The 144179-nt window shown below is 38.6% G+C and overlaps 1 protein-coding gene across 1 annotated transcript; it reads left to right on the top strand.

The window, feature by feature from the left end:
- Window positions 1-80520: 80520 nt before the first annotated feature.
- On the top strand, window positions 80521-138702 carry LOC128655832 (vomeronasal type-2 receptor 26-like). The gene is made up of 4 exons (XM_053709390.1): window positions 80521-80535; window positions 81714-81926; window positions 89287-89410; window positions 137789-138702. The coding sequence occupies exons 1-4, from the start codon at window positions 80521-80523 to the stop codon at window positions 138700-138702; spliced, it is 1266 nt and encodes a 421-aa protein (XP_053565365.1).
- The last annotated feature ends 5477 nt before the right edge of the window (window positions 138703-144179 follow it).

Below are 144179 nucleotides of genomic sequence, written 5' to 3'. Positions count from 1 at the left end.
TTGTAGTATCAAATAACTATATGCATTCCCAGTAAGTCAATGAAATGTTCATCTTCGAAGGGACTATCAGAGACAAGCATCTGTTTAGTTTGTTTCCAAAATATTCACTTATGATTAAAATAATAAAATGTGGGATATAATCTATTGCACTGGAGTAAAAAAAAACACATGCGGCTAAATTTTAAGTCTCTGACTTAACTTGCTGCCTTGGTTTACTGAAAGCAAAATTGAGCCTTATTTTACTCAAGGATTGCAAATACCTTTCTTATTTATGATGGTGAACTGGATTAATCTGAAAAAGCTGAAATTTACAAATGGGTTTATTTTATAATGTATACGGTTGCTCTATATTTTGAATGTTTTAAATCAAGGTATTCTAAATCTATTGTTAAATTGTAGCTGTGAATTAGAAGGAGATGTATTCTTATATTTAATATGAATTAGACCAAGGTTAGATAGTATACTGGTATTAAATATAAATGTTTAGAAATATTTTTTGTATTTAATTACAGCTATTACTGTGTATATATATATATATATATATATATATATATATATATATATATATATATATATATATATATATATTATTTTTCTTACTGTGGCTGAATAAGAGGTTATACCAGGCCAGACATATTGGCATATAAAATGACTGTTGCATTAATAATATATACAATTGCTGGTGTTTTAATCGAAGCTATATAGAACCATTTGTGGGCTAAATAGTTTAATTATACTTTACTGAAAATTATCTCAGATTATTGAGATTTTGTATGATTTGTGCAAAGTATCTTGTTAAATTGCTTAACTAAGCTGGATAATTATAGTCTCTTCTGGTATTTTCATTTGTGGTATTTTAATAAGCGAGTTATTGGGAGTGAGGTTAATTTTTAGAGATATATTTTTATAATCTGTTCTGTATAGAAAATTGTAACAGAATAAGCTTGTATAATTGATTCATTATCTAGTTTTTAAATAAATATAATACAAGGTGTCTATAAAGATAACTAATCAAGAATTAAGGATTAAATATTAATTATTAATATTCATTAGTATAGGATATACTAACATTTTTATTGGTTGGCAACTGGTAAGATAAGTACTCCAACATTTTTTACTGGAGATTACTGCTAATATAATAATACATTATATTGTATTCTAGTATATACTAACATATGTTAATGATTTATTTAGCTCCCTTTTCATATAATGCAGCCCTTAAAATTGTGGAAATGCACACTGCAGCCTCTCAAGGCTATCATTGCCATATATCTGTCACTAATTGAAAACAACTACAAATCAATACAGTTGATACTAACAAAATGACTGTGGCTAGCCTTGTCTTGAAAAACGATTCCAGTAAACAAGATGTTAATTTGTTTTACACCTGATTGCTATGCTATTCTATTGCAAAGACATAGCTTGTAATTTCAAGGTGTTTAGCATGACAGTAAGACTAACTCACATTAACATAAGCAATTTTGTAGGGAGCCTATGATTTGATTAAATATGTGTGCGTTTCTACATTTGGGAATACTAATTGTAATAGCAAACTGGAAGTTGATAATGGGTCAGTGTAAATAAAGTGCAATTAGATGTTTTTTTCGGTTCTTATTGACTTTAATCCAAAAATAAAAATGACTCTGCTACAGTTTGTATGCACTTAAAAAATATCAATCATTTTAATATGATTTACCTCCAATTTAAACTTTAGTCTAGACTATCAAATAAACAAACCTACATGAGATTGACCCATTTAAATAAATTTAGTTACTAAATTATTCCTTAATATATTGCAATGCACTTTTTAACATATGCCACTGGTGTTCACAGGTCAGTTATGGAGCTATGGATTCAGTCTTTGATGATAAGCAGCAGTTTCCTTTTTTCTATAGAATGGTTCCTAATGAACGTAACCAATATGGTGCCATTCTAAAAATTCTACAGCACTTTGGCTGGACTTGGGTGGGGATTGTAGCTTCAGACGATGACAACAGCCTAAAAGGAAGCCAAGAACTGAATGAACTTCTCCTCAACAGCGGTTACTGTGTAGCTTACTTAAAGCTGTTCAAAAAATTAATGTATATAGAATACAAGGATCTACGCAAAATTTCAGATCTGATATCAATATCTACAGCAAATGTAGTTATATTCTACACATATACTACGTACATCATCAGATTAGCACAATTTCTGCTTGATGTGGAAATACCAGCAGTAGTTTGGATCATCACATGTACATTAACTTATTCCCCTGATTTATACACTTTTCAAACTATGGAGGTGTTTAATGGGTCTCTGGTACTTTCTCTCGGAACAGGAAATATCCCAGGTTTGAGAGATTTTATGTATAGTGCAAATCCGCAGAAGTATCCAAATGATTCCAGATTTCTATGTAAATGGTATCTACAGTTTAATTGTGACCCAGTTTTTTCCCATAATGACACAAATGTTACTGACTACAGGAAATCAGGATTTGGGTTTCCACCATGTACAGGGAATGAAACGCTGAGGGATGTTTATATCTATAAGTATGATGTCTACAACTTCAGGATAACGTACAGCATTTATACAGCTGTCTATGCATTAGCTCATGCATTACATGCAATGCTCTCTGACATTAAGGATATCGGTCATCAGAAGATGGAATACAGACAGTGGCAGGTACAGTTAATCTTAAGGTTAAACTATAAAAGGTTATCAGGTTCTGTGATATTAAAATCAGACCAATGAACACATTTTAAAGTAGAACAGCTGTAAACTAATTGTAAAGTATATTGATAAGTCTGTGCAGCTTTATTCAAAATGCAAGCAGAAAACAAAACACATTTAAGGATTAACATCAACCTACAACTCTGTATACATTTATTTATTTATAAAATATTTTACCAGGAAGGATACATTGAGACTTATCTCGTTTTCAAGTATGTTCTGGGATCACAAAACATTACATAGTTACAATAGGGTACAATAAAATACAAAAACAATAATAATACACAATATATGCAAACATTTAACATAGAGCAGGTATGAAATATTTAATCAACCATGACAGGAGCATTCTTAAAGGATTTTAGGCTTGGGGAAGTTTTTAAAGTATGAGGGAGGTCATTCCATAATTGTGGCGCTCTGTAGGAAAAGGAGGATCGAGCTGCTTTCTTTATTTATTGAGGCAAACTAAATAATGTGCTGGTACTGGATCAGAGGTTATAGGAGGTGGGAATAGCAGGGGAGAGCCTTCTGCTCAGGTAGGGTGGGAGCTTCCCAGAAAGGCTCTTAAACACAAGGCAGGAAAGATGGAGGGTGCGTCTGGATTCCAGCGACAGCCAGTTTAGTTCTTTTAGCATGTCACAATGGTGGGTCCTGTAGTTACATTGTAGCACAAAGCGGCAGAACAAGTTATATAATGTATTTAGTTTATTAAGGTGAGTTTGCGGAGCAGGTGCATATACTATGTCCCCATAATCCAAGATAGGCATCAGCATTTGCTGTACAATCTTTTCCTTTACTGTAGGGCTGAGGCAAGATTTGTTTCTGTACAGGGCACCTAGTTTTGGATAAAGTTTAGAGGCAAGTTTTTCTATGTGGAGCCCAAAAGATAGATTGGGTTCTAACAACATACCTAAGTATTTAAAAGAGTGGACTGCGGTCAGCGTGCAATTGGATTTTGTTTTGATGCGAAGATGTGAATTTTTAAATTTTTGTATTTTAGGTCCCGTTCCAAAGATCATTGTGACCGTTTTGTCAGTGTTTAGGAAGAGTTTGTTTTTCGAGATCCATTTTTCTACCTCTGTGAACTGGTCTTGGAGCACTGCTTAAAGCTGCGGCAGATCAGATTTGTTTGCATAGATTACCGTGTCGTCTGCGTACATGTGTACAGTTGAGGATTTGCAGACATTAGGCAAATAATTTATAAATTCTGTGAATAGTAGGGGGCCGAGAATGGAACCTTGGGGAACACCACATGTGACTGGTAGAGGGAGGGAGTCCCTGTTATTGACAGAGACATATTGTGATTGATCTGATACATATGATTTAAACCAGGTTAACGGGCGATCAGCAATACCAGAGTTTTTTAGTTTGAGAAATAGTATGTCATGGTCCACTGTGTCAAAAGCCTTTGCAAAATCAAGGAAAATAGCTCTAGTTAGGTCTCCTTGTTCCATGTCAGTTTGGATGTCGTTGCAAACTTTTAGGAGGGCAGTTGTAGTGCAGTGATTCGGTCTAAAACCTGATTGATCAGGGGTCAGATAGCTAGAAAGTTGATAATACTCGCATAATTGCGTATGGACACATTTTTCTAAGATTTTTGACAATACAGGGAGCAATGATATAGGACGATAGTTAGAAACCAAGGTTAACTCCCCACTACTGCACTACTCTTGCAGTTTTCCAGAGTTTGGGTATGTATCCAGACACCAAGGATTCGTTAATTAGGGTTGTGACGGGCTTAGCAATTGCCGGCGCACTGAGCTTCAACAGCATTGCTGGTATTTGATCAGGTCCTGACTGGTTTTTAATTTTTAGATTATTGAGGTGTTTCTTAATGACATTGAAGGGTAAAGATTTAAAATTGAACTTTTCTATATTGGGTCTTTGCTGTTTTAGTGGGGTCTGATCCACATTTGTAGCTTCAGGATGCGTGCCATTTATTAGTTTGTCAATCAGGGTGGTGGAGCATCCAACAAAATATTTTTTAAAGGCATTTGCTACTTCTAAGGGGAGTTGCAGGTTTTGGTTATCCACATTGACAGTGGAGGGTTGGGAGTGGATTGGTGGATTTTGTAAGTTATTTATGAGTTTCCAAAACTTTCTAGGGTTAGATATATTATTGTGCAGATTTTCACAGAAATATTGCGCCTTAGCCAATTTTGTTTGTTTAGAACATATATTTCGCCATTGTCTGTATACACAGTGATCATTCATAGAGCCAGTATGCTTGAACTTTGACCACAATGAATCCCGAAAATTGGTACATTTGAATGAGGTCAGCTGTGATCCAATTCAAGTGTGCTCCTTTTACTCTCACGTTATGCAGCTGTGCATGTAAATTCCAAACTTGTAGGAGTTCAGACTGAAAGAATTCAACTGCAGAGTCTAGATCTGGAATTAGGTTTAATCTGTGCAGGGGAGGTTCTTGATGTCATTTAGAAATGATTGAAGATTACATTTTTTGAAGGACCTGGTGATTTTAACCTTGGGAGAGGATTTAGTAGCCTTTATTTTGCACACACAGTACACTAAGCAGTGGTCACTGAAATGTTTAGGGAGAACACCTGCCTCCTGGATTCAGTCAGGAGAAGTGGAGAGAATCCAGTCGAGCAGGGTATGATTATGGCTTTTGATGTTTATGCGAGTTGGGGAGGAGATTAATTGCATTATCTGCAAAGATTTAAACAGCGAGTAACAACTGTTACTTTTTGGATTCAGCCAATCGATGTTAATATCTCCAAAATCTGAAATTTCACTTTTTGGGTTTTGAGTTATGGATTCACTAAGGAGCTGTGCTGTGTCCGAAATGGAATGTACAGGGGAGCTAGGTGGGCGGTAGATTCCTGCAACAATGATTGATTTACTGCACGGGATCTCAATTTTGCCAGAAAGGAAATCAAAGGTGGCAGGAGAGCTAGATTTTTGTATGGGGGTGAACTTTGTGGAGTTGTCAACATAAATTACAATGCTGCCTCCTCTCTTTGCTCTGTTAATTCTATGGCATGAATACCCATGTATTGCAATGGCAGAGTCAGGTATTTTTGCAGTTAGCCATGATTCAGAGATCACAATGATTTTTGGCTTGTATTGTAAACACCAAGCTTGCAGTGCATCGATTTTTGGAAATAAGCTGCGTATATTACAGTGCACAAAGGAGAGGCCTTTTTTAGCTGGAAGGCTAGGAATGGAATTTGCTGGGGGACCAGGGTTAGACTCTACATCATTTTCAAGGGCAAGTAGCATAAGGAATAGGAATTTAGACATAGTTTTTGTTTGGCTATATAGTGAATGGCATACTTTATAATTTTGTGAGGTGGGGGTAGGAGGGCTATTTTTTATAACTCTCCACCAGCACTCAGCAGATAAGTTACAGCAACAGAGCAGGCCATGGTGTATGATAATTTGTTTTCCAGTTTGAGGTGGAAGATTATGGCGGTAATTATGGTAATTATGGTATAAATTCCACTGGTCAATCATTTTTCAGCTAAAAAATTCTGTGTATATTGTGCAGGTGTGATACTACTGGCATTCCAAGACAGTTTTTAGACATACACAATAAAAAAAATTAAACATTTAGGGCAAGATAACAAGTGGAGCGCTAAATTACTGTGCGCCCGCAAATGGGCACATTTTCCAGTTTGCAGGCACACGATAATTAATCAGCTATTACAAGTGTCTGGTTATTGCTATCGCAAGTCCGGTAGCAATTAGCGCTTAACCAATATTATTATAATATTAACCAAAAATCTCTGGTTAATTTGATAAATCTGCCCCAAATGGCCCCCAAATACAGTCTAGGGTATTTTATTAAAACATAAATGCCTAGATTACAAGTTTTGCACTATAGAGGGAGCGAAACAAACGCAACAAAAGTTGCACTACTTCACCCTCCATAGTGCTGCCATTACAAGTTTTTGAAAAGCCTCCTTGTGGGTGCGATATGGTGGCGTTAAGCTCCATACCGCAGAAAAGCCAATGGCTGCTATGACGTGCTCATGCTCACTTTTCCCCACAGTCATCAATGAGGAGAGCGTGTTAGAAAAAAACCTAACACCTGAAGTGTGGAATGGCGATCTGCGTAACACAACCCCATTGTTGTCACCCTAACATAAACCCCAAGTCTAAACACCCATAAACTGCTGCCCCCAATATCACTGACACCTACATAAATTTATAAACCCCTAATCTGCCGCTTCCAACATCGCTGCCAATGATAAAAGTTATTAACCCCTATTACACTGCTCCCTGACATTGCCACCACTATAATAAAGTCATTAACCCCTATTCCGCCAACCCCAACATCACCGCACTATAATAAAGTTATTGACCCTTATTCCGCTGCTCCCCAACATCACCGCAACTAATAAAAGTTATTAACCCCAATTCTGCCACTCCCTGAAATTAAAAAAATTAAAAATACTAAATTATGAAAATTAAAAAACACTAAATTAAGAAAAATAACAAAATTATCAAAATAAAAACAATTACAGCTAATCTAATAGCCCTATAAATATAAAAATCCTCCAAAACAAAACAAAAAAAACCTAGCCTACAATAAACTACCAATAGACCTTAAAAAGGCCTTTTGTAGAGCATTGCCCTAAAGAAATCAGCTCTTTTACCTGGAAAAAATACAAAGACCCCCCAACAATAAAACCCACAACTCAACCAACCCCCCAAAATAGGAAACCTAACTAACAAAAACCTAAGCTACCCATTGCCCTAAAAAGGGCATTTGTATAGGCATTGCCCTTAAAAGGGCATTCAGCTCATTAACATTGCCCTGAAAAGGGCATTCAGCATTTTTACCTAAAGCCCAAACTCTAATCTAAAAAAAAAATGACCCAAAAAGATTTTAAAAAAACCCCCAACACTAACCCCTAAAGATCCACTCACAGTTTCTGAAGTCCGGGCATCCATCCTCATCCAGGCAACGAAAAGTCTTCATCCAGGCGGTGAGAATTCTTCATCCAGGTGGCGTCTTCTATCTTCATCCATGCGGCATCTTCTATCTTCATCCCGGCGGCGCAGAGTGGATCCTTCCTTGAAGACATCCTCAGCAGAGTGTCCTCTTCATATTGTCACCACCATACACTGGATCTTTAATGCAAGAGAGCCTTTTCAAAATGGCGTCCCTTGCAATCCAATTGGCTGATTTGATTCTTGAAATTGAAATCAGCCAATAGGATGAGAGCTACTGAAATCCTATTGGCTGTTCAAATCAGCCAATAGGATGAGAGCTACTGAAATTATATTGGGAATTCAAATCAGCCAATAGAATTTCAGTAGCTCTCATCCTATTTACTAATTTGAACAGTCAATAGTGTTTCAGTAGCTATCATCCTGTTGGCTGATTTGAATTTTAAGAATTAAATCAGCCAATAAGAATGCAAGGGATGCCATTTTGAAAAGGCTCCCTTGCATTGAAGATCCAGTGTACGACGGTTAACCGTATGAAGAGAATGGATCTGCTCCGCGCCCCCGGGATGAAGATAGAAGATGCCTTCTGGATGAAGAATTCTCGTCGCCTGGATGAAGACTTCTCGCTACCTGGATGAGGATGGATGTCCGGCCTTCAGAAACTGTGAGTGGATATTCAGGGTTTAGTGTTAGTTTTTTTTTTAAATCTTTTTGGGTGTTTTTTTTTTTTAGATTAGGGTTTGGGCTTTAGGTAAAAGAGCTGAATGCCCCTTTCAGGGCAATTTAAAAGAGCAAAATGTCCTTTTAAGGGCAATTCCCATACAAATGCCCTTTTCAGGGCAATGGGTAGCTTAGGTTTTTGTTAGAATTAGTTTTTTTTTTATTTTGGGGGGTTGGTTGGGTGGTGGGTTTTACTGTTGGGGATATTGTATTTTTTTCCAGGTAAAAGAGCTGATTTCTTTAGGGCAATGCCCTAAAAAAGGCCCTTTTAAGGGCTATTGGTAGTTTATTGTAGACTAGTTTTTTTATTTGAGGGGGCTTTTTTATTTTTATAGGGTTATTAGATTAAGTGTAATTGTTTTTATTTTTGATAATTTTGTTTGTTATTTTTGGTAATTTAGTGTTTGTTATTTTTTGTAATTTAGTATTTTTTTTTTTAGTAGTGTTATTTTTTTTAATGTGTAGAATAAAGAAATGTTTTGGACGTTAACAAAGAAATCCAAACACCATAGGTATCAAAGGCAAACCTTGGACAGGAAAAGCACATAAATATTGGGCTCATTGAAGACATTGGGGCCTAGTTATCAAGCCGTCAACCTCAAATATGCTGGAATTCCACAGCGTATTTGTGGCGAGGCTGATACGCCTTAGTTATCAAAGGCTCGAGACCGGCAAAAGTAGAATTTTGTGACGTAAGCATCGATTCGCCGGACTCAGTCCGACACAGATCGATTCTTACGTCACTCCAGATGTTCCGCACACAAGTGCGGCACATTCTCACTACTTTTGCTAGTTATCAAAAAACTAGCAGGTACGCTCGGCACTTTTACGGCCCAGTGTACCTGGTTTTCAATCCGCCACCCCTGGAGGCGGCGGATCCCATAGGAATCAATGGGAGTCTGACCAAAGTACAAGTTCGCTGCTGACAGACATCCCATTGATTTCTATGGGAGCTGTCTACACCTAACACCCTAACATGTACCCCAAGTCTAAACACCACTAATCTGTCCCCCCTACACCGCCGCAACTAAATAAAGTTATTACCCCCTAAACCGCCGCTCCCGGAGCCCACCGCAAGCTACTCTATACATATTAACCCCTAAACCGCCGCTCCCGGAGACCACCGCAACTATAATAAATGTATTAACCCCTAAACCGCCGCTCCCTGAACCCACCGCAACCTATATTAAATGTATTAACCCCTATCCTGCCCCCCCTACACCGTCGCCACCTATAATAAATTTATTAACCCCTAATCTGCCCCCCCTACACCGTCGCCACCTATAATAAATTTATTAACCCCTATCCTGCCCCCCACTACGCTGCCGCCACTGTAATAAAATTATTAACCCCTAAACCTAAGTCTAACCCTAACCCTAACACCCCCCTAACTTAAATATTAATTAAATAAATCTAAATAAATTAACTCTTGAGCTCGCATTCTATTGGCTGTTCCGATCAGCCAATAGAATGCAAGCTCAATCTGATTGGCTGATTGGATCAGCCAATCGGATTGAACTTGAATCTGATTGGCTGATTCCATCAGCCAATCAGATTTTCCTACCTTAATTCCTATAGAATCCTATCAGCCAATCGGAATTGAGGGGACGCCATCTTGGATGACGTCCCTTAAAGGAGCCGTCATTCGTCGTAGTCCGTCGGTGAAGAAGGTGGTTCCGCGTCGGCGGAAGGAAGATTCAAGACCCGGCTTGGAAGATGACTTCGCCCAGATAGAAGACCTCTTCAGCGCCTCTTTGAAGATGACATCGGCCGGATCGAAGACTTTTCTTCAGTGCCGCCTGGATGATGACTTCATCGGATGGAAGATTTCTTCAGCGCCGCTTGGAGGATTAACTTCTTCCGCTCCGGATGTCCTCTTCAGTTCCATCGGTGGCTCGGCTGAGTGAAGACAACTAAAGGTAGGATGATCTTCAGGGGATTAGTGTTAGGTTTTTGTAAGGGGGGTTTGGGTTAGATTAGGGGTATGTGGGTGGTGGGTTTTAATGTTGGGGGGGGGGGGTTGTATTTTTCTTTTACAGGCAAAAGAGCTGTTTTCTTTGGGGCATGCCCCCACAAATGGCCCTTTTAAGGGCTGGTAAGGTAAAAGAGCTTTGAAATTTATTTAATTTAGAATAGGGTAGGGCATTTTTTTATTTTGGGGGAGTTTGTTATTTTATTAAGGGGCTTAGATTAGGTGTAAGTAGCTTAAAATTGTTGTAATATTTTTAACATGTTTGTAACTTATTTTTTTATTTTTTGTAACTTAGCTTTTTTTATTTTTTGTACTTTAGTTAGTTTATGTAATTGTATTTAATTGTAGTTATTTGTAGGTAGTTTATTTAATTAATTTAATGATAGTGTAGTATTAGGTTTAATTGTAACTTAAGTTAGGATTTATTTTACAGGTACATTTCTCTTTATTTTAGCTAGGTAAGCTATTAAATAGTTAATAACTATTTAATAGCTATTGTACCTGGTTAAAATCAATTGAAAGGTACCTGTAAAATAAAAATAAATCCTAAGATAGCTAGAATATAATTATTATTTATATTGTAGCTATATTAGGGTTTATTTTAAAGGTAAGTATTTAGTTTTAAATAGGATTCATTTAGTTAATAAGAGTTAATTTATTTAGATTTATTTAATTAATATTTAAGTTAGGGGGGCATTAGGGTTAGGGTTAGACTTAGGTTTAGGGGTTAATAATTTTATTACAGTGGCGGCGGTGTAGTGGGGGGCAGATTAGGGGTTATTAAATTTATTATAGGTGGCGACGGTGTAGGGGTGGCAGGATAGGGGTTAATAGGTTTAATATAGGTTGCGGCGGGTTCAGGGAGCGGCGGTTTAGGGGTTAAACTATTTATTTAGTTGCGGAGAGGTGCGGGATCAGCAGGATAGGGGTTAATAATTTTATATTAGAGGGCGACGGTGTAGGGGGGGCAGGATAGGGGTTACTAGGTATACTGTAGGTGGCAGCGGTGTCCGGGAGCGGCGGTTTAGGGGTTAATACATTTATAAGAGTTGCAGCAGGGTCTAGGAGCGGCGGTTTAGGGGTTAATACATTTATAAGAGTTGTGGCAGGGTCTAGGAGCGGCGGTTTAGGGGTTAGTAACTTTATTGAGTTGCGGGAGGCTCCGGGGGCGCCGGTATAGGGGGTAGAACAGTGTAGTTTAGTGTGAGTGCTTAGTGACAGGCTAGCAATAAAGCTGGGAAAAAGCCGAAGGGCAGCGAGATCGGATGAGTGATAACTGTCACAGTCCGCTGCTCATCGCCCCGCGGCTTTTTGACAGCTTTATTTGATAACTTAGGCGTATTTTTTCAGGTCCGCGGCGGCGAAGGTAGGCGAGCTTAGGCGGGCGTATTGGGCCGGCGAAGCCAGAAAAGTAGACGGCTTGATAACTACCCCCCAAAGTCCCTTGTGATGAACATCCACTGATGCGGAGTGGAGCAAATAAAAACTCCTAATGTTCACCTTATAATCTCTGCACTGAAGACGGGGACTTGTTGCCACAGCCTGAAAAACTAACACACATCCGTGTGTAACAGGGCTCTCAGCTCTGCGGCACTTGTGGTCCTCCTGGAAACTTCCTTGTGTGTCCAAAAAATATGATCAGGGAGCGCTAATAAAAGCTGCTATAAAAGGGGTTAATAAACTTTTTTAACAGCCGAAATGTGTTAATGGATATAAATGTACAAAGACCTAAAGATAAAATAATAATTGCATTTAATCTAGGACAAAACACATTAAAAACAATTGACTAGATTACGAGTCTTGCGTTAGCCTTTAAAAAGCATTGTTGAGAGGTCCCAACGCTGCTTTTTAACGCCCGCTGGTATTACGAGTCTTGCAGGTACAGGTGTACCGCTTACTTTTTCAGGCCAGACTCGAAAATTCCGCAAATCTATTTACGTCAATTGCGTATCCTATTTTTTCAATGGGATTTGTCTAACGCCGGTATTACAAGTCTTCCTAAGAGTGAGCAGTAGACCCTCTCTTGTCAAGCCTGGTACCGCATTTAAAAGTCAGTAGTTAAGAGTTTTATGGTCTAACGCTGTAGCATAAAACTCTTAACTAAAGTGCTAAAAAGTACACTAACACCCATAAACTACCTATTAACCCCTAAACTGCCGCACTCCCGCCTCACAAACACTAGTTAAATATTATTAAACCCTAATCTGCCACCCCCAATGTCGTCACCATTATATTAAAGTTCGTAACTCCTAAATCTAAGTCTAATCCTAACCCTAACACCCCCTAACTTAAATATAATTTAAATAAATCTAAATAAAATTACCATTATTAACTAAATTATTCCTATTTAAAACTAAATACCTATTAAATAAATCCTAAACTATTAGCTATTTACTAACTACCTAGCTAAAATAAAGACAAATTTACCTGTAAAATAAAACCTAACCTAAATTAAAATTACACCTAACACTACACTATAATTAAATTAATTCTCTAAATTAACTACAATTAAATACAATTATCTAAAGTACAAAAAAAACAAAACACTAAATTACAGAAAATAATAAAATAATTACAAGATTTTTAAACTAATTACACCTAATCTAATCCCCCTAATAAAATAAAAAAGCCCCCCAAAATAATAAAATTCCCTACCCTATACTAAATTACAAATAGCCCATAAAAGGGCCTTTTTGCGGGGTATTGCCCCAAAGTAATCAGCTCTTTTACCTGTAAAAAAAAAAGTACAAATCCCCCCAACATTAAAACCCACCACCCACACACCCAACCCTACTCTAAAACCCACCCAATCCCCCCTTAATAAAACCTAACACTAACCCCTTGAAGATCACCCTACCTTGAGAAGTCTTCACCCAACCAAGCCAAAGTCCTCAACGAAGCCGGGCGAAGTGGTCCTCCAGACGGGCAGAAGTCTTCATCCAAGCTGGGAAGAAGAGGTCCTCCAGACAGGCAGAAGTCTTCATCCAGACGGCATCTTCTACCTTCATCCTTTCCGGCGCGGAGTGGGTCCATCTTACATCCAGCCGACACGGGAGCATCCTCTTCCATCAATGTCCAAATAAAGAATGAAGGTTCCTTTAAATGACGTTATCCAAAATGGCGTCCCTTCAATTCCGATTGGCTGATAGAATTCTATCAGACAATTGGAATTAAGGAAGGGAAAATCCTATTGGCTGATGGAATCAGCCAATAGAATTGAGCTTGCATTCTATTGGTTGGTTGGAACAGCCAATAGAATGCGAGCTCAATCCTATTGGCTGATTGGATCAGCCAATAGGATTGAACTTCAATTTTATTGGCTGATTTCATCAGCCAATTGGATTTTTCCTTCCTTAATTCCAATTGGCTGATAGAATCCTATTCCTAGGATGCTCCACGTCGGCTGGATTGAAGGTGGACCCGCTCCACACCGGAAGGATGAAGATAGAAGATGCCACCTGGATGAAGACTTCTGCCCGTCTGGAGGACCTCTTCTGCCCAGATCGGATGAAGACTTCTGCCATCTGGAGGACCACTTCTGCCCGGCTTTTTGGAGGATTTCGGCCCGGCTGGACGTTTCAAGGTAGGGTGATCTTCAAGGGGTTAGTGTTAGGTTTTTTTAAGGATGGATTTGGGTGGGTTTTAGAGTAGGGTTGGGTGTGTGGTGGTGGGTTTTAATGTTGGGGGGTATTGTATTTTTTTTATGTAAAAGAGCTGATTACTTTGGGGCAATGCCCCGCAAAAGGCCCTTTTAAGGGCTATTTGTAATTTAGTATAGGGTAGGGAATTTTATTATTTTGGGTATATTCTGTAATTTAGTGTTTATTTAATTTAATTGTATTTAGTTTAGGTAATTAATTTAATTTTAATGTAGTGTTAGGTGTAATTGTAACTTAGGTTAGGGTTTATTTTACAGGTAAATTGGTATTTATTTTAGCTAGGTAGTTATTAAATAGTTAATTTAAATAATTTAAATAGTTAATTTAATAACTATTGTATCTAGTTAAAATAAATACAAACTTGCCTGTAAAATAAAAATAAATCCTAAAATAGCTACAATGAATTATTAGTTAATATTGTAGCTAGATTATGGTTTATTGTATAGGTAAGTATTTAGTTTTAAATAGGAATAATGTAGTTAATAATAGTAATTTTGTTTAGATTTATTTAAATTATATTTAAGTTAGGGGGGGTTAGGTTTAGGGTTAGACTTAGATTTAGGGGTTAATAACTTTATTATAGTGGCGGCAACTTTGGGGGCGGCAGATTAGAGGTAAATAATTGTAGGTAGGTTGCGGCGACATTATGGGCGGCAGATTAGGGGTTAATAAATATAATGTAGGTGTTGGTGATGTTAGGAGCAGCAGATTTGGGGTTCATATGTATAATGTAGGTGGCGGCGGTGTCCGGAGCGGCAGATTAGGGGTTAATAGTATAATGCAGGTGGGGACGATATCGGGGGAGGCAGATTAGGGGTTAATACGTGTAATATTAGGGGTGTTTAGACTCCAGGTTCATGTTAGGGTGTAGACATTTTTTTTCCCATAGCAATCAATGGGGCTGTGTTAGGAGCTGAAAGCTACTTTTTTGCAAGTGTTAGGGTTTTTTTCAGCCAGCTCAGCCCCATTGTTTCCTATGGGGAAATCATGCACGAGAACGTCTAGCCAGCTCACCGCTCCCTTAAGCAGCGCTGGTATTATAGTGAGATGTGGAGCTAAATTTTGCTCTCCGCTCACTTTTCTGAGGCTTACGCCGGCTTGCAGAAAACTTGTAATACCAGCGCTGTCTTAAGTGAGCAGTCAGAAAAAAAAACTTGTTAGCACTGCAAGTCTTACCGACAAAATCTAGCTGAAAGAGTTCAATCTAAATTAATTGGGATCACCATTTAAAAACATCTTAAAAATAACCTTTCTAAAGATGTTTTTAAATGGTGATCCCATTTAATTTAGATTGAACTCTTTAGATTTTATAAAATCTATAAGCAAAGATTTCTTAAAAAATGTATACAAAAACATTTTTTGTGGCTAGGTTTAGGGGGATTAGGGGTTAATACATTTTAAATAGTGTTTGAGATGCCGGAGGGCCTCGGTTTAGGGGTTAATATGTAATTTATGGGTGTTAGTGTACTTTGTAACAGTTTAGTTATGAGTTTTGTGAAACATTTTTGTTACACAAAATCCATAACTACTGCTCTCAGATAGCGGTATGGTTTGTGTCGGTATAGGCCATAACTGCACAACCTGTAATACCTGCGATATGGAAATCATTTTTTTGAGTGCAGGATTGAAATTGTGTTACAGGCGGTATAGCTATACCGACACGTCTTGTAATGGCTGCGTTACTGTTTTTACGCTGAAATTGCCATTTTTCTCAGCGTTAAAACCGTAATGTAAAACTCGTAATCTAGCTGAAAGATGGCAGCATGCTTATTTTTTAATAAAATTACTGCACTAGGCAGTGTTTTAGGGATAAAGTTGGTGGGAGTGGGGTTTAAAAAAATAATAATATATATATATATATATGTGTGTGTGTGTTAGTATGTGTATATAAATATATATATATATATATATATATATATAAAGACAAAAACCACAAAGTCTACTATAGCCAGCACTGATTAATAAAAGGCAAATTAGGAGAGGGGGGCGGAGCCGGCCAGCGTCTATGATGGCCGCATGATTTTTTGCTTCGGGTGAAGGAGCACTTTCCAAGGCAGTTTTTTAAGGACGATTAAGCCGCAGCTAGGCAGAACCTATGGCGGATCGTCTCAAGACAGCTGAGAGCACAGTTTGAACCCAAAAACAAGCCACGGGTAGGATATTTTCAATATTGTGCCAGCGGATCAACAGGCCGCAAGCCTCAGCACACATCACATGAGTCCTGACAACGCAGCACAAGCGGCACAGAAATTAAGATGGGAGCGTGACAAACTAGGATAACATACAGACCGGGTAGGCATGTAAATGACCCAGCACGAATAAAGCCCCTTTTATTGCCTAGATAGACTCCTGAATCGGAATACAATCTGGCCCCCTTGGTTCTGGCAGCCATAAGCCTTGAGCAGCAAACAGCATATAACGGCTTCTCATATTAATAAAGACACAAGCAGTATACTCTAAATCAACGGTATAGGGGCTTCATGCAGTTGCACAGCAAGCACTCTTTAAGCCAAAGATGACAGCACTGCTGTGGACTATGCTGCAGCTCACATAGCTTAAAAGACACTGTCATTTCAGACTTACAACAATATTAAACTTGTTTACTGACAAATGGGAAAATTAAGGAAAACCTTCACAGCACAAAATAACTAACAAGATGGTGTTGAATTGAAACACCACCAACAATATACCGCTTAAAGCCTATTGCTATTCTTATAACTCTTGTGTTTGCACCAGTACAATAAGAGAACTGCACGGCTAACTGAGAAATCCCCGCCACTCTGCAACACGGAGGCGCCAATATGGCGTCGAGACGCACTCCTAGGCCTGATAAAGCCAACAAAGGCTTGGTACCTACCACCTCAAAAATGGACAATTTTTTTAAAGTGCTGGAAACTTCTATGTCAAGCACAAGTGAGATAGCGGAAGCTGAAAAAGATACGCCTAGCACAGATACACCTGCCCTCCTCACAAAAGCCGATATCCAAAATTTGCCTACTAAAGCAGATTTCGCCTCTTTCTTCACTCAAGTGGGCAAACTTATAAAAGAGGGCCTAACTGAAGATAAAAGAGACCTCTCTGACTTGGGCGATAGGGTATTGCAGATGGAAGAAGATATGGAGCAATACAACAATAATACAGATATTCAAAACCGTACCCTGCAGGTACATGATGATATGTTACATCAACTACAGAACCAAGTTGAGGACTTGGATAACAGAGGGAGGCGGCAGAACCTCAGGATCAGAGGCATCTCTGAAAAAGTGGTGTCCACTCAAATCCAGCAACACCTCCAACTTTTATTTAAGCACCTCTTGCAAGAAGAAACGACATAATTATTCGATTCCAAAGTTTCAGAGATAAGGAGAGAATCATGCTGGCCTCACGGAAAGCATGCCAAATCCTGTTTGAGGGAGATACAGTTCAGATCTTCGCTGACCTAAGCACTATCACGCTGACCAAACGGCGGTAGGCAAGGTACCTTACCACTCATCTACAAGATTTGAAGATACCCTACAGATGGGGCTTCCCATTCTGTCTTAAGGTCCTACACAACTCTCAATTAATCACATACAGCACGGCAGATGACCTTGAGCAATTCTGCAAAAGCTTAAATATTCCAGCTCCATCTGCACTTCTAACAAGGTCTACTTCGCCATCAGGTGCCAATACAACAGCGCAGACTCCAAGACAGCAAAGACCTTCCTGGACAAGAGTGTCTAGGAAGCCAAGCACACAGCACCAAAAAGCAGACTCTCCAAGAGATGAACTAACCTGACTCCTCCACCTCTGATGTTTGGGTTTCTAAGTCTTCGTTACTTGGTGCAGTGCACCACCTTAATTATATTTAAGTGCCCGTAAGGGCAGGAAAAATGTATTATGCCCCTAATACTATATAGTCCCCTAGCGGTAACTAGCAACATCCGCCCTTCTTCCCTAGTCCTTAACTCATATAAATATATAAACCCACCCACAGTGGGAAATTGCTCCACCATAGTGACCTTCTCTAGTTACTATGACCCCCCCAATAGACTGAATTGTAGTACCAAGTATTGGTACCTGTTATGTTTCTGTTTTCTTGGTTGTTGTTTATTTGTTATTTACTTTTCCTTTTTGATACTACAGAGCCTATCTCCAGGAGACTCTACTCCTCTCACTACCTCTCCTCTACCCACCCCCTCTCCTATTGATGTTAGAGACAAAACTGGAACACTCCACGGACGTGCCCTGGATCTCAGGTATGGTTTTACACAAACAAATTTATCTAAGGGCTGCACCCTAATATCAAAGCGTACATCGATAGAAATAGCTGGCACTCCACTAATGCCCCTAGCGGCAGACCACATATATTGCATTCAGTTTGGCCTAAATACATTATCCCACACTACACATGGCAGTACCTGAACTATTACTCATATCCCAGAATTTTAAGGGCCTTAATTCCCCAACAAAAAAATCAATTGCACTTAATTGGTTCCATAAACACAAAGGAGAAATCATTTTCTTGCAAGAGACTCATTTTTGCGTGCAGGCGGAACCGAAGTGCTCCTCCAAACATTTTGCAGTGGGATTCTTCAATTCAGCCCCTACTAAACGAAATGGCGTAGGCATACTGTTAAGAAATAATATCCCCTTCCAACTCACCAGCAAATATACAGATAGTGAGGGACGATATCTGATATTAATAGGCACCCTATATAACCACCAGGTCACGCTAGTAAACATCTATGCCCCAAATACTGGGCAGGCCCGATTCTTCAAAAAAGTAATTGGAGTCCTTTTGGGGGTGGTGCAGGGATCAGTGATACTCGCAGGCAATAGTAATGTAGCTATGGAACCAGTCTTGGACTGTTCTACCAAAAAGAGCTTGATACCCAGAAGCTCTTTGGGAGCGATTATAAGAGTATTACGTGAGGCTACACTGCTTGACACTTGGAGAATCCAGCACCCATCACAAAAAACATACACGTTCTACTCCAACCCCCAAAGGTCCTACTCGATAATAGATCACATATTTATTGATCAGAGGAGTATGCCCCTGATGAGGTCCTCGGAAATTCTACCGACCCCGTGGTCAGACCACTCGATGGTGACATTATCCCTGGCTTTGCCAGACAAACCTCTAACCGACCCACATTGGCGTCTTGATGAAACCCTCCGTTTGCAACCCCTAATAAAGGACAAAATCGCACGCACACTTAAAGACTATTTCCACCACAACGCGACCCCTAACACATCCCCCACCCTGATATGGGAAGCGCATAAAGCGGTAGTACGAGGCGAATTTATGAAGCAGAAAGCAATACTCTTAAAAAACTATAATGCAAAATACAAGCAACTGCTTCAACAACTTCGACAGATAGAAACATTGCACATGCAAGCACCAAACAATTTACAACACATAACACAACTATATAAAACGAGACAGGAACTGAATGCACTGCTTAACAAAGAGGCGCAAAGGAAGGCGATCTATTTAAAAAAGCTTTACTTTACAGAAGGCAATAAGGCAGGCCCCCTACTGGCAAGAGCCCTTAAGGCTCAATCGAACAATAATTTCATCCGCAAGCTAGCGCTTCCTAACACACGGGGAGACTACACCCATGACAGTAAGTCAATAGCAAACATCTTCAGCGACTATTACAAAAAACTATATAACATCCCAATAACTCCCCACTCCTCGGACCATGAGGCAATAGACTCCTATATCCAAGACTCAAATATCCCAACACTACCCGACCATATAGCCAAGCAGATGGAGGACCCCATTACTTTGCAGGAAGTTATTACAGCCATAAACAGTTCACCCCTCCGTAAAAGCCCTGGCCCAGATGGGTTTTCAGCTCTATACTACAAGCAATTCCAAACACTACTAGCTACACACCTAACCAATCTTTTCACCTCCCTAGATAAAGCTGGAATACTCTCCCCTAACCTTTTAGAAGCACACATCTCAGTCATCCCTAAGCCCAATAAAGCCCCTACAGAACCAGGCAGTTACCGTCCTATCTCCCTATTAAATGGGGATATCAAAATTTATGCTAAGATCCTTGCGAGTCGCATCAGTAAGGTACTCTCAAATCTTATACATGTAGACCAAGCTGGCTTTGTTCCGCTCAGGGAGGCCAGGGACAATACGATTCGGATTCTCCATTTGTTGGAATTCGCAAAAACGCAGCAAACTCCTGCTGTCCTGGTCTCCACTGATGCGGAAAAAGCCTTCGATAGGTTAAATTGGCCCTTACTACGCAGCACACTAAAACATTTCGGCTTTAGGGAGCTAATGATCAAGCGCATATTTCAATTATATAATGGCCCCTCTGCTAAAGTCCGCACTAATGGAGTCCTCTCACAAAGCTTTAGCATACACAACGGGACAAGGCAGGGTTGTCCTCTCTCCCCTATCCTATTCGTCCTTACAATGGAGGTCCTAGCCTGCCATATCAGGCAAAACTCAAACATTCACGGGATTACCATCGGTCCAGACACCCACAAACTGGCTATGTTCGCCGATGATGTTCTACTCACCCTGACTTCCCCAGCACTTTCCCTACCCAGTCTAACCGCAGAATTTGACAAATTCAGTAGATTCTCACATTTCCTCATCAACTACACTAAATCAGAGCTTTTAAATATTACCATGACCCCTAATAACTTTGCAAATTTCATTACAACATGCCCATTTAAAATTCAAAACTCACACTTAAAATACTTAGGCATAGTATTAGCCTCTAACCCATCGAGATGGTTTGCCCTCAACTACCAACCGCTCCTACACTCTATCCAGCACTCATTATCTTCCTGGAAAGACAAATCACTATCGTGGTGGGGTAGAATACAATCCATTAAAATGACAATACTCCCCAAAATTCTATACATACTGCAAGCTATGCCCATCACAATCCCGAAAGCGTTTATACAACAATTGCAAAAAGCCATTAATAGCTTTGTGTGGGGAAGACTCTGTCCGAGAATACCGAGAGGAACTATGTATAGATCCCTACAGAGTGGGGGGTTGGGTCTTCCGGACCTACGTCTATACTACCAAGCGGTTACCCTACAAAGAATTCTTGACTGGCATTGTAGAAGAGACTCTAAGGCTTGGGTGGCAGTTGACTCACAACTGCTTAAATCACCCAACCCCGGCCCCTTGTGCTGGCTCCCTAAGTCCAGACGCACTCCCCTCTGCGCGATGTCCCCACTCTACAGGCATATCTTTAACATGTGGGATCAGCTACTTAAGACAACCCCAGCTTAGTCCACCCCAACATCTCCACTTACCCCGATCTTTCCCAACATAGAGCTAATGGGAGGCTATGAACCTAGGAAAAAAGACACTATAGTCCATGAACTTTTAGATTCCATCCCTATCACCCGACTACTTACTCAAGGTAAACTTAAGTCTAGAGAAGAGCTTACACAAATATTCCAGGGATTCTTCGCTCCATGGCTTAAATTTGCACAATTACAACATTTTATCCAGACAGCTCACAATAAGCAGAACCTCCTCAGAATCCCTACCCCATTTGAACAAATCTGTCTAACTGAGAAAATTGCTAAGGGCTCGCTATCACTAGCCAAAGTCTTATTACAAAAAGCACAGACCCCTCCACTCCCCCCATATACATCCCGATGGCATCAGGAACTGGGCACGACCCTAGCTACCACACAATGGTTACAAATTTTCCAGAATACGCGCACCTCCTCCACCTCCCCCAAAGTCATAGAGCTCAACTACAAAGTATTACTACGATGGTACTTAACGCCAACCAGGCTGAATAACATTTATCCTACCGCTACGTCATTTTGTTGGAGGGGGTGTGGTGGACAGGGCACCATGTTACACATGTGGTGGACGTGTCCAAGATTGGACTCCCTTTGGCATGGTGTAGAGTACACCTTGAAAAAATTAGTTGAGACAGACTTTTCCCTAAGCCCTAAGCTAGTCCTCTTAAATGAAACCCCGCCAATCAAATGCACAATTAGAAAGACACTGATACGCATAGGCCTTAACTGTGCGAAATCCCTTATTGCCCTACACTGGAAGTCACCCTCAATTCCAACACCAGAACAGTGGATTAAAAAAACAGACGAGATGCTCTTATGCGAGGAATATGGCTACTACAAAAGAAACAAGTCTGCATTCTATGCAGATCTCAGGTTTTACTGGGACTCCATCACCCCTAAATAGAATCCCCCCCCCCTATATTGCAAGACCCAACAGATATACTGGAGGACAAAGTCACCCACGAGATCTACAGATGCCCAAAGCTTAACAGATGCAGACATAGAAGTAGAGGTCAACTAGCCCGTACCATACACTAACTCCAGGGTTGTCTCTGCATCAATCCCCTTCCCTATCTCCTCTCCTTATCCTTTCCCCTTCCATTTTTTGTTTTTTTCTTCGTTTACCACTGTCTGTTATATTACATTCTGGTTTCGCAATGTTAGAAGGTTTTAAGTTGTGAAATTGCAGTGCGCAGAGACTTTACACCATGTACCGCGAAATATGGACATATTTATTTTTTCCTCCCTCTGAGATACACCAGAGGAGGCATAGGTCTTTGCTAAGGGGTTCAGTGACCTCCAGAAGGTGAGAATTCTTGAACTGATCCATAACTAGAACCGCCTCCGGAGGTCCACCCACTCAGTCATACAAAAATGTTGGTATTAACCTAGTATATATGCAAATTGGGAAGACCCCTTAACTCTCTGTTAACATGACGCACTGGTTGTGAAATGTCACCTATGTAATACTTTACTGTATTGTTTTCTAATGTATAACCAATAAAAATTATTGTTAAAAAAAAAAAAAGGCAAATTAGGAACTCCAAAAAAGTAGGAACAGATGGGCAAAGTGGAAAAACCACACTGAAACAGTAACCTGTGCTAAATCACACCATTTATTCAATAACTGGCAAATTCAAAATTGCAAATCCCCAAACAAAAATAAATAAAATAAAATAATAAGCACATAAAAAGTAGTAACCACAGATACTAATTGTGTCGACACAGATGAACTAGTCATATGACCTCTGTTTTAATACCATCCCGGGAGGCAAAATAGTATTGGTAAAGTCCAAAGGAAATTATGTAAGTGCACTGATAAAGCTCCTGAAGTGCATAGAGTCCATATTATTAAAGGACATCAACACAAAGTTCTCCTAGGATGATAGTACTTGAATAAACAGAGGAAAAACTGTAGACAATAAGAGGGAGCTGCTAGAGTTGTGTAACCCCTGTATTAGTAAACTTAGTGTAGCGTCCAACATAAAGTGGTACAATCTTGTAGTCACAAGTAGATAAATCTGTTCTACCAGATCGCTAGGGTGGCTAATGCAACAACTTTCAAAAAGTCAACTTAGAAGGGCAAACGGATACCTGTATCAGGGATAATTCCTTTCTCACCTGACCCATCCTTAGACGGTCCGCACTGTGCCTTTAAGATCTTCACGCTGTTGAATCCGTTTTTTTCTGCTGCAGATAGAAGTGAATTGTCAGGATAGGAAATGTCCAGAAGAAGACCCAAATGCTAGGGCGAACTTAAACAACACCCTTGAACTCTGAGTTTAATCCAGGACGTGACCCCACAACAACCTCCAAAAAACAAAGTACTCACGATATGGAGCAGGGTTAGCCTGTGCCAAAGTATTTCATTATATCAGCCAGATAGACTTCTGAATAAGGAACTGGTTTCAGGAAATGTCCTCCACAGTATCAGGAGAGCAGGGATAGTCCACTTATACTCAGACAGAAGAAGGGTAAAACAGGAAACAGTTAATAATGCAGGAGTAGGTCATTTGTTATCAGGCAGTCTGAAGGTTAACACTGTGTAGACAGTCTTTGCAGAGTATGCAACAGGTAATCAGGCAGTTTGAGGGTTAACACTGAGTAGACAGTCTTTGCAGAGTATGCAACAGGTAATCAGGCAGTTTGAGAGTTAACACTGTGTAGACAGTCTTTGCAGAGTATGCAACAGGTAATCAGGCAGTTTGAGGGTAAACACTGTGTAGTCAGAAATTGCAGAATTAACAACATGTAATCAGGTAGTTTGAAGCTTAACACTGTGTTGTCAGAACTTGCAGAGATAGCAACAGGTAAACTTGTAGTTTGAAGGTTAACACAGATTAATCAGTACTTGTTGAGATTGGCAACAGGATATCAAGCAGTTTGAAGGTTTACACTGACTAATTGTATTTGCAGAGTTTGGAAACGGGTAAACATGCAGATTGAAGGTTTCACAGAAATAACAGTATTTGAATAGTTTGGCAGTACACAGAGTAGTCTGAATATGCAGGGTTTGCAGCAGGAAAACAGGAAGTTTGAAAGTTTCACAAAACAAACAGTACTTGCATTGTTTGGAGACAGGTAATCAGGAGGTTGAAGGTTAATCCAGCACAGTAAATCCTTGAAGAGATTGGCAACAGAAAAGCAGCAGTTAGAGAGATTCCTCAGCGAAATCCTATCATAAGCCAAAAAGTTAACAAACAAACTGGCACTGGAGAAACAGGAAGCCAAGAATAAAAAGCCTGGTTGTGACATCATCAGGAAGGGGTGGCTCAGACACCTGTCAATCAAGCACACAGAGAGGACTGCAGAGCTTCCCAGCAGCTGAGCGTGACATGAATATAGGAACTCACCCTAGCGTCCTGAAATTTCTGTAGATCAATTGGTGTACAGGAGTTAACAGTCTCTACCTCTATGTCGCTCCTCAGACGGCTGTCATCCGGTCGATAAAACGGGGGGTCCATCTGCTACCCCCAGTGTTTTTTGCTACGTGCGTTTCACCCGCACTAAGCAAATTTCAAAACGGGCTTCGTCAGTCCATGTATCTCTATCCGATTGGATCTTGTTCTTTTATTTACGTGACTGCACGTGACGTCAAAGGGTGAAATGTTAACAATGTTGCTGTTGTATCCATTGTTAGTAAGGGATTGCAACATTTTATATTAAATTAAATAAACCTGTAAGTATAAAGAATTTGGCAGAATCTCAAAAGGTAAATTTGTTAATGCTTATTCACGGCCATATCGGCCTTACATATAGCAATAATTCCATTCCCTAGGATGGGTGAATCTCATGTTAGATGAGATAAAATTAAGAAAGGAAAAAACTAAGGAGGAATTGATTCCATTAGAAGAAAAACTAAAAATATGGGAAGAGGAACATAAAGATTAGTGGATCTTACTAAAATGGAAATTAGGAATATACATGAAAATATTAAATATAGGAAAAAACGCAAATTCCAACATGACTGGGGGGACTATCAAGATGGGAAAATTTATGATTACTCTTTAAGACTCACCAGTAGTTCAGAATCTGAACTATCGGGAGAAGATGGCTCTAACTTAAATACAGGCAACCCTAGGGGACAAAACTATGGGAGGAGTTTTTTCAGCCGCAGGCGCTCACGCAGAAGAAAAAGAGGAGAGGGGGCAGAAAAACAGAATTTATGTTTACCTGATAAATTTCTTTCTCCAACGGTGTGTCCGGTCCACGGCGTCATCCTTACTTGTGGGATATTCTCCTCCCCAACAGGAAATGGCAAAGAGCCCAGCAAAGCTGGTCACATGATCCCTCCTAGGCTCCGCCTACCCCAGTCATTCGACCGACGTTAAGGAGGAATAATAGCATAGGAGAAACCATATGGTACCGTGGTGACTGTAGTTAAAGAAAATAAATTATCAGACCTGATTAAAAAACCAGGGCGGGCCGTGGACCGGACACACCGTTGGAGAAAGAAATTTATCAGGTAAACATAAATTCTGTTTTCTCCAACATAGGTGTGTCCGGTCCACGGCGTCATCCTTACTTGTGGGAACCAATACCAAAGCTTTAGGACACGGATGAAGGGAGGGAGCAAATCAGGTCACCTAAATGGAAGGCACCACGGCTTGCAAAACCTTTCTCCCAAAAATAGCCTCAGAAGAAGCAAAAGTATCAAACTTGTAAAATTTGGTAAAAGTGTGCAGTGAAGACCAAGTCGCTGCCCTACATATCTGATCAACAGAAGCCTCGTTCTTGAAGGCCCATGTGGAAGCCACAGCCCTAGTGGAATGAGCCGTGATTCTTTCGGGAGGCTGCCGTCCGGCAGTCTCGTAAGCCAATCTGATGATGCTTTTAATCCAAAAAGAGAGAGAGGTAGAAGTTGCTTTTTGACCTCTCCTTTTACCTGAATAAACAACAAACAGGGAAGATGTTTGTCTAAAATCCTTTGTAGCATCTAAATAGAATTTTAGAGCGCGAACAACATCCAAATTGTGCAACAAGCGTTCCTTCTTTGAAACTGGTTTCGGACACAGAGAAGGTACGATAATCTCCTGGTTAATGTTTTTGTTAGAAACAACTTTTGGAAGAAAACCAGGTTTAGTACGTAAAACCACCTTATCTGCATGGAACACCAGATAAGGAGGAGAACACTGCAGAGCAGATAATTCTGAAACTCTTCTAGCAGAAGAAATTGCAACTAAAAACAAAACTTTCCAAGATAATAACTTAATATCAACGGAATGTAAGGGTTCAAACGGAACCCCCTGAAGAACTGAAAGAACTAAATTGAGACTCCAAGGAGGAGTCAAAGGTTTGTAAACCGGCTTGATTCTAACCAGAGCCTGAACAAAGGCTTGAACATCTGGCACAGCTGCCAGTTTTTTGTGAAGTAACACCGACAAGGCAGAAATCTGTCCCTTCAGGGAACTTGCCGATAATCCTTTTTCCAATCCTTCTTGAAGGAAGGATAGAATCCTAGGAATCTTAACCTTGTCCCAAGGGAATCCTTTAGATTCACACCAACAGATATATTTTTTCCAAATTTTGTGGTAAATCTTTCTAGTTACAGGCTTTCTGGCCTGAACAAGAGTATCGATAACAGAATCTGAGAAACCTCGCTTCGATAAAATCAAGCGTTCAATCTCCAAGCAGTCAGCTGGAGTGAAACCAGATTCGGATGTTCGAACGGACCCTGAACAAGAAGGTCTCGTCTCAAAGGTAGCTTCCAAGGTGGAGCCGATGACATATTCACCAGATCTGCATACCAAGTCCTGCGTGGCCACGCAGGAGCTATCAAGATCACCGACGCCCTCTCCTGATTGATCCTGGCTACCAGCCTGGGGATGAGAGGAAACGGCGGGAACACATAAGCTAGTTTGAAGGTCCAAGGTGCTACTAGTGCATCCACTAGAGCCGCCTTGGGATCCCTGGATCTGGACCCGTAGCAAGGAACTTTGAAGTTCTGACGAGAGGCCATCAGATCCATGTCTGGAATGCCCCAAAGTTGAGTGACTTGGGCAAAGATTTCCGGATGGAGTTCCCACTCCCCCGGATGCAATGTCTGACGACTCAGAAAATCCGCTTCCCAATTTTCCACTCCCGGGATGTGGATAGCAGACAGGTGGCAGGAGTGAGACTCCGCCCATAGAATGATCTTGGTCACTTCTTCCATCGCTAGGGAACTCCTTGTTCCCCCCTGATGGTTGATGTACGCAACAGTCGTCATGTTGTCTGATTGAAATCGTATGAACTTGGTCCTCGCTAGCTGAGGCCAAGCCTTGAGAGCATTGAATATCGCTCTCAGTTCCAGAATATTTATCGGTAGAAGAGATTCTTCCCGAGACCAAAGACCCTGAGCTTTCAGGGATCCCCAGACCGCGCCCCAGCCCATCAGACTGGCGTCGGTCGTGACAATGACCCACTCTGGTCTGTGGAATGTCATCCCTCGTGACAGGTTGTCCAGGGACAGCCACCAACGGAGTGAGTCTCTGGTCCTCTGATTTACTTGTATCTTTGGAGACAAGTCTGTATAGTCCCCATTCCACTGACTGAGCATGCACAGTTGTAATGGTCTTAGATGAATGCGCGCAAAAGGAACTATGTCCATTGCCGCTACCATCAACCCGATCACTTCCATGCACTGAGCTACGGAAGGAAGAGGAACGGAATGAAGAATTCGACAAGAGTCCAGAAGCTTTGTCTTTCTGGCCTCTGTTAGAAAAATCCTCATTTCTGAGGAGTCTATAATTGTTCCCAATCTAAAACAGTGCCTGCCGATATTATTATATCAAAATACCCAGAATAAATGATTCCTCAAGGCTAAATAAGTGTTAATATCAATCGATTTAGCCCAAAAAATGTCTACAGTCTAAATAAGCCCTTGTGAAGCCCTTATTTACAATCGTAATAAACATGGCTTACCGGATCCCATAGGGAAAATGACAGCTTCCAGCATTACATCGTCTTGTTAGAATGTGTCATACCTCAAGCAGCAAGGACTGCAAACTGTTCCCCCAACTGAAGTTAATGCTCTCAACAGTCCTGTGTGGAACAGCCATGGATTTTAGTTACGGTTGCTAAAATCATTTTCCTCATACAAACAGAATTCTTCATCTCTTTTCTGTTTCTGAGTAAATAGTACGTACCAGCACTATTTGAAAATAACAAACTCTTGATTGAATAATGAAAAACTACAGTTAAACACTAAAAAACTCTAAGCCATCTCCGTGGAGATGTTGCCTGTACAACGGCAAAGAGAATGACTGGGGTAGGCGGAGCCTAGGAGGGATCATGTGACCAGCTTTGCTGGGCTCTTTGCCATTTCCTGTTGGGGAGGAGAATATCCCACAAGTAAGGATGACGCCGTGGACCGGACACACCTATGTTGGAGAAATATAGGGCAAAACACAGGGGAAAAAAACAGATATCCCCTGAGGAATCAACATCAACAACAAATACTGACATAGCATCCCAATTAGACAGTCAAAAAGAGAAACAAGTAATACATTTATTTAATAGAACCTTATCATTATCTGAAACTGAGGTCTTGGCAAAGGGTTTAAATTTTGCTCCTGTTAATAATCTTGACAAATTTGAGGCAGTTAAAGACATTAATCTATTTGCCAGAAAATTAATATTAAAAAAGACAATGCAACATAAAACCCCTAGTGTAATTTTAGATATAAATGATAGAGAATTTCTTCAAGATTTGGAATTGTTAAGTACCACACAAAATGAAAATGAAATGGAGATCTTGGGTATAGGTCATACGAGTTTAAAAAAAAGTTCATCTTACATGCCAGCTTTATCATTGGTTTCAAGTGCACATAATTTTGTTAAACTTGTTGAAAAGGATATAATAGAATTAGACAGTGGAACTGGCTTTCAAGACAACTGTAAAACAAAGACAAGCTATTAAATCCCTGAGGATGGATAAATCAATAACCATAAAGCCATCTGATAAAGGTGGAAATGTTGTGGTATTAAACACCAAAGAATATGTCTTGGAATGCAAAAAGCAATTATCAGATACAAAACAGTATCAGTTGTTGAAATCCAATCCCACTGATCTTTATAAAGATGAAATGATGATATATTACTACAAGCATTTGGCAATGGCATGATAAATAAAAAAAGCTGGACTATATGACAAATAAATATCCCAGAATCCCCACCTTTTATACTATCCCTAAACTCCACAAAAATAGTATTCCCCCACCGGGTAGACCAATCATTTCTGGTCAAGGTAGTTTAACTGAAGGAATTTCAATTTATGTAGATTACTGTTTAAGACCATCTTTGTCAACATTAACTTAGTTCATATATTAAAGACACCCAAAATACATTGAAAAAACTTGATGGAGTTATAGTAAATGAAAACACTTTTCTTGTAGCAATTGATGTTGAGGTATTGTACTCCTTGATTCCTCATCAAAAGGGGATACAAGCAGCAGTTGAATTCCTAACACAAAGGGGGCCCCCAATATGATGAGCATACCAATTTTGTAGCAAAACTCCTGCAGTTTATTTTGGAACATAACTATTTTATTTTTGACAATAAATATTATAGACAAGTCCTAGGCACAGCCATGGGCACGTGCTGTGCCCCAACATATGCCTGTCTGTACCTTGGAAAATGGGAGAAAGACAACATTTTTGACAATGATGAAATATACGGCAGTTCTATAGATCTCTGGTTGAGATTTATAGACAATATTTTGGTCCTATGGCAAGGTACAGAACAGGCATTAGAACTATTTATGTCCAATCTCAACAAAAATGATTTAAATTTAAGATTCACTTACAAATACAGTAAAACAAATATTGATTTTTTAGATCTAACAATAAAAATAGCAAATAATAAAATAGTGACAAATACTTTTAGGAAACCTTCAGCTGGCAATTCCCTTTTAAGGGCTGATAGCCATCACCCTAATTCTCTTATCAATAATATTCCGAAAGGTCAATATTTGAGACATAGGCGAAACTGCTCAGAGATCTCTGATTTTAAAATTGAAGCAAAAAATCTAAAAGAAAGATTCATTCAGAGAGGTTACTCCAAGACAGTTTTAAAAAAAAGCATATGGAGCAGCCATGGAGCAAACAAGAGATGAATTACTCTATAAGGATAAACCCAAAGATTCAGAATCAACTATTAGATTCTTTAGTCAATATAATAATACATGGAATGATATAAGAGCTATCTTACAAAAACATTGGGATGTCCTCACAATTGACAATGAAATTAAACAAATAGTTGGTGACAGACCCCTCATGACACCTAGAAAGGCCCCGAATATAAAGGACAAATTCGTTTCTAGTTACTATATTCGATATGAACAACAGAATTGGCTAGGTAAAGTTTCTTAAAATGATGGAAATTTGAAGTGCAAACGATGTTCAGTTTGTAAAAACATGCAGCAAACTTACTATTTTGTTGACAAATGGGGTACTACACATAAGGTTATAGGGAAAGTGAATTGTAGATCAGAAGGTGTAATATATATAGTGTTTTGCGACTGCCCCATGTATTATATAGGAAAAACCTATAGAGAAATGAGAGAATGCATTAAAGAGCATAAAAAAATATAGAAAATGAAATTACTACTAGCAGTGTAGCGAGACACTTTCAACTTTTCCATCATAGTAACAAAAATCATTTAAAATTTATGGGTCTAGAAAAAGTAGACCTCAAAAATAGAGGAGGAGACATTGATAAGCTATTATTGCAAAGGGAGTGCAAGTGGATATTTAACTTAAAAGCACTAACCCCTAGCGGTTTGAATGAGGAGATAAACTATGCTCCTTTCTTGCAATGATGACTTATTTGAATGTCAATTACTGATATTGGAACAAATTGTACATAAATCATGTATCAATAATATGATCCATCCCATTATGATTCTATGTAAATGGGAAAAATTTTAAATATATTTTTGATTATAATATCAACCTCGTCTATGCAACTGGGTACTAATATTATTTATATCTGCTGTACTGCAAACTTGAGAAATAAATTAATATTTAGGGACACTTGCTTAAAAACTATAGGAAAAAGTTAAGTAAAAAGTTCTTTGAAGCCCGTCACGAAACTGTGTATAACAACAATAATAATAACTGTGATATGAATGGAAATATTGCTATATGTAAGGCCGATATGGCCATGAATAAGCATTAACAAATTTACCTTTTGAGATTCTGCAAAAATCGTTATACTTACAGGTTTATTTAATTTAATATAAAATGTTGCAATCCCTTGCTAACAATGGATACCACAGCAACATTGTTTACATTTCACCCTTTGACGTCACGTGCAGTCATGTAAATAAAAGAACAAGATCCAATCGGATAGAGATACATGGCCTGACAAAGCCCGTTTTGAAATTTGCTTAGTGTGGGTGAAACGCGCGTAGCAAGAAACACTGGAGGTAGCAGGTGGACCCCCCTGTTTTATCGACCGGATGACAGCCGTCTGAGGAGCGACATAGAGGTAGAGACGGTTAACCCCTGTACACCAATTGATCTACGGAAATTTCAGGACGCTAGGGTGAGTTCCTATATTCACTTCTATCTGCAGCAGAAAAAAAACGATTCAACAGCGTGAAGATCTTAAAGGCACAGTGCGGACCGTCTAAGGATGGGTCAGGTGAGAAAGGAATTATCCCTGATACAGGTATCCATTTGCCCTTCTAAGTTGAATTTCTGATTGCTGCATTAGCCACCCTAGCGATCTGGTAGAACAGATGTATCTACTTGTGACTACAAGATTGTACCACTTTATGTTGGACGCTACACTAAGTTTACTAATACAGGGGTTACACAACTCTAGCAGCTCCCTCTTATTGTCTACAGTTTTTCCTCTGTTTATTCAAGTACTATCATCCAAGGAGAACTTTGTGTTGATGTCCTTTAATAATATGGACTCTATGCACTTCAGGAGCTTTATCAGTGCACTTACATAATTTCCATTGGACTTTAACTATACTATTTTGCCTCCCGGGATGGAATTAAAACAGAGGTCATATGACTAGTTCATCTGTGTCGACACAATTAGTATCTGTGGTTACTACTTTATCTATGTGTTTATTATTTTATTTTATTCATTTTTGATTGGGGATTTGCAATTTTGAATTTGGCAGTTATTGAATAAATGGTGGGATTTAGCACAGGTTACTGTTTCAGTGTGGTTTTTCCACTTTGCCCATCTGTTCCTACTTTTATGGAGTTCCTAATTTGCCTTTTATTAATCAGTGCTGGCTATAGTAGACTTTGTGGTTCTGGAACCATTCTCTCTTTTTTGTCTTTATCTAATATGGATCTACTGTCTAGCACCCCTGGCCTGCTAAATATTTTAAATTGCAGATCGGGGTTGATTATCTAGGCCCATATGATAAATGGTGCTGTGAGAGGCTCCTCTTATATATATATACTTGCTGCCTTCACTGCCATACTTACCCCTTCACTGTGCTTGGGTTCTGATGCAGTCTCTGATGGCATCAGAACAAGGGGCCCATAGGATCCTTTGGAAGTGCACTCTTGTGAGCGCAATGCTTTCCAGCAATGCAAATGTGAGGTCGCATTGCTGTGAACTTATAATACCAGCATGAACTGGTATTACACAGCGGAGCGCTAATATCGCTTTCATGAAAGTGATATTAAGCATCTCCACTTGTTAACTGCCCCTTAGTGTAAATATAATCTGATATCAATCCCTCTTCAAAACAACTATGAATAAAAGACAAACAAAACATATTTTTCATACAGTCTACACTGCAATTGTTTTTACATTGCCTTAGGGCCTAATGATAAATGATCCATATGCTTGGAGAGAAATTGAAGTGCAGGCTTCACAGAGGCTTAAATCACTGAGTGTTAAAATAAAAAAGAGCAGAACCTGGAAGTTACAGACAGATGATAGAGATCTAAAATTATTCTCCAGATCTGCAAGATTCCTCAATAGACTACAGAGAGGCACATTGGGCTATACTTCCCTAAGATGTGTTCCCTGTATTTCTGTATGTAGAGGAGACACAAGCACAGTTTAATATAGCACTGAATGACATGGGAGTTCTGTTACACTTACACTTTGTGCTTTGTATTTCATATTTATTTGCACTTACAGATTGGGTTCTTTCAGTATTATTACATTTAAGCTTTGCACTTTCCATTTTGTGTGTTAATGCATTTAGATTTAGATGCAGCAGTGCATTTAAATATTCAGAACATGTTTTAAAATGTTCTGTGTTTAACAAGTTAGGATCATACCATGTATATTTCTGTGTATCTTTTACAAATTGTATTGCATTGTGTATTTGTTCTAATCTAAAATAATACACAGCTTTAAAAAGTGGGATGGACAGGGCAATTCCACGGGCTGATTCACTGGGCTTAACAGAGGATATCTAAAGCTCTATCACACTTATTGTGAAATGATGTAAGCAATTTATACAAGCTGGTATCACTGAATTATCTCGCCAGCTGTATACAGTTGAGTTGAAGCTTGCTAAAAATTCCCAATACACTCTATGGAAGACACCTCTCATCTCTCTGGGACTTCCAGGTTCCTCTCTTTTTCTTATAAAATTCAGAGAGTTCAGCCCCTGTGAAGTCTGCATTATAATTTCTCTCTAAACTAGATTATCAGGCCCATAGAAAACATTGAGGCTCTCTGGGAAACTGGAGCATTTTGCTTTTCAGTTTTATTTTAAATAGAAGAAATACAAACTGCAATGTAATTTGTAAAAGATGCACATAAATATACAAAGTATGACCATAATTTGGTAAAGTTACACATACACTGTCAAAGTGTAATCACAATCCTAAATATACTGCTGTATACAAAACCTATATGCATTAAAATATAAAATAGACAGTTCAAAGTTTAAATGTAATTAAAATCAATCTGAAGTATAAAGTAGTTTAAAATACAGAGCACATCATGTAAATACAGAAGAACTCTCATGTTGTGCAGTTTTATATTGCACTGGGCTTTTCTTTTCTTCGCATTCTGAAATACGGAGAATGTCCTTTAAAAAAGTATAGCAAAATATTCCTTTTTAGAATCTTGCGAGGGCTTTTAAGCCTAAAACAAATCATATTAAGCTGCTTCAGTATACTATACCTTAGAAAGTTTAAGTATGAATTTTGATGTGTTCTTTTGCACATTCAGTGCACTTAATTTATGATTTATGCTGTGCATATTTAATACAATTTATTGCTGGGTAATGTAAATACATATTTTGATAAAATAGGATTTTGGTGAACAATTTTGTTGCAATTTTTGATGCACCTTAAATATACATTTTTTCTGCATATTGTTTGCGTAATTAGTTTAATTATTAATTTTCTGTCATTTTTAAATTATGATTTTCATTGTGCACTTTTGTAATGTATTCCTCTCTTTCCCATATGAAAATGCAGTACAAACCCCTTAGCAAGACACCCTGTTTTCAGGATTAAACGTGCCTTTTAGATTTCCACCAGGTAAATAGATGCGCTTGCTAACATTCTTAAAGAATTTAGCAGCCCAGAGACCATTAGAGAATTTATCCCTTAGGGAGAGGTTATAATGAAATCTAAGTTTTAGGAACCTAACTGCAGAGTTATTTAAGTGCAATGGTGTTATAGACATCTACATTCTGCTTCAAACACAGATTCCTACAAACATATTCCATTTCAGAAACCTGAATATCTGAATGAAACAGGGAAACAAAATGACTGGGGAATGAATGAATTTTAATGAAATTTAATTTGTTCAGTCAGCCCCAATAAAAAGGTGCAGAAAACTTAGGAAAGGGGAATAAGAAGCTGAAATCATTTGGCGCATTAGTTAATTTGTTTGCAGTAATGTACAGGGGTCTGACCATTTATATGTCTCACATCCCCTGTCCTATCCTGACAGTTAATTATTAATGGTTGATCTTAAGGACCAAAAAAGAGGCTCGGGCATTTTAGGGCAAAGAGGCCCACTCCCTGTTCATAATATCTTATTTAACTGTATACCAAACATGGCAAGTATAATATTTGTTTAAGTGAGAAAGACCATTTAACATTTCCAACACTCACACAACCTCACTATAACATTGGGCCAGCCCGGCCTGCAGTGCTAATAGGGTTGTCACCTTTTAAAAAAAAAAAAAAATACCTAGTATCTAAGCCTCTTAAGACTGCCCCCTTATTTCAGTTCTTTTGACAGAACTTCATTTTAGCTAATCAGTGCTTACTCCTAGGTAACTTCACGTGCGTGAGCTCAATGTTATCTATATGACACACGCCCTCTAGTTTTGAAAAACTGTCAAAATGCATTCATATAAGAGGTGGCCTTCAAGGTCTAAGAAATTAGCATATGAGCCTACCTAAGTTTAGCTTTCGACTAAGAATACCAAGAGAACAAAGCAAAATTTGTGATAAAAGTAAATTGGAAAACTGATTAAAATTACACAACCTATTTGAATCATGAAAGTTTATTTTGGACTTGACAGTCCCTTTAAGAGCTATGTATAAACTTATGTCTATTGAACAAACAATATTTTCTAAAAATGTCAAGTAGCTCCACAGAGGTCTTTGAGTTGTGGCCACTGTCTTTACCCACCCATCAGATGCCCCAAGCACACCACTGAGGACACAAGATCTTTGACACAAATTATTTCTGCTTTTTTCCCAGGGGTTGCATACAGGAATTACTTCCCTTAGGGAGATACATTGCTGTCAAGGGAAAATGTACCTTTAGAAAATAACAAGCAGTGCTGCTCAGACACCCCCACATTTTAACTGTGCTACTTACTTGGAATATTTTTCTCTAGTAAATCTTGCTATAGTTAGAATGGGGATACATTTTAATGACTATTAAGGTTATTAAATGTATAGCAACATAAAGGAATGCAGCATATTCTAAAGTGTTTCTGTAAGCAAACAACATTAATAGTAAAATTGTTGTCTGCTTATATGTTATGTTTAAATGCGGCTGTAACATCAGAACTAGCAGGCTAGCCGCATGTATTAATTGCTTCTTTTATAGTGTTTTTTCCCATACTCTGTGCACTACAACAAAATGTGTTCCTCTTAAAATAACAAAATTAGAATCAGTTTTATTTCAGGAAATTTAGGTTAATTAACTGCAATTTCCAGGATTTAGCAGCTTTTTGAAATTGTTTGCTCTGTGTTTCATTACGTTACTAGGCAGGCATTAATATATAGAAAACAACACGTTTGTAGAGATGTCTGTGAAATAAAATTTGGCTGGCAAACTCCTCAAGACATCTCTACACTTTACAAACATGTTGTTTTCTATATATTAATGCCTGCCTAGTAACGAAACAGAGAGAGCAAACAATTTCAAAAAGCTGCTAGAGCCCTGGAAATTGTAGTTAATTAACCTAAATTTCCTGAAATAAAACTGATTCTAATTTTGTTATTTTAAGAACACATTTGTTGTGTTGTAGTGCACAGAGTATGGGGAAAAAACTGAGGCGGTAAAAGACGGCGCGCAAAACTGGAGTCAAATAGGGAACAGCCCCATCCCTTCCACCTGGGCATCCAGGAGACTTACACAACCCATTACTTTACTGGGTGGTTGTCCCTGTCTGATAGCTGCCCAGCCTGCCCTCTAGCCCCCCTGGCCAGCGCAGCGCCTATTTACCTCCTGTCCTCCTCTGAGCTCTGACCTCTTCTTCTTTGACAGGTCCAGGACTCCAGGCAGCAGCGCAGCAGTAGAGGTCAGGGTGCGGTTGGGGCCCAGTCCGCCTCCGCCTCTGGTCCCAGTCTCATGCTCCCAGGTCTTAACCTCACCCCACAAGGAGCCCCCAGCAGAGCAGAGGGCAGACCGTTCTGCCTGCACGGTCCTTACTCACGCTGGCTCGCTCCTCTCTCTCAATAAGGAGGGTCAGGGTAAGAAGGGACCGCTCACCGCTCAGGCTGAGGGAACAGGACCAGGTAGTTTGACACTGTATCTATAGTACTGTGGACGTTCCGTGTGTGTGTCCCCGGTAACCACTACCAGTCTGCCAGCCTCAGAGCTCATTCTCTCTCTCTCTGCCCCAGCCAACCGGCTCCGCCTCCTAGTACACTCCCCTGCCTTCAGTGCCTTGCTGAAATCCAGTCCCACATGTCAGGACTTTAATTTAAAATATGCCATATGTGATATATTGTAATCTGCGTTCCAACAGTCACACCGCACGGCGCCAAACAAAAACTCAGACTGCCTGGCCAGGCAACATAATAACTCAGACAGCCTGGCCGGGCAACGTAATAACTCAGACAGCCTGGCAACATAATAAAAGCAGTCAGCGGTAAAATTGGGGGCGGGGCTAAGGTAACCGGCAGTCCACCGGGCAAATGCCCGGTATGCCCTATGGCCAGTCCGGGCCTGTGTCCAATCCAGTTTTAACCTAGCATAGGGTAGTGGAAGCTCAGACATTTTTTTCATCACTTTGACTTGAGCTTTTAAAAAAGTGCAGCTGTGGGCCTCTGCTAGCTATTTGTTATTGCTCCAAATACAATCATCATTTGTATTTGTTGTACTTGTTCCAGGGTCAGTACTTGAGAGATAGGAGAGACACAGAAATTATAGTTAAGTAGCAGCATCCACTATACTAGCAGTCGTTAGGCTTGTGCAATGTAAATGAGGACAGCATATGCTGTCCACTTTTTAGTAAGGTCCGGATGACCTTTTCATTTCAGGCAACAGGTCCTTAATCATGCATAGTTTAAAATAACAAATACAGCTCTTATTTAAAATACATTGGCTCCTCCTATCAACAAATTACATCAAACCTGTGTTGACCATTATTTTTTTATTTTTTTTAATATAAGCCTAAATTGCCTACTCATCATTTGTATTTATATTTCTCCACCTACTGGTTTCTTTCTAAATTACATATTTTTGTGATATATAAACCTTTGGTACAGGGGTTATCAGCTTTTCACTCGTAAAATAACACCAGTAAGGATTCTAAATTAAAAAAAAAGTGAACTATAATAAATTAAGCCCAGTGTGTTTTTTCTTTCTTAAACAATTTTTTTTTTTTTTCTGCAGTCTTGTGCATTCTGTGTGAGTAAAATCGGATTAGATTCTGTATCACTTTTCTTGCAGTGCAGATGCAATTTTGTCAGTGCATTATATTCTCTCTGTCTAGCAGGGATTTTTGTTTACATTTTTTGTGTTAATTCTGAATTTGAACATCCGTTTTAACATTTAGGGGTCAATCCCAATCGTTACCTATGATTATCAACAGAAAAATGTAATTAAAAAGTCTAGGTGGACTGTTGTAGATAATTAATTTGATGGGAATTTTTACATGTAGTAGGAGATAGATAAGTGACATAAGATGTATAATCACATCTATTTCTGTGTATTAAAAAAAATAAAATATATATATTAAACAGATTGTAGTGCACTCCCACTCGCCAAAGTCCCAAGACCAGGGTGCATAAATTATCAAATATAGAAATAGGAATATGTACTCGCTGGATTTAAAGCACAGCACTCTTTATTTTCTTTATTTAAGTTGTGACGTTTCGGGGCATTCACCCCTTCCTCAGACGTTTGAGGAAGGGGTGAATGCCCCGAAACGTCACAACTTAAATAAAGAAAATAAAGAGTGCTGTGCTTTAAATCCAGTGAGTGCATATTCCTATATATATATATATATATATATATATATATATATATATATATATATATATATAGCCAAATTGCAAGAAGGGGTATATGCACTCTCACCAGCTACCATCAACTGCCAGGGTGCTCTGTAGGCAAATTCATCAGCAAAATTGAAAAAAGCACTCACTGGTCTTCAGATAACCATTCAAATAAAATGTATTAGTGACGTTTCGGGACAAATAGCGTCCCTTCCTCTGACCAACAGAAGCTGCAAACAAACAAACTAATAAAGGCCTGTTAAGCCCTCCCCTAAAGAGGCCACCAATGAATGGAGGCCATGTGTAAACCTATCAGGACTGTACCAATTGACAGAAAAATGTGATTTTAAACAAAAGATATATAGTGTCAAATATCTAAATCGTGTATCAAGTGTATATCATATGTAAATAAACAAGGTGTACAAAAACTACATATATATCCCTCATTCGAAGTCCTTGAGACCATCCCTGGCAAAGTGGGAGCCCACAAATGGAACATTTCAAATTCAGAGATCACACACCCCCATGGGAGTTAACCATCCAAATCAAAACACATACTCAATATGCGCGATCAAAGTCTTAGAACATCCACTGAAATAATGTAAATGATTAAATAAATAAAGCAAATAACCCCTGGTTACCAGTATACGTCCATTTGTATCATATCCATATTCGCATAATAAGATATTTATGCTTGTCAGATCTGATCGAACTTAGCCACACCTACCGTTGTCTGATTGGTCAGAGACCGTAGTTCAACAAACCGCTAATAGGCTCACTCCAGTGATGTGTGAACAAAAGTAAACAAACCGCATACATCATACTCCCAGATTCCTGCATCATATTATTAGAGCGCATCTGACCTCAGAAACCTCAAAAATATTAAAAATATTAAGGAGCGCTGATTACTATCTCGCAAGCTGTTGCGGGCGCCACACACCCACATATTACTATTACCGATCATATAATAAAAATATAAAATCCCAGTGTGAAGATAAAAGCAAAAATAGAAAACAAAATTAGCCGCTATTGTATATTAGTATAGTAAGACATATTTACATGTCAGAGCCTATCGCAGTGAAACTCACCTACTGATGCTTGATTGGTCAGAGACCCCAATTAAACAAACCAATGATAGGCTCACTACGGAAATGTGTGTATACTAGTAAACAGACCATACCCATCGTGCTCCCAGATTATATATAGAACACATCAGACCTCAGACACATCCAAAATAATAAAATGCGCTGTATATCATCTCACAAGATGATGCGGGCACCACTGGTACACATATTACTGTCACCGAAAGTGTAATACAATCATAAATTGCCTAATACACAATGCTTACAATTCCCTGTGTGAACACTAAAACAAAAAATTAGCCGCTATTACGCGATCACATGATATACATCAAGCGGACCAAAAGATACAAAATAGTTAGTCCAGAGATATTCAAATAGGCAGCTACTTACACATAAATCAAACACCAATCCTCAGGGCCACAAGTGCCCACAGTATTCATCACTGACCTATCACAAAGCTGCCTATTTTCACCATGTCTGCGCTGGGACATGATGTTCATCACAACTAGATCAAGTATAATTCACATCTCTGAATTATACACAAACCCCTCATTTTTTATTTTTTTATAGAAGGGGAAGTATATTTTGTGGTATGTTGGATTTATGGATATGCACATTAGATGGTAATTTTTATGATTAGCACTATTATTAACACATTGCACTTTTATAATATGGGGTAGTGCTTTGACTGTCTTAAGTGACTCCTCAGATTATTTTACATTTATTTTGGTTATTGTTCACCGGTGCGTAAATTAGAGACAGTATTCTGTTGATTCTCTGGATTCAGAGATGTGAATTATACTTGATCTAGTTGTGATGAACATCATGTCCCAGCGCAGACATGGTGAAAATAGGCAGCTTTGTGATAGGTCAGTGATGAATACTGTGGGCACTTGTGGCCCTGAGGATTGGTGTTTGATTTATGTGTAAGTAGCTGCCTATTTGAATATCTCTGGACTAACTATTTTGTATCTTTTGGTCCGCTTGATGTATATCATGTGATCGCGTAATAGCGGCTAATTTTTTGTTTTAGTGTTCACACGGGGAATTGTAAGCATTGTGTATTAGGCAATTTATGATTGTATTACACTTTCGGTGACAGTAATATGTGTACCAGTGGTGCCCGCATCATCTTGTGAGATGATATACAGCGCATTTTATTATTTTGGATGTGTCTGAGGTCTGATGTGTTCTATATATAATCTGGGAGCACGATGGGTATGGTCTGTTTACTAGTATACACACATTTCCGTAGTGAGCCTATCATTGGTTTGTTTAATTGGGGTCTCTGACCAATCAAGCATCAGTAGGTGAGTTTCACTGCGATAGGCTCTGACATGTAAATATGTCTTACTATACTAATATACAATAGCGGCTAATTTTGTTTTCTATTTTTGCTTTTATCTTCACACTGGGATTTTATATTTTTATTATATGATCGGTAATAGTAATATGTGGGTGTGTGGTGCCCACAACAGCTTGCGAGATAGTAATCAGCGCTCCTTAATATTTTTAATATTTTTGAGGTTTCTGAGGTCAGATGCGCTCTAATAATATGATGCAGGAATCTGGGAGTATGATGTATGCGGTTTGTTTACTTTTGTTCACACATCACTGGAGTGAGCCTATTAGCGGTTTGTTGAACTACGGTCTCTGACCAATCAGACAACGGTAGGTGTGGCTAAGTTCGATCGGATCTGACAAGCATAAATATCTTATTATGCGAATATGGATATGATACAAATGGACGTATACTGGTAACCAGGGGTTATTTGCTTTATTTATTTAATCATTTACATTATTTCAGTGGATGTTCTAAGACTTTGATCGCGCATATTGAGTATGTGTTTTGATTTGGATGGTTAACTCCCATGGGGGTGTGTGATCTCTGAATTTGGAATGTTCCATTTGTGGGCTCCCACTTTGCCAGGGATGGTCTCAAGGACTTCGAATGAGGGATATATATGTAGTTTTTGTACACCTTGTTTATTTACATATGATATACACTTGATACACGATTTAGATATTTGACACTATATATCTTTTGTTTAAAATCACATTTTTCTGTCAATTGGTACAGTCCTGATAGGTTTACACACGGCCTCCATTCATTGGTGGCCTCTTTAGGGGAGGGCTTAACAGGCCTTTATTAGTTTGTTTGTTTGCAGCTTCTGTTGGTCAGAGGAAGGGACGCTATTTGTCCCGAAACGTCACTAATAAATTTTATTTGAATGGTTATCTGAAGACCAGTGAGTGCTTTTTTCAATTTTGCTGATGAATTTGCCTACACAGCACCCTGGCAGTTGATGGTAGCTGGTGAGAGTGCATATACCCCTTCTTGCAATTTGGCTATATATATATATATATATATATATATATATATATATATATATAAGAAAAAAGGCAAAATAGTCTGGAACTGTAAGTTAAAACGTCCAACTTTAGTGGTCCAATTAAAAAGCATGAACAATAATCAGAAAGAAACGTCTGACATGTTTCGGCCAGATGGCCTTACTCATAGACTGAGGTTCAATTTGATTATCACTTTATTTAAGAGCAATAGTGATATGCTATTGGTCACTACTAATTAAATGAAATGCATTGCATCTGTAATGGGGCTTGATTTAAAACACTAACTAATATAAAAAAGTTTGAGAATCACAAAGGTTAATAACATTTGAGTTAAACAAATGGAAATAACAAAAAACATACTTATATGCATTGATGTAATATAAAGACATAGTTAAAAGAAACAGATTTAACTGTTTGTTGGTAGAGAAGCAATAAACACAATTTGGAAGTACAAAGTTTCAAAGCATCTTTGCAACTAGCATACTAAACACATGGGTAAATACAACAACGCAAATACTAATATAGTTAACATGATGAAAGCACATATATTGTCTAAACGTGGTATTATACAATAGAATATTAAAAATGCATTAAATATAATGCCAGTTTAATATATAGAAGAATATGCAGAAACAAAAACAAACTATACTAAAGAGTTTGTACAGTATATACTTGAAGTACTACATTTCCTACTCACCCACAACTATTTTAAATTCAAAGACATCTATTTTTTACAACTACAAGGGACGGCGATGGGGCAAAGTTTGCCCTATTGTACACTAACCTTGTAATGGGTTGGTGGGAAATATTCATGATATATGGTGAAGGTAATCCTTATTCTCAATGCATTAGAAGCTATCATCGCTATATAGATGATCTATTACTAATTTGGAGAGGAAAATCCTCTCTTATTGAAGAATTTGTGGATTATCTCAATGTGAATGATTGGGACCTCAAGTTCACCTTCGAGACCAATACATCTAGTATTAATTTTCTGGATTTAAAATTGAGTAGTATATTAGGCAGCAATATAATCAAAACCACCATTTACAGAAAGCCTATATCTGGAAATACTGTACTTCATGGCAAAAGCAATCATACATTAAAAGTACCTTATTCAATTGCCAAAGGTCAATTCATCAGGACCAAAAGAAATTGTTCTGAAAATTCAGATTTTCTTTTACAAAGTGAGGAACTAGAAGCTAGGTTAAAACAAAGAGGCTACAAAGATACAGCAATATCTAAAGCCAAATTGGAGGTACAAGATATAGATAGACAGACACTTTTGCTAGATAAAAATACATTTTCTAATCCATATAAGGATCAGGTGACATTTGTCACCCAATATTCATCAGATTACCATGACATATGCAGAATTATTCGTAAACATTTGCCGATGCTTCATGCAGATGAAAGTCTAGTCAAAACGATTGAGGACGGTTGCAAATTTTCGTACAGAAGAGGCTTCACTATAGGAAATCAAATATCTCCCAGTGAATTAACAACTAGATCAAATCCAAGTACCTGGTTGGACTCCAAAGGGATGTTCAAATGTGGTTACAGTGCATGTATTCCATGTACATTTATCCATAAAGGTGACACTTTCGATTCTGCAGTCACTAATAAAAAATATAAAGTCAATTGCTGCGTAAATTGCAGATCTAAAAATGTTATATCTGATCTGGTGCACATGCACTAAGAAACAATACATAGGCCCCTAGTTATCAAGCCGTCAACCTCAAATACGCTGGAATTTCACAGCATATTTGTGTCAAGGCTGATTCGCCTTAGTTATCAAGCCCTACACACCAGCAAAAGTAGAATTCAGTGACGTAAGCTTCGATCCGCCGGACTCAGTCCGACACAGATCGATTCTTACATCACTCCAGATGTTCCGCACACAAGTTCGGCACAATCTGACTACTTTTGCTAGTTATCAAAAAACTAGCAGGTACGCTCGGCACTTTTCTGGCCCAGCGTACCTGGTTTTCAATCCGCCGCCCTGGAGGCGGCGGATCCCATAGGAATCAATGGGAGTCTGACCATAGCGAAAGTTCATGTTCGCTGCTGCCAGACATCCCATTGGTTCCTATGGGAGATGTCTACACCTAACACCCTAACATGTACCCCGAGTCTAAACACCCCTAATCTGTCCCCCCACAACTATAATACACTTATTAACCCCTAAACCGCCGCTCCCGGAGCCCACCTCCACTCTAATAAAATTATTAACCCCAAAACCGCTGCTCCCGGACCCCGCCGCCACCTATATTAAATGTATTAACCCCTAATCTGCCCCCCCCTACACCGTCGCCACCTATAATAAATGTATTAACCCCTATCCTGCCCCCCTACACCGCCGCAACTATAATAAACTTATTAACCCCTAAACCGCCACTCCTGGAGCCCACCGCCACTCTAATAAACTTATTAACCCCTAAACCACCACTCCCGGACCCCGCCGCCACCTATATTAAACGTATTAACCCCTAATCTGCCCCCCCTACACCGTCGCCACCTATAATACATTTATTAAGCCCTATCCTGCCACCCCTACACCGCCGCAGCTATAATAAAATTATTAACCCCTAAATCTAAGTCTAACCCTAACACCCACCTAACTTAAATATTAATTAAATACATCTAAATATTATGGGGGATAGTTATCAATGTGTCAACTTTCCTGCCTTCGCCGGCCCAATACGCCCGACTAAGCTCGCCTCACATCGCCACCGCGGACCTGAAAAAATTTGCCTAAGTTATCAAAAAAGCTGTCAAAAAGCCGCACACCAAGTACGGGGCGATGAGCAGCGGACTGTGAAAGTTATCACTAATCCGATCTCGCTGCTCTTCGGCTTTTTGACAGCTTTCTTGCTAGCCTGTCACTAAGCACCCACACTAACTACAATGTTCTACCCCCTATACCGGCGCTCCCGGAGCCCCCCACAACTAAATAAAGTTAGTAACCCCTAAACCGCCGCTCCTAGACCCCGCCGCAACTCTTATAAATGTATTAACTCCTAAACTGCCGCTCCCGGACACCGCCGCAGCCTACATTATACCTAGTAACCCCTATCCTGCCCCCCCCTATACCGTCGCCCTCTATAATAAAGTTATTAACCCCTACCCTGCTGATCCCGCACCTCGCCGCAACTAAATAAATAGTTTAACTCCTAAACCGCCGCTCCCTGACCCCGCCGCAACTATAATATATGTATTAACCCTTAAACCGCTGCTCCCAGACCCCGCCGCAACCTATATTACATTTATTAACCCCTATCCTGCACCCCCTACACCGTCGCCACCTATAATAAATTTATTAACCCCTATCCTGCCCCCCACTACACCACCGCCACTGTAATAAAATTATTAACCCCTAAACCTAAGTCTAACACTAACCCTAACACCCCCTAACTTAAATATTAATTAAATAAATCTAAATAATATTTCTATTATGAACTAAATTAATCCTATTTAAAACGAAATACTTACCTTTAAAATAAACCCTAATAAAGCTACAATATAAATAATAATTATATTGTAACTATTTTAGGATTTATTTTTATTTTACAGGCAAATTTCAATTTATTTTAACTAGGTACAATAGCTATTAAATAGTTATTAACTATTTAATAGCTTACCTAGCTAAAATAAAGAGAAATTAACCTGTAAAATAAAAACTAACCTAAGTTACAATTACACCTTACACTACACTATACTTTAATAAATTATTCCTATTTAAAACTAAATACTTACCTGTAAAATAAACCCTAAGATAGCTACAATGTAATTAATAATTACATTGTAGCTATCTTAGAATTTATATTTATTTTACAGGTAACTTTGTATTTATTTTAGCGAGTTAGAATAGTTATTAAATAGTTATTAACTATTTAATAACTACCTAGCTAAAAGAAATACAAAATTACCTGTAAAATAAATCCTAACCTAAGTTACAATTAAACACTACACTATCATTAAATTAATTAAATAAATTAACTACAAATAACTACAATCAAATACAATTACATAAACTAACTAAAGTACAAAAAAAAAAAGTTAAAGTTAAAAAAAATAAAAAAATAAGTTACAAACATTTAGAAAATATTACAACAATTTTAAGCTACTTACACCTAATCTAAGCCCCCTAATAAAATAACAAAGCCCCCCAAAATAAAAAAATGCCCTACCCTATTCTAAATTTAAAAAGTTCAAAGCTCTTTTACCTTACCAGCCCTTAAAAGGGCCTTTTGTGGGGCATGCCCCAAATAATTCAGCTCTTTTGCCTGTATAAGAAAAATACAACCCCCCCTCCCAACATTAAAACCCACCACCCACATACCCCTAATCTAACCCAAACCCCCCTTTAAAAAACCTAACACTACCCCCCTGAAGATCATCCTACCTTGAGTCGTCTTCACTCAGCCGAGCAGCGATGGAACCGAAGAGGAAATCCGGAGCGGCAGAAGTTATCCTCCAAGGGGCGCTGAAGAAATCTTCCATCCGATGAAGTGATCCTCCAAGCGGCGCTGAAGAAGTCTTCGATCCGGGCGATGTCATCTTCCAAGCGGGGTCTTCAATCTTCTTCTTCAGGATCCATCTTCATTCCGCCGACGCGGAACATCCTTCTTTCCCGATGGACTACCGACGAATGAAGGCTCCTTTAAGGGACGTCATCCAAGATGGCGTCCCTTCGATTCCAATTGGCTGATAGGATTCTATCAGCCAATCGGAATTAAGGTAGGAAAAATCTGATTGGCTGATTGAATCAGCCAATCAGATTGAAGTTCAATCCGATTGGCTGATCCAATCAGCCAATCAGATTGAGCTTGCATTCTATTGGCTGTTCCGATCAGCCAATAGAATGCGAGCTCAATCTGATTGGCTGATTCAATCAGCCAATCAGATTTTTCCTACCTTAATTCCGAATGGCTGATAGAATCCTATCAGCCAATCGGAATTGAAGGGACGCCATCTTGGATGACGTCCCTTAAAGGAGCCTTCATTCGTCGGTAGTCCGTCGGGAAAGAAGGATGTTCCGCGTCGGCGGAATGAAGATGGATCCTGAAGAAGAAGATTGAAGACCCCGCTTGGAAGATGACATCGCCCGGATCGAAGCCGCTTGGAGGATCACTTCATCGGATGGAAGACTTATTCAGCGCCGCTTGGAGGATCACTTCATCGGATGGAAGATTTCTTCAGCACCCCTGGGAGGATAACTTCTGCCGCTCCGGATCTCCTCTTCGGTTCCATTGCTGCTTGGCTGAGTGAAGACGACTCAAGGTAGGATTATCTTCAGGGGGGTAGTGTTAGGTTTATTTAAGGGGGGTTTGGGTTAGATTAGGGGTATGTGGGTGGTGGGTTTTAATGTTGGGGGGGGTTGTATTTTTCTTTTACAGGCAAAAGAGCTGAATTCTTTGGGGCATGCCCCACAAAAGGCCCTTTTAAGGGCTGGTAAGGTAAAAGAGCTTTGAATTTTTTAAATTTAGAATAGGGTAGGGCATTTTTTTTATTTTGGGGGGCTTTGTTATTTTATTAGGGGGCTTTGATTAGGTGTAAGTAGCTTAAAATTGTTGTAATATTTTTTAAATGTTTGTAACTTATTTTTTTTATTTTTTGTAACTTAGCTTTTTTATTTTTTGTACTTTAGTTAGTTTATGTAATTGTATTTAATTGTAGTTATTTGTAGTTAATTTATTTAATTAATTTAATGATAGTGTAGTGTTAGGTTTAATTGTAACTTAGGTTAGGATTTATTTTACAGGTAATTTTGTATTTCTTTTAGCTAGGTAGTTATTAAATAGTTAATAACTATTTAATCGCTATTGTACCTAGTTAAAATAAATTGAAATTTGCCTGTAAAATAAAAATAAATCCTAAGATAGCTACAATATAATTATTATTTATATTGTAGCTATATTAGGGTTTATTTTAAAGGTAAGTATTTAGTTTTAAATAGGATTAATTTAGTTCATAATAGAAATATTATTTAGATTTATTTAATTAATATTTAAGTTAGGGGGTGTTAGGGTTAGTGTTAGAATTAGGTTTAGGGGTTAATAATTTTATTACAGTGGCGGCGGTGTAGTGGGGGGCAGGATAGGGGTTAATAAATTTATTATAGTGGCAACGGTGTAGGGGGGGCAGGATAGGGGTTAATAAATTTAATATAGGTTGCGGCGGGGTCCGGGAGCGGCGGTTTAGGGGTTAATACATATATTATAGTTGCGGCGGGGTCAGGGAGCGGCGGGGTAAACACTTTATTTAGTTGCGGCGGTGTAGGGGGGACAGATTAGGGGTGTTTAGACTCGGGGTACATGTTAGGGTGTTAGGTGCAGACATCTCCCATAGGAATCAATGGGATGTCTGTCAGCAGCGAACCTTAACTTTCACTATGGTCAGACTCCCATTAATTCCTATGGGATCCGCCGCCTCCAGGGCGGCAGATTGAAAACCAGGTACGCTGGGCCGGAAAAGTGCCGAGCGTACCAGCTAGTTTTTTGATAAATAGCAAAAGTAGTCAGATTGTGCCGAACTTGTGTGCGGAACATCTGGAGTGACGTAAGAATCGATCTGTGTCGGACTGAGTCTGGCGGATTGAAGCTTACGTCACAAAATTCTACTTTTGCCAGTCTCTAGCCTTTGATAACTAAGGCGAATCAGCCTCGCCACAAATACGCTGCGGAATTCCAGCGTATTTGAGGTTGACGGCTTGATAACTACCCCCCTATAACTCTTATTAATTAAATTAATCCTATTTAAAACTAAATAATTACCTTTAAAATGAACCCTAATATAGCTACAATATAAATAATAATTATATTGTAGCTATCTTAGGATGTATTTTTATTTTACAGGCAAATATCAATTTATTTTAACTAGGTACAATAGCTATTAAATAGTTATTAACTATTTAATAGCTACCTAGTTAAAATAAATAGAAATTTACCTGTAAAATAAAAACTAACCTAAGTTACAATTACACCTAACACTACACTATCATTAAATAAATTATTCCTATTTAAAACGAAATACTTACCTGAAAAATAAACCCTAAGATAGCTACAATGTAATTAATAATTACATTGTAGCTATTTTAGGATTTATATTTATTTTACAGGTAACTTTGTATTTATGTTAGCTAGTTAGAATAGTTATTAAATAGTTATTAACTATTTAATAACTACCTAGCTAAAAGAAATACAAAATTACCTGTAAAATAAATCCTAAGCTAAGTTACAATTAAACCTAACACTACACTATCATTAAATTAATAAAATAAATTACCTACAAATAACTACAATTAAATACAATTAAATAAACAAACTAAAGCACAAAAAATAAAAAAAACTAAGTTACAAAAAATAAAAAATAAGTTACAAACATTTAAAACATATTACAACAATTTTAAGCTACTTACACCTAATCTAAGCCCCCTAATAAAATAACAAAGCCCCCCAAAATAAAAAAATGCCCTAGCCTATTCTACATTAAAAAGTTAACAGCTCTATTACCTTACCAGCCCTTAAAAGGTCCTTTTGCGGGGCATGCCCCAAAGAAGTCAGCTCTTTTGCCTGTAAAAAAAAAATATAACCCCCCCAACATTAAAACCCACCACCCCATACCCCTAATCTAACCCAAACCCCCCTTAAATAAACCTAACACTACCCCCCTGAAGATCATCCTACTTTTAGCCGTCTTCAGCCAGCCGACCACCGATGGAACAGAAGAGGAGATCCACAGCGGCCGAAGTCTTCATTCAAGGGGCGCTGAAGAAGTCTTCCATCCGATTGAAGTCATCATCCAGGCGGCATCTTCAATCTTCATCCATCTGGAGCGGAGCCATCTTCAGACGAGCCGACGCGGAGCCATCTTCTTCCACCGACGACTGAACGACGAATGACGGTTCCTTTAAGTGACGTCATCCAAGATGGCGTCCCACGAATTCCGATTGGCTGATAGGATTCTATCAGCCAATCGGAATTAAGGTAGGAAAAATCTGATTGGCTGATTAAATCAGCCAATCAGATTGAAGTTCAATTGGATTGGCTGATCCAATCAGCCAATAAGATTGAGCTTGCATTCTATTGGCTGATCAGAACAGCCAATAGAATGCAAGCTCAATCTGATTGGCTGATTGGATCAGCCAATCAGATTAAACTTCAATCTGATTGGCTGATTTAATCAGCCAATCAGATTTTTCCTGTTAACTTTCCTGTTAACTTTTTAATGTAGAATAGGGTAGGGAATTTTTTTTATTTTGGGGGGCTTTGTTATTTTATTAGGGGGCTTAGATAAGGTGTAAGTAGCTTAAAATTGTTGTAATATTTTTTAAATGTTTGTAACTTATTTTTTTTATTTTTTGTAACAGTTTTTTTTTATTTTTTGTACATTAGTTAGTTTATTTAATTGTATTTAATTGTAGTTATTTGTAGGTAATTTATTTTATTAATTTAATGATAGTGCAGTGTTAGGTTTAATTGTAACTTAGCTTAGGATTTATTTTACAGGTAATTTTGTATTTCTTTTAGCTAGGTAGTTATTAAATAGTTAATAACTGTTTAATAATTATTCTAACTAGCTAACATAAATACAAAGTTACCTGTAAAATAAATATAAATCCTAAAATAGCTACAATGTAATTATTAATTACATTGTAGCTATCTTAGGGTTTATTTTACAGGTAAGTATTTAGTTTTAAATAGGACAAATTTATTTAATGATAGTGTAGTGTTAGGTGTAATTGTAACTTTGGTTAGTTTTTATTTTACAGGTAAATTTATCTTTATTTTAACTAGGTAGCTATTAAATAGTTAATAACTATTTAATAGCTATTGTACCTAGTTAAAATAAATTGATATTTGCCTGTAAAATAACAATAAATCCTAAGATAGCTACAATATAATTATTATTTATATTGTAGCTATATTAGGGTTTATTTTAAAGGTAAGTATTTAGTTTTAAATAGGATTAATTTAGTTAATAAGAGTTATAATATTTAGATGTATTTAATTAATATTTAAGTTAGGGGGTGTTAGGGTTAGGGTTAGACTTAGGTTTAGGGGTTAACAATTTTATTATAGTGGCAGCGGTATAGGGGGGCAGGATAGGGGTTAATACATTTATTATAGGTGGCGACGGTGTAGGGGGGGCAGGATAGGGGTTAATAAGTTTAATAAAGGTGGCGGCGGGGTCCGGGAGCGGCGGTTTAGGGATTAAACAATTTATTTAGTTGCGGTGGGGTACGGGATCGGCAGGATAGGGGTTAATAAATTTATTATAGGTTGCGGCGGTATAGGGGGGCAGGATAGGGGTTACTAGGTATTATGTAGGTAAAGGCGGGATTCGGGAGCGGCGGTTTAGGGGTTAATCAATTTATTATAGTTGTGGCGGTGTCCGGGAGTGGCGGTTTAGGGGTTAATAACTTTATGTAGTTGAGGTGGGGCTCCGGGGGCGCCGGTATAATGGGTATAACAGTGTAGTTTAGTGTGAGTGCTTAGTGACAGGCTAGCAATAAAGCTGTAAAAAAGCCGAAGAGCAGCGAGATCGGATGAGTGTTAACTATCACAGTCCGCTGCTCATCGCCCCGTACTTGGTGCGTGGCTTTTTGACAGCTTTATTGATAACTTTTGCAAAAATTTTCAGGTCCGCGGTGGCGATGGTAGGCGAGCTTAGGCGGTCGTATTGGGGCGGCGATGACAGGTAAGTAGACACGTTGATAACTAGGCCTTATAGGCTGCACTTGAAGAGAAGTAAGAGAGAGAATCAGACAACACTTATGTGATATTAAAAGATCAGACCCATGTTCTGAAATGGCAAAGCATTTCATCCAGGCTCATAATAGCTCAAACACAACTTTTAAATGGAAGGTAATAGAACAGGTTAAACTACCTCCTAGAGGTGGGGATATGAACAAAGCAGTATTAAAACAAGAAGCTTATTGGATTTTTACACTTAAATCACGAATACTGAAAGGATATAACTCTATGTATGACTTGGTTAATTTTTGGGAATAACTTAAATTTCGAAAGTATACAATTTAATTTATGTATATTGTTATAATCTACACATAGGAGAAAAAAAATCAATTTTGATTTATATAGCGTAAAACACATATCTAGTACTTATACATTACATTGGCATTGGAAATATATGGGTGGGCCCACTGCATTTTCAGAGTAAATTTAATAACTGCACATACTGACTAAGGTTATGATTTTATAGACATGATATATTTTTTATGCGCAGTTTGTATCCTTCATTGGGAACCTCACATTTATTTGTCCCTGTAAGTCATACTTTTGTCATTTATACTGTCTATTGTTGTTTATGAGGTCCTATACTTTAGTGATGTCGCGAACCTAAAATTTTCGGTTCGCGAACCGCCATTGAATTCAATAGGCAGGCAAACTTTAAAACCTACAAGGACTCTTTCTGGCCACAATAGTGATGGAAAAGTTGTTTCAAGGGTACTAACACCTGGACTGTTGCATGCTGGAGGGGGATCCCTGGCAAAACTCCCATGGAAAATTACATAGTTGATGCAGAGTCTGCTTTTAAGCCATAATGGGTCTAAATCAACTAACATTCCCAAAGTGGCTGTCTCAAAACATCCCGGACAGAAGATAGATTGATAGTGATAGATAGGATAGATAGATATACATAGATTGATAGTTAGATAGAATCGATAGAAGAGAAATAGATAGGATGGCAGGCAGGAGGGAGATGCAATTCAAGGAAACTAGGAGACTGATTACTGACAGTCTAAACAGTGATGATTGACAATTTTTGCAATACTGTTAACAGAAATATGATTGCTGACAACAATTGGCTAGGTGGGCCAGGCTGCAAGGCAGGAGGAAAGTGCTATTCAATGGCACCAGCAAACTGACGATTCAAATCACAGCAACTATTTACCAAAAATTTTAATTTTTAATTATTAGAATACTGTCACAACAAATTTGATTGGTGTAAATATTTTTTAAGTAGGCCTGGCACACAGGCTTGGAAGGCTGTAGAAAAGTGCAATTCAAAGGCACGAGCAAACTGAGGGTTAAGATCATCAACAATAAAGATTTTTTTAATTGTAAATAGTAACTATACTGTGACAAAAAATTTGGATTGGTGTAAATAGTTGGCAAGACGGCCTGGCACAAAAGGATGGCAGGCAGGAGGGAGATGCAATTCAAGGACACTAGGAGACTGATTACTGACAGTCTAAACAGTGATGATTGACAATTTTTGCAATACTGTTAACAGAAATATGATTGCTGACAACAATTGGCTAGGTGGGCCTGGCTCACAGCAGGCTGCAAGGCAGGAGGAAAGTGCTATTCAATGGCACCAGCAAACTGAGGATTCAAATCACAGCAACTATTACCAAAAATTTTAATTTTTAATTATTAGAATACTGTCACAACAAATATGATTGGTGTAAATATTTTTTAAGTAGGCCTGGCACATAGGCTTGGAAGGCTGTAGAAAAGTGAAATTCAAAAGCACGAGCAAACTGAGGATTAAGATCATCAACAATAAAGATTTTTTTAATTTTAATTAGTAACTATACTGTGACAAAAAATTTGGATTGGTGTAAATAGTTGGCAAGACGGCCTGGCACAAAAGGATGGCAGGCAGGAGGGAGATGCAATTCAAGGAAACTAGGAGACTGATTACTGACAGTCTAAACAGTGATGATTGACAATTTTTGCAATACTGTTAACAGAAATATGATTGCTGACAACAATTGGCTAGGTGGGCCTGGCTCACAGCAGGCTGCAAGGCAGGAGGAAAGTGCTATTCAATGGCACCAGCAAACTGAGGATTCAAATCACAGCAACTATTATCAAAAATTTTAATTTTTAATTATTAGAATACTGTCACAACAAATATGATTGGTGTAAATATTTTTTAAGTAGGCCTGGCACACAGGCTTGGAAGGCTGTAGAAAAGTGCAATTCAAAGGCACGAGCAAACTGAGGGTTAAGATCATCAACAATAAAGATTTTTTTAATTTTAATTAGTAACTATACTGTGACAAAAAATTAGGATTGGTGTAAATAGTTGGCAAGACGGCCTGGCACAAAAGGATGGCAGGCAGGAGGGAGATGCAATTCAAAGACACTAGGAGACTGATTACTGACAGTCTAAACAGTGATGATTGATAATTTTTGCAATATTGTTAACAGAAATATGATTGCTGACAACAATTGGCTAGGTGGGCCTGGCTCACAGCAGGCTGCAAGGCAGGAGGAAAGTGCTATTCAATGGCACCAGCAAACTGAGGATTCAAATCACAGCAACTATTACCAAAAATTTTAATTATTAGAATACTGTCACAACAAATATGATTGGTGTAAATATTTTTTAAGTAGGCCTGGCACACAGGCTTGGAAGGCTGTAGAAAAGTGAAATTCAAAAGCACGAGCAAACTGAGGATTAAGATCATCAACAATAAAGATTTTTTTAATTTTAATTAGTAACTATACTGTGACAAAAAATTTGGATTGGTGTAAATAGTTGGCAAGACGGCCTGGCACAAAAGGATGGCAGGCAGGAGGGAGATGCAATTCAAGGAAACTAGGAGACTGATTACTGACAGTCTAAACAGTGATGATTGACAATTTTTGCAATACTGTTAACAGAAATATGATTGCTGACAACAATTGGCTAGGTGGGCCTGGCTCACAGCAGGCTGCAAGGCAGGAGGAAAGTGCTATTAATGCTATTAGTGATATTAAATTAATAACTATACTGTCTGACTGTGACAACAATTATGATTGGTGTAAATAGTTGGCTAGACGGCCTGGCACAAAAGGCTAGCAGTGGCAGGCAGGAGGTAAATGAAATTCAATGGCCCTAGGAGACTGAATATTTGCAGTCCAAAAAATTATGTTTTTTTTTTTTTTTATTACTGTTACAAGAATTGTGATTGGTGCCACTAATTGGCTACTTGGGCCTGGCAGACAGGCTGGCAGATATGAGTTGTGGATGGTAGGTAGGGCAGCAATCTAACACAGTATGCTGTGTAAGTGACAAAAACACAGGACTGATAGAAAATTAAGTTACATTACACTAGCAAAATATTTTAAAATTTTAGATTTTAATATTAAAATTATGTTAAGAAGTGCAATGCACATATGACTCTATGAGTGGTCGCACTGGCTGGCTGCTACGTAGGGCAGCAATTATAACAACAGTATGCTGTGTAAGTCAGATAGACAGTTAGACACAGGCCTGATAGAAAATACAATTAGATTACACTAGCATAATGATTTAAAGACTTTTTTTTGGAAATTTTAAGAAAAAGGTTAAGCACATACATATGAGTCGTGGCTGATAGCCTTGGAAGGGCAGCTATTAAAAACAGTAGGCTCTGTATGTCGGATACACACACGCCTGATAGAAAATACTATTAGATTACACTAGAAAAATTATTGAAATTATTTTTTTGGGGGGGAAATTAAAAAAAGTTTAAACACATATGAGTCGTGGCTCATAGACTAGGGAGGGCAGCAAGTAAACACAGTAGGCTCTCTATGTCAGCAAAACACACAGGCCAGATAGAAAATTATATTAGATTATACTAGCAAACAAATTTAAACTTTTTTTTTTTATATATTAAAATTTAGGTGAAAGAAAAATAGATATGAGTGCTGGGTGGCTGCCTGGCACAGACCAATTAACCAAAAGACTGAAAAAAAAGAGGTATATTAATGCTGAGTGAGCCTGACAGACACAGGCATGATAGTAAATGTAATTAGATTACACTAGAAAAATATTTTTTTGTGTTTTTTTTTTAAATTAAAAATAATGTTATAAACGGATATTAACACTGCTGGCTGCTGGCTGGCACAGAGCAATGAACCAGAGTATATGCTGTGTGACACTGGCCTGATAGAAAATGAAAAAAAAATTACACTAGAAAAATAATTATATTTTTGGGTTAGTTAAATTTAAACTAATGTTGTTATGGAGATATCAGTGGTGGCAGTAGTCACAGCATATGCTGTGAGCCTTAAACACACAGCTGAAAGCCAGGCAAATGCTAATAAAAAAAAAAAAGAAAAAAAAAAAAAAACGGCACGAAATATAGCCCTAAAAAGGGCTTTTTGGGGTGCTGTGCTTGCAGCAGAGATGAGTGGAGTCCTTCTGGACTGTAAATACACTAGCCTAGCTATGTTTTTCCTATTAATGTCAGGAGCAAAAACACAACACGTCCTCTCATTAAAAAAGCAAGGTCGTTATGAGTCTAAAATGGCGGATTCCGAGTAGCTGGGAGTGTCTGTGAGGGAGTGTCTGATGTTGATTGGCTCTAATGTGTCAGGCGGCTGTGACATAAAGGGTCAAAGTTTCCAAAATGATGACACATAGGGGCGGATCGAACATCGCCATGTGTTCGCCCACAAATGCGAACGCGAACAACCTATGTTCGCTGTGAACCGTTCGCGGGCAAACAGTTCGGGACATCACTACTATACTTTCATTATATTCTAATTTAACCTACAAATATCCAAACAATTTTAAGCGTGTAACTGCAGAGGTGAATTTCCTGAGACTACAGAAGTCAACACTATATGTAGTTTAATTTAGACTACTGGCACTAGCTACAGCTGTTTTGCATTTCTGCATATTCTTCTATATATTAAACTGGCATTATATTTAATGCATTTTTTAATATTTCATTGTATAATACCACATTTAGACAATATATGTGCTTTCATCATGTTAACTATCGCCTAGATTACGAGTTTGGCGTTAGGCTAAAAAAGCAGTGTTAAAGGGTCCTAACGCTGATTTTTACCGCCCACTGGTTTCCTTAATGCCACAAAATTTTTTATTAACGCTGAAATCATTACCGACAACCCAGAACCAGTAGTTAACATATACCCCGAAAATAAACATCCACGAATCACAAAAAAAAACATTACACAAAGTACACTTAAACTCATACAAACACTACACTATATTTATTTTTAATTTTTCATATATTCATGTCAAAATAGAACGGATTAAAGTTACGAGATCTCGGGTGTTTGAATAAAAACCCACAGAAATCCATTTTCCATTGACTTACATAGACAGACGGGAACAGACACTCATATAGCTACATCTAACTACAAATATTATCACATACATACACTAATAGATACATACAAACAATATACACCACATTACATACACAAATAAGATTTAGATTCGGAAATAAACACGATTTAGCTACTTTTTCACACAAGAACATGACGTCACTCACTTAACGCTCAAAACCAGTCTTGGATTTTATTTATACACACATTTTTCTACTCTATTGACTTCTATGGGGAAGACATGCTCTTGCACGCGACAGCCAGATTTAGCTAATGCACGGAAAAAGCATAGCCAAGAAAACTCGTAATACCAGCGTTAGAATTGTGAAACTAACTCATGTTTTTCTGCGTTAGTTGCGCTATGACAAATAGATCAAGAAATGGCTATTTCCCTATGGACTTATGGCTTTTACTTCTGTGAAATTCAATACAACATCAAATTGTTATATAAATTTACATTATTTCAAATACAAATCACAATCAACAATACAAAATATATTTAATAAATTACATCAGATTTAAACGGACAGAAAAATAATTTGAACATTTCATGATTCACAAACAGTAGACAATTGGAAAAACCTCTCATTTACCTCTCTTATAGCATTTCATTTATTCAACTCACATGCTTGCATGAACAGCATATCTACATAGGCTTAACACATGATCATTAATGGATGCACATACATTACTTTTAGCATTCACTCATACATGTGCATTCATATGATGGGGGAAAAACATATTACATTCTCTCTATGAATCAGGAAACATAAAATAGGGATTTTACTGTCCCTTTAACATCCCGATTCACTCACAATATACCATTATGAATTATGTACAATAAGAACATCATTAGAACAGATTACAGCTGTCACTTTTTGGGAAGGAACAACAATGCTATACTGCTTTATAGAAGTCAGCATATGTGGGAGAGAATCACAATATATACATAGATGTACATAAAACGCATCACACAACCACAAAGCACACATTTATATTTTTAATCAGCACACAATAACAATGTAGTAAAATACAACAACACAATGAGGATTTGATAACTATACAGGCAGGTTGATAATATGATGATGTCATTAGAAGCTTCAACGATACAAATTACAGCTTTAGGACTGTACCGCCCCTTTCAGAAGTTTAGCACTCAATACTACAATACTACATATACGTAAACGACAGTTTGGAACATCATTATTATTGTGATTTTAATGGGACGCGTACAATATAGACATCTCGCAAATCACTTATATATACAGTACTACAGATGTCAGCCGGAAGATCTTCATTATTATTGCGATTTTAAAGGAATGCGCACAATATTGACATCTCGCAAATTACTTATATATATATAATACTACAGATGTCAGCTGGGAGATCTTCATTATTATTGCAATTTTAAAGGGACGCATACAATATTAACATCTCGCCAATCACTTATATATACAATACTACAGATGTCAGCCGGAAGATCTTCATTATTATTGCGATTTTAAAGGGACGCTTACAATATTGACATTTCGCCAATCACTTATATATACAATATTAGAGATGTCAGCTGTTACTTTATCGTTTATAAACAATATTGCAGCAAGATTGATCGATCAGATTCTATTACATTATACACAAGTATGCACTTTCATTCATGTTAGCCTGGACGTGTGCTTTTTACTATAAGAACGCATTTAATAAGTATTTATTACGCATATGAACAAACATTACGAAGATGCACTGTATTGTATGTGTTACATTTTACACTTTCACATTGCGATTCATTGGGGGAAAACAAAATTTCAGCAAACACCTAAAAAAATGCCCACTTTGAAAGCATTCACGCAGCTCACATACAAACAAGTGTATACAATCAGCGATCATTACAAACTCACTACCATTGGACTAATTGCACTATAAATCCCCCAAACAACATGGCCAAAGCATCCCTTTGTATCAAATCGCTTCTGTGTTTTTGCATACCTTGTTACTCCTTGTGTTGTGTTTGCTCTGCTGTTTGGCTTTGTGCTGTTTAGCTTGGCAAATATGGATGATGATCTGTTAGATGTTGCTTCTGGTGCTGCTGCACAAGTAGCGATTAATAGAATCAGGCGGGCTCGACGGCTCCGAGTGAGACAAAGGACTTGTTTGGTTTGAGGTCCTCATGTCTACAGGGTGAGGCCCACCTTGGAAAACATGAGTGACTTCGAGGTTTTTGACAAGTATAGGCTCAATCGCAAACAGCTCATTGGCCTTTACGATGTTCTTAGACCTCATCTGGAGCCACGTATATGAATAAGGACTGCTGTCCCTGGCATCACCAAGATTCTAAGTTGTATACATGTCCTGGCCTCCGGGAGTTTTCAATCTGGAGAGGTGTACATGCATGGCCTGGCTCAAGGTACCTTCTCGGTGGTTTTTGATAACTTTCTGGATGCCATGGTACGTGTTAGTAAGCGTTACATAGGATTCCCTCAGAATGATGGTGATTGGAGGCGCCTGAAGAGAGAATTCTTTGCTATCGCTCGATTGACCAATGTCTTGGGAGCAATAGATTGCACCCACATTGCGCTGCGTGCTCCAGCACATGATGAGCCCTTCCGAAATCGCAAACATTTCCATAGCCTCAACGTGCAGTATGTTTGTGACGCACGGATGCGGATTATGCATGTGTGTGCGAATTTCGGTGGGGCTTGTCATGATTCCCGCATCCTCAGAGAGTCGCCCCTGTGGCGGCAGTTTGAGGAAAGAGAGTTTCCACCTGGGTGGCTCGTTGGTGAGTACTTGTGCACAACATGGTTAATTAGCTAGACAATTGCCACTGTAGTCTTAAAAAACAGTTGTGTTTGTGTAATATCCAAAATGTTCAGCTCTAGGGTGCAATTTAACCATTTCTTTCTCTTTCCGCAAATGTCTAGTTTTAGCTCCAAAGAGATATGTAGCATGTCTTAGCTTAAATGGCCAGATCGAGAATGCAATTTAACCATTTTGTTTTTATTCTAGCAAATGTATGGTTTATGCGAAATACGCATATGTAGCATGTCTTAGCTTAAATGGCCAGATAGAGAATGCAATTTAAACATGTCATTGTCTCTTTCCGCAAATGTCTAGCTTTAATTCCAAACAGATATGTAGCATGTCTTAGGGTAAATGGCCAGATTGAGGATGCAATTTAACCATTTAATTGTCTTTCAACAAATGTCTAGTTTTAGCTCCAAACAGATATGTAGCATGTCTTATCATAAATGGCCAGATCAAGAATGCAATTTAATCATTTTGTCTTTCAACAAATGTCTAGTTTTAGCTCCAAACGGATATGTAGCATGTCTTAGCTTAAATGGCCAGATCGAGAATGCAATTTAACCATTTTGTTTTTATTCTAGCAAAAGTATGGTTTATGCGAAATACGCATATGTAGCATGTCTTAGCTTAAATGGCCAGATCGAGAATGCAATTTAACCATTTAATTGTCTTTCAACAAATGTCTAGTTTTAGCTCCAAACAGATATGGAGCATGTCTTAGCTTAAATGGCCAGATAGAGAATGCAATTTAACCATTTTGTTTTTATTCTAGCAAATGTATGGTTTATTTCGAAATACGCATATGTAGCATGTCTTAGCTTAAATGGCCAGATCGAGAATGCAATTTAACCATTTAATTGTCTTTCAACAAATGTCTAGTTTTAGCTCCAAACAGATATGGAGCATGTCTTAGCTTAAATGGCCAGATAGAGAATGCAATTTAACCATTTTGTTTTTATTCTAGCAAATGTATGGTTTATTTCAAAATACGCATATGTAGCATGTCTTAGCTTAAATGGCCAGATCGAGAATGCAATTTAACCATTTAATTTTCTTTCAACAAATGTCTAGTTTTAGCTCCAAACAGATATGTAGCATGTCTTAGCTTAAATGGCCAGATAGAGAATGCATTTTAACCATTTTGTTTTTATTCTAGCAAATGTATGGTTTATGCGAAATACGTATATGTAGCATGTCTTAGCTTAAATGGCCAGATCGAGAATGCAATTTAACCATTTAATTGTCTTTCAACAAATGTCTAGTGTTATGGTATAACCCGGATATCAAGGGTTAATACCTGATGAAAGATGCCTGAATACGGGATCAGCAACACACAAACCCAGTTAATTCCCCCCAAACACAAGACCAAGCTCCATCTTGAGGGTAAAACAGAATGTACTTTATTGAAGGCTATATTTCCAGTATTTATGCAGAACTCCCCTAGGAGACCAGATGGGGGGTTGGAAGAGTATTGTACATTAGATAGAGGAAAGACACCCTTTTACAGGATACAATAGATTGCATTACTTAACCAAATAAAGAATTAAACACAAGAAAACAATGGAGTCCTTCTTGGCACCTGGCAGTCTGATTAAACAATGTGAACGCTTATCACTTAAAATTAATTACAGTAAACAACAGCTGCTGCTAGGAAACCTGTTTTCAGAAAATAGTTTCTCAAAGCTGAACAAAGTTAACCCTTGCAGTACTGACAGAGGGGTCTGTCACATCTAGTTTTAGCTCCAAACAGATATGTAGCATGTCTTAGCTTAAATGGCCAGATCGAGAATGCAATTTAACCATTTAATTGTCTTTCAACAAATGTCTAGTGTTATGGTATAACCCGGATATCAAGGGTTAATACCTGATGAAAGATGCCTGAATACGGGATCAGCAACACACAAACCCAGTTAATTCCCCCCAAACACAAGACCAAGCTCCATCTTGAGGGTAAAACAGAATGTACTTTATTGAAGGCTATATTTCCAGTATTTATGCAGAACTCCCCTAGGAGACCAGATGGGGGGTTGGAAGAGTATTGTACATTAGATAGAGGAAAGACACCCTTTTACAGGATACAATAGATTGCATTACTTAACCAAATAAAGAATTAAACACAAGAAAACAATGGAGTCCTTCTTGGCACCTGGCAGTCTGATTAAACAATGTGAACGCTTATCACTTAAAATTAATTACAGTAAACAACAGCTGCTGCTAGGAAACCTGTTTTCAGAAAATAGTTTCTCAAAGCTGAACAAAGTTAACCCTTGCAGTACTGACAGAGGGGTCTGTCACATCTAGTTTTAGCTCCAAACAGATATGTAGCATGTCTTAGCTTAAATGGCCAGATCGAGAATGCAATTTAACCATTTTGTTTTTATTCTAGCAAATGTATGCTTTATGCAAAATACGCATATGTAGCATATCTTAGCTTAAATGGCCAGATCGAGAATGCAATTTAACCATTTAATTGTCTTTCTGCAAATGTCTAGTTTTAGCTCCAAACAGATATGTAGCATGTCTTAGCTTAAATGGCCAGATAGAGAATGCTATTTAAACATATAAATATTTTTTTAAGGAAAATGATTATTTTAGGGGATTTTCGTGTACACAAATGAAAAAGATTTTAATATAATAATTATAAATAAATTATTAATATTTGTCATTTTGTTCATTATTTATAGGTGATTCTGGATACATGAGCCGGCCTTGGCTCTTTACGCCTATACGTAACCCCACTGATGAGGCCCAGGAGCACTATAATAGGGCACACAGGTGGACTAGGGCTGTAGTGGAGAGGATGTTTGGGCTCCTCAAAATGAGACTCAGATGCCTGGACAGGTCGGGATGAGCCCTCCAATACAGCCCTAGTAAGGTGGCGAAGATCGTTATAGCCTGCAGCGTCCTGCATAATATTGCAGAGTGGGCTGGGATGCTGCAGACCGTCCAGGTGCCCCGAAGCTTCCTCAGAGATGAGGAAGACGACCCTATTCTAGAGGGGCCATTCCGAATCCAGGACGAGGGGCTCAATGTCAGAGCAAACATTGTTACGGTACCAACAGTGTACCAAGGGTTAACACCAGATGAACAATGTCCTGCATAGGGAATCAGCAATTCACAACCCAGCCAGTTTCAGGTTTAAAACAGAATGTCATTTATTAAAGGCTATGCCTAGTATTTATGCAGGTCTGACACCCCCCCCCCCCCCCAGATGGGGGTTGAAAGACTGTTGTACATTACATGGAGGGAAAAGCGCCCTTTTACATGATACAATAGAATTATATTACTTAAACACTTCAACCACAAGACACTCTTGGCTCTTCTTATCACTTAGGCGTTTTCTCTCTGAGGGTGATCAAACAATTGAATTCTTATCACTAACTAAATTATGGTTGGAGCCAGCAACTTGTGTTTAGAAAATAGTTTCTTAAAGCTAAACACAGTTAACTCCTTCAGTCCAAATGCACCCTGGCAACAGGCAGGCGGAACACAGTGCCCCCTGCTACCCTCACAGCCACAGTGTCTCCAGTGTGCTGTTTCTCAGACACCAAGTTCTTTCGAATTGAACCGGGCTCTCTGAGGGTAGTTCATGGCCAGAGGCCGTGTGGTATAGCGGTGCACCGGGGGTTGGTAACTGGCAGCTGCTGGGGTGACTGGGGGTCTGTACTCCACTCTAGCAGGGGGCTTAGTGGTAGCAGTGTCCAGTTTGCGGGCATCCGTATACTCATCTGCCAAGCGAGCCGCTTCATGCAGGGTGGAGGGTTTACGGTCCCGAACCCACTCTCGAACTCCTGCAGGTAACTTGTCGAAGCAATGTTCCAACAGGAATAGCTGCAGCACCTCTTCCCCAGATACGGCTTGGCACCCCGCTATCCAGTGAGCTGCTGTGCGGTGCACCTTACATGCCCACTCAAGGTAGGAATCACCAGCTAATTTAACAGGATCTCTGAACCGCCTCCGGTATGCCTCCGGTGTAACCGCATACCTGGAGAGCAGAGCCTCTTTTACAGTATTATAATCCCCGACTTCCTCATCTGGAATGGCCCGAAAAGCCTCACTGGCCCGGCCGGATAATTTTCCGGATAATATCATGACCCAGTCCTCTGCGGGTACCTTGTGTAGTGCACATTGCCTCTCAAAATCCGCAAGGTACCCATCAATCTCTCCTTCTGTTTCCAGGAAGTTTTTAAAAGCTGCAAAATTTACTTTTCTCTTTTCCACTGGGTTTGCTGCAGCGCCGCTTTGGCGAAGTAGGTTGGCCTCCACAGCTGCTATGACCCGGTCGATAATTTCCGCAGATGGGTTGGGGCCATAATGTGCCAGTCTTATTTTAACCGCCCGATCAAAGCTTGCTTCTGCGGGGGTTCTGTCTGCTATGCTGGGCCCATTGGTTCCTTCTGTCCCTGGTACTCTTTCCATCTTAGTCAGTATTGTAATAATCCCCCTCTTCCTGAGGTTACTGGCTTGTGTAGTTGCTCTTCTGGGCGATAAGGTTCATTCCGTCGCTTGCCACCAATTGTTACGGTACCAACAGTGTACCAAGGGTTAACACCAGATGAACAATGTCCTGCATAGGGAATCAGCAATTCACAACCCAGCCAGTTTCAGGTTTAAAACAGAATGTCATTTATTAAAGGCTATGCCTAGTATTTATGCAGGTCTGACCCCCCCCCCCCCCCCAGATGGGGGTTGAAAGACTGTTGTACATTACATGGAGGGAAAAGCGCCCTTTTACATGATACAATAGAATTATATTACTTAAACACTTCAACCACAAGACACTCTTGGCTCTTCTTATCACTTAGGCGTTTTCTCTCTGAGGGTGATCAAACAATTGAATTCTTATCACTAACTAAATTATGGTTGGAGCCAGCAACTTGTGTTTAGAAAATAGTTTCTTAAAGCTAAACACAGTTAACTCCTTCAGTCCTGACAGAAGGGTCTGTCACATAGCTCCCCCCTTGTGGAACACTCCGGCAGACCCGGCTTGACCCTTTTGCGGGTCAACCTGGGGATGACCGGACTAAGAGGTGATAGGCATGTCAGTTTGCTGGGACAATCCATTTGTATTCCCGTTATGAGAGAGAATTCCTGTCCATACAAACAAGGGTTCAACTTCCTCAGTGCCCAGACTAGGGCTAAACAGTCCTTCAAAATCCCATCAGCTTCTTTACGAGTTTTCTGTACCTGCTCTTTATAGGTATCCACAATCCCTTCATACTGACATAGGGTGCCCTTGAGTTGCTGCACCTCACTATGAGCCAGCGTCAGCTTCTCCTCAAGTGTCGCTAAGTTTGTCTTTAATGTTTCATGTTCCACTCTCAAGCTGGTGTTTTCTGCAGTCTGTCGGTGCAGCTTGTTTAGCAGAGATTCACGTTCTAAACGTGCTTTTTCCTCTGCACTCCTCTTCTCCTTCATCAGCGCATTGTAACGGGACTTCCACGTATCAATAGCAGATAGAGATTTACTGAGTTCAGCGTCCTGGGGCTTAGCAGCAGGTGGGTCAGTCTCTGCTGCATGGATCTGGGCACGGGTAGTCACAGGGTTAACATCAGCGGGACCCATGGGAGCATAGGCAGAAACAAGGGGGACCAAGGTATTTCCAAGGAGAACATCAGCTGGTAAATCCTTCATGACCCCCACATTCAAAGGTCTAGCGCCCCCTCCCCAATCCAAATGCACCCTGGCAACAGGCAGGCGGAACACAGTGCCCCCTGCTACCCTCACAGCCACAGTGTCTCCAGTGTGCTGTTTCTCAGACACCAAGTTCTTTCGAAGCAAGGTCATGGTAGCACCAGTATCCCGTAGACCACTGACCTCCTTCCCATTCACTTTAACCAGTTGCCGGTTATTCCGGTGGGCAGCTTGCACAAGGTCTGCCTCATGTAGGATGCCCCAGCATTCTTGCGCCTCTACTTAGCGGGCCGCAGGCTGAGGGTTACGTGTGATTCCGCCGGCAGGTCTTCTCTAGGACTGTGCTTGGTTCGCTGCATTTAGGGGACACTCTGGTCTTTTGTGCCCTAGTTGCTTACATCCAAAGCACCGGATCGGTTGTGAGTAGCCCCGCGAATTGAACCGGGCTCTCTGAGGGTAGTTCATGGCCAGAGGCCGTGTGGTATAGCGGTGCACCGGGGGTTGGTAACTGGCAGCTGCTGGGGTGACTGGGGGTCTGTACTCCACTCTAGCAGGGGGCTTAGTGGTAGCAGTGTCCAGTTTGCGGGCATCCGTATACTCATCTGCCAAGCGAGCCGCTTCATGCAGGGTGGAGGGTTTACGGTCCCGAACCCACTCTCGAACTCCTGCGGGTAACTTGTCGAAGCAATGTTCCAACAGGAATAGCTGCAGCACCTCTTCCCCAGATACGGCTTGGCACCCCGCTATCCAGTGAGCTGCTGTGCGGTGCACCTTACATGCCCACTCAAGGTAGGAATCACCAGCTAATTTAACAGGGTCTCTGAACCGCCTCCGGTATGCCTCCGGTGTAACCGCATACCTGGAGAGCAGAGCCTCTTTTACAGTATTATAATCCCCGACTTCCTCATCTGGAATGGCCCGAAAAGCCTCACTGGCCCGGCCGGATAATTTTCCGGATAATATCATGACCCAGTCCTCTGCGGGTACCTTGTGTAGTGCACATTGCCTCTCAAAATCCGCAAGGTACCCATCAATCTCTCCTTCTGTTTCCAGGAAGTTTTTAAAAGCTGCAAAATTTACTTTTCTCTTTTCCACTGGGTTTGCTGCAGCGCCGCTTTGGCGAAGTAGGTTGGCCTCCACAGCTGCTATGACCCGGTCGATAATTTCCGCAGATGGGTTGGGGCCATAATGTGCCAGTCTTATTTTAACCGCCCGATCAAAGCTTGCTTCTGCGGGGTTCTGTCTGCTATGCTGGGCCCATTGGTTCCTTCTGTCCCTGGTACTCTTTCCATCTTAGTCAGTATTGTAATAATCCCCCTCTTCCTGAGGTTACTGGCTTGTGTAGTTGCTCTTCTGGGCGATAAGGTTCATTCCGTCGCTTGCCACCAATTGTTACGGTACCAACAGTGTACCAAGGGTTAACACCAGCTGAACAATGTCCTGCATAGGGAATCAGCAATTCACAACCCAGCCAGTTTCAGGTTTAAAACAGAATGTCATTTATTAAAGGCTATGCCTAGTATTTATGCAGGTCTGACCCCCCCCCCCAGATGGGGGTTGAAAGACTGTTGTACATTACATGGAGGGAAAAGCGCCCCTTTTACATGATACAATAGAATTATATTACTTAAACACTTCAACCACAAGACACTCTTGGCTCTTCTTATCACTTAGGCGTTTTCTCTCTGAGGGTGATCAAACAATGGAATTCTTATCACTAACTAAATTATGGTTGGAGCCAGCAACTTGTGTTTAAAAAATAGTTTCTTAAAGCTAAACACAGTTAACTCCTTCAGTCCTGACAGAAGGGTCTGTCACAAACATCATCAACCGTCACTTCAGAAGGTAAATAATAGAAATTAGATAGGAGTATTGCCAATATATGTGAATTATAGAGAAATGACAAGTATAGAATTGTGCAAACATGTTAGGATTGTTCTTCAAATTATTTATTTTTTTAAATTTATTATTATAGGTGATGCTCTTGTCATTGGGTCCTGTAAAGACTTTGCCACCTGGTTTTTAAAGACAACATCAGCTGGTAAGTATAAATGTATGGACTGTGGCTGGTAGGAATTTGGCACAAATAGACATCATATGGCATACATTTTACAAACTAGTATTTAGTTTACACATTACTAAAATTTTGGATACTCAGAAAGGGATCCTCTAGCAAGACTATATGCTTCAAAGTCAGATTCAAAGTCACACATCAGAGGTTAGGTCTGCTCAATATGACTCATCTTCACACTTGATTGATAGAATATAACACAAGATGCTACACATGCTTAGTAAGCTAGTGACAGCAATTGTTTCAGAAATGGGGGGTGGGAGAGGGGTGCAGAACTAATTCACACACTTGTATTAATTGTTTTATTCTCACTTTTTCTGCCATTAGGGAGATGACTTCATCTAAAGACTGAAAGTGAAGAATTCAAGACTGAAAGTGAAGTATCCCAGACTGAAAGTGAAGAATCCAAGATTGAAAGTGAAGAATCCAAGATTGAAAGTGATGAATACCAATGTGATCATGTCTGGCATTGTCTTTCAAATGTGCTGACCTTGAAAACCATACAAAGACACGTCCATATGGTAGGTGGCAACAATTTGATGGACTAAGGCTGTGGATGCATCCTATTGGAGACACTTAGATTATTTTATTTTTTTAGATGGTATTTCACAATCCTCTATTTTGAAAATGATGAATAAGAAGCCAAATGAGGATAAACTGTTATTTTCAAGACAGGTTGGTTTGCACAATGCATGCTAGTTAAGAATCACAGGAGGAAGAATGTTAAGAATTAGGAATAGTTACATGTCCTATATTAGAATATGTTTATTTTACATTAATTACCCCTACTTTGTGCTACAGAGGAATCCCATTTTGACCAATCAGACAAAGGAATACAATTTATAGTTGATATAGAGGTATATTATTAGAAGGGACATGAAATATTACATTTATGTTCAGCATACAATATAAATGTTTTTTTAAAATGTGATATGCATTATTTTGTCTAATTTAAAATGCTGATATTTAATTCTAATATTGATTAGACAATATAATGGTATTTCAAATTATGGATAGGTATAGATTTAATGTATGAACCTTTTTTTATTTAAAATCTCAACACCAAAATAAATACATGTTAGAGCATAGACACAAGATGATTTAACAATTATTTGATTTACTGAATATTTTAAGACATGTGTTCATGAAATAACTAATGTTTATAATATTTTTCTTTCTTTTTCAGAGTTTCATCTGTGATGACTTACACCTATTTTATTATTTTATCTTTAATTTATTTTCTTGTCAATAAATATTTTTTCATACTATATATATTTTTTATATTTAAAAAACATATTTTTTAAAAAAAAGATAATAATAAATATATCCATCTAATCTGACAAGTAAATAGAAATTTACTCCCATGACTGTTGTCTATTTGGCAAGCACATGCCTGATATAAAATTTTGCCTCATGTATTGAATTAAAAATCTAAAAAAAGCTTATTCAGATAATGTTAAAGTCAAGTATCTTTTATAAATTAATTTGGAGTTAAATCCATCAATGCTTTTATTGTGTAATTTATATATGTTAAAATTAGAAAATGTTTATGACGAGGATATGTAGTCTAAATTAGACAGAACAACTTTGTTCTTTTCACTTTTAAGAAAGGAAAGTGGTTAACTTACATTAAAGTGACAGTGTAGTTGAATTTTATATTTTTATTATAATATCTTGTATCTTCCTTAGGTATCCAAAAACATTATTATAATAAATATAGCTTTAAATTTTTCTAATATGTTTTAAATTGTCTGTAAATGTAAAGTAAGTTAATTTCATATTTAGACCAAGCTAGTTATTGTATGCCATATTGATTACTTTTCTGTTCTAGTGGAGTCAATTGAAGGGTCATTTAACTATAGATAGCTCATAATATAATTTCAAGCAATTATTCATCTTACTGTCCAGGACTTTTATCCGCAGCTGTTTGGGAACAAGAGGAGTTCGACAGATGCAAATGTTAAGAAGGCCCTCTGGGCGTCTATCACCAATGAGGTTAAATTGGTGTGTGGCATCCAGAGGAGCCAGGATCAGATCATGCAGAGGTTTGGAGATATGAGGTTGCGACTGCACAAAAAAAGTCGACCTCATAAGGGACAAGCCCGTAAGAGAGATGGCAGGAAAATTAAGCCCAAACGGAAACTCTACCTACTCCCTTATGAGGTGACTTTATGTGAAACTCTACCTACTCCCTTATGAGGTGACTTTATGTGAGCTCCTCAATCTCCGGATCCCCAAAAGATTTCGAACCTCTCCATCCTCAGACTCCTCTTCTTCCCTCCCAGCTGCTGGATCTGCAAGTCCTGACCCAGGGGCCAGTGCAGCTGCTTTCTGCGTCCGGTGGCCTGGAAGAGGAGGATAGAGAATCTGAACAAGGTAAATATATAAATTCATATAATATATTAATATTTGAGTAGATTTTTAAGAAATGTGTATATAGTCATATATTCAACCTATATAGATCTCACAACATACGCTACATATGATGTTTAGATATCTGAATTTAGATTTGTCACACATGAAATAGGAATGATGTTTCTTGCGCTCTCCAGAATATGCGTCACAGAGCAAAAAGGGAATTGCGCATCCGTGAAATCCCTATCATCCGCCATTTCATACATTGACTATAGAATCATAACCCCGTTATAAATATTCTTTGTTATCATTCAATATTAACAAATATACGATTTCAATCTCGTAATACACCTAATTGCAACTATATTTGAAGTCTTTATGAAATAATACTCATCACACTACTATATCCAAATCAATTCTGATTCACGGATGCGCAATTTTGCTTGGAATCATTGCGCAATGATCATCAAAAATAGAATTGCGCACACACGTGAACATGTGTTTGCTGTAACTGGCATCGCTTTACACATGTTGGTCAAATCACGGATGCGCAATTCCGCTTGGAATCATTGCGCAATGATCATGAAAAATAGAATTGCGCACACACGTGAACATGTTTTTGCTGTAACTGGCATCGCTTTACAAATGTTGGTCAAATGTATATGTTAATTAGTATATATGTGAAGAATACAGTATCCTTATTTACAATTTACTACATTCTAAAAACTATACTAGCAAGATCAAAATAAACAATGAACTATCTCCATCAATTGATGAGAATGCAAGAAGACAACAAATGAATTAAAACTACAGTCAACAACATAAAACATTGAAAATAAGATTACAGGATATATTTTTAAGACATTAATTGAGGAAACAATGAACTCATGTGAATAAAAAGAGATTATTAGTTTGTCAATGTAATTTTTTTTAAAAAATTGTTTGTCTCCATGGCCTGATTTGTATTAATGATATCCAATCCTCATTGAATATTTTACAGATCTGGATGTTGGTGCTGGAACCTCAAGCCAGGGTGTATGATATGCCTCATTTTAATTTCCATTTGTCTTAGAAAGATGGACATAACATTACATAATACATTTACATTGATCAATATTTATATGGATACTCTAATTCTCTTTTCTTGTTAGTTTAAATTAAGAATCACAAATCAAATTTTGGATTACATTGTAATACAAATCTAAAATTAGGACTATTTGAAGATATCCCTTCTATTCTTGATATCTTCATTTTACTGTAAGATTAGTTTCATGGCCAATTTATATTCTGCCCCTGTGTAGTGCTTGACATTTTTTGGATACATTTTGACAACAATCACACATTTTTGCATATGTGCCGATTTCAAAAATATACATTACATACGTTTTTGGGTTCTTGGGTTCTTATCATTAAAGGTACATGAAAACCAACTTTTCAAATTTCGGATCTAGACACGTGATTTCCAAAAAAAAAATCTAACTGTATTTGATTAGCTAAATTTCTTCAGTCTATTATCCTTATTCTAAAATCATATCTAGGTCAGCTCAGGATCAGCAATGCATTACTGGGAGTAACCGGCTGATTTTTTTGAGGCAGAAAATTGCCTATTTTCATTGGTTCAACTCATGTGTTCAGATAACAGTAGTACATAGTTGCTCCTTTAAAAAAACATTATAACACAATAAAATTAGAAAAAACAGTTCACAGAGTGAAGCATAAAGACTAGGGGGAGCTGTTACCATGCGCAACTGGCAGGGAGTGTATGAGAAATAAACACTGTTCATTCAGGATTTCAACTACCAAGCCCAAATGAAATAAAACCGTTAGGACCAGTGTGCCATTATTATTGTGTGGGACATAATACGGTAAAACTCTAAAGTAAGGATGATATTGCAAGTCACAATGGAGACACAACATGCATGAAAGTGATAATAGCCACACTTCAGTGACTTATATGGTTGTGTGTATACCGCTTTAAATATCCAGGCTGTATCAGCCAAGTTGCTGCATGACGTATCCAAAGTCAGCTGTCAGCAAAAAGCACAGTCTGCAGGTAATTCACAGCCTTAAACACAATGTTGACAATAATTCAAAAGAATGCATGAGAAATTGCTGTGTTAAACGTTACCGTATGATTTCAGTGCCTCTTCTCTTGTGTTGGTGTAGTCCGGTGTAAGCAGCTCATAATTGGCTGGAGTCACAATAATTATTCATATACTCACTCTGCCCGGCTCCTCACTAACAGTCCAATGCCTCCCAAGCAAGTAGTGATGTGTCAGGTGTCCTGAGCTCCCAAATAATCCTGTAGTGCTAGGAAAGGAGGAATCCCTGATTTCCTTATGAAATGAAACAAGAAAAAAAAGAATGTTTTCCAACTTTATGTGAGGTTTGACCAACATACTGTCTAAGGCATTGTGTGCACTCAATTAGATAAACAACATATTTACTACTGCATTTGATACAACCTCTTGTTTAAAATTTTTCCTGTGTGGTAGCTGAAATAAATGTTTTTGACACTTGAATATGGTCACATGATGTACAACATCTTTTGCCACATCTGTAGGTACCCTTGACAGTAAGCCAAGAACTGCCACTTTCTGATTTGGGCAACAAGCTTGGTGAAAGCATGTTGCCTAATGAAAGATTGCGTTTGTATACAAAGTTACAACCATCCTCTAAAGTCTTACGTAAGACTGTGTCTCCACGTAGGATCAGAAGGTTTCTTTTAACTATTTGACAAACTTGATATTAGTTTGAATAGGCCATGATAAGAGTGGGCCTGGACCTGTCCAGTGTTTGTAACTTGGCATTCAGTGTTTTAGGTTCAAGAAGTTTCTTTCTGTCAATGTGGTTTACTTCCCAATAGGCCCTATTAATAATAGTTTTTGAATAGCCTCTGGCATGGAGGCTTTATTCGCAAGAACTGGCTTTTGGCTATACCCCTAAAGACATGTTCAGGGTGACTACTCCGGGCATGCAATAGTGTATTGCCAGAAATTGGCTTCCTGTATAGGGTTGAAGAAACACTACCAGAGAGATTGTCTGCAGACAGAGTGATGTCCAAATAGTTTACACTATCCTGGTTCCATTCAAAAGGGAACTTTAAACCTACATTGTTATCATTGAGATACTTCACCAATTCACTGGCTTCTTGATAACCAGCTGACCATACAACCAGCAGATCATCTATGTATCTCATATATTTAACAAAATGATTGGCAAAACAATTTCTACCTCCAAAAACGTAAAAGCGCTCCCACCAACCCATAAATAAATTTGCGTATGATGGGGCAAATTTCGCTCCCATTGCGGTTCCACGTCTCTGGAGGTAGAAAAAGTCAGAAAACATGAAAAAGTTGTGATTGAGTAGAAAATCAACAACTCTGATGACAAACTTTCTGCGTTCCTCTGACAAATCCGTATATGTTTCGAGAAAGAAGGACACTGCCTGCAAGCCTAATTTGTGGGGTATACAAGAGTATAAACCTACCACATCAATAGTAATCCAGCTGTAACTAGGCTCCCAGACTGTGCCCTCCAATTTGAACAATACGTGTGAGGTATATCTCACATAACTGGGTAGGGATTGTACCAGTGGTTGTAGGAACTGGTCCACGCACTTGGACAAAGGTTCCAAGAGTGAACCAATGCCTGCCACTATCGGTCTACCCTGTACTTCTACCATACTTTTGTGGGTCTTAGGAAAATGGTGGAAAATGGTCAGTATCGGGTTATCAACCATAAGACAGTCGAGGGTCTGTGTGTCAATAATGCCCATTTGAACTCCATCATCCAATAGATCTCTAAGTATATCAGAAAAAGATGCAGTGGGATCTCTAGGCAAAATAGTGTATGCCTTAGCATCACTCAGTTGTCTGAGAGCCTCTCTATTGTACATGTCTTTGTCAAGAACTACAACACTTCCGCCCCTGTCAGATGGGTGAATAACTAATTCCTTGTTTTCTTGAAGTTTAATTATTGCTTTACTTTCCGACCTAGATAAGTTGGAAGGATTTCTAGATTCAGACTTAGCTAGTTCGTTCAGATCTTCTACCACCTTCTTATGAAATATTTCCAAACTTTTTCCTCTGGCATGTATTGGATAAACGTTGGATTTGGATCTCATTGGAGCGGGTACTGGTTCTATCACATTAGTTGCTAGGGAACCTTCACATGACAGATCTTCTAGATCTATTAAGGTACAGATATCATTAAAGGGCATATCATACTGTGGTACCCTCTGATCCTTGATCAATCCATCGTCCACCACCCTATTCTCATGGCCAGAGAAGAACCTCCTCAAAGTAAGATCCCTCACCAATTTGTTAATATCCAGAATAGTCTGGAACAAATCAAAATTGCGTGAGGGAACAAAGTTCATACCATAGCTGAGGACCTTCCTCTCCGGCCCAGACAAACTATTGGACGATAGATTGATCACTGTATGATCCCCTATTGATATCTGTGTCCCTGCACATTCTGATTGTCTATCACCGGGTATCTCTGCTGGTGTGTGTCTGTGTATGATTCCCTCTGTCCTCGACCCCTTCTCCCCCCTCCTCTGGGACGTCTGGGGGCCCACTGAAAAACCTGAGGAGAAGGTTGTGATTCATTTATCATACAATCTCTTGTTAAAGTACTCTGTATATAATGTGAGCGACCTCTTCTTTGTCGTCCTCCCCTCTTGGGTATAGCCCCACTATTTTTGGGGTCCTTTAAAATACCCCTGGGTTTATTCATTGTTTCTATATTATCTGAGTTATTTACTTGAGCTTCTTCACTTTCAGAAGTAGAACACCCATCATCATTATCAAAACGTGAGGCAAACCTCTCCTCATCGGTTAGTTCTGGTTCTGAATCTGAAAAAACTACCTTTTTGGGGTTGGTGCATATGTCCGAATTGTTTTATTATCTTGTTGGTGTGGTGTACTCTCTATTATAATATTGGTATCTGTATTGTGATTCTCCTTTCTCTTGTTTCTTTGTGACCACAATTTTCCCCTTTGTTGCCTACGCCATATGTATACTGTACCGTTTGAATAGTCCTTTTGATCTCTTAGGAATTTAGAATGTTTAACTTGTATAATTAGTTTTTTAGATTCCTCCATTACCTTTTTAAGAATTGTATCAAATTGAGGATATATGTCACAATTTTTAAATTTCAACATATCATTCTGTATAGCAGCAATCTTATCCCTAATTTCAGCTAGTAGCATGTCTTTAAATTCAATAAGTAAACCAATAAGTTTTAAAGAACAGTCCGTCAGTGCCTGATTCCAGCGTTCAATGAATCCTTGGTCCTTGATGTCATATGTTGGGAATTTATTTATTCTAAGACCCCTGGGAATCATCTTTAGGTTGGTATATTTGGTAAGAATCCACTTGTCCCATCTTAATTTTTGTTCTTTTTTCTTTAATGTTTCTAAGTCATAGAAGTGGTCTCCCAATTGTGTATTTGGCACGTCCTGTTCAAATACATCAGATAGTTCTAAGTTATCCAAATCCTCCTCTTCTATCTTTTTAAGAGAATAGAAGGTATCTGTATGTATGAGACTGTCCATAGTGATGGAAAACAAAAAAATGTATATATATCTGTTTAAAGATCTGTGTAAAATAGGCTGTAAATATCAATTTAATTATTCACTGCAAAGTTCCATGGATCCCTGTGCAGGGAGCATTATTCAATTGAAAAGTCAGAATAGACTGTATAAGTGCTAGGAGGCAAAAATAGGTTCAACTCTGATTCAGGGAAGTAACAACAAAATAAGAAAAAAACAGTTCACAGAGTGAAGCAGAAAGACTAGGGGTTGCTGTTACCATGCGCAACTGGCAGGGAGTGTATGAGAAATAAACACTGTTCATTCAGGATTTCAACTACCAAGCCAAAATAAAATAAAACCGTTATGTCCCACACAATAATAATGGCACACTGGTCCTAATACGGTAAAACTCTAAAGTAAGGAGGATATTGCAAGTCACAATGGAGACACAACATGCATGAAAGTGATAATAGCCACACTTCAGTGACTTATATGGTTGCGTGTATACCCAAAGGGAGGTACTCCTGTACATAAAAAGGTGCTCAGGTGTGACCAATTGTACATCTAGGATTACGGCTATCCACGCTGAAACCGGTCAGATGTGTTTTTGCAGGTTTTATGTATAAGTCTTACTGACTTGAATAAAGGCTATGTTTTATTACCCTTTTTTCACTGGAACTTTTATTCATCATTTGGATCCTACCTATTATGTGCTGTTTTTTTTTTTTTTCTTGTTTCATTATAACATAATGAAGCAAAATAGTCAAAAATAAGTCGATTCAAAATATTTTTAAAATCACAGGCTGGATTTTATTTCAAAATTAATCCAAATACACATTTTGAGCTTCATGTCCCTTTAACAGAGGATAATTAAATAATCTTGATGATATCCTTAAATTACATATTTTATTGTAATTGCATGCTCCATCCCACTCATTACATCAACATATGGACTCGACAATTCATTATCAGCGACATTGTCTAATCAAGATATTTAAATATTAAAGGGACACTGACCACAAATTATTTATGTTGTCATTCAGATAGAGCATGCAATATTAATAAACTTTATCATTTACTCCTATAATCATATTTTCGTTATTCTCTTGGTATCTTTATTTGAAAAGCAAGAACGTAAGTTTAGCTGCAGGTACATTTTTGGTGAACAACCGGGGTTGTTCTTGCTGATTGGTGGGTACCTTCAACCACCAATATTTAATGAACAAAAAAATTGCTTAGCTGCCTAAAACATAATCATGTTGAAATGCCTTGATTTGATTTTATGATGTATGAGATGTTAATATATTTTAATAATATATTTCAGATGGAACCTCCACTTCTGGGCATCAGTTTCCCACCCCTCCCCAGGCCCCTCCCCAGACAGAAGCCCCTCCCAGGCCCCTCCCCTGGTAGAAGCCCCTCCCAAAGGACCCTCCCCAGACAGAAGACCCTCCCAGCCCTTCCCATTCCTCCTGTCCCTCCAAAAAAACACCCCTTAGCCCCCCTTCGCCACTCTCCCCGTATTTTGGCCCATACAGCTCCCCCCACCTGCCCAGCCCCCAACTCACCAGGCCTCTGACTCCCCAGCTGTATGGGCTACCCCAGAGCGGCAGCCCATCCCTCCCCTGTCCCAACCTTCATTGTCCTTGGTGTCGGATTGTCCTTCCCAGGCACAGCTGTAAGTATCATTCTAAATCAATATCATAACATATTTAAAGGGACACTGAACCCAAATTTTTTCTTTTGTGATTCAAATAGAGCATGCAATTTAAGCAACTTTATAATTTACTCCTATTATCAATTTTTCTTCATTCTCTTGCTATCTTTATTTTATAAAAAAGGCATCTAAGTTTTTTTTTTTAATATTCAGAACTCTGGACAGAACTTTTTTTATTGGTGGATGAATTTATCCACCAATCAGCAGGGACAACGCAGGTTGATCACCAAAAATGGGCCGGCATCTAAACTTACATTCTTGCATTTCAAATAAAGATACCAAGAGAATGACTAAAATTTGATAATAGGAGTAAAATTAGAAAGTTGATTCAAATTCCATGCTCTATCTGAATCACAAAAGAAAAAAATGTGGGTTCAGTGTCCCTTTAATATCATATCACTCTATATACCAATCACCACTACTTGGATAGAACAATAGAAAAATAATGTTTCATACCTTATCTCTTCTATAACCCACTGGGAGTGTAATTTCTTCTGCTTGCTGTGTCTACACAGCTTGGCCTCAAGGCCAAAAGATTTAAGGATATTTAAATTGCCACGTTTTATTTAACCCCTTAACGACCCGAGGTCGTGCAGGGTACGTCCTCAAAAAAAAGGCAGTTAACGCCTGAGGACGTACCCTGCACGTCCTCGGTGTGGGAAAGCAGCTGGAAGCGATCCTGCTCGCTTCCAGCTGCTTTCCCGGTTATTGCAGTGATGCCTCGATATGGAGGCATCCTGCAATAACTCTAGATGGCCATCCGATGGCAGAGAGAGCCACTCCGTGGCCCTCTCTGCACCGGACATCGATGGCCGGTATCGTTGGTGGGTGGGAGCCGACTTGGGGAGGCGGGTGGGCGGCCATCGATGGGCCGGGTAATGTAGAGGGGGCGGGATCAGGGGCAGGGCATGATGGGGGCGCACACGGGCGCGCGCCGCGTGCACGGGGGGTGGCGGGCGGGGCGCGTGCACGGGGCGGGAGCGGGTGGGAACGCTACACTAACAGAAAATCAAAGTGTGAAAAGTTTGAGAAAAGGGTATTTTAATTTAAAAAATTATAAATCGAATGTTTCTTGGAGGGGGGTGGGGGGTTGGTCTTTGGTGGGGGCAGGAGCTACACTACAGAAAAGGGGAAAAAAATGAAAAAATATAAGCAATTTTATTTTAAACTGGGTACTGGCAGACAGCTGCCAGTACCCAAGATGGCGGCCATTAAGACAGAGGGGAGAGTTAGAGAGCTGTTTGGTGGGGGATCAGTCAGGTTGGGGGCTAAAGGGGGGTCCTACAGAGCAGCATATGTAAATATGCCTTTTCTTTTTTTAAAAAAAAAGCCCAAATATAGCTTTTATTTTAGTACTGGCAGAGTTTCTGCCAGTACTTAAGATGGCGGGGACAATTGTGGGGTGGGGGAGGAAGAGAGCTGTTTGGGAGGGATCAGGGGGTCTGATGTTTCAGGTGGGAGGCTAAGCTCTACACTAAAGCTAAAATTAACCCTGCAAGCTCCCTACAAGCTACCTAATTAACCCCTTCACTGCTAGCCATAATACGTGTGTGATGCGCATTTAGCGGCCTAAGTACCAAAAAGCAACGCCAAAGCCATATGTGTCTGCTATTTTTGAACAAAGGGGATCACAGAGAAAAATTTACAACCATTTATGCCATAATTGCACAAGCTGTTTGTAAATAATTTCAGTGTGAGAAACAAAAAGTTTGTGAAAAAGGGAACTTTTTTTTTTATTTGATCGCATTTGGCGGTGAAATGGTGGCATGAAAATATACCAAAATGGGCCTAGATCAATACTTTGGGTTGTCTGCTACACTAGACTAAAGCTAAATTAACCCTACAAGCTCCCTACAAGCTCCCTAATTAACCCCTGCACTGCTGGGCATAATACACGTGTGGTGCGCAGCGGCATTTAGCGGCCTTCTAATTAACAAAAAGCAATGCCAAAGCCATATATGTCTGCTATTTTTGAACAAAGGGGATCCCAGAGAAAATTTTACAACCATTTATGCCATAATTGCACAAGCTGTTTGTAAATAATTTCAGTGAGAAACCGAAAGTTTGTGAAAAAGGTGAACGTTTTTTTGTATTTGATCGCATTTGGCGTGAAAGGTGGCATGAAATATACCAAAATTGCCTAGATCAATCATACATTGGATGTCTTCTAAAAAAAAATATATACATGTCAAGGGATATTCAGGGATTCCTGAAAGATATCATGTCCCAATGTAACTAGCGCTAATCTTGAATAAAATGGTTTGGAAATAGCAAAGTGCTACTTGTACTTATTGCCCTATAACTTGCACAAAAAGCAAAGAACATGTAAATATTGGGTATTTCTAAACTCAGGACAAAATTTAGAAAATATTTAGCATGGTGTGTTTTTTGGTGGTTGTAGATGTGTAACCGATTTTGTGGGGGTCAAAGTTAGAAAAAGTGTTGTTTTTTCCACTTTTTTCTCATATTTTATAATTTTTTTATAAATAAATTATAAGATATGATGAAAATAATGGTATCTTTGAAAGTCCCTTTTAATGGCGAGAAAAAACGGTAATATAATATGTGTTGGTACAGTAAATGAGCAAGAGGAAAATTACAGCTAAACAACAAACACCGCAAAAATGTAAAAATAGCCTTGGTCCCAAACGGACAGAAAATGGAAAAGTGCTCTGGTCACTAAGGGGTTAAATTATTGTTACTATTTATTTATATATGTAATATTTAGTGCTGCCTAGGAATAGGTCTAGTTGGAGTTATGTGCTTGATTATTTTAGTTTTTATATGTACAGTAAGTACATACTGAAAAATAAATTAAGAACTTAACCTGGGTCAGCACTAAATATTGCAAATACAAATGAAATTAAAAAGAGAAAAACTTTCAATTTGCAAGATTACAAGTGTTGCGGTACGCGTGCGGTACGCATATACCGCTGAAAAATTGGCCATTGTGCACGGAATATGCAGGTCCTCCCGTATTACAAGTCACGGCCATATGGCTATAATACAAGTATTTTAGCCTTTACGCAACTGTCCAATCTGCACTCAAAAAATATCACTTTTGAGTGCGGGATTTTCAATGCACCGTATTACAAGTTGTTCGGTTAGGCTATAACGCTAGCGTTATAGTCTATACCGCTATGATCCATTCTTGCAATCTGAGACCAGTAGTTATGGATTTTGAAAAACAAAAATGTGCGGAGCGGAGGGGGCCACGAAACAGTTTTTTTTTATTTCACAGGTAAGTTTTATTTATTTCAAGATAGTTATATGGTAAATTTAATTTAAAGTATAGGGGATAGTTAGTTGTAGGGGTTAATAGTTTATTTAGTGATTTGCGATGATGGGGGCCAGCGGTTTAGGGGTTAATAGGTTTATTATAGTCTTTGTGATGCGGGGTCAGTGATTTAGGGGTTAATACTTTACTAAGTGTTGGCAAAGTGGAGGGCCAGCGGTTTAGGGGGGTTTAGGTGTTAGCGATGTGGGGGTTGCGGGTTTAGGGGTTAATCACTTTATTTAGTGTCCTGCAATGTCGGGGGATGTTAGATTAGGGGTATTTCGATTAGGGGGCTTATGTTAGGGGGGTTAACGTAACTTTTTTCCCCATAGACATCAATGGGATTGCGTTATAGCGATATAGTTTTTTTCTAACACTTTTTTCTTCATTGATGGAGCAAAAAGCCTTTAGTTGGCAGCACTTATAGAAACACAATAGGACCAGCACACACGGTAATGTCCAGTATAATAAGTAGAAGAAAATCTTGGTGCAACACCTGAAGGACTCCCCTTCCTAGGGTCCTAGTATAGACATCAAATAGAGCACACAGGGGGCACACAGAATAAGGCAACAGCACCTTTATTCTGTGTGCCCCCTGTGCGCTCTACTTTAGTTGGCAGCAAACATTGATGGGGAGCTGTACAACACAAGGCCTTCCCCCACCTATGTTATACAACTTTATTATTTATTACAAATCAATTACCCCTGAATGTCTATTAGTGGTGCATGACACTTTCATGTTTGAAAACTCTTGACCTCTGTTTGTGAGAAATATATGAGGCAAATATGAGATAATATTGTTCTTTGGAGCTTTCAATTGCAGCAAGTGACCTAGTCTAATGTTGACTTGCATGTCCCTTTAAGAACACAGATTACTTAAAAATGTTCTTCTTTTGATAAATATTTTTCAGTTGCGTCATTATCTGCAGAACGTTCACTTCTCACTTCTCTCTGATACAATCTATTTTGATGAGGTCGGGAGCCGCCCAGGGTATTATGAAATTGTCAACTGGATATTCCCTGATGGTCACACCGTGATTGGAAACTTCAATGCTTCTGCACCAGAGAAAGATCAGTTGTTTATCAATACAACAGCATTCCAGTGGAACCAAAAGTTCACAAAGGTACAGTTATCAGTATATATAGATACAGATATTAAAATAATTAGCATTTGAAGGTTAATCTGTTTGTCTTCCGCTTCATATGCTAGAGCATTCACAAATCAATTCTATATACTGAAATTGGATTGGTAAATTCCAGATGAGCTGTATATAGATATATATATATTGTTATTTATATAAATATATGTGTATCATATGGGCTAGAGTGCTTGTGCAAAGAAACAACTGTTGCAAAAGAAGTCTGTACCACTGAAGGGATATAGACTAGAAGAATGCACTTGGGTAGCACTTCTGTACCCCTAAAAAATATAATAAAGATAATGTGAATAGGACTGGTTTCAATACCATCCAGAGCCAAGGGGTTGATTTAGAAATTAAAACATAACTTGTATTAAAGGGCCACTAAACCCAAAATCTTTCTTTCATGATTCAGATAGAGAATAGAAATTTAAACAACATTACAATTTATTTCCATTATTTATTTTGCTTCATTTTTTAAATATCCTTAGTTGAAGAAAAAGCAATGCATATGGTGAGCCAATCACATGAGGCTTCTATGTGCAGCAACCAATCAGCAGCTAGTGAGCATATCTAGATATGCTTTTCATCAAAGAATATCAAGAGAATAAAACAAATTAGATAATATAAGTAAATTAGAAAGATGTTTAAAATTGCATTCTCTTTCTAAATCATAAAAGAAAAAATGTGGGTGGAATGTCCCTTTAAGGTTACTGTAGATTAAAATAAGTGTGTGAATGTGTGCAATTTAAAAACACATAAAAACTTGACCAATATTTAGAATGGCTATTGGTATATAGAGGTGGCTTGTTGTGAATTACCTAAGCAATTTCGTACCAGTGCAATGGACAGGAATTAGGTACTTGTGAACCTATTATATTGATGGTAAAATCAAATATATTGGGATTGCACACCGTTGAAGAGATCAATATATCCACAATGCAATTGTGATCTTTTCCCGGAAAATAATCAATTACATGTGTATGTGTGTACGCAGGAATTACAAAACGTTAGCTATTAGTATCCTTATAATCAGGAATTTGACTAGAATGGGGATACCGAAAAAAGAATAAAAGGATATTATTATGGCATATGATTTCTCTAGAGAATATTTCTTCTATAAAGATATTGGGGGGTAGTTATCAAGCCGTCTACTTTTCTGGCTTCGCCGGCCCAATACGTCCGCCTAAGCTCGCCTACCTTCACTGCCGCGGACCTGAAAAAATACGCCTAAGTTATCAAATAAAGCTGTCAAAAAGCCACAGGGCGATGAGGCAGCGGACTGTGACAGTTTATCACTCATCCGATCTCGCTGCCCTTCGGCTTTTTCCCAGCTTTATTGCTAGCCTGTCACTAAGCACTCACACTAAACTGCACTGTTCTACCCCCTATACCGGCGCCCCCGGAGCCCCCCCGCAACTAAATAAAGTTACTAACCCCTAAACCGCTGCTCCTAGACCCTGCCGCAAGTCTTATAAATGTATTAACCCCTAAACCGCCGCTCCTAGACCCTGCCGCAAGTCTTATAAATGTATTAACCCCTAAACCGCCGCTCCAAGACCCTGCCGCAAGTCTTATAAATGTATTAACCCCTAAACCGCCGCTCCTAGACCCTGCCGCAAGTCTTATAAATGTATTAACCCCTAAACCGCCGCTCCTGGACACCGCTGCCACCTACATTATACCTAGTAACCCCTATCCTGCCCCCCCTATACCGTCGCCCTCTATTATAAAATTATTAACCCCTATCCTGCTGATCCCGCACCTCTCCGCAACTAAATAAATAGTTTAACCCCTAAACCGCCGCTCCATGAACCCGCCGCAACCTATATTAAACCTATTAACCCTATCCTGCCCCCCCCTACACCGTCGCCACCTATAATAAATTTATTAACCCCTAATCTGCCCCCCCTACACCGTCGCCACCTATAATAAATTTATTAACCCCTATCCTGCCCCCCACTACGCCGCCGCCACTGTAATAAAATTATTAACCCCTAAACCTAAGTCTAACCCTAACCCTAACGCCCCCCTAACTTAAATATTAATTAAATAAATCTAAATAAATTAACTCTTATTAACTAAATGAATCCTATTTAAAACTAAATACTTACCTTTAAAATAAACCCTAATATAGCTACAATATAAATAATAATTATATTCTAGCTATCTTAGGATTTATTTTTATTTTACAGGTACCTTTCAATTTATTTTAACCAGGTACAATAACTATTAAATAGTTATTAACTATTTAATAGCTTACCTAGCTAAAATAAAGAGAAATGTACCTGTGAAATAAATCCTAACCTAAGTTACAATTACACCTAACACTACACTATACTTTAATAAATTATTCCTATTTAAAAATAAATACTTACCTGTAAAATAAACCCTAAGATAGCTACAATGTAATTAATAATTATATTATAGCTATCTTAGGATTTATATTTATTTTACAGGTAACTTTGTATTTATTTTAGCTAGTTAGAATAGTTATTAAATAGTTATTAACTATTTAATAACTACCTAGCTAAAAGAAATACAAAATTACCTGTAAAATAAATCCTAACTTAAGTTACAATTAAACCTAATACTACACTATCATTAAATTAACTAAATAAACTACCTACAAATAACTACAATTAAATACAATTACATAAACTAACTAAAGTACAAAAAATAAAAAAAGCTGTTACAAAAATAAAAAATTAAGTTACAAACATGTTAAAAATATTACAACAATTTTAAGCTACTTACACCTAATCTAAGCCCCCTAATAAAATAACAAACCCCCCCAAAATAAAAAAAATCCCTACCCTATTCTAAATTAAATAAATTTCAAAGCTCTTTTACCTTACCAGCCCTTAAAAGGGCCATTTGTGGGGGCATGCCCCAAAAAGTTCAGCTCTTTTGCCTGTAAAAGAAAAATACAACCCCCCCCCCCCAACATTAAAACCCACCACCCACATACCCCTAATCTAACCCAAACCCCCCTTACAAAAACCTAACACTAATCCCCTGAAGATCATCCTACCTTGAGTCGTCTTCACTCAGCCGAGCCACCGATGGAACTGAAGAGGACATCCGGAGCGGAAGAAGTTAATCCTCCAAGCGGCGCTGAAGAAATCTTCCATCCGATGAAGTCATCATCCAGGCGGCGCTGAAGAAGTCTTCGATCCGGCCGATGTCATCTTCAAAGAGGCGCTGAAGAGGTCTTCTATCCGGGCGAAGTCATCTTCCAAGCCGGGTCTTGAATCTTCCTTCCGCCGACGCGGAACCACCTTCTTCACCGACGGACTACGACGAATGACGGCTCCTTTAAGGGACGTCATCCAAGATGGCGTCCCCTCAATTCCGATTGGCTGATAGGATTCTATCAGCCAATCGGAATTAAGGTAGGAAAATCTGATTGGCTGATGGAATCAGCCAATCAGATTCAAGTTCAATCCGATTGGCTGATCCAATCAGCCAATCAGATTGAGCTTGCATTCTATTGGCTGATCGGAACAGCCAATAGAATGCGAGCTCAATCTGATTGGCTGATTCCATCAGCCAATCAGATTTTTCCTACCTTAATTCCGATTGGCTGATAGAATCCTATCAGCCAATCGGAATTGAGGGGACGCCATCTTGGATGACGTCCCTTAAAGGAGCCGTCATTCGTCGTAGTCCGTCGGTGAAGAAGGTGGTTCCGCATCGGCGGAAGGAAGATTCAAGACCCGGCTTGGAAGATGACTTCGCCCAGATAGAAGACCTCTTCAGCGCCTCTTTGAAGATGACATCGGCCGGATCGAAGACTTCTTCAGCGCCGCCTGGATGATGACTTCATCGGATGGAAGATTTCTTCAGCGCCGCTTGGAGGATTAACTTCTTCCGCTCCCGATGTCCTCTTCAGTTCCATTGGTGGCTCGGCTGAGTGAAGACGACTCAAGGTAGGATGATCTTCAGGGGATTAGTGTTAGGTTTTTGTAAGGGGGGTTTGGGTTAGATTAGGGGTATGTGGGTGGTGGGTTTTAATGTTGGGGGGGGTTGTATTTTTCTTTTACAGGCAAAAGAGCTGAACTTTTTGGGGCATGCCCCCACAAATGGCCCTTTTAAGGGCTGGTAAGGTAAAAGAGCTTTGAAATTTATTTAATTTAGAATAGGGTAGGGATTTTTTTTATTTTGGGGGGTTTGTTATTTTATTAGGGGGCTTAGATTAGGTGTAAGTAGCTTAAAATTGTTGTAATATTTTTAACATGTTTGTAACTTAATTTTTTTTATTTTTTGTACTTTAGTTAGTTTATGTAATTGTATTTAATTGTAGTTATTTGTAGGTAGTTTATTTAGTTAATTTAATGATAGTGTAGTATTAGGTTTAATTGTAACTTAGGTTAGGATTTATTTTACAGGTAATTTTGTATTTCTTTTAGCTAGGTAGTTATTAAATAGTTAATAACTATTTAATAACTATTCTAACTAGCTAAAATAAATACAAAGTTACCTGTAAAATAAATATAAATCCTAAGATAGCTAGAATATAATTATTATTTATATTGTAGCTATATTAGGGTTTATTTTAAAGGTAAGTATTTAGTTTTAAATAGGATTCATTTAGTTAATAAGAGTTAATTTATTTAGATTTATTTAATTAATATTTAAGTTAGGGTTAGGGTTAGACTTAGGTTTAGGGGTTAATAATTTTATTACAGTGGCGGCGGCGTAGTGGGGGGCAGGATAGGGGTTAATAAATTTATTATAGGTGGCGACGGTGTAGGGGGGGCAGATTAGGGGTTAATAAATTTATTATAGGTGGCGACGGTGTAGGGGGGGGCAGGATAGGGGTTAATACATTTAATATAGGTTGCGGCGGGTTCAGGGAGCGGCGGTTTAGGGGTTAATACATTTATTATAGTTGCGGTGGGCTCCGGGAGCGGCGGTTTAGGGGTTAATATGTATAGAGTAGCTTGCGGTGGGCTCCGGGAGCGGCGGTTTAGGGGGTAATAACTTTATTTAGTTGCGGCGGTGTAGGGGGGGTCAGATTAGTGGTGTTTAGACTCAGGGAACATGTTAGGGTGTTAGGTGCAGACAGCTCCCATAGAAATCAATGGGATGTCTGTCAGCAGCGAACTTGTACTTTCGCTATGGTCAGACTCCCATTGATTCCTATGGGATCCGCCGCCTCCAGGGGTGGCGGATTGAAAACCAGGTACGCTGGGCCGTAAAAGTGCCGAGTTTACCTGCTAGTTTTTTGATAGGTAGCAAAAGTAGTGAGAATGTGCCGCACTTGTGTGCGGAACATCTGGAGTGACGTAAGAATCGATCTGTGTCGGACTGAGTCAGGCGGATCGATGCTTACGTCACAAAATTCTACTTTTGCCGGTCTCGAGCCTTTGATAACTAAGGCGAATCAGCCTCGCCACAAATACGATGCGGAATTCCAGCGTATTTGAGGTTGATGGCTTGATAACTAGGCCCCATTGGGTAATATCCCTTGATCTAATTTCCTGGGATTTAGGTATAACTATTAGTGGATACTCAGTTGGTGTATTATCTCTTATATCTGAGATCTGGTCTTAAGTCCCTTGTGTTTATAATATCCAGAAAGAAAAATGATATATTTGTATTGATATTTTACTTCCCAGAATAGAATGTTTAGGTCTCAAATAATTGTAAAATTCAGTCTGTAAACTTATGCCACTATAAAGAGTATGGTATATATTTTTTTTATTTTTTATATTTTAATTTTGGTTTCCTTAAACAGGTTAATTACTCAGATACTGCAATTAGTAGATTTTAAATAACTCAACATACACATAGAACAAAATTATATTATGATTTCAACATATAATTTAGTGGATTATTGCATCTGTGCTGTAAGGTAGTGTTTGGTGTACATTAACAGAGAATATTCTGTTATTATCTGGAGATGAGTATTTCTATTATTCTCAATGGCGATATTCAATTTTCACCACTATATGCTGGTTATTGACGTTATATCAACTTGAGCCAGAGAGTATAATATAATTATAATATCATCAGTAGAATATTATTTGAGATATAATTCTCTTATTAATTTGCGTGTATATCTACGCATTGTATATATTCTGTGACCTGTAGTCCATTATATCAAATATTGGAACGTAATACTGGAGCTAAATTAATAGTTAAATTTCAGGGATCTTAATCTAGTTACCAAGAGTGTATCGTTTACTGTATTAAATGCCTAAGTGAAACCAACTCAGGGTTATATTGTGTGCTTATCGGCTGTACACCGAGTATCACAGCTGGGTCTTGTGGGCTCTTTTTCAAAGAAAAAGCCGAAATGCTATTGGTGAAACATGTTAGGGATGGGTATCGTCTAAATACCCTGTTTAGTTCTTTTTTAAAATGGCATATTAACTCGACATTTAACATTTAATTGCATTGTGGATATATTGATCTCTTCAACGGTGTGCAATCCCAATATATTTGATTTTACCATCAATATAATAGGTTCACAAGTACCTAATTCCTGTCCATTGCACTGGTACGAAATTGCTTAGGTAATTCACAACAAGCCACCTCTATATACCAATAGCCATTCTAAATATTGGTCAAGTTTTTATGTGTTTTTAAATTGCACACATTCACACACTTATTTTAATCTACAGTAACCTTAAAGGGACATTCCACCCACATTTTTTCTTTTATGATTTAGAAAGAGAATGCAATTTTAAACATCTTTCTAATTTACTTATATTATCTAATTTGTTTTATTCTCTTGATATTCTTTGATGAAAAGCATATCTAGATATGCTCACTAGCTGCTGATTGGTTGCTGCACATAGAAGCCTCATGTGATTGGCTCACCATATGCATTGCTTTTTCTTCAACTAAGGATATTTAAAAAATGAAGCAAAATAAATAATGGAAATAAATTGTAATGTTGTTTAAATTTCTATTCTCTATCTGAATCATGAAAGAAAGATTTTGGGTTTAGTGGCCCTTTAATACAAGTTATGTTTTAATTTCTAAATCAACCCCTTGGCTCTGGATGGTATTGAAACCAGTCCTATTCACATTATCTTTATTATATTTTTTAGGGGTACAGAAGTGCTACCCAAGTGCATTCTTCTAGTCTATATCCCTTCAGTGGTACAGACTTCTTTATATGTGAACTTTATTTTACATTTATATGAATATACTGTACCTTTAAGTAGAAATAAGCTACACTCTAATCCAGCCAACTTGTTTTTTTAGGTTACTAAATCTCTTTTATTCCCCAAAAAACCTATATCCTTATGAAAAATGGTTTTACTAATTTTTAAACCTGTGATAACCCTTTTCTCAGGTAAAAATAATTCCCCCCTTTTCCTCTGTACAGTTCCCTCGCTCCACGTGCAGTGATACCTGTCACTCGGGCTATAGAAAATCTACTCGTGAGGGTGAGCCCAGCTGTTGCTATGACTGTGTTCTGTGTTCTGAAGGCGAGATCACTAATGCAACAGGTGAGATAACAAATCACTTACTTTTACATCCGTACGCTGAACTCATACAGATATTTAATGCTGTAGTTTGCCTGTCCTGACTGCATGTTACATAGCCATAGCTTATTCACATCTTACCCTTATTAGACACAGCAAAGAGGAGAAGATATGCATGCTGAAGTGGCTTCTCAAGAGATCACTAAACAGCGAAGCCCTGCAAAGACAGATCTATCTATTTATTTATCTATTCATCTATCTATTTATTTATCCTCCCATGTGTGTCTCTGGCTCTATCTACCTATCTGTCTATCTTTCCATCAATTTTACTGCCTAACTACCTATTACATATTCACTCTAGAGGAGCCATTGTTTAAGTAAAAACTAATATTAGATCAATTGTTTGTATGTTATTTTTAATTAGTAAGATGACATTATTGACAGAGAAAGCCATGTAAAACAAAAGTCAAAAATATAATGTTGATACAACCGGTGGTAAGTGATACACAGATCAGTTTAAAAGAAAATTAAAAAAATATATATGTGTGAAGCATTGAGAAAACCTCTCATAAGTCTATGGTAAAAGTTCCTCTTTTTTTAATACAAAGAGTTTGACAAGTGATGCAATCTGTAAATAAAAAAGAAAAGAAAACATTTTGCACATTGCTGAGAAAAAAGGGAAATAATTAAGGAGCCAGACAAATGTCAAAGTTTAATGTAAAATGACTACCTGGTCTCATATAATTGAGCCCATTCACCTCTAAGAAAGAACAAAAGCATAGTTTCTGACTGCAAACATGGCGTAAGTAGATGTTTCCAAGGTTTTTATGAACTATTTCTATTTCTTTAACAAAAAAAGACAATGGGGCCTATTTAACAAGGTGCTGACAGACATGATCTGATATATAAAAAACTTCTTTTGTTGAGCGGTATGGTGCGTTAAGCTCGATACCACACAAAACCTAAGGCCTGACTTGACGTGCTCATGCACGTTTTCCCCATAGACATCAATGGAGAGAAAAAACTAACACTTGCAATCGTGGAATTGCGATCGTCATAACGCAATCCCCATTGATATATATGGGGAAAAACATAATTTATGTAAGAACTTACCTGATAAATTCATTTCTTTCATATTGGCAAGAGTCCATGAGCTAGTGACATAAGGGATATACAATCCTACCATGAGGGGCAAAGTTTCCCAAACCTCAAAATGCCTATAAATACACCCCTCACCACACCCACAATTCAGTTTAACGAATAGCCAAGTAGTGGGGTGATAAAGAAAGGAGTAAAAAGCATCAACAAAGGAATTTGGAAATAATTGTGCTTTATACAAAAAAATGATAACCAGCATAAAAAAGGGTGGGCCTCATGGACTCTTGCCAATATGAAAGAAATGAATTTATCAGCTAAGTTCTTACATAAATTATGTTTTCTTTTATGTAATTGGAAAGAGTCCATGAGCTAGTGACGTATGGGATAGCAATACCCAAGATGTGGAACTCCACGCAAGAGTCACTACAAGGATAAAAAATAAAAACAGCCAATTTTGCTGAAAAATAATAATCCACAACCCAAATCATAAGTTAAGTCTCATAATTGAAAAGAAAAAACTTAAATTTAAGCAGAAGAATCAAACTGAAACAGTTGCCTGAAGAATTTTTCTACCAAAAACTGCTTCTGAAGAAGCAAATACATCAAAATGGTAGAATTTAGTAAAAGTATGCAAAGATAACCAAGTTGCTGCTTTGCAAATCTGATCAACTGAAGCTTCATTCTTAAAAGCCCAAGAGGTGGAAACTGATCTAGTAGAATGAGCTGTAATTCTCTGAGGTGGGGTTTTACCCAACTCCAAATCAGCTTGATGAACCAAAAGCTTTCACCATGATGCCAAAGAAACGGCAGAATCCTTCTGACCTTTCCTGGAACCAGAAAAGATAACAAATAGACTAGAAGTCTAACTGAAATCTTTAGTAGCTTCAACATAATATTTCAGAGCTCTCACCACATCCAAAGAATGTAAAGATGCGCACAAAACAATGAATATCAGGAAGTTTTGCAATCTTTTTGTGAAATAAAACAGAAAGAGCAGAGATTTGCCCTTTCAATGAACTTGCAGACAAACCTTTATCCAATATTGGAAAAAGGAAACAAAAACTGGCACTACACAGGATTGAGTGAGATAAAGAATGTAAATTCTGGTGCTGCCCCTTTAAATAACTATATTAGGAACAGATAAGGGGTTTTGATAGCACTCATACTCACTATTTGGTAATAGAAATTAATTAAAACTGGTAAGTTTAATTATTATTAGTTAAAATCGGGATACACATCCCTGAAAAACAGTTAGACTACCCACTACCATTAAACCACAAACAACTTTAAAAGCAAGAAAACCGCAAGTTACTCCTCCGTTTCCTGGCCGGGAACTGGAAACACCGGCGTCAGGTGACTGGAGTAACAATGCGGTGTAGAACTCTAAAGTATTTACAACAAACGCGTTTCAGCTTCAGGAGCCTTTGTCAATGTTTTTTAGGGTTCAGAATTGAATAAGCCGAGGCTCTGGCATTGCGCAGCTATTTATTTGGTGCATATTCGAGCCGTTAGCCAATCCGGTGGGAACAAGAAGACAACGCCTCACTTTGTATTAACGGGCGAATCATCTCCATCTACTCATATGATAGGAATCCCAGGATTGGTTTTACGGTGAATACTGATAAAGTAGCATATGCAATGATTGGTTTACATATTACTGGGTAATTTGTGAAGGCACGGTTCTTCTCTCAAATACAATTGGGTAATGTTACGCTGTCAAACAAAACCAATAATAAAGGGGTTCAAAGATGCAAACTGCAATTAAAACAGTAAACATACAGACCTCCAAGATATTGGAATGTTATAGACGAAAGGTAATGAAACAAAAAATCCCCAATCAATTGACTGTTAGCATGTATGGAGTATTTCATAAAGGGAAGCAACTCTTTGGCAGACAGTATTTAGTGCACGACATAGTCTTTAAATCCCTTGCCGGGCTTCACTCACTATACACTTTACATCTGGCTGAAAAATGAGTGGGAGAGTATTTATGTATTATAAGATGATATATATACGTAAGTATAATACATACTCTTCCATACTTTCAAAATTTATTAATAAATCAGGGTTGTCAACACGGGTAACTCGCCCAATGACAGTCACTATCCCAAGTTTATATTAATAAAAGTATGGTTATATTTTTACCACACTCAAAGGCTTCCAACTAACTCCGATAACGTCAATGTGTCATATCCTCAAATTTAAAATCATTATTCTGGTATCTTCCTAGATAGCTTTTAAAAGCCTAAATTAATGCATACAAGTCATAGATCATTAAAGGGATTCTGATCAAGTAAACCCTGTAATACATGCATCCTTTGACTTATTATAATGCATATCGGTAGGCTTAGTTACACTTAAGCAGCAATCTAACATATATAAGATCTATCTTGTCACCAAAATTTTTTTATTTTGTAGGTCACTATCGCTAGTTCCTGAAAAATGAGGATTGATATACAGACACATATAAGATTGTAACGAGTGAATAAATTCGATACTTAAATATATACCCAGTAATTATTGTACTCATTCATACAATTAGGTATAACTGTATTAAGGTGGAAAACCCATTTAGTTTCCATCCTTAGCAGTCTTTGTTCCATATCACCCCCCCTTATTCCTGGTTTGAGCTTCTCTAATCCCCAGCATTTCAAAGCATTGGTTTTCCCACTATGACATTGTAGGAAGTGCTTGGCTACACTTGTTATTGGTTTTTTATCCTCAACATCTTTGTGGGCTGTCCTTATGTTACTTAGATGCTCAGTAATACGTTTACCCAAATTACGAGTCATCATACCAACGTAATATAAATTGCAACTGCAAGATAAGCAGTAAATTACGTTTGTGGTTTGACAATTAATGTGTTCTTTAATGGTCCATGTATTATTAAATCTGTCCACTATATTCTGTTTCTTAACCATATGCTGGCACACTTTACAGTGTCCACATCCTATAGATCCCTTGTATATAGGAGTTTTCTTAGCGTTCCTATCATAGTGACTAGTTATTAATCTGTCCTTGATATTGCTCGCTCTCCTATACGTAACCAACGGTCTATCTGGTAGCAATGGCTTTAATAGTGGGTCCTGGGTAAGGACATGCCAAAGTTTGCGTAAAATGCTGGTAATATTGTTACTTTGTGGCGAGAATGTGGTAATAAACCTAAGAGGGGTATTAGATTCTTTAGATTTTGGAGTTAGAAGTTCTCTTCTATCTTTCAGTAATGTCCGATTGTAAGCCTTGGCCAATAACTTTCTAGAGTACCCACGCTCTAGCAATCTATGTCTCAGATCCCTTGCTGCGATCTTAAAATTCTCCACAGTACTACAATTTCGTCTCAAACGTATGTATTCCCCCATTGGGAGACCTCTAATAGTTGCTGGATGATGATAACTATTAGCATATAGAATATTATTCGTAGAAGTTGGTTTCCTGTATGCCGATGTTTCTATTGAGTTATCATTTTTATGGATATACAGGTCCAAAAATTCTACTTTTGTTTTTTCTATAGTAGATGTGAGGTAGAGCCCAAAGGGGTTATCGTTTAGAACCGTAATGAATTCTGTCAAGAGGTCTGGTGGTCCCTTCCATATGAAAAAGATATCATCTATATATCTGGACCAGTGGGAGACATATTGGGTAAGGTGATTTAGATTTTCATTAAACACCACTGTCTCCTCCCACCAGCCCAAATATATATTTGCGTATGTCGGGGCACATGCTGTGCCCATCGCTGTACCACAGGTTTGCAAAAAGTATTTGTCATCAAATGTAAAGAAATTATGAGTGAGTATAAACCTCAACATATTCCCTCTTGAGTCATGTTGGTATTCTTATTTAAATAGTATGCGGTTGCTTTACACCCCCACTCTGTCTTAATACTGGTGTAGAGTGATTCCACATCACAGGTTACCAACAGAGCATCAGTATCAATTTGGAGATCATTCATTTTGTTTAGAAGATGCATTGTGTCCCTAGTGTGAGATGGTAGGGATTCCACAATGTATCTCAAACGGGCATCAATATATTTACTAGCCTTCTCAGTTAAGGAACCAATTCCTGAGACTATGGGTCTCCCTGGTGGTTTGGTGGTATCCTTATGAATTTTTGGCAGTAAATAGAGTGTTGCTATTTTGGGTTGTGTAATCTCAAGAAAGTTAAATTCTTTTCGATGTATAGTACCATTGGCTAAAGCTGATTTGATAAGTTTATTATAACTGTTACAAAACATATCCATAGGATTACAGAGAAGAATTCTATAATTGAGAGGGTTATTTAGTTGGCGTAGAGCTTCCTCTCTATACATAATGTCAGGCCAAATAACAATATTTCCCCCCTTATCACTACATTTTATCTGAACATGTTTTAAATCAGATAATTGCTTAAGTGCTATCATTTCTTCTTTGCTTAAATTTAAGCTAGAGGTTTCAATGTTGCCTTGAATACTCAAAATATCCTGGCATACCAAATTCAAGAATGTTAGTGCACTATGTGATGTACTATTTGGGGGTACAAATTTGGACTTGGTTTTCAATATATTTTGCCAACTAGAGTTCTCATTTGTATTTTCAGAATTACTAGTCTCTTCAAGTAATGAAATCAAATCATTTAATGCAGCTTGGTCTGTAGGATTAAGACTCTCAGAATCAGAGTTACTGAAATATTTCTTTAAAAGAATCTTGCGTGTGAATAAGTGTAAATCTTTAATAGCCTCAAACTTATTAAATTGTGGAGTGGGTATAAAAGATAGGCCTTTTTTGAGAACTGATATTTGGTCATAAGTGAGAATTATGTCAGAGAGATTAATAATATTCAGTTCTTGAATATTCATTTCTTGTTGTGCTGGGATTTGTGACTGAATCTCACTTGTCTCCTTGTTCTGGGATTTGCACCTACGCCCCCTTCTGGTTCTACGCCTAAGGGGATGTCAGAACCATTGACATTATGTGGTTTAATCCTATTTTTGTTTTTTAATATTGTCTTAGGTCTAGATTCACCATCAGAGGTTTCCGCCTCAGTACTGTCACTTTCTCTATCTGAGGTATTTATGTCAGAATTGACAATTTTTGCCCCCATGAGTAGAAAGTTTCTGAGGAATAATCTTTCAGATCCCTGTCAATTTTACGTTCTTTACGTTCTGATATGAAGCGTGCAAATTTTTCTACCTCACCTTTGGTTTTCTTATAGGATTTTTGAAAATCCTCATTTAACTCATATTGTTTCAAATCATTACATAAAGTCAAAATGTTCCCATTGATTTCAGTTAATTTATCTAATTCATGTTCAGTAAGATATCCCATGAGCTTAAGTGAGCATTCAGTCAGTGCAGTTTCCCATTTAAGTTTAAATTCTGGTTTAAAATCTTTGAAAGATGGAAACATTTTTAAACGTAATCCTCTTGGAATGACATTGTTGTCTTTGTAAAAATTGTACATTCCAATATTCCATTGTTTCTTAATTTGTTTCCTTCGTATTTTTTTAAGCTCTTTCAAAGATTCAAACCACTCCAAATTTTTATTTATCTCATTAGTGTTTTTGTTTTGTAATTCTGCTGTTAAATTGGTAATATCATTAGTCCACTGGAGCATTTCTGCCCCTAAATCAAATACGGCCATATCTGATAAAAGTGTGTGCTCTAGTTTTAAAGAAAAATGTGAGTGTAATTCTCACATCAATTAACATGAATATTGGAAAAAGGAAACTAAAACTGGCACTACACAGGATTGAGTGAGATAAAGAATGTAAATTCTGGTGCTGCCCCTTTAAATAACTATATTAGGAACAAAAAGAATAGGACAGATATGGGGTTTTGATAGCACTCATACTCACTATTTGGTAATAGAAATTAATTAAAACTGGTAAGTTTAATTATTATTAGTTAAAATCGGGATACACATCCCTGAAAAACAGTTAGACTACCCACTACCATTAAACCACAAACAACTTTAAAAGCAAGAAAACTGCAAGTTACTCCTCCGTTTCCTGGCCGGGAACTGGAAACACCGGCGTCAGGTGACTGGAGTAACAATGCGGTGTAGAACTCTAAAGTATTTACAACAAACGCGTGATTACCCCCGATAACTCCAGGTCTGAAACACACTTCAGGAAAGCCTGGGCTTTCTCTGGGTTCACTGGAATGCGTGAGAGAAAAAATCTTCTCACAGGTGGTCTTACTCTGAAACCTATTCTGTACCCCTGAGAGACAATACTCTGAAACTAATGATTTTGGACTGAATTGATCCAAACATCTTTGAAAAACCTTAATCTGCCCCCAAGCAGCTGAGCTGGAATGAGGGCCACACCCTCATGCAGACTTGGGGGCTGGTTTAGATCACTTAAATGGCTTGGATTTATTCCAGATAGAGGAAGGCTTCCAATTGGAAACAGATTCCTTAGGGAAAGGATTAGATTTCTGTTCTTTATTAAGTTGAAAGGAACGAAAATGGTTAGAAGCTTTAAATTTACCCTTAGACTTTTTATCCTGAGGCAAAAAAGCTCCCTTCCCCCCAGTGACAGTTGAAATTATTGAATCCAACTGAGAACCAAATGATGTATTACCTTGGAAAGAAAGAGATAGCAATGTTGATTTAGAAGTCATATCAGCATTCCAAGATTTATGTCATAAAGCTCTTCTAGCTAAAATAGCTAAAGACATATATCTCACATCAATTTTGATGATATCAAAAATAGCATCACAAATGAAATTATTAGCATGTTGAATTAATTTAACAATGCTAGACACATTGTGATCCTATACTTGTTGCGCTAAAGTTTCCAACCAAAAAGTTGAAGCAGCTGCAACATCAGCCAAAGAAATTGCAGGCCTAAGAAGATGACCTGAATATAAATAAGCTTTCCTTAGATAAGATTCACATTTTCTATCTAAAGGATCTTTAAAAGAAGTACTACCTTCCATACTAATAGTAGTATGCTTAGCAAGAGTAGAGATAGCCCCATCAACTTTGGGGATCTTTTCCCAAAACTCCAATCTATCAGTTGGCAAAGGATACAATTTTTTAAACCTTGAAGAAGGAATAAAAGAAGTACTCAGCTTATTCTATTCCTTTGAAATCATATCTTAAATAGCATCAGGAACTGGAAATTCCTCTGGAATAACCACAGGAGGCTTATAAACAGAATTAAACATTTACTGGTTTTAATATCAAGAGGACTAGTCTCCTCCATATCTAATGTAATCAAAACTTCTTTTAATAAAGAATGAATTTAAATAAATAAGAGGATTTGTCAGTGTCAATATCTGAGGCAGGATCTTCTGAATCAGATAGATCCTCATCAGAGATAGATAAATCAGTATGTTGTCGTTCATTTGAAATTTCATCAACTCTATGAGAAGTTTTAAAATACCTTTTACGTTTATTAGAAGGCAGAATGGCAGACAAAACCTTCTGAATGGAATCAGAAATAGATTATCTTAAATTTACAGGAATATCCTGAGCATTAGATGTTGATGGACAAGCAACAGGTAATGAACTACAACTGATGGAAACATTATCTGGATGTAAAAGTTTATCATGACAACTATTACAATCCATAGCTGGAGGTATAGCCTCCACAAGTTTACAACAAATGCACTTAGCTTTAGTAGAACCGATATCAGGCAGCAGGGATCCAGCAGTAGATTCTGAGACTGGATCAGATTGAGACATCTTGCAAAATGTAAAAGAAAAAACAACATATAAAGCAAAATTATCAATTTCCTTATATGACAGTTTCAGGAATGGGAAAAAATGCAAACAGCATAGCCCTCTGACATAGAAAAAAGGCCAGAGGCAAAAAGGCGCCAAAAATGTCCGGAGATGAAACACTAGCGTCATAGATGAAGTAATCTCATGAAGGACTCGGCGCCAACTAAGACGCCAGAAATGACGAATTTGTGTCAACCAACATAACTTTCACGCCAAACAAAATCTTGCGCCAAGAATGACGCAATAAATTTTGGCATTTTTGCGCCCTCGTGAGCCTAATACAGCCCGCAATTTCTTTAAAAAAGAGTCAATTTAAAAAAGACTAAACACCAGGTAAGAAATATTTTTTTTCTTAAAAATGCATTTCCCAGATATGAAACTGACAGACTGCAAAAAAGGAAATATACTGAAACCTGAATCATGGCAAATATAAGTACAATACATATATTTAGAACTTTATATAAAGTGCCAAACCATAGCTGAGAGTGTCTTAAGTAAATGAAACATACTTACCAAAAGACACCCATCCACATATAGTAGATAGCCAAACCAGTACTGAAACAATTATCAGTAGATGTAATGGAATATGAGAGTATATCGTCAATCTGAAAAGGGAGGTAGGAGATTAATCTCTACGACCGATAACAGAGAATATATGAAATAGATCCCCATTAGGAAAACCATTGCATTCAATAGGTGATACTCCCTTCACATCCCTCTGACATTCACTGTACTCTGAGAGGAATCAGGCTTATAAAAAGCTGAGACGCACATATAAACGTAGAAATCTTAGCACAAACTTACTTCACCACCTCCATAGGAGGCAAAGTTTGTAAAACTGAATTGTGGGTGTGGTGAGGGGTGTATTTATAGGCATTTTGAGGTTTGGGAAACTTTGCCCCTCCTGGTAGGATTGTATATCCCATACGTCACTAGCTCATGGACTCTTGCCAATTACATGAAAGAAAGTTATGTAAAGCCTAACACCCTAACTTAAACCCCTAGTCAAAATACCCTTAATCCGCTGCCCCCTACATCGCCAACACTAAATAAAGTGATTAACCCATAAACTGCCCCCCCCCCGCATCGCTAACACCTTAATAAACCTATTAAACCCTAAACCGCCACCACCCACATCGCTACTACTATAATGAACTTATTAACCCCTAAACAGCAGCCCCCCCCACATCGCTACTACTATAATAAACCTATTAACCCCTAAACCTCCATCCCCCACAACGCAATAAACCAAATTTAGCTATTAACCCCTTAACGACCAACGTCCTACAACTTCTCTCTTATGTGATCTCAGTCATAATAGTGAGATTGTGCTATTTCTGCATGCCCCACAAGTGGGGCACTGCAGAAATAGAGTTGCAGAGTTGTCGATGCAGAGAGGGCATCTACACTACAGAAAATGATTTATGAAAAAAACACACATGTATTATGGCAAAATGGGTACTGGCAAACAGCAGTCAGTACCCAAGATGGTGGAAGATAGGTAGAGGGGGGAGGGTTAGATAGTTGTATGGGGGATCAGGAAGGTTGGGGGCTGAGGGGGGATCCATCACTGCAAAATATAAAAAAAGAAATAAAAAAAATGCCATTTATTTCAGTACTGGCAGAATTTCTGCCAGTACTTAAGATGGCGGTGACAATTGTGAGGTGGGGGGAGGCAAAATAGCTTTTTAAGGGGGGTCAGGGAGGGATCAGGGGGTGGGATGTGTCAGATGGGAGGCTAATCTCTACACTAAAGCTAAAATTAACCCTACAAGCTCACTACAAGCTACCTACTTTACCCCTTCACTGCTTGGCATAATACAAGTGTTGTGCGCAGCGGCATTTAGCAGCCTCCTAATTACCAAAAAGCAATGCCAAGGGGATCCCAGAGAAGCATTTACAACCATTTGTGCCATGATTGGATGTTTGTAAATGATTTCAGTGAGAAAACTAAAATTGTGAAACAGTTAACAATTTTTTTATTTGATCTCATTTGGAGGTGAAATGGTGGCATGAAATATACCAAAATGGGCCTAGATCAATACTTTGGTTTGTCTACTACACTAAAGTCAAAATTAACCCTACAAGCTCCCTAAATAACCCCTTCACTGCTGGGCATAATACACGTGTGGTGCACAGTAGTGATGTCGCGAACCGCCATTGAATTCAATAGGCAGGCGAACTTTAAAACCTACAAGGACTCTTTCTGGCCACAATAGTGATGGAAAAGTTGTTTCAAGGGTACTAACACCTGGACTGTTGCATGCTGGAGGGGGATCCCTGGCAAAACTCCCATGGAAAATTACATAGTTGATGCAGAGTCTGCTTTTAAGCCATAATGGGTCTAAATCAACTAACATTCCCAAAGTGGCTGTCTCAAAACATCCCGGACAGAAGATAGATTGATAGTGATAGATAGGATAGATATACATAGATCATCAACAATAAAGATTTTTTTTAATTGTAATTAGTAACTATACTGTGACAAAACATTAGGATTGGTGTAAATAGTTGGCAAGACGGCCTGGCACAAAAGGATGGCAGGCAGGAGGTAGATGCAATTCAAGGACACTAGGAGACTGATTACTGACAGTCTAAACAGCGATGATTGACAATTTTTGCAATACTGTTAACAGAAATATGATTGATGACAACAATTGGCTAGGTGGGCCTGGCTCACAGCAGGCTGCAAGGCAGGAGGAAAGTACTATTCAATGGCACCAGCAAACTGAGGATTCAAATCACAGCAACTATTACCAAAAATTTTAATTTTTAATTATTAGAATACTGTCACAACAAATATGATTGGTGTAAATATTTTTTAAGTAGGCCTGGCACACAGGCTTGAAAGGCTGTAGAAAAGTGCTATTCTAGGGCACGAGCAAACTGAGGATTAAGATCATCAACAATAAAGATTTTTTAATTGTAATTAGTAACTATACTGTGACAAAAAATTAGGATTGGTGAAAATAGTTGGAAAAACGGCCTGGCACAAAAGGATGGCAGGCAGGAGGTAGATGCAATTCAAGGACACTAGGAGACTGATTACTGACAGTCTAAACAGTGATGATTGACAATTTTTGCAATACTGTTAACAGAAATATGATTGCTGACAACAATTGGCTAGGTGGGCCTGGCTCAAAGCAGGCTGCAAGGCAGGAGGAAAGTGCTATTCAATGGCACCAGCAAACTGAGGATTCAAATCACAGCAACTATTGCCAAAAAATTAATTTTTAATTATTAGAATACTGTCACAACAAATAGGATTGGTGTAAATATTTTTCAAGTAGGCCTGGCACACAGGCTTGGAAGGCTGTAGAAAAGTGCAATTCTAGGGCACGAGTAAACTGAGGATTAAGATCATCAACAATCAAGATTTTTTTAATTTTAATTAGTAACTATACTGTGACAAAAAATTAGGATTGGTGTAAATAGTTGGCAAGACGGCCTGGCACAAAAGGATGGCAGGCAGGAGGTAGATGCAATTCAAGGACACTAGGAAACTGATTCCTGACAGTCTAAACAGTGATGATTGACAATTTTTGCAATACTGTTAACAGAAATATGATTGCTGACAACAATTGGCTAGGTGGGCCTGGCTCACAGTAGGCTGCAAGGCAGGAGGAAAGTGCTATTCAATGGCACCAGCAAACTAAGGATTCAAATCACAGCAACTATTACCAAAAATTTAAATTTTTAATTATTAGAATACTGTCACAACAAATATGATTGGTGTAAATATTTTTTAAGTAGGCCTGGCACACAGGCTTGGAAGGCTGTAGAAAAGTGCAATTAAAAGGCATGAGCAAACGAGGATTAAGATCAACACTAAAAAATGTTTTTATTTAAATTAATAACTATACTGTCTGACTATGACAACAATTATGATTGGTGTAAATAGTTGGCTAGACGGCCTGGCACAAAAGGCTGGCAGTGACAGGCAGGAGGTAAATGAAATTCAATGGCACTAGGAGACTGAATATTTGCAGTCCAAAAAATTATGATTTTTTTTTATTATTATTACTGTTACAAGAATTGTGGTTGGTGCCACTAATTGGCTACTTGGGCCTGGCAGACAGGCTGGCAGATATGAGTCGTGGATGGTAGGTAGGAGAGCAATTTAACACAGTATGCTGTGTAAGTGACAAAAACACAGGACTGATAGAAAATTAAGTTACATTACACTAGCAAAATATTTGAAAATTTTAGATTTTAATATTAAAATTATGTTAAGAAGTGCAATGCACATATGACTCTGAGTGGTCGCACTGGCTGGCTGCTACGTTGGGCAGCAATTATAACAACAGTATGCTGTGTAAGTCAGATAGACAGTTAGACACAGGCCTGATAGAAAATACAATTAGATTACACTAGCATAATTATTTAAAGACTTTTTTTTGGAAATTTTAAGAAAAAGGTTAAGCACATACATATCAGTCGTGGCTGATAGCCTTGGAAGGGCAGCTATTAAAAACAGTAGGCTCTGTATGTCGGATACACACACGCCTGATAGAAAATACTATTAGATTACACTAGAAAAATGATTGAAATTATTTTTTTTGGGGGGGGAAATTAAAAAAAGGTTAAACACATATGAGTCGTGGCTCATAGACTAGGGAGGGCAGCAAGTAAACACAGTAGGCTCTCTATGTCAGCAAAACACACAGGCCGGATAGAAAATTATATTAGATTATACTAGCAAACAAATTTAAACTTTTTTTTTTTTATATTAAAATTAATGTGAAAGAAAAATAGATATGAGTGCTGGGTGGCTGTCTGGCACAGACCAATTAATCAAAAGACTGAAAAAAAAGAGGTATATTAATGCTGAGTGAGCCTGACAGACACAGACATGATAGTAAATGTAATCAGATTACACTAGCAAAATATTTTTTTTTTTTTTTTTTTTATTTAAAATAATGTTATAAACGGATATTAACACTGGTGGCTGTTGGCTGGCACAGAGCAATGAACCAGAGTATATGCTGTGTGACACTGGCCTAATAGAAAATGAAAAAAAATTACACTAGAAAAATAATTATATTTTTTGGGTTAGTTAAATTTAAACTAATGTTGTTAGGGAGATATCAGTGGTGGCAGTAATCACAGCATATGCTGTGAGCCTTAAACACACAGCTGAAAGCCAGGCAAATGCTAATAAAAAAAAACAAAAAAAAAACAAAAAACGGCACGAAATATAGCCCTAAAAAGGGCTTTTTGGGGTGCTGTGCTTGCAGCAGAGATGAGTGGAGTCCTTCTGGACTGTAAATACACTAGCCTAGCTATGTTTTTCCTATTAATGTCAGGAGCAAAAACACAACACGTCCTCTCATTAAAAAAGCAAGGTCGTTATGAGTCTAAAATGGCGGATTCCGAGTAGCTGGGAGTGTCTGTGAGGGAGTGTCTGATGTTGATTGGCTCTAATGTGTCAGGCGGCTGTGACATAAAGGGTCAAAGTTTCCACAATGATGACACATAGGGGCGGATCGAACATCGCCATGTGTTCACCCACAAATGCGAACGCGAACAAGCTATGTTCGCTGTGAACCGCTCGCGGGCCAACAGTTCGGGACATCACTAGTGCACAGCGGCATTTAGTGGCCTTCTAATTACCAAAAAGCAATGCCAAAGCCACATATGTCTAATATTTCTGAACAAAGAGGATCCCAGAGAAGCACTTACAACCATTTGTGCCATAATTGCACAAGCTGTTTGTAAATAATTTCAGGGAGAAACCTAAAGTTTGTGAAATAGTGAACAATTTTTTTTATTTAATCACATTTGGCGGGGAAATGGTGACATGAAATATACCAAAATGGGCCTAGATCAATACTTTTGGTTCTCTACTAAAAAAATATATAAATAAATGTGACGTTTTATTCAGGGATTCCTGAGAGAAATCAGTGTTCCAATATAACTATCGCTAATCTTGAGAAAAAAAATGGTTTGGAAATAGCAAAGTGCTATTGTACTTATTGCCCTATAACTTGCAAAAAAAGCAAAGAACATGTAAATCACGACAAAATTTACAGTAAATGAGTAAGTTGAAAATTACAGTTTAACACAAACACAGCAGAAATGTAAAAATAGCCCTGGTCCTTAAGGGAAGGACATTGAAAAATGGCCTGGTCCTTAAGGGGTTAACCCCTAAACCGCCAATCCCCACAACACAAATAACTAATCTAATAACTAAACCCCCTAACCTAACTCCCCCTAAATTAACCCCAATTACATAAAATTAAAAAATACTAAGTTAAAATTGAAATAAAAAATCATAACATTACTTAAAAAAAACTAAGATTAAATTAAAAAAAATAAATCTAAAATTACAGAAACAAATAAATCAAATTATCAAAAATAAAACTACATCTATAAAAATAAAAAACAAAGTAACAAACTAAGCTACCAATAGCCCTTAAAATGGCCTTTTGTAGGGTATTGCCCTAAACAATCTGCTCTTCTACCAAAATAAAGTACAAATTACCCCCTTGCATTCCAATTGGCTGTAAAATTCAAATCAGCCAATAGGATGAGAGCTTCTGAAATCCTATTGGCTGTTCAAATCAGCCAATAAGAGCTCTCACCCTACTGGCTGATTTGAAAATTTTAGCCAATAGGAATGCAAGTTACCCCAAATATAAAACGGGTACCTTACATTCAATCTTCAGTGTGCGACATCATTCGCATCATTCGCATAAAGAGGATCCTTCATGCTGGATGGCTCCATGGACAGAGTTCTTTCTCCGCGACCACCTCCGCTCCATACCGCCTTTGCCCTGGATGAAGATAGAAGAGGTGCTGGATGAAGATGTCCTTCTCTGCCGGACTTCAGGAACGGTGATTACCTATTTGGGGGTTAGAATTAGGATTTTTTGGGGTGTTTTGTTTTTTTAGATTAGGGATTCTTTCTATTTTAATGGGCCGCAAAAGATCTGATTGCCCTTTTAAGGGAAATTCACAAACAAATGCCCCCCTTTTGGGGGTGCTTTTTATTTTTTATAGTGGCATTAGATTACGTTTATTTTTTTATTTCTGATAATTAGTTTTTTTTTAATGTAATTTTAGACTTTTTTATTTTTTTGTAATTTTAGATTGATTTATTTTAATTTAATCTTATTTTTTTAATTAATGTTAGGAATTTTTTTATTTTAATTTAGGATTTTTTATTTTATGTAATTGTGGTTAAATTAGGGTTTTTTAGGTTAGGGGCTTATTGATTAAATTAGTTATTTGCATTAGTTTATAGTTTAATTGGGTTTATTGCATTGTGGTGGATGGTGGTTTAGGGGTTAATAGGTTTATTATAGTAGTAGCAATGTGGGGGGCTGACAGTTTAGGGGTTAATAACTTTATTTAGTTGTTAGCTATGTGGGGGGGGGCAGTATAGGGGATAATAGATTTATTTAGTGTTGGTCATGTGGGGGGGCAGTGAATTAGGGGTTAATAAGTTTAATAAAGTTTTAGCAATGCTGGGGATGGTGGTTTAGGGGTTAATAGTGTAGTTTATGGGTGTTAGTGTACTTTGTAACAGTTTAGTTATGAGTTTTGTGAAACATTTTTGTTTTGCAAAATCCATAACTACTGGTCTCAGACCGCAGAATGGATCGTTGCGGTATAGACTATAACACTAGTGTAATAGCCTGACCGAACAACTTGTAATATGGAATGAAAATCCTGCATTCAAAAGTTATTTTTTAATTGCGGAATGGAGAGTTGCGTAAAGGATAAAATGCTAGCGTTATAGCCGTAGCGCCACGACTTGTAATATGGGAGGCCTGCATATTCCGTGTGCATTGGCCAATATTTCAGCGGTATAGGCGTACCTTACCATACCGCAACACTTGTAATCTTGCCCATTTTAATATTTTGTCTTTCTCTACCACAGTATTGAGTTGTTTACTAACACTTGACTTGTTCTCCGGTTCTCTAAAAGAAGACCACAGGGTGCCAAACTGTAAGTAAATTCAACCTCCTACACAAATTACCCAGCATGAGGAGTAGCAACAGTTCTTACGACCCTAGACTTATTCTAGCCAACAAACCCAATATCTAACTAATAAATACACACTTAAATATGGGGACATAAATTATATCATGGAATGTAGGGGGAAATCATATCACCCATAAAGAGAAAAACAATACTAAGATACCTGAATTCTAAGAAAGCAGAGAGTGCGGATCAGGTCCGCAAGACCTCGCTGAATGCAGACAGCAATATGCTCTCTGTATTCAGCATTGCACCAGCAGCTCGCAAGAGCTGCTGGTGCAACGCCGCCCCCAGCAGACTCGCGGCCAAACGGCCGCCAGCAGGGGGTTGTCAATCAACCCGATCGTACTCGATCGGGTTGATTTTCGGCAATGTCTGTCTGCCTGCTCAGAGCAGGCAAACAGCATTATGGAGCAGTGGTCTTTGTGACCGCTGCTTCATAACTGCTGTTTCTGGCGAGTCTTCAGGGGCCATCAAGCTCCATTCGGAGCTTAATAGATAGAGACCATAGCCTTTCTGGAGGAAACACACTTAAAACCTAGCAAACACCAAAAACTAAAACAGGGATGGGAGGGGGAGGTGATATATACCCAGAAAAAATAAATTACAAAATAACACAGACCATTTTGGACCCAGAAGGAAGATATATACTTCTTAGATTAATAGAAGAGGGTTGTCCACTGATCCTAGGTGGGGTGTATGGTCCACACAACACAAAAAATGAATTCTGGTGCTCCCTTCATGTCCACCTTCTGTGCATGGCAGATGCTCTACTAATCTTGGGTAGAGACTTCAATGTGGCACTGCAAACCCCTGCAGATAGGTGCAAAAACCCTAATACAACACAGATTAAGAAAAGTAACTATGCAAATGCAAGGATGTTGACTAAATTCAGAAATGCCCTTGCACTGGTAGATATATGGAGAATTAGGAACCCTAAAGGCTAGAGATTTTACATGTATTACCCTGCTAAGGGCACACTGTCACATATCAACCTTTTCCAGGTCTCAAACTCTTTAAGCTCTAAAGTTCTAGACACCAAAATAGACACCCCAGTTATATCTGACCATGCATTGATTATGATAAAATTGTAGCTAGGACTAGAAAGATGCTCCCCAAGCACCTGGTGTCTCCCTAAACACCATGACATAAACCTCAAAAAGTGCCTGGTAGGTGAATGGCTTGCCTATAAATCATAAAATCAACAACACATTAATGACCCCATCCTCTTTTGGGAAGCGGGCAAAGCCTTTCTTAGGGGAATTACGGCATTGCATGTGGTAGACATTAAAAGGAAAAAGAAACTAAGGGAAAAACTTTTGATAAAACAGCTGTTAAACGCAAGGAATACATATTTGCGTCACCCCACGGAAATAAATAGAAGTAAGTATAGGAAGGTTAAAACAAATGGGTACACAGTTCTGACACAAAATGCAGCAAGAGACTTGAACGTGACTCATGCTAGAATGTTTAGACATGGAAACAAAACAGGACATTTACTAGCCAGACAAAAAACTGAGTAAATGCTCAGGCAACATTGCACTCTACACTGATAGTACCAGGATTCAACAAGTGTTTTGAGATTATTTTTCACGGTTGTATATAGGACAGGCTGTAGAGAACTCTAATAAAACCGCATTTTGGCATTCACTAAAATAACCCACACTGACAAAAGACCAACAAGCAATAAATGCCCCAATAGACTCCCTGGAGATAACTATAATCATAGGAGAGCTCCCACTTGAAAAGACCCCTGGGCCATATGGTCTCCTGGGTGAATTCTATAAAATACTCAAAAACAAAGTGGCAGACACTCTGATTGAGACCCCCTTTACCTGACATCACATCAACCTATCTCCTTAATGAACTCAGACTACAAACTCTTTACCAAAATCCTTGGAAACAGACTAGCCACTGTCCTCTCTTTCTTCATTCACAAAGATCAGACAGGTTTCATTAAAGGTAAATCTACTGTAGCTAACATTTGTACTTTGCCATTCCATTTAAACCATTTCAGGAAAAAATGGGAGACCAGGGAGGGGGTGGAACCAGAGATGCCAGCGCTCTAATGGTGGACTCGGAAAAGGCTTTCAACAGGGTACTTTGGGACCATCTCATCCTTATTCCTATAAACTTTGGGATTACTGTAAATTTCATACAGTCACTCCAATCTATATACTCCACACCACAGGCCATGATTCTAGTTAATGGATTCTCCTCTAATACTTTTGCCCATGAAAGGGGCAGAAGACAAGGGTGTCCACTTTCCCCCATCTTGTTTGACGTTTCCTTAGAACCCCTGGCCATAAAAATTAGGACGGAGACGGAAGGCCTTACCATGGGAGGAAACACTCTTTGTGGATGACGTGCTCTATATAAAAAACTATGAGAAAAATGTACCTTAAATGATGAGTATCATAATAGAGTTTAGTCAAATTTCCGGCTATAAAATTAAAAGGATACAAAACCCAAATTTTTTATTTCATGATTCAGACAGAGCATGCAATTTTTTTTTTACTTCTTTTTATTAAAATTTTTAACATATTACAAATAATACTTTTTCTAGAGATACAACACATGATTTAAACATAGTCATTGTTCATTTCACAATCATCAGTTTTACTAGATCCAACTTAAAATTAAATTCTTAACTAAAGGAAGCTATAAGCCTATAGAGGTTACAAAAAAAACAAAAGAAAAAATATATATTATTTTGAATTAGTTACAAGACGGTCTCATCCCGTTCTGTCTAATTAATATCTTCAGCAATAATAGTTATCAGTTAACCGCTGATGGCCTGACCAGCCTCTTGACATATTCTTACTTACATTTTCCTAACTTAAAAAAATAAATAATAATAACATTGGATTATATCTGATATTCCGTTTCTCTGTTCTGTCCCTATTTTCCCCATCTACATGCCTATTAATTTGTCCCTCTTCAACTATAGTGGGGCCACCAGCCATCCACTTGTCTTGACAGCAGAAAGAGAGAGAAAAAAAAAACACAGTGGGGAGAGGGAGGGGAATTAAAATCCATCTCTCTTTACCATATTCCCAGAAGTACTAATTCCGAGTTTTGAAAGGGGAATATTATCTGATCAATTTCTGACACTGTGAGTGATTTAATGAATGGTGCCCATTTTTTAAAAAAAGACTTAATATCTGATTCCTTATCAATGTTAGTATCTCACTGCTCTAAAATACATTGTTTTTTGAGAAAGTTTTTAATCTCTGGTACCGTTGGTAGGTTTCTTGACTTCCACTTCGTGAAAATTAAATATCTGACTGCTAAAATAATTGAAATAATTAACTTTTTGTTAAGCTGATATTCTTCTTGGTTATTTAAACAGAATATAACCTGGGTCAGTGAGAGATCCAGAGGGGAGATCTTAAGTGATGTCTTCACCCAGAATTCCATTTTATGCCAGCACTGTCTAATCAATGGACAGTCCCATAACATATGTCTCAAATCTGCAGCCCTCATAGAACATTTGGGACATTTATCAAAGTTTGGGTTCTTAAGCTTGAACGCTTTTTCAGGGGTATAATAATATCTATGTATAAGTTTTAAGTGTGCCTCCCTCCATGTAGCTGAGATTGTAGCCAGGGATACCTTATAAATGGAAGTTTTTATGAATTGACTATCGATATGGTCTTGTGTCACGACTAGATTCCAATCCTGGGCCAGTTTTTGAAGAAGGTGTTTCCCTTTGCCATCTCCCAGTAAATTATAGCATGGGGTGATCGACATCAGCCCGTTCTTTACTAGGGTGAGCCATCCCTCTAAGCTGCCTAAGTCCCATCGCCACTTAGCTATCCGCATCAGGTCTATGATATAATGCCTTGTCTGTAAGTACGCGGAAAACTCCTTATTTGAGAGATTAAAATTATTTTAATGCATTTTCTCTCTTGATCCACAAAATATATAAGTCTATCCAATCCTGATATATACCAATTTTTAATCACAAGTGAATCTAGACCTGCCTGAAATTTGGGATTACCAATTAAAGGTAGATATTGTGACACCTGACAATTTATATCCAAAAGCTTTCCTATCTTCCTCTAGGCCCTCAAGGGATTAAGAAACATTTTAAGTGCTCTGATATTGATTGGCTACTCTTTGGGTTCACAATGTATCAAAGTTGTTGGTAAATATGGGTAGCAGATTTTCTCTTCAAGTTTATTGTTCAACACATAATCCTTAGAGAAAATCCAATCAGCTACAATTTGTGCTAAAAAAGCCAGATTATACAACCTTATATCTGGTAAGGCAAAGCCTCCATAAACTTTTGAAGAGGACAGTTTGTTCAATGAGATCCTGGGTCTGGCTTTTTGCCAGATGAATCTCCTGAGCATGCTATTTATTACTCGTACATCTCTTTCTAGGAGCATTATTGCTGTGTTCTGTAAAACATAGAGCAATTTGGGAAGAAGGACCATCTTGAATAATGCTATCCGTCCAGAGATAGAGAGTGACAGACTCTCCCAATTTCTAAGCTTTTCTCTAAATGTTGATATAACTGGTAGGATGTTAAGCTTGTATAAGTCTTTTGGATCACTCGGGATGTTGATACCCAGATATTTGAATGAATCTTTAACTAAGCGAAAAGGAATGTTACTAGGAGAAGAGTTATTTTTACTAAGCCAAAATATTTCTGATTTCGTGGTATTTACTTTGTAGCCCGAGAAGGAGCCAAATTGACCGATGATTTGTAGCAGTTTAGGAAGATTGGTTTTACTATTTGATAAATATATGAGAATATCATCCGCATACAAAGCTAACTTTATTTCATAATTTCCTATTTTAATTCCTTCTAGTTGTTGCCTGATCATAATTGCTAAGGGTTCGATGCAGAGGTTGAAGAGGAGGGGGAGAGGGGGCAACCCTGATGAGTTCCCCTACCCAGTACAATTTGCGGAGAAAGTAAGTTATTTACAATTAGCCTCGTATAAGGCTGATTATATAAATTTTTAATAAAATCAAGAAAGCTTCCTGTGAACCCAAACTTTTCTAAAGAAAAAAAAAAGATAATCATGCTGAACCGAGTCAAATGCCTTCTCGGCGTCGACTGAGATGACCGCTAAATCCGGGGGGGTCCCCTCCCCCCTCCTCCCCCGAGTAGAAGATGTATTCTGATGTCACCAAGATCTCTCTAATTTTTGCTGAGGATTTTCGAGAGTTTTAAGAACCCGGCTTGGTCTTTGTGGACGATATCATCTAATATTTTTTGTAATCTTTGGGCAAGAATTGATGTAAAAATCTTATAATCAGAGTTTAATAAGGCAATTGGCCTATATGACTCCTTCAAGGTTGGATCCTTCCCGCTTTTGAGTATTAGAGTTGTATAGGAGGATGAAAAGGATTTTGTCACCCCCTCTCCATCTATATACATGGAGTTATATAATTTACAGAGATGTAATGATATCTCTGAAGATAGAATTTTATAAAGTTCATTGGGTAGCCCATCTGGCCCAGAGGCTTTGTTCAGGGCAAGGTCAGAGATAGTTTTCTTAATTTCTTCCTCTGTGATTTGAGCATTAAGGGTTTCAGATATATCAGTAGATATCTTGGGAACAGATATTTTGCTCCAGAAATCCTCCACTCGGGCTGAATCAGAGGGTCTGGAGGAGTACAGTTCTTGATAATATTTTACCAACTCTTCCGCTATTTCCTCATGTTTAAGTGTTTCCTTCCCCCCTGAGACTAGTTTCTTTTTTCTTCACTTTTTTTCACTTTTGACCAATTTAGCTAACAATTTCCCGGATTTGTTTCCATATTTATATAATTTAGACTGTAATTTTAATTCTTTCTGAGTTTCTCTATATAATAGAAAAGCATCTTTATTGCTTTTGGCTTTGTTAAAATTGACCCAATTAGCTGAGTTTTGATCAAGGAGGAATCGGTTAATATGCATTTGTTATTGCATTTGTTAGTTCCTTCTCTCTTCGTTGCATTTTTTTGTTTAGCATAGCCATATAGGCTATGATTTCACCTCTTAATACGGCCTTTGCTGCCTCCCAAAATATAGTAGGGCGGTCTCTATATTCTGAATTGCAGAGATCATAATCGTTAAACTTAATTCTAAGCCAGTTCTTAAATTTCATGCCTGATGCTAGGAAAGAAGGAAAAAAAAAATGGTTTGGCTTAGGCTTGGACTGTTTGACCTGGAAGTCTAGGGTGATCGGCCCATGATCAGACAAGGATATAGGAAGTATTTTTGCTTTAACCTCAAGTGTACAAAGTCTTTAGTCTATCAGAAAAAGATCATCAATTCTTGATAGTGTTTTATGAGCTTTGGATAAGCATGTGTACTCCCTAACATCAGGATTTTGCATCCTCCATATGTCCTTAATGCCCAGATTTTGCATGAGCCTAGTAAGTAGTTTGGTTTCCAGATTATCTTTTTTATGCTTTTTTTGTTTTGTATTTTGTCTCAATCTGTCAAGTGGACACTGTGGAGCCATATTAAAGTCTCCTGCAAGAATTAGATTACCTTCCAGTATTGAGAGTATCCCAGTTTGCAATTGATTCCAAAACTCTGGAAAAAATACACGGTTATTAATTGTTATTTTTAAAATCACTGATCTCCCCTCCGGATCCACTCCAGCATGCAGTACTTCTGCGTTAATCCTTTTCCCTACTAAGATAGCCACCCCTCTCATCCTCCCCTGTCCTGGTGAAGCAAATACCTCCTTAACCCACAATGTTTTTAATTTTAGTGCTTCCTCTAGGTTGAGATGCGTTTCCTGGAGGAATGCTATATCTGTATTCATTTTTCTTAGTTGAGTGATAATCGATTTCCTCTTTATGGGAGTGGTAATACCTCCAACGTTCCAAGATACTGTTTTAAAGTTAACCATTTATTTTAATTAGTGGGTAGGTAGAATACAGTGAGGATAGAGGGGGAGGAAAAAAAAAAAAAAAAAAAAAAACCTCGACAGATCTAATAATGACATTTTTCTTCCTTCCTTGAACCTTTATTGTTCCATCAGGAGTCCCTGCATTCGTTTGATTAAAGGACGATAACAGAAAAGAAATAGCGGGTCCTTAATACATACTCGTTCTTACTCAGTAGAGTTTAGTTGACTCAATAGTTTTTCTGCATCTTGTGCATTTTCAAACAGATAAACTTCTCCCTTAACAAAAACATTGTTTGGAAGGGTAATTAATTAGGGCCTGATAACCCTGCTGAATACATTTGGAGCAGATTGGAGCCAGATTTCTCCTTTTAAATGCTGTTTCTGCTGAATAATCCTGAAATAGGAGAATTTTGGTCTCCTTAAAAATAATAGGCTGGTTCTTGTGAAAATATTGGAGAAGAGTTACTTTATCATTAAAATTAAGCAATTTGGCTATTACTGGCCTGGGTCTACTGTTATCAACCTGTGGCTTCCCTATTCTATGGGCCCTTTCTACCACTATTTGAGAGTTGCTAGAGGGGATCTTGAGTAGCTGTACTAGGGTCTCTGAGATGAATAAATTTAGGTTCTCGGGTTGTTTTCCCTCGGGTACCCCAATAATGCGGATGTTATTTCTTCTAGCCCTGTTTTCTAAATCTTCGATTTTAATTTGCATTTTTGGATAAAATGGCTGCAGTAGATTCTAAACTTGTACTATGAGTGATAGTGAGATCCTAGAGATCAGATACGCTCTGCTCCACTTCATTAATTCTGCTAGTAAAATGCCAAAATTCTTGAGACAACAATGTGATATCTTGTTTGATCTCCGCCCTAAGGGCGTCAAATTTAGGGTTTAAAGCTTCTGCAATATTTGTTACTAAGACCTGCATGTTAATAGCTTCATTAATCACTGGAATATTTGTAGGGGGTAGCTGTACCTCTATAGCTAACTCTTGGTTTTGCTGCCATGGCTGGCGGGGGAGTCCGGGAGTGATTGTGAAGGAATTTGTCCATGTGCCGTGATAATTAAAGTGATAAATAAACCAATTTGTGATCCCCCTGTGCCGTGTAAAAGGAGAGGGGGCGGGAAAAAGGGAAGAATTAAATCCAGTGGGGGGGGGGGTGAGGGAAGTGAGGGTAGAAATAGGATTAGGTTTAAGTGAGGAGATCAGCCAATAGAATGTGAGCTCAATCTGATTGGCTGATTGGATCAGCCAATCGGATTGAACTTGATTCTGATTGGCTGATTCCATCAGCCAATCAGAATATTCCTACCTTAATTCCGATTGGCTGATAGAATCCTATCAGCCAATCGGAATTCGAGGGACGCCATCTTGGATGACATCCCTTAAAGGAACCGTCATTCTTCAGTTGGACGTCGCCGGAAGAAGATGGGTCCGCGGTGGAGGTCTTCAGGATGGAGCCGGTCGTCATCGGATGAATATAGAAGATGCCGCTTGGATCAAGATGGTTGCCGGTCCGGATCGCCTCTTCTTCCCGGATAGGATGAAGACTTTGGACCCTCTTCTGGACTTCTTCAGTGGATGTCTAGCCCCCGCTTGGGTTGGATGAAGATATCGGAGCCAGGACGGATCGGTGATACCGGTGAGGTGAAGACAAGGTAGGATGATCTTCAGGGGCTTAGTGTTAGGTTTATTTAAGGGGGGTTTGGGTTAGATTAGGGGTATGTGGGTGGTGGGTTGTAATGTTGGGGGGGGGTATTGTATGTTTTTTTTTACAGGCAAAAGAGCTGAACTTCTTGGGGCATGCCCTGCAAAGGGCCCTGTTCAGGGCTGGTAAGGTAAAAGAGCTTTGAACTTTAGTAATTTAGAATAGGGTAGGGCATTTTTTATTTTGGGGGTCTTTGTTATTTTATTAGGGTGCTTAGAGTAGGTGTAATTAGTTTAAAATTGTTGTAATATTTTTCTTATGTTTGTAAATATTTTTTTATTTTTTGTAACTTAGTTTTTTTTTATTTTTTGTACTTTACTTTATTTCATTGTAGTTATTTGTAGGAATTGTATTTAATTTATTTATTGATAGTGTAGTGTTAGGTTTAATTGTAGGTAATTGTAGGTATTTTATTTAATTAATTTAATGATAGTACAGTGTTAGGTTTAATTGTAACTTAGGTTAGGATTTATTTTACAGGTAATTTTGTAATTATTTTAACTAGGTAACTATTAAATAGTTCTTAACTATTTAATAGCTATTGTACCTGGTTAAAATAATTACAAAGTTGCCTGTCAAATAAATATTAATCCTAAAATAGCTATAATATAATTATAATTTATATTGTAGCTATATTAGGATTTATTTTACAGGTAAGTATTTAGCTTTAAATAGGAATAATTTATTTAATAAGAGATAATTAATTTCGTTAGATGTAAATTATATTTAACTTAGGGGGGTGTTAGTGTTAGGGTTAGACTTAGCTTTAGGGGTTAATACATTTATTAGAATAGCGGTGAGCTCCAGTCGACAGATTAGGGGTTAATAATTGAAGTTAGGTGTCGGCGATGTTAGGGAGGGCAGATTAGGGGTTAATACTATTTATTATAGGGTTAAGTGAGGCGGATTAGGGGTTAATAACTTTATTATAGTAGCGCTCAGGTCCGCTCGGCAGATTAGGGGTTAATAAGTGTAGGCAGGTGGAGGTGACGTTGTGGGGGGCAGATTAGGGGTTAATAAATATAAAATAGGGGTCGGCGATGTTAGGGCAGCAGATTAGGGGTACATAGGGATAATGTAAGTAGCGGCGGTTTACGGAGCGGCAGATTAGGGGTTAATAATAATATGCAGGGGTCCGTGATAGCGGGGGCGGCAGATTAGGGGTTAATAAGTGTAAGGTTAGGGGTGTTTAGACTCGGGGTACATGTTAGAGTGTTAGGTGCAGACGTAGCAAGTGTTTCCGCATAGCAAACAATGGGGCTGCGTTAGGAGCTGAACGCGGCTTTTTTGCAGGTGTTAGGTTTTTTTTCAGCTCAAACAGCCCCATTGTTTTCTATGGGAGAATCGTGCACGAGCACGTTTTTGAGGCTGGCCGCTTGCGTAAGCAACTCTGGTATCGAGAGTTGAAGCTGCGTTAAATATGCTCTACGCTCCTTTTTTGGAGCCTAACGCAGCCTTTATGTGGACTCTCAATACCAGAGTTATTTTTATGGTGCGGCCAGAAAAAAGCCGGCGTTAGTTACGCGGGTCTTTACCGACAAAACTCCAAATCTAGGCCTAAGACAGAGTTTATCTTAAGGAATTCCAAAATTTAGCTGTTAGAGATACTGTGACTACCATTGAATAGATATCAGGGGCACACAGAGTTATACTTTCAGAATATCAAAAATACTGCAAGTAAATTATAGGTACCTCATTTCATACACTGAAAATATCGCATAGCTTAATTTCAGAATATTGTAATTCCTATAGCAGAGATAAATTATAAATCTATAGTTATACAAGCCTTTGGAATAGTAAACCCTGAAAAAAAGAAATCAATTACTTATTTGCAGCAAAAATAGTATGCTATAGTATCTGCTTAAATGTATAGGCAGTAACACAATTGTTAAAACACAGGGGCCTAGATTTGGAGTTTGGCGTTAGAAGGGCTGTTAACGCTCCGCGGGCTTTTTTCTGGCCGCACCATAAATTTAACTCTGGTATCAAGAGTTCAAACAAATGCTGCGTTAGGCTCCAAAAAAGGAGCGTAGAGCATTTTTACCGCAAATGCAACTCTCGATACCAGAGTTGCTTACGGACGCGGCCAGCCTCAAAAACGTGCTCGTGCACGATTCCCCCATAGGAAACAATGGGGCTGTTTGAGCTGAAAAAAAACCTAACACCTGCAAAAAAGCAGCGTTCAGCTCCTAACGCAGCCCCATTGTTTCCTATGGGGAAACACTTCCTACGTCTGCACCTAACACTCTAACATGTACCCCGAGTCTAAACACCCCTAACCTTACACTTATTAACCCCTAATCTGCCACTCCCGCTATCGCTGACCCCTGCATATTTTTTTTAACCCCTAATCTGCCGCTCCGTAAACCGCCGCAACCTACGTTATCCCTATGTACCCCTAATCTGCTGCCCTAACATCGCCGACCCCTATATTATATTTATTAACCCCTAATCTGCCCCCCACAACGTCGCCGCCAGCTACCTACAATAATTAACCCCTAATCTGCCGACCGCAAAGCGCCGCCACCTACGTTATCCTTATGTACCCCTAATCTGCTGCCCCTAACACCGCCGACCCCTATATTATATTTATTAACCCCTAATCTGCCCCCCACAACGTCGTCGACACCTGCCTACACTTATTAACCCCTAATCTGCAGAGCGGACCTGAGCGCTACTATAATAAATGTATTAACCCCTAATCCGCCTCACTAACCCTATAATAAATAGTATTAACCCCTAATCTGCCCTCCCTAACATCGTCGACACCTAACTTCAATTATTAACCCCTAATCTGACGACCGGAGCTCACCGCTACTATAATAAATGGATTAACCCCTAAAGCTAAGTCTAACCCTAACACTAACAACCCCCTAAATTAAATATAATTTAAATCTAACGAAATAAATTAACTCTTATTAAATAAATTATTCCTATTTAAAGCTAAATACTTACCTGTAAAATACATCCTAATATAGCTACAATATAAATTATAATTATATTATAGCTATTTTAGGATTAATATTTATTTTACAGGCAACTTGGTAATTATTTTAACCAGGTACAATAGCTATTTAATAGTTACCTAGTTAAAATAATTACAAAATTACCTGTAAAATAAATCCTAACCTAAGTTATAATTAAACCTAACACTACCCTATCAATAAATTAATTAAATAAACTACCTACAATTACCTACAATTAACCTAACACTACACTATCAATAAATTAATTAAACACAATTCCTACAAATAAATACAATTAAATAAACTAGCTAAAGTACAAAAAATAAAAAAGAACTAAGTTACAAAAAATAAAAAAATATTTACAAACATAAGAAAAATATTACAACAATTTTAAACTAATTACACCTACTCTAAGCCCCCTAATAAAATAACAAAGCCCCCCAAAATAAAAAATTCCCTACCCTATTCTAAATTAAAAAAGGTAAAAGCTCTTTTACCTTACCAGCCCTGAACAGGGCCCTTTGCGGGGCATGCCCCAAGAATTTCAGCTCTTTTGCCTGTAAAAAAAACATACAATACCCCCCCCAACATTACAACCCACCACCCACATACCCCTAATCTAACCCAAACCCCCCTTAAATAAACCTAACACTAAGCCCCTGAAGATCTTCCTACCTTGTCTTCACCATCCAGGTTCACCGATCCGTCCTGAAGAGCTCCTCCGATGTCCTGATCCAAGCCCAAGCGGGGGGCTGAAGAGGTCCATGATCCGGTCAAAGTCTTCATCCAAGCGGGGCAGAAGAGGATCTTCCATCCGATTGAAGTCTTCATCCAGACGGCATCTTCTATGGTCTTCTATCCGGAGCGAAGCGGCAGGATCCTGAAGACCTCCAGCGCGGAACATCCATCCGGCCCGACGACTGAACGACGAATGACTGTTCCTTTAAGGGACGTCATCCAAGATGGCGTCCCTCGAATTCCGATTGGCTGATAGGATTCTATCAGCCAATCAGAATTAAGGTAGGAATTTTCTGATTGGCTGATGGAATCAGCCAATCAGAATCAAGTTCAATCCAATTGGCTGATCCAATCAGCCAATCAGATTGAGCTCGCATTCTATTGGCTGTTCCAATCAGCCAATAGAATGCGAGCTCAATCTGATAGGCTGATTGGATATAATATAGGGGTCGGCGGTGTTAGGGGCAGCAGATTAGGGGTACATAAGTATAATGTAGGTGGCGGTCGGCAGATTAGGGGTTAAAAAAAATTCTTCGAGTTGCGGCGATGTGGGGGGACCTCGGTTTAGGGGTACATAGGTAGTTTATGGGTGTTAGTGTACTTTAGGGTACAGTAGTTAAGAGCTTTATGAATCGGCGTTAGCCCAGAAAGCTCTTAACTCCTGCTATTTTCCGGCGGCTGGAGTTTTGTCATTAGAGCTCTAACGCTCACTTCAGAAACGACTCTAAATACCAGCGTTAGAAAGATCCCATTGAAAAGATAGGATACGCAATTGACGTAAGGGGATCTGCGGTATGGAAAAGTCGCGGCTGAAAAGTGAGCGTTAGACCCTTTAATCACTGACTCCAAATACCGGCGGTAGCCTAAAACCAGCGTTAGGAGCCTCTAACGCTGGTTTTCACGGCTAACGCCAAACTCCAAATCTAGGCCAGGGTAATAGGATTCTTCAGTTTGTAGTTAACCCAGAATTTGAGCATAAATGTCATAAGCCCAAAGAAAAGAAAAAAAAAAAACTTTCAATAGTTCCAGCAGCACTTTGTAACTGTAATATTGAAACAATACAATTTCAATCATGAGCATTTCATTCAAGTGACAATCTAGAAGCAGTTCTTGCTGCGGCTATAGGATGAGAATAAGTTTCTTGAAAGGCAGGGCAGATGACTGTGCACTTACAGTCAAAAGAGAAAAATTGCCTCTAGGTGCCGTTTACAGTTGCTCTGCGGTGGACATTCCGACTGGCTCACCTATCTCTGGCACTCTCCCAGCCAACGGATTCATCCGCGTAGATCCGGCGGGAAGTGAGAAGTCGGTTCCGCTATCCACCAAACCAGGAACAGGACTCTACCAGCTCTCCATGCGCAGCATCGGTGGGTGGGAGCGACTACAACTGTCCTAGCCCTCGAACAGGAGTCGATAAGTTTTCAGGGGGTAGGCGTCGATCTTCCACACAGTAAAGTGCTCAAGCTTCTCAGATATGATTCAGTAGCTTTTGTTGTCCTTGTACCACCCCACTCCAACCCGGTGGAGGAGGGAAAAGGGTTTTTGGCTGTTCCAGTATTTTGAATGTTATCCTTGTTTCCTATAGGAATGGGCAAGAGTACTACTCAGGTAAAATGTTGGTCTCTTCAATAGTAGTCTGTAAAAGCATATGATCAGTGTTTACACTGTGGAGGGTAGCTGGACTGATGGCTTTAACCAGCTGCAGTAATTCCCTCTGCAATGAAGGTTCTAGGCGAGGTATACCGCCAAGGTGTAGCTGCAGGGGAGTGATCAGAGCATGCAATTTTAAGCAACTTTATAATTTACTCCTATTATCATTTTTTCTTCCTTTACTTATTTACTCATATTAGCAGATTTCTTCAATCTCTTGCTCTCTTAATTTGAAAAGCAAGAATTTAAGTTTAGAAGCCGGGCCTTTTTTGGTTCAAACCCTAGGTTTTCTGATTGGTGGCTAAATGCTGTCCAGCATACTGAACCAGAAATTGTCTGGCTCCTTAGCTTCTTTTTCAAATAAAGAGAGCAAGAGAATGAAGAAATCTGCTAATATGAGTAAATAAGTTGCTTAAAATTGCATGCTCTATCTGAATCATGACATATACAATTTGGGTTCAGTGTCCCTTTAACACAGACAAAACTGAACTAGCTTTAAATACCTGAGAATCAGACTTTCTGTAAATCCTTGTAAATGGTATGAAGCTAACTACTACCCACTGAAAAAAGAAGCACATGACCTGATCTCAAACTGGGCAAAACTTCCACTTCTCAAACTTTCACTTCTCAGAAAGGATTGGGTTAATAAAAATTATCCTATTCCCAAAGCTCCTTTACCTCCTCCAAATGATACCTCAGGTTCTACACAAGGCAGACCTTAAGTTCTGGAATTCGTCAATATTCTCTTTCATATAGGACAACAAAAAGAGTAGAATCAAATCAAATAGAATTATGAGTTAAATTGAATCTCGAGGGCTTTTGGTCACAAATATAGGCCTAGATTTGGAGTTTGGCGTTAGCCGTGAAAACCAGCGTTAGAGGCTCCTAACGCTGGTTTTAGGCTACCGCCGGTATTTGGAGTCAGTGATTAAAGGGTCTAACGCTCACTTTTCAGCCGCGACTTTTCCATACCGCAGATCCCCTTACATCAATTGCGTATCCTATCTTTTCAATGGGATCTTCCTAACGCCGGTATTTAGAGTCGTTTCTGAAGTGAGCGTTAGAGCTCTAACGACAAAACTCCAGCCGCAGGAAAATAGCAGGAGTTAAGAGCTTTCTGGGCTAACGCCGGTTCATAAAGCTCTTAACTACTGTGCTCTAAAGTACACTAACACCCATAAACTACCTATGTACCCCTAAACCGAGCTCCCCCCACATCGCCGCCACTCAATTTTAACCCCTAATCTGCCGACCGCCACCTACGTTATACTTATGTACCCCTAATCTGCTGCCCCTAACCCCGCCGACCCCTGTATTACATTTATTAACCCCTAACCTGCCCCCCACAACGTCGCCGCCAGCTACTTAAAATAATTAACCCCTAATCTTCCAACCGCAAAGCGCCGCCACCTACGTTATCCCTATGTACCCCTAATCTGCTGCCCCTAACACCGCCGACCCCTATATTATATTTATTAACCCCTAATCTGCCCCCCTCAACGTCGCCGACACCTGCCTACACTTATTAACCCCTAATCTGCCGAGCGGACCTGAGCGCTACTATAATAAAGTTATTAACCCCTAACCCGCCTCACTAACCCTATAATAAATAGTATTAAACCCTAATCTGCCCTCCCTAACATCGCCGACACCTAACTTCAATTATTAACCCCTAATCTGCCGACCGGAGCTCATCGCTACTATAATAAATGGATTAACCCCTAAAGCTAAGTCTAACCCTAACACTAACACCCCCCTAAATTAAATATAATTTAAATCTAACAAAATTAATTAACTCTTATTAAATAAATTATTCCTATTTAAAGCTAAATACTTACCTGTAAAATACATCCTAATATAGCTACAATATAAATTATAATTATATTATAGCTATTTTAGGATTTATATTTATTTTACAGGCAACTTGGTAATTATTTTAACCAGGTACAATAGCTATTTAATAGTTACCTAGTTAAAATAATAACAAATTTACCTGTAAAATAAATCCTAACCTAAGATATAATTAAACCTAACACTACCCTATCAATAAATTAATTAAATAAACTACCTACAATTACCTACAATTAACCTAACACTACACTATCAATAAATTAATTAAACACAATTCCTACAAATAAATACAATTAAATAAACTAGCTAAAGTACAAAAAATAAAAAAGAACTAAGTTACAAAAAATAAAAAAATATTTACAAACATAAGAAAAATATTACAACAATTTTAAACTAATTACACCTACTCTAAGCACCCTAATAAAATAACAAAGCCCCCCAAAATAAAAAATTCCCTACCCTATTCTAAATTAAAAAAGGTAAAAGCTCTTTTACCTTACCAGCCCTGAACAGGGCCCTTTGCGGGGCATGCCCCAAGAATTTCAGCTCTTTTGCCTGTAAAAAAAAACATACAATACCCCCCCCCCAACATTACAACCCACCACCCACATACCCCTAATCTAACCCAAACCCCCCTTAAATAAACCTAACACTAAGCCCCTGAAGATCTTCCTACCTTGTCTTCACCATCCAGGTTCACCGATCCGTCCTGAAGAGCTCCTCCGATGTCCTGATCCGAGCCCAAGCGGGGGGCTGAAGAGGTCCATGATCCGGTCAAAGTCTTCATCCAAGCGGGGCAGAAGAGGATCTTCCATCCGATTGAAGTCTTCATCCAGGCGGCATCTTCTATGGTCTTCTATCCGGAGCGAAGCGGCAGGATCCTGAAGACCTCCAGCGCGGAACATCCATCCGGCCCGACGACTGAACGACGAATGACTGTTCCTTTAAGGGACGTCATCCAAGATGGCGTCCCTCGAATTCCGATTGGCTGATAGGATTCTATCAGCCAATCGGAATTAAGGTAGGAATTTTCTGATTGGCTGATGGAATCAGCCAATCAGAATCAAGTTCAATCCGATTGGCTGATCCAATTAGCCTATCAGATTGAGCTCGAATTCTATTGGCTGATCGGAACAGCCAATAGAATGCGAGCTCAATCTGATTGGCTGATTGGATCAGCCAATCGGATTGAACTTGATTCTGATTGGCTGATTCCATCAGCCAATCAGAAAATTCCGACCTTAATTCCGATTGGCTGATAGAATCCTATCAGCCAATCGGAATTCGAGGCACGCCATCTTGGATGACGTCCCTTAAAGGAACAGTCATTCGTCGTTCAGTCGTCGGGCCGGATGGATGTTCCGCGCTGGAGGTCTTCAGGATCCTGCCGCTTCGCTCCGGATAGAAGACCATAGAAGATGCCGCCTGGATGAAGACTTCAATCGGATGGAAGATCCTCTTCTGCCCCGCTTGGATGAAGACTTTGACCAGATCATGGACCTCTTCAGCCCCCCGCTTGGGCTCGGATCAGGACATCGGAGGAGCTCTTCAGGACGGATCGGTGAACCTGGATGGTGAAGACAAGGTAGGAAGATCTTCAGGGGCTTAGTGTTAGGTTTATTTAAGGGTGGTTTGGGTTAGATTAGGGGTATGTGGGTGGTGGGTTGTAATGTTGGGGGGGGTATTGTATGTTTTTTTTTACAGGCAAAAGAGCTGAAATTCTTGGGGAATGCCCCGCAAAGGGCCCTGTTCAGGGCTGGTAAGGTAAAAGAGCTTTTACCTTTTTTAATTTAGAATAGGGTAGGGAATTTTTTATTTTGGGGGGCTTTGTTATTTTATTAGGGGGCTTAGAGTAGGTGTAATTAGTTTAAAATTGTTGTAATATTTTTCTTATGTTTGTAAATATTTTTTTATTTTTTGTAACTTAGTTCTTTTTTATTTTTTGTACTTTAGCTAGTTTATTTAATTGTATTTATTTGTAGGAATTGTGTTTAATTAATTTATTGATAGTGTAGTGTTAGGTTAATTGTAGGTAATTGTAGGTAGTTTATTTAATTAATTTATTGATAGGGTAGTGTTAGGTTTAATTATATCTTAGGTTAGGATTTATTTTACAGGTAAATTTGTTATTATTTTAACTAGGTAACTATTAAATAGCTATTGTACCTGGTTAAAATAATTACCAAGTTGCCTGTAAAATAAATATAAATCCTAAAATAGCTATAATATAATTACAATTTATATTGTAGCTATATTAGGATGTATTTTACAGGTAAGTATTTAGCTTTAAATAGGAATAATTTATTTAATAAGAGTTAATTTATTTCGTTAGATTTAAATTATATTTAACTTAGGGGGGTGTTAGTGTTAGGGTTAGACTTAGCTTTAGGGGTTAATCCATTTATTATAGTAGCGGTGAGCTCCGGTCGTCAGATTAGGGGTTAATAATTGAAGTTAGGTGTTGGCGATGTTAGGGAGGGCAGATTAGGGGTTAATACTATTTATGATAGGGTTAGTGAGGCGGATTAGGGGTTAATAACTTTATTATAGTAGCGCTCAGGTCCGCTCGGCAGATTAGGGGTTAATAAGTGTAGGCAGGTGTCGGCGACGTTGTGGGGGGCAGATTAGGGGTTAATAAATATAATCTAGGGGTCGGCGGTGTTAGGGGCAGCAGATTAGGGGTACATAGGGATAACGTAGGTTGTGGCGGTTTACGGAGTGGCAGATTAGGGGTTAAAAAATATATGCAGGGGTCAGCGATAGCGGGGGCGGCAGATTAGGGGTTAATAAGTGTAAGGTTAGGGGTGTTTAGACTCGGGGTACATGTTAGAGTGTTTGGTGCAGACGTAGGAAGTGTTAACCCATAGGAAACAATGGGGCTGCGTTAGGAGCTGAACGCTGCTTTTTTGCAGGTGTTAGGTTTTTTTTCAGCTCAAACAGCCCCATTGTTTCCTATGGGGATATCGTGCACGAGCACGTTTTTGAGGCTGGCCGCGTCCGTAAGCAACTCTGGTATTGAGAGTTGCATTTGCGGTAAAAATGCTCTACGCTCCTTTTTTGGAGCCTAACGCAGCATTTGTTTGAGCTCTCGATACAGAGTTAAATTTATGGTGCGGCCAGAAAAAAGCCTGCGGAGCCTTAACAGCCCATCTACCGCCAAACTCCAAATCTAGGCCCTAGAGTTTTACAGTTGAGCAACCCAAGCAAAATATGTCCTTGATTGGCTGACCTGCGGCAATGTTTTACCATTCCGACCCTAGTGCAACAGGTGGTTAAATCTTGGTCGCTACACATGCTATCACATATGAATGCTTCAAAGTATATAAATATCTCACACATTATCCCCTGTTAAATAAATCATGAAATCACTAAATTTCTTCCACTACAAGGAACACCTCAACTTCATTCTGGGTATAACCACACTGGCATTTACGGAGAGGAAAACTTGGTCATAGACACAATCTCAAAACTCTTGGATGGAGATGGAAGGGTCCTTCACACTTTTATACACTTACAGATATTATTTGACATACCACACAAACACCACTTTGCATACTTACAGGTGAAACATTACAATACAGCGCTAGTAAACTCTAAAAAAACTACCTGGAAAGGATAACTCTATTTATCAGTTGTTCAACCTATACTCACATGGGGCTACATCAATCTCCCCAATATATAAAGCATTAGGAACTTCAGATGATGAGAGCACCCTAAATCATATTAGTGGGAAATTGTCTAAAACATTAGATACAGAAATACTGACAGCATTAGTGCAGAAAAGCAAACAGAGGGTTAGATGAGCTACACTCTCAACAGATATTAGAGAGGCACATACCAAACTTCTGGAAACAGCACACATGACACCAAGTTGTATAGAAACTAGGACCTACTCCACATGCTTTGTATTAATTCTGGAGAATGCTAAAACAATGGTTGAATTCCATGGGTGGAATGGCCCTGACCCTTACCCATCAAATAATCGTATTTCTCAACTTCCAAAATCTCCCCAAAACAGATTTGTTATTCACTCACAATGTTATTTTACAGGTCCTTACCCAAATAAAAAGAGAGAGCAAACAGATGCATTTGGAGACCTACAGGGGAGAACAACTCACTTTATGAAAAAATGGGAACCTTACATACTTACCGTAGATCAAGCCCAACAGACCCAAATACTATCCCCAATCAGGAACACAGATTATATCCTCAATGCCCAGTTAAGGGGAGAATAGCAACTCAATTTTGTTTGATACCCTGGGGCCAATTTATCAATGGTCTGCCCGACATTATCCGCTCAGCGGATCATGTCTGACAGACATCGCTGAATGCCAACAGCATACGATGTTGCAATTTATCATTGCACAAGCAGTTCTGGTGAACTGCTTGTGCAATTCCACACCCTGCAAATTCACGGCCAATCAGCTGCTAGCCTCTAACTTGACCAGAGTAGGCTTTTATAGAAATTCTAAATATAGCTTGTAGGCACTCTGGGGACCTGAAACCATATATGCAGATGTTAATGTATTAGAGGGAACTAAGCCTCAACTGCAATTACTGCATTTTTCTTCTTTTCTTCCTCAGCCTCTGTTTAAATATGCAGATTGTGACTGTCTAAAATTACAATATAAGAATCTTATACCTCAAAGGACTGAGATGGAGATGCTTATTATAGTAGGCCAATTTTACTTAAGTAGTGTTGGAAAATCGAAGACATACATAAATATCTTATAATTGTAGTTGCTATGTTACAAACTTCTCTTAATAGTGGACTGTGAAATAGCACAATGATTTAAAGCTGTTGGTTGAATGACAATGATTATTACACTCTTGTATCACGATTGCCTGCTGTATTTCACACAAATAAAGTACTTAAAAACTAGATTACGAGTTCTGCGTTAGCTTTAAAAAGCAGCGTTAAGGGGTCCTAACGCTGCTTTTTAACACCTGCTGGTTTACGAGTCAGGGAGGTACAGGTGTACCGCTCACTTATCTTCCGCGAATTTTGGCTACCGCAAATCCCCTTACATCAATTGCGTATCCTATCTTTTTAATGGGATTTGCCTAACGTCGGTATTACAAGTTTTGGAAGAAGTGAGCGGTACAGCCTCTACCGCCAAGACTCCTACCGCATAAAAAAGTCAGTAGTTAAGAGCTTTATGGGCTAACGCCGGAACATAAAGCTCTTAACTACAGTGCTAAAAAGTACACTAACACCCATAAACTACCTATGAACCCCTAAACCGAGGCCCCCCCCCACATTGCAAACATTAAATAAAATAATTTAACCCCTAATCTGCCAAACGGACATCGCCGCCACCTACATTATACCTATGAACCCCTAATCTGCTGTCTATAACATCGCCGACACCTACATTATATTTATTAACCCCTAACCTGCTGCCCCAACGTCGCCGCCACCTACCTACACTTATTAACCCCTAATCTGCCAACCGGACATCACTGCCACTATAATAAATGTATTAACCCCTAAACTGCCGCACTCCCTCCTCGCAAACACTATAATAAATTTTATTAACCCCTAATCTGCCCCCCCAATGTCGCCGCCACCTACCTACAATTATTAACCCCTAATCTCCCACCCCCAATGTCGCCGCTACTATAATAAAGTTATTAACCCCTAAACCTAAGTCTAACCCTAACACCCCCCTAAGTTAAATATAATTTAAATAAAATGAACTAAAATTACTATAATTAAATAAATTAATCCTATTTAAAACTAAATACTTACCTATAAATTAAACCCTAATATAGCTACAATATAACTAATAGTTACATTGTAGCTATTTTAGGATTTATATTTATTTTACAGGCAACTTTGTATTTATTTTAACTAGGTAGAATAGCTATTAAATAGTTATTAACTATTTAATAGCTACCTAGTTAAAATAAATACAAACTATTTAATAGCTACCTAGTTAAAATAATTACAAAATTACCTGTAAAATAAATCCTAACCTAAGTTACAAATACACCTAACACTACACGATCAATAAATTAATTAAATAAATTACCTACAATTATCTAAACTGAAATACAATTAAATAAACTAAACTATAGTACAAAAGCAAACACTAAATTACAAAAAATAAAAAAACATTACAAGAATTGTAATATAATTACACCTAATCTAAGCCCCCTAATAAAATAAAAAAGCCACCCAAAATAATAAAATTCCCTACCCTATACTAAATTACAAAAGTAATCAGCTCTTTTACCAGCCCTTAAAAGGGCTTTTTGCGGGGCATTGCCCCAAAGTAATCAGCTCTTTTACCTGTAAAAAAAATACAAGACCCCCCCAACTTTAAAACCTACCACCCACACACCCCTACTCTAAAACCCACCCAATCCCCCCTTAAAAAAACCTAACACTAACCCCCTGAAGATCACCCTACCTTGAGCCGTGTTCACCCAGCCGGGCTGAATTTTTCATCCAATCCGGGCTATGTGGTCCTCCATCCGGCAGAAGTCTTCATCCAAGTGGGGCAGAAGAGGTCCTCCATCCGGCAGAAGTCTTCATCCATCCGCGGCTCCATCTTCAAGACCTCTGACGCAGAACATCCTCCTCGGCCGACGGACTAACGACAAATGAAGGTTCCTTTAAATGACGTCATCCAAGATGGCGTCCCTCGAATTTCAATGGGCTGATAGGATTCTATCAGCCAATTGGAATTAATGTAGGAAAAATCCGATTGGTTGATTTAATCAGCCAATGGGATTGAAGTTCAATCCAATTGGCTGATTGGATCAGCCAATAGAATTTAAGGTCCGCGATGTTCCGCATCGGAGGTCTTGAAGATGAAGCCGTGGATGGATGAAGACTTCTGCCGGATGGAGGACCTCTAATACACCCTGCTTGGATGAAGATTTCTGCCGGATGGAGGACCACATCGCCCGGATTGGATGAAGAATTCGGCCCAGCTGGGTGAACACGGCCCAAGGTAGGGTGATCTTCAGGGGGTTAGTGTTACGTTTTTTAAGGGGGGATCGGGTGGGTTTTAGAGTAGGGGTGTGTGGGTGGTGGGTTTTAATGTTGGGGGGGGGTCTTGTATTTTTTTTACAGGTAAAAGAGCTGATTACTTTGGGGCAATGCCCCGCAAAAAGCCCTTTTAAGGGCTGGTAAAAGAGCTGATTACTCTTGTAATTTAGTATAAGGTAGGGAATTTTATTATTTTGGGGGGCTTTTTTATTTTATTAGGGGGCTTAGATTAGGTGTAATTAGATTACAATTCTTGTAATGTTTTTTTATTTTTTGTAATTTAGTGTTTGTTTGTTTGTTTTTGTACTATAGTTTAGTTTATTTAATTGCATTTCAGTTTAGATAATTGTAAGTAATTTATTTAATTAATTTATTGATAGTGTAGTGTTAGGTTTATTTGTAACTTAGGTTAGGATTTATTTTACAGGTAATTTTGTAATTATTTTAACTAGGTAGCTATTAAATAGTTATAAACTATTTAATAGCTATTCTACCTAGTTAAAATAAATACAATGTTGCCTGTAAAATAAATATAAATCCTAAAATAGCTACAATGTAACTATTAGTTATATTGTAGCTATATTAGGGTTTATTTTATAGGTAAGTATTTAGTTTTAAATAGGATTTAATTATAGTAATTTTATTTCATTTTATTTAAATTATATTTAACTTAGGGGGGTGTTAGGGTTAGACTTAGGTTTAGGGGTTAATAACTTTATTATAGTAGTGGCGACGTTGGGGGCGGCAGATTAGGGGCTAATAATTGTAGGTAGGTGATGGCGATGTTATGGAGGGCAGATTAGGGGTTAATAAAATGTATTATAGTGTTTGCGAGGCAGGAGTGCAGCGTTTTAGGGGTTAATACATTTATTATAGTGGCGGCGATGTCCGGTCGGCATATTAGGGGTTAATAATTGTAGGTAGGTGGCGGCGACATTGGGGGCGGAATGTTAGGGGTTAATAAATATAATGTAGGTGTCGGCGATGTTGGGGGCAGCAGATTAGGGGTTCATAGATATAATGTAGGTTGCTGCGGTATCTGGAGCGGCAGTTTACAGGTCAATAATCTAATGTAGGTGTCAGCGATAGGGGTTAATAAGTGTAAGGTTAGGGGTGTTTAGACTCAGTGTACATGTTAGGGTGTTAGGTGCAGACTTAGACAGTGTTTCCCCATATGAAATAATGGGGCTGCGTTAGGAGCTGAACGTTGCTTTTTTGCAGGTGTTAGGGTTTTTTTCAGCCAGCTCAGCCCCATTGTATACTATGAGGAAATCGTGCATGAGCACGTTTTTCCAGCTTACCACTACCGTAAGCAACGCTGGTATTACAGTGAGAAAAACTTGAAATACCAACGTTGTTTAAAGTGAGCGCTGGAAAAAAAAAAGGAGCGTTAGCATCGCAAGTATTTTAACAACAAAACTCGGAATCTAGGCGACTATTTGTAGTTACTTGCAGGAAATGCCAAACAGGAGCTCAGTTTCACCACTGCTTTCACTTTGTCCGCCCGCCCCTATTATTATGTAAATGTTTATAAAACAGGATCTCAATGACCTGTGTGTTTTGTCAAATTAAAATGTGCTGTTTTTCTCATGTCTGCAACATGGCTTTATAAGAAACGTAAAATAAATTAATATAATGGGGCCTATTTATCAAGTTCCGTATGGAGCTTGATGCCCCCTGTTCCTGACGAGCCTTTAGGCTCTCCAGAAACACAAATTATGAAGCAGCGGTCTAAAGACCGCTGCTCCATAACCTGTGTGCATGCTCTAAGGCGGTGGACAGACATCGGTGAAAAATCAAACCAATCCAATACGATCGGGTTGATTGACACCCCCTGCTAGCAATGATAAATGCCGAGAGCGCATGCTGTCGGCATTTATCGATGTGTAGCGGACATGATCCGCAATATCGGATCATGTCTGCTCGCATCATGATAAATAGGCCCCATAAAGTCTTCTTAACAAATATACTTTATTTAAAATGATATGATTATAAATAGCTGGCAAGAAAATATCACCTGAGCAGCATCTTAATGTAAAGTACACTGTAAATGGTTACCCTTCAGCTACTCTCTGCTTATTTTGCCAATCTGCTAAATTCAAAATTTACTTTAGTGTGATCTCATGAATTCTCACTGAAATCTCATGTGGGTATCATGTCTCTTTTAGAAAAGAAAACTGTGATGGTTTGATTCTGCAGTTGTAGAATACATGAATAAAGGAATATTAAAGATTGTTGGAAATATACCTTATGAGCTTGTTGTTAGGAGTAGGTAAGGTTTGCCATTTTATTAGAAAAACTTACATTTGGCAGTTTCCTCTCTCTTTACTTCTAATGTCTCTAATTAGGGACAGATATGTGCACTGTCCAGTTCTCAGAACTGGAAACCACACAATTTCCAGTTTTAAATTACAAAAAAAGGAAGGATTATAAATAATAAGTTAAAACTTTTATAATTTAAAGTGTTTCATGTTCCTTTAACTCTCCAACTCGCCCAGTGGCTATGTGTAACATGAGCCCAAGCATAAAGTAAATTTTTCTGAATTTAACCTTTTTTTAAAAACAATAAGTTACTTGTGTATGTGAGAATGATACATAGTGTACAGATGTTGCTTAGCAACCAACATATTAACTTTAAAACTGGGTTGAAACACACTGTCAAGGTAACACTCTGTAACTTAGAACTATTATCCCCATCCTGTTACATTGTATAATATGTACCATTCTTACTGCTCATTTGAGGGAGTTCTTTTAATCCTGTAGACCATTTACTACCAAACCTAAACAAAGACTCTGCCACAATTAATCTGTACCACATAGTCCTATACTATTATTGAACATAATTGCAAAATTATCCCCAAGCACATTCATACTAACTGTACCAGACCTTCATCCTCTATCAACCCTAACTTCTCCATCATCTATTTATTTAATTCAGGGCTCTTCTAAAATCAGTCTTACCCCAATCACCCTCTTAATTCTTGGTGCCCATGCCACCTGGACAGCCCGTTTATTAATTCCATACTGCCTAGGCTTCCTCAACCTCTATTAACAAATTACCACCCAGAATGCCCTAGCCTCCAAGGCCACACCACATTTACCTTCTAACACAATTAACTTGCACAACCTATCATACACCACTATTCAACCTCATGGCTTAGTATCCCAAAGCACATTGACACTAACTGTACCAGACCACATGAAAACCTTCCTCATATTAAATGGACTTCTTCAAGCACCCAAGTGTCACACCAGTATTTTATACAAACCTAAAACGCCTAACTCACTATCGGCTAGATTACAATTATGAGAGGTCCCAATGCTGCTTTTTAATGCCCGCTGGTATTGCAGGTACAGGTGTACTGCTCAATTTTTTTGCGACTCAAAAATACTGCAAATCCAGTTACGCCAATTGAGTATCCTATTTTTTCAATGGGATTTTCCTAACGCCGGTATTGAGAGTCTTCCTAAAAGTGAGCGGTACACCCTCTCCTGTCAAGACTCCTACCGCATTTTAAAGTCAGTAGTTAAGAGTTTTATACTACGGCGTTAGCCCATAAAACTCTTAACTTAAGTGCTAAAAAGTACACTAACACCCATAAACTACCTATTAACCCCTAAACCGAGGCCCCCCACATCGCAAACACTAAAATAAAATTTTTAACCCCCAATCTGCCGAACCAGACATCGCCATCACCGTCATTTAGTAGTCGAATCAAGACAGAAGAGGATGCTCCGCGTCGGATGTCTCAAAGATGGACCCGCTCTGCGCCGGATGGATGAAGATAGAAGATGCCGTCTAGATGAAGACTTCTGCCCGTCTGGAGGACCAATTCGCCCGGCGTCGTTGAAGACTTCGGCCGGTTGGGTGAAGACCTCTCAAGGTAGGGTGATCTTCAAGGGATTAGTGTTAGGTTTTATTAAGGGGTGGTTGGGTGGGTTGAGTAGGGTTGGGTGTGGGGGTGGTGGGTTTTAATGTTGGGATGGGGTATTGTATATTTTTTTTACAAGTTAAAGAGCTGATTACTTTGGGGCAATGCCCTGCAAAAAGCCCTTTTAAGGGCTATTTGTAATTTAGTATAGGGTGGGGCTTTTTATTATTTTGGGGGGCTTTTTTATTTTATTAGAGGGATTAGATTAGGTGTAATTAGTTTAAAAACTTGTAATTATTTTATTATTTTGTGTAATTTAGTGGGGTTTTTTTACTTTAGTTTATTTTATTTAATTGTAATTAATTTAAATTAGGTAATTAATTTATTTATAGTGTAGTGTTAGGTGTAATTGTAACTTAGGTTAGGCTTTATTTTACAGGTACTTTTGTATTTATTTTAACTAGGTAGTTATTAAATAGTTAATAACTATTTAATAACTATTGTACCTAGTTAAAATAAATACACAGTTAGTAAAATAAAAATAAATCCTAAGCTAGCTACAAAGTAATGATTAGTTATATTGTAGCTAGCTTAGGGTTTATTTTATAGGTAAGTATTTAGTTTTAAATATGAATAATTTTTTTAATTATAGTAATTTTATTTAGATTTATTTAAATTATATTTAAGTTAGGGGGTGTTAGGGTTAGACTTAGGTTTAGGGGTTAATAACTTTATTATAGTGGCAGCAACGTTGGGGGGCGGCAGATTAGGGGTTAATAAGTGTAGGTAGGTAGGGGCGATACTGGGGCGGCAGAGTAGGGGTTAATAAATATAATGTAGGTGTCGGCAATGTTAGGGGCAGCAGATTAGGGGTTCATATGTATAATGTAGGTGGCGGCGGTGCCTGGAGCGGCAGATTAGGGGTTAATAATATAATGCAGGTGTCAGTGATGTCGGGCGCAGCAGATTAGGGGTTAATAAGTGTAAGATTAGGGGTGTTTAGACTCGGGGTGCATGTTAGGCTGTTGTAGGACATTAAATGTATTTCCCCATTGGAATCAATGGGGCTGCGTTAGGAGCTGAACGCTGCTTTTTTGCAGGTGTTAGGTTTTTTTTCAGCCGGCTCTGCCCCATTGTTTCCTATGGGGAAATTGTGTACGAGCCAGCTCACTGCTACCATAAGCAGAGCTGGTATTGAGGAGAGATGTGGAGCTAAATTTTGCTCTCCGCTCACTTTACTGTGGCTAACGCCGGTTTTGTAAAAACCTGTAATACCAGCATTGTTTGTAGGTGAGCCATGACTGAAAACTGCTCATTAGCACCACACGGCTTTACCGACAAAACTCGTAATCTACCCGTATATGTTTTAAAACAAACTCTTCAATCCAGCTATGATTGTAAGGCTAAACTGTCTGTAGGAAGTGTTTCTCCCAGTTCTAATCCTAAAGATAGTTTGGAATTGGAGTGTTTCTCTTAAATTTCATAAGAGTTTAAAAAAATAATGAGTAGTAAACTAATTAACCAATCACGATAAGGCTATGAGGGTTCAATATAATACCTCACTCTCCCACTCTATTGTGGCTAGATTACGAGTTTTGTCGGTAATGGTGTGCGTTGCTAATGAGCAGTTTATGCTCACCACTCACCGACAGCGCTGGTATTATGGGCTTTTACAAACCCGGCGTTAGCCACCAAAAAGTGAGCGGAGAGCAAAATTTAGCTCCACATCTCACCTCAATACCAGCGCTGCTTACGTTAGTTGTAAGCTGGCTAAACGTGCTCATGCATGATTTCCCCATAGAAATCAATGGGGGAGAGCTGGCTGAAAAAAAACCTAACACCTGCAAAAAAGCAGCGTTCAGCTCCTAACGCAGCCTCATTGATTCCTATGGGGAAAAACATTTTATGTCTACACCTAACACCCTAACATGAACCCCGAGTCTAAACACCCCTAATCTTACACTTATTAACCCTTAATCTGCCTCCCCCAACATCGCCAACACCTGCATTATATTTATTAACCAATAATGTGCCGCTCAGGACACCGCCGCCACCTACATTATACTTATTAACCCCTAATCTGCCGGCCCCAATGTCACAGCCACTATTATAAATATATTAACCCCTAAACATAAGTCTAACCCTAACCCCCCCAACTTAAATATAAATTAAATAAATCTAAATAAAATTCCTATCATTAACTAAATTATTCCTATTTAAAACAAAATATTTACCTATAAAATAAACCCTAAGCTAGCTACAATATAACTAATAGTTACATTGTATCTAGCTTAGGGTTTATTTTTATTTTACAGCCAACTTTGTATTTATTTTAACTAGGTAATATAGTTCTTAAATAGTTATTAAATATTTAATAGCTGCCTAGTTAAAATACAGATTTACCTGTAAAATAAAACCTAACCTAAGTTACAATTACACCTAACACTACACTATAATTAAATTAATTCCTTAAATTAAATAAAATTAAATACAATTATCTAAAGTACGAAAAACCCCCCCACTAAATTACAGATAATAATAAAATAATTACACAAATTTTAAACTAATTACACCTAATCTAATCCCCCTAATAAAATTAAAAAAAAAAAACGCAAAATAATAAAAAGCCCTACCCTATACTAAATTACAAATAGCCCTTAAAAGGGCCTTTTGCAGGGTATTGCCCCAAAGTAATCCGCTCTTTTACCTGTAAAAAAAAGTACAATACCCCCCCAACATTAAAACCCACCACCCACACATCCAACCCTACTCTAAAACCCACCCAATCCCCCCTTAATAAAACCTAACACTAACCCCTTGAAGATCACCTTACCTTCAGAAGTCTTCACCCAACCGGGCAGAAGTCCTCAACGAAGCCAGGCAAAGTGGTCCTCCAGATGGGCAGAAGTCTTCATCCAAGCTGGGAAGAAGAGGTCCTCAAGATGGGCATCTTCTATCTTCATCCATCCGGCGCGGAGCGGGTCCATCTTCAAGACATCCGACGTGGAGCATCCTAGTCTTTCTTCATCCGATGACTGAATGAAGGTTCCTTTAAATGATTTCATCCAAGAAGGTGTCCCTTCAATTCCGATTGACTGATTCTATCAGCCAATTGGAATTAAGGTAGAAAAAATCCTATTGGCTGATGCAATCAGCCAATAGGATTGAACTTCAACCCTTTTGGCTGATTGGAACAGCCAATATGATTGAGCTCGCATTCTATTGGCTGATTGGAACAGCCAATAGAATGCAAGCTCAATTCTATTGGCTGATTGCATTCTATCAGCCAATCAGAATGGAAGGGAGGCCATCTTGGATGATGTCATTTAAAGGAACCTTCATTCAGTCGTCGGATAAAGAATGAAGAGGATGCTCCGCATCTGATGTATTGAAGATGGACCTGCTCCGCGCCGTCTGGATGAAGAAAGAAGATGCCGTCTGGATGAAGACTTCTGCCCGTCTGGAGGACCTCTTCGCCCAGCTTCGTTGAGGACTTCGGCCCAGTTGGGTGAAGACGTCTCAAGGTAAGGTGATCTTCAAGGGGTTAGTGTTAGGTTTAATTAAGGGGGAATTGGGTGGGTTTTAGAGTAGGGTTGGGTGTGTGGGTGGTGGTTTTTAATGTTGGGGGTATGTTGGGGGGTTATTTTACTTTTTCTACAGGTAAAAGAGCTGATTACTTTGGGGCAATGCCCCGCAAAAGGCCCTTTTAAGGGCTATTTGTAATTTAGTATAGGGTAGGGCTTTTTATTATTTTGGGGGGCTTTTTTATTTTATTAGGGGGATTAGATTAGGTGTAATTAGTTTAAAAAACTTGTAATTATTTTATTATTTTCTGTAATTTAGTGGGGGGGTTTCCGTACTTTAGATAATTGTATTTAATTGTATTTAATTGTAGTTAATTTAGGGAATTAATTTAATTATAGTGTAGTGTTAGGTGTAATTGTAACTTAGGTTAGGTTTTATTTTACAGGTAAATTTGTCTTTATTTTAACTAGGTAGCTATTAAATAGTTAATAACTATTTAAGAACTATATTACCTAGTTAAAATAAATACAAAGTTGCCTGCAAAATAAAAATAAAGCCTGAGATAGCTACAATGTAACTATTAGTTATATTGTAGCTAGCTTATGGTTTATTTTACAGGTAAGTATTTAGTTTAAAATAGAAATCATTTAGTTAATAATAGTAATTTAATTTAATTTATTTAAATGATATTTAAGTTAGGGGGGTGTTAGGGTTAGGGTTAGACTTAGATTTAGTGGTTAATACATTTAATATAGTGGCTGCAACGTTGGGGGCGGCAGATTATGGGTTAATAAATGTAGGTAGGTGTCGGCGATGTTAGGGATGGCATATTAGGGGTTAATAAAATTTAACTAAAGTTTGCGAGGCGGGAGTGCAGCGGATTAGGGGTTAATATATTTATTATAGTGGTGGCGATGTCTGGTTCGGCAGATTAAGGGTTAAAAATTTAATTTTAGTGTTTGCGATGTGGGGGGCCTCGGTTTAGGGGGTTAATAGGTAGTTTATGGGTGTTAGTGTACTTTTTAGCACTTTAGGTAAGAGTTTTATACATCGGCGTTAGCCCATACATTTCTTAACTACTGACTTTAAAATGCGGTACCAGGCTTGACAGGAAAGGGTGTACCGGTCACTTTTAGGAAGACTCGTAATACCGGCGCTATGCAAGTCCCATTGAAAAAATAGGATACGCAAATGACTTAAGTGGATTTGTGGTATTTTCGAGTCTGGCCAAAAAAGTGAGCGGTACACCTGTACCTGCAAGTCTCGTAATACCAGCGGGCGTTAAAAAGCAGCATTGGGACCTCTCAACACTTCTTTTTAAGGCTAACGCAAGACTCGTAATCTAGCCGTTGATGTGTTAATTAACTGATTTTGAGCTAATCAGGTATTGATTATTTATACTGACTGTACAAAAATGTAATGTTTTCTGTTTACAGACATGGAAGCCTGCATTTTGTGCCCTGAAGATCAGTGGTCCAATCAAGGAAGAGACACCTGTATTCCAAGAACTGTAGAGTTCCTCTCTTATGAAGACCCGGTGGGTGCTGCTCTTGCTGCTGTGGCTGTTGTCCTGGTTGTAATAACAGCATTAGTGTTGGGACTTTTTATATTAAATTGGGACAGCCCTGTAGTGCGAGCTAATAACAGGGACCTCAGCTTCTTGCTCCTCATTGCCCTCATGTTATCCTTCTTCTGCTCCTTGTTATTCATTGGGTATCCTGGGAAGGGGACTTGTAAACTGCGACAAACAGTATTTGGACTTTTTTTCACCGTTGCTGCCTCTTCTGTCCTGGCTAAAACCATTACAGTTGTCATTGCATTCAAAGCCACAAAGCCTAATAGCAAATTAAGGAAATTGCTAAGGACCAGCATGTCCTACTGTTTTGTCCTTGTCTGCTCATTGGGTCAGGCTGTTATATGTACTGTGTGGTTAATCACTTCTCCTCCTTACCCAGACTATGACACACAGTCCATCACAGGGAAGATGATATTAAAGTGTAATGAAGGATCCCCTATTGCATTCTATATTGTTGTTAGTTACTTGGGAGTTCTTGCTGCTATGAGTTTCCTTGTTGCATTTGCAGTAAGGAAGGTGCCTGATCGTTACAATGAAGCCCAGATGATCACCTTCAGCATGCTAGGGTTCTGCAGTGTCTGGATCAGCTTTATCCCAGCCTACCTGAGTTCCAACAGCAAATACATGGTGGCTTTGGAGATCTTCGCCATCCTGGCATCCAGCAGTGGGATACTCGGCTGTATCTTCTTTCCCAAGTGTTACATCATCATGCGGAGACCAGATCTAAACACCAAAGGGAACTTTATAACTAAAGACACAAATATCAAAACATAGATCCTCATTGTAATGAGCATAAATAATTTACAAAATTAATGTTACGAAAAAGTCAAGTTTCTAGTTTTTAGATAATCTGAGCCTCTTTGACACCTTCAGTGCTAGGGGATTAAGATTTGTATTCTACCACTGAAAGTCAGACAGATTTGTATGATTTCACTTTTAATTTATTTAGGCCTAGATTTGGAGTTTGGCGTTAGCCATGAAAACCAGCGTTAGAGGCTCCTAACCCTGGTTTTAGGCTACCTCCGGTATTTGGAGTCACTCAAAAAAGGGTCTAACGCTCACTTTTCAGCCGCGACTTTTCCATACCGCAGATCCCCTTACGTCAATTGCGTATCCTATCTTTTCAATGGGATCTTTCTAACTCCGGTATTTAGAGTCGTGGCTGAAGTGAGCGTTAGACATCTAACGACAAAACTCCAGCCGCAGGAAAAAAGTCAGTAGTTAAGAGCTTTCTGGGCTAACGCCGGTTTATAAAGCTCTTAACTACTGTACTCTAAAGTACACTAACACCCATAAACTACCTATGTACCCCTAAACCAAGGTCCCCCCACATCGCCGACACTCGATTTTAACCCCTAATCTGCCGACCGCCACCTACGTTATACTTATGTACCCCTAATCTGCTGCCCCTAACCCCGCCGACCCCTGTATTACATTTATTAACCCCTAACCTGCCCCCCACAACGTCGCCGCCAGCTACTTAAAATAATTAACCCCTAATCTTCCGACCGCAAAGCGCCGCCACCTACGTTATCCCTATGTACCCCTAATCTGCTGCCCCTAACAACCCCTATATTATATTTATTAACCCCTAATCTGCCCCCCTCAACGTCGCCGACACCTGCCTACACTTATTAACCCCTAATCTGCCGAGCGGACCTGAGCGCTACTATAATAAAGTTATTAACCCCTAACCCGCCTCACTAACCCTATAATAAATAGTTTTAACCCCTAATCTGCCGACCGCCATCTACGTTATACTTATGTACCCCTAATCTGCTGCCCCTAACACCGCCGACCCCTATATTATATTTATTAACCCCTAACCTGCCCCCCACAACGTCGCAGCCAGCTACCTACAATAATTAACCCCTAATCTGCCGACCGCAAAGCGCCGCCACCTACGTTATACTTATGTACCCCTAATCTGCTGCCCCTAACACCGCCGACCCCTATATTATATTTATTAACCCCTAATCTGCACCCCTCAACGTCGCCTCCACCTGCCTACACTTATTAACCCCTAATCTGCCGAGCGGACCGCACCGCTATTATTATAAAGTTATTAACCCCTAATCCGCCTCACTAACCCTATAATAAATAGTATTAACCCCTAATCTGCCCTCCCTAACATCGCCGACACCTAACTTCAATTATTAACCCCTAATCTGCTGACTGGAGCTCACCGCTATTCTAATAAATGTATTAACCCCTAAAGCTAAGTCTAACCCTAACACTAACACCCCCCTAAATTAAATATAATTTAAATCTAACGAAATTAATTAACTCTTATTAAATAAATTATTCCTATTTAAAGCTAAATACTTACCTGTAAAATAAATCCTAATATAGCTACAATATAAATTATAATTATATTATAGCTATTTTAGGATTAATATTTATTTTACAGATAACTTTGTATTTATTTTAACCAGGTACAATAGCTATTAAATAGTTAAGAACTATTTAATAGCTAAAATAGTTAAAATAATTACAAAATTACCTGTAAAATAAATCCTAACCTAAGTTACAATTAAACCTAACACTACACTATCAATAAATTAATTAAATAAACTAGCTACAATTACCTACAATTAACCTAACACTACACTATCAATAAATTAATTAAATACAATTCCTAAAAATAAATACAATTAAATAAACTAGCTAAAGTACAAAAAATAAAAAAGAACTAAGTTACAAAAAATAAAAAAATATTTACAAACATAAGAAAAATATTACAACAATTTTAAACTAATTACACCTACTCTAAGCCCCCTAATAAAATAACAAAGCCCCCCAAAATAAAAAAATGCCCTACCCTATTCTAAATTACTAAAGTTCAAAGCTCTTTTACCTTACCAGCCCTGAAACAGGGCCCTTTGCGGGGCATCCCCCAAGAAATTCAGCTCTTTTGCCTGTAAAAAAAAACATACAATACCCCCCCCCAACATTACAACCCACCACCCACATACCCCTAATCTAACCCAAACCCCCCTTAAATAAACCTAACACTAAGCCCCTGAAGATCATCCTACCTTGTCTTCCCCTCACCGGGTATCACACCGATCCGTCCAGAAGAGCTCCTCCGATGTCCTGATCCAAGCCCAAGCGGGGGGCTGAAGAGGTCCATGATCCGGCTGAAGTCTTCATCCAAGCGGGGCAGAAGAGGTCTTCCATCCGATTGAAGTCTTCATCCAAGCGGCATCCATCCGGAGCGAAGCGGCAGCATCCTGAAGACCTCCGACGCGGAACATCCATCCTAGCCGACGACTGAACGACGAATGATGGTTCCTTTAAATGACGTCATCCAAGATGGCGTCCCTCGAATTCCGATTGGCTGATAGGATTCTATCAGCCAATCGGAATTAAGGTAGGAATATTCTGATTGGCTGATGGAGTCAGCCAATCAGAATCAAGTTCAATCCGATTGGCTGATCCGATCAGCCAATCAGATTGAGCTTGCATTCTATTGGCTGATCGGAACAGCCAATAGAATGCAAGCTCAATCTTATTGGCTGATTGGATCAGCCAATCGGATTGAACTTGATTCTGATTGGCTGATTCCATCAGCCAATCAGAATATTCCTACCTTAATTCCGATTGGCTGATAGAATCCTATCAGCCAATCGGAATTCGAGGGACGCCATCTTGGATGACGTCATTTAAAGGAACCGTCATTCGTCATTCAGTCGTCGGCCAGGATGGATGTTCCGCGTCGGAGGTCTTAAGGATGCTGCCACTTCGCTCCGGATGGATGCCGCTTGGATGAAGACTTCAATCGGATGGAAGACCTATTCTGCCCCGCTTGGATGAAGACTTCATCCGGATCATGGACCTCTTCAGCCCCCCGCTTGGGCTTGGATCAGGACATCGGAGGAGCTCTTCTGGACGGATCGGTGTGATACCCGGTGAGGTGAAGACAAGGTAGGATGATCTTCAGGGGCTTAGTGTTAGGTTTATTTAAGGGGGGTTTGGGTTAGATTAGGGGTATGTGGGTGGTGGGTTGTAATGTTGGGGGGGTATTGTATGTTTTTTTTTACAGGCAAAAGAGCTGAATTTCTTGGGGCATGCCCCGCAAAGGGCCCTGTTCAGGGCTGGTAAGGTAAAAGAGCTTTGAACTTTAGTAATTTAGAATAGGGTAGGGCATTTTATTATTTTTGGGGGCTTTGTTATTTTATTAGGGGGCTTAGAGTAGGTGTAATTAGTTTAAAATTGTTGTAATATTTTTCTTATGTTTGTAAATATTTTTTTATTTTTTGTAACTTAGTTCTTTATTTTTTGTACTTTAGCTAGTTTATTTAATTGTATTTATTTGTAGGAATTGTATTTAATTAATTTATTGATAGTGTAGTGTTAGGTTAATTGTAGGTAATTGTAGGTAGTTTATTTAATTAATTTATTGATAGTGTAGTGTTAGGTTTAATTGTAACTTAGGTTAGGATTTATTTTACAGGTAATTTTGTAATTATTTTAACTATTTTAGCTATTAAATAGTTCTTAACTATTTAATAGCTATTGTACCTGGTTAAAATAAATACAAAGTTACCTGTAAAATAAATATTAATCCTAAAATAGCTATAATATAATTATAATTTATATTGTAGCTATATTAGGATTTATTTTACAGGTAAGTATTTAGCTTTAAATAGGAATAAGTTATTTATTAAGAGTTAATTAATTTCGTTTGTGTCTCTCTGTGTGTGTGTGTCTCTGTGTGTGTCTCTCTCTGTCTGTGTGTTTGTGTCTCTCTCTGTGTGTGTGTCTGTGTGTGTGTGTGTGTGTGTCTGTGTTTGTGTAATTGTGTGTGTATAGCTACAATATAAATTATAAATATATTATTGCTATTTTAGGATTAATATTTATTTTACAGGCAACTTTGTATTTATTTTAACCAGGTACAATAGCTATTAAATAGTTAAGAACTATTTAATAGCTAAAATAGTTAAAATAATTACAAAATTACCTGTAAAATAAATACACTATCAATAAATTAATTAAATACAATACCTACAATTATCTACAATTAAACCTAACACTACACTATCAATAAATTAATGAAATACAATATCTACAAATAACTACAATTAAATAAACTAACTAAAGTACAAAAAATAAAAAAGAACTAAGTTACAAAAAATAAAAAAATATTTACAAACATTAGAAAAAAATTACAACAATTTTAAACTAATTACACCTACTCTAAGCCCCCTAATAAAATAACAAAGCCCCCCAAAATAAAAAAATGCCCTACCCTATTCTAAATTCCATAAGTTCAAAGCTCTTTTACCTTACCAGCCCTGAACAGGGCCCTTTGCGGGGCATGCCCCAAGAAATTCAGCTCTTTTGCCTGTAAAAAAAAACATACAATACCCCCCCCCAACATTACAACCCACCACCCACATACCCCTAATCTAACCCAAACCCCCCTTAAATAAACCTAACACTAAGCCCCTGAAGATCTTCCTACCTTGTCTTCACCTCGTGGTGTATCACACCGATCCGTCCTGGCTCTAAAATCTTCATCCAAGCCCAAGCGGGGGCTAGACATCCATCATCCTGCGGCTGAAGAGGTCCAGAAGAGGCTCCAAAGTCTTCATCCGGGAAGAAGAGGCGATCCGGACCGGCAACCATATTGATCCAAGCGGCATCTTCTATCTTCATCCAATGAGGACCGGCTCCATCTTGAAGACCTCCACCGCGGACCCATCTTCTTCTTCCGACGACTTCCCGATGAATGACGGTTCCTTTAAGGGACGTCATCCAAGATGGCGTCCCTCGAATTCCGATTGGCTGATAGGATTCTATCAGCCAATCGGAATTAAGGTAGGAAAATTCTGATTGGCTGATGGAATCAGCCAATCAGATTCAAGTTCAATCCGATTGGCTGATCCGATCAGCCAATCAGATTGAGCTCGCATTCTATTGGCTGATCGGAACAGCCAATAGAATGCGAGCTCAATCTGATTGGCTGATTCCATCAGCCAATCAGAATTTTCCTACCTTAATTCCGATTGGCTGATAGAATCCTATCAGCCAATCGGAATTCGAGGGACGCCATCTTGGATGACGTCCCTTAAAGGAACCGTCATTCGCCAGGAAGTCGTCGGAGGAAGAAGATGGGTCCGCGGTGGAGGTCTTCAAGATGGAGCCGGTCCTCATCGGATGAAGATAGAAGATGCCGCTTGGATCAAGATGGTTGCCGGTCCGGATCGCCTCTTCTTCCCAGATAGGATGAAGACTTTGGAGCC

This window comes from Bombina bombina, chromosome 4, assembly GCF_027579735.1.
Source record: "Bombina bombina isolate aBomBom1 chromosome 4, aBomBom1.pri, whole genome shotgun sequence".
Classification (NCBI taxonomy): Eukaryota; Metazoa; Chordata; class Amphibia; order Anura; family Bombinatoridae; genus Bombina; species Bombina bombina.
Note: the sequence above shows the minus strand (reverse complement) of the source record. Positions and strands in the feature narration are given on the sequence as shown.

What these genes read in the sequence shown, in the direction of transcription:
- LOC128655832 (XM_053709390.1), top strand. An exon ending in GGAACCAAAAGTTCACAAAG is followed by an intron (nt 81,927 to 89,286) that starts GTACAGTTATCA and finishes TCCTCTGTACAG; the next exon opens with TTCCCTCGCTCCACGTGCAG. An exon ending in CGAGATCACTAATGCAACAG is followed by an intron (nt 89,411 to 137,788) that starts GTGAGATAACAA and finishes TTCTGTTTACAG; the next exon opens with ACATGGAAGCCTGCATTTTG.